General features: G+C 38.8%; 4 protein-coding genes across 10 annotated transcripts in view; all 4 read left to right on the top strand.

Moving 5' to 3' along the window:
• dst (dystonin) overlaps positions 1–3976 on the top strand; it is a 204039-nt gene extending 200063 nt beyond the window's left edge. For all 6 annotated transcript variants that reach the window (XM_081350186.1, XM_081350187.1, XM_081350188.1 and 3 more), the window contains 3 exons: positions 135–245; positions 1716–1839; positions 2933–3976. In XM_081350186.1, the coding sequence (XP_081206312.1) occupies positions 135–245; positions 1716–1839; positions 2933–3183 (486 nt within the window). In that variant the 3' untranslated portion in view covers positions 3184–3976. The remainder of the gene's footprint in view (positions 1–134; positions 246–1715; positions 1840–2932) is intronic.
• Positions 3977–7101: 3125 nt separating this feature from the next.
• On the top strand, positions 7102–33013 carry LOC308681670 (uncharacterized protein; the record flags this gene model as incomplete). The annotated part of the gene is made up of 26 exons (XM_081350751.1): positions 7102–7159; positions 8329–8452; positions 10503–10896; positions 14243–14320; positions 14415–14516; positions 14596–14649; positions 18486–18539; positions 18621–18674; positions 18755–18808; positions 19070–19123; positions 19226–19279; positions 19378–19431; positions 20059–20112; positions 20243–20287; positions 20376–20429; positions 20528–20581; positions 21733–21786; positions 21927–21998; positions 22076–22111; positions 23689–23733; positions 23827–23859; positions 24135–24281; positions 29457–29633; positions 30602–30692; positions 32097–32174; positions 32306–33013. 26 exons carry the CDS (start codon positions 7102–7104, stop codon positions 32554–32556), a joined length of 2325 nt encoding a protein of 774 aa, XP_081206877.1. The 3' UTR covers positions 32557–33013.
• Positions 33014–39251: 6238 nt separating this feature from the next.
• On the top strand, positions 39252–114661 carry col21a1 (collagen, type XXI, alpha 1). Of its 2 annotated transcripts, none has more exons than XM_081350650.1 (29): positions 39252–39384; positions 42996–43126; positions 43446–44006; positions 45157–45322; positions 45411–45642; positions 49484–49657; positions 52849–52926; positions 54715–54798; positions 55449–55511; positions 64220–64273; positions 64358–64411; positions 66320–66373; positions 68287–68340; positions 68866–68919; positions 69008–69061; positions 69947–70000; positions 92399–92443; positions 92801–92854; positions 94692–94745; positions 98687–98740; positions 98855–98926; positions 103255–103290; positions 104723–104767; positions 105376–105408; positions 105490–105636; positions 106095–106149; positions 108007–108207; positions 111826–111903; positions 113492–114661. In XM_081350650.1, the coding sequence occupies exons 2-29, from the start codon at positions 43027–43029 to the stop codon at positions 113677–113679; spliced, it is 2898 nt and encodes a 965-aa protein (XP_081206776.1). In that variant the 5' UTR covers positions 39252–39384; positions 42996–43026; the 3' UTR covers positions 113680–114661. The 2 variants fall into 2 exon arrangements, with proteins under 2 accessions (XP_081206776.1, XP_081206775.1); XM_081350649.1 differs by having other exon boundaries at positions 39322–39440.
• Positions 114662–116533: 1872 nt separating this feature from the next.
• Positions 116534–138286, top strand: bmp5 (bone morphogenetic protein 5). Its single transcript, XM_081350671.1, has 7 exons — positions 116534–117371; positions 122888–123080; positions 130744–130892; positions 133243–133440; positions 136117–136193; positions 136286–136396; positions 137429–138286. Exons 1-7 carry the CDS (start codon positions 116918–116920, stop codon positions 137576–137578), a joined length of 1332 nt encoding a protein of 443 aa, XP_081206797.1. The 5' UTR covers positions 116534–116917; the 3' UTR covers positions 137579–138286.
• Positions 138287–144179: the final 5893 nt, after the last annotated feature.

Raw genomic sequence — 144179 nt, 5'->3', positions numbered from 1 at the left:
CTAGGATTCGGAACAGAGCCATTGACTATCCCATCATCATTTGTTGAAATATAATTGTTTCCTGTATTGTCTTTCTTTTCTTTTTTTCTATTGCTACCCTTTGTATGTGGTTTATCCACGATTGTTTCTCACAGACTCCCCAACATTTAACCCGAAATTATGATAAACCCTGGCTGACAAACAGCAAATCAGCTACTCCTCTTAAATCATCTGACTCCTTTGACAGCCAAGGGTCGTCCAATGAGGTATAGTGCTAAAGAAATGAGTGGCAAACCCCAATCTAACCTCCGTCTCCGTCTCCTGCTCCTGACCTCTGTTTCTGCCCTGTTACTGATCTAATCACTTCCTGTGTGGGTTTGTAATTGAGTTCAGTCTCTATCTCTGGCTTTGCGATGATGCACGGAAGGGACTCTGCTGGTCCGCTATTAAGGCGGATGTGTTTGCTTAATTCTGATCTTTAAATCTGTCGCAAAGAGGATGGTGTGATTGTCTTCAATTAAATCAGCTTGATCTACAAAGACAAACTGGGCCTTTTCTAAACAACTTTCTTCTCTAACTGTTGCCACTAAAACTTGATGCTTGTGAGATCTTTTCTACATCCATAACTCGCTCTCAACTCTCTGTATGGCTGAAATTGATTAAGTGTAAGCAGTAAACTGTAATTTTGTTTGTCTTTCATGCATTAATTCCATCATTCTGGCCATGTGATGTACACACTGCAAAGTTTTGGAATTAACAAATTCAGAAGTGATTTCCTTAATGATTGTGATGTGTATGTTTGTGTAATACTGGAATCACTCCTAGAAAACCGTCTGTCCAGTTAAATGTTTCAGTCAGGATTTCTGTTGTGTCAAATGTAGATTTTGTATTTTTCAGTGCAGTTTTATTAGGGACTTTTGCACCAGGTAGTTATAGGAACTTGCCTCCAGGACGGTTCCACGAGAACTACATTTCCCCTAGGAACGTTTTCCTGGTTGCATTCGCACCGTCAGTAGGAACTCTGAAGTCATGTGGGAACTCTGAAGGGACTCTGAAGTGATGTAAGCTGACTGACATTTAAACAACTGGAGGATGCCGTGATCACATCTGTGTTTGTTACTTAAATTACTATGAACAGGAGAAAGAACAACATGCAATATTGCAGAATAAAGGCCAATTCACACCAAGGACGATGACTATAACCATAAAGATCTAGTTCTAAAAATAAAAGAATAGCAGTTCATGATAACGGCACAGAGGGACGATATCGTTTGAATCACTTTCAGAATTTTTTTTCCAGCTGATGGATGATAAAAACCTTGACAGCCAATCAGAATCAATTCTGCTCTAAAGAGTTTGAGCACGTAAAGTGACAGACAACAAAACTGCAGCACGCTTAGAATAAACAGAATGATATCATGCGTCGGTGTGGATGCTAATATAGTACTTTATAGTTAGGATGCTAACTCTGTAGTTGCTAACTCTAGGAGCTAATTTAGTCTAAAATCATTCCCAGTCCCTGCGGTGTGAACACGTCAAAAAGTGGGTACTTGCAGCAATAATTATAGGAACTATGAAAACGTTCCTCTGGTGCAAAAGTCCTTATTGCCAGCATGTTAGGTATAGATGTCTTAGACACCTCTTCTGTCTGTCAACGAACTGTCAATTACCAACTACATCCTCATTGTCCTGTTCTAAATGACCCATTTGTTTCTAAATCATGACTCATCTTTCAGAACACCCCCATTCAGGGCAGCAAGCTTCGTCTTCCAGGATATTTGTCAGGAAAAGGCTTTCAGTCGGGAGAGGATGGAACCTTGATTAATGCTGCAGTCATGAAGGCCAGAGGTCAAGCCATGGGTGAGGCGGACAAACCTTTTGCTCTTCAGAAAAGTTGATATTGACCGACTGGTTTTACTGAACTTCCTTGTCATGTTATTGTGAGAGTGTAGAGGATAGGTTAACGAAGACTGTTTTTTGCACGGTTCACACACTATCTGCTTAAAATGATTTTCTTCCCGACCTGACCGATACCGCTAAATCCTACTAATCTCACATTTAAAGAAAACGAGAGAGTGATTGGGGATAACAAATATAAATGTTGGCTATCCAAGAATTTTATTGTTATTTTTGTCTTATTGTGATGCTGTCAACACAGCTAAATTAAATACATCTGTCACTCAAATTCTAAGACAAAAATATGAATAAATGAAAACTGTTGTCTTACTAGCTATACTGCTAAATTAAATCTTTTTTAAAAAAAACATCCATGCGAGGACAGAATGTCGCTGACTGATGACAGTTTCAGTAGCCTACATCTCTCCTTCAGAATCCGAGCACAAAGGCTGGATGTTCTCTCTGAAGTAGTGTTGTCAAAAGTACCAACTTCGGGACCAAGTCGGTACTGAAATTGAGCGGAATCGTAAACACCTCTGATTGGCCATTGCGTTTACACGCTCATCGGATAAGACTGTGATTGGCTAGAATGAATGGGAGCGTTTGTGAGTGTTTTAAAAAAAACAGAAGCGCGAGTGTTTGAAAGCACAAGCAGGAGTCTATCAGCGGACCGTGTATCTGTGCAAGCGCTCGGTGAAGAGTGTCATTGATGTATATTTACAACATTTTTTTGAAGCGCTGATCATTGTTGCCAATCACAGACATATTTGATGAGCATGTGAACACAATGGCCAATCAGAGGTGTTTACAAGGTGTTACCGTCTTTCACTGGGAAATTTAATCCTGCACTGCAAGAAATTGGATCCGGTCCCACGGGAATGCAGACCTCTAGCGTAGAGTTCAGTTCCTTTGATCTGTCAGTTCAATTATTCAACTATTCATTTCATCAACATATAGAAATATCAATATCTTAAAAGCTCATCTTTAGTCATGAGCCGTTGTGTTAATGTCAGTATCATAGCGCTGATCTGTTACTGGCTTTTAACTTTCTCCTCAGGGTTGAGTAAGATCTCCAGCAGGCCTGGCAGTAAAGCGGGAAGCCGAGGGAGCAGTCGCCGCGGCAGCGACGCCTCAGACTTCGATATTTCGGACATCCAGTCAGTTTGCTCGGACGTGTCGGAGAACGTGACAGACTCAGGGCGGCCACGCTCATCCTCTCGCCAACACGGGGGGAAGCCCTCCAAGATCCCAACTCCCCAGAGGAGGAGCACCCCTACTAGCAAACTGGCCAAGACCAGCAAGAGATAGTCAAGAGTCCAGTCCACAGAAGGGGTCACGTTACAAGCCCCCGTTCTGACAGCACTGGTTAGCGCACACCAAACCCAGACTGGACACACGTAGATTCACACTAAAGACTGCAAAGTGTTCTCATTTTTAAAAAGCGTAGCGAGATGTAAATTATTCTGTTGTGAACGTGAAAAAGGAAGTTCATGTGGAGTGTGTGTGTGTGTGTGTGTGTGTGTGTGTGTATGTGTGTGTGGAATGCAATGGCTTTGTGTATTTGTCCTGTACTCTATGTGAACGTCATTAATATTTTGTTTGATTGCTGGGAAAGATCAGCGAACACAAGAAGACTGTATGTTGTTAGGCTACCTAACACTTTTCCACATGTCCGTGTCGAGGGAGAAGCTGAATGTACAGTCATTTCCTCAAGCGCACATGCTTGTTGGTGATAATATGCCCCTGTATTCTGCCAGGACACCACAGTTATTTATTCATCTATTTAAAGTGCAATGACAAGCTGCTGTTATGCATTTAAAGGGCAATACAATAATTCCAACTGTAACCACTGCAATCATACACTACAACTAATCCTGATCATGGCCTTTAAACTTGTAAACACTCGTCTGTAGCGTCCGCTGTATTGTTCATTTCATCAAATCACAGATTGTGTGCCACCGAACTGTGACTACAACTTTCTGACTAAAAAAACATTCATTAAGTGCAATCATGCCTGTGTATTCTATGGTTTCTTTTTGCCTGAGTGATGCAAATTACTCAACTTTTTGTAATAAATATGCTTGCAGAAAGCTCAACAATATGCACAACAATCACAGACTTGCTTGTTTCCATTCACCCCAAACTATCTGACTTCTGAACTTGTCTCGGGCCTGAGATTAACAAGTCTTAAGAAGAAAATAAAAATGTTTTATGAGAATAAAATGCCATGTCAGCCTTGTAGCCTCTGGCAGTCCCTGTGCCGGTGAATAGGACCAGATGTAGATGCCAGATGGCCTTTAATGTTGGTTGGATTAATGTTAGTATATCAGAGTGTAATCAGATGAGCTAAAGTGAGGTCAGTGTTGCTGTGGTGTTAATCCTCAACATAGGATATGGACAACCTTGCACAACACCAGATGGAAGGGGAAAAAAGTTGGTTCTGCACCAATCACTAGGCGTTTGATCAGGTAATTCTTGTCAACATGTATATTCTCTCAGAAATGTGTTATCTATCTCCACAGGATCTATCTTCCGCATGGATCCAGTGTGTTGCATCATAAACCTTGGAACGAAAGTAAAGACTAAACTTTTTCCGCCATGAATGCCATTTTTATAACAGCTTAGAGAGTGTCTCCATTTATTTTCTTGAAGCCATCAGATTTACTTTATTTTTACCACTATTTACTGTACAGTTTATTTCATAAATAATTTCACGAAGTAGTTAGCCACTCACGGTCGTCTGTCACAGTGATTTTTACCATGGCAAATGGCTAATTGTGGTTAAATCACTGTTAGAGAAGGTTTTGAATGGTTTATAGCTTTCATAAAACGACAGCTACTGCAATACGACAAGACAGAGATTCAATAATTAGTATAATTGGAATAATCAGTTCTTCCACCCAGTGATAGATGGATGAAATCTATTCTATTTTGAGTGGCTATGCAAAAAGTTCCTGATTTACTGGCTTCTTTTGCAATTTCCCACAGCTGAAGTGAAAGGCACCGGGTTGATATATAATGAGTGCTTAAGGGAAGAGTGAATCACTGGATTTGGTAAAGTTGGCAAAGTTAGTGGCTTCACTGGCAGTAATCTTTGTTTTCGGCTCGCAGTGGACCACTAAAGCCTCCAAAAACGATGATGAGGCCCATAATGACTCAACACATGCATCAAGGCCCATGTTCCATCTGAAACGATCCATGTTCAAAAGAAGATACAGTGCTATAAATGGTGATTCATTATGTGAATACAGGCTGGCCTAATTATGTCACCAATGTCCCAGAAAGCATTAACAGCTGTTTCTCAAGTACAGTAAAGATGTTCTCACCACATCCGGTGGTTATGACTGATGTTGATTACTCAAGTCCTAGGGGATGAACTGATAGGATCCACAACGACTGCCATGAGCATCCCAGCAGAGTGGTTGGCGGCTTGAATAGGATAATTCAAAGGGGTCTTTAATCTTTAAAGACTGTCAATTGATACATCCATCACAAGTGGACCCTGGGAGAAAAATAAATACTGGCGTCGCTTGACAGAATGTGCTCGACAAGCCAAAGCAGATGGAAGTGCATAGCAGGACAAAAAGTGGTGTGGGTTTTGTGGACGTCTTTGTCAATAGGCAGACAGTATTTTAGAAATGACAACAGTTGAGAAAATGTCTAGGGAAATTAAGTTGGATGGTTTAATTAAGGTAAAGAAGGCAGTGTTCATGTGGAGGAACCACATACTGTACATCAAAAAAATAAAAATAAAGCTGAGATTTTAGGTCATCCCAAGGAGCAGGTGTCATGCCCAATGGAAAACTTAGGCCATTTTACTTTTTAGAGTCGAGCTGCGTCCCAATTCATTAATGTGATTAATGTATAATTACTTGTAAAGTTAAGATCATGGTAACCCACTAGTAATGACTCAAGTGTTACCAAATCCATCAGAAGGAATTACTATTCAAAACCTCACAAAAACCTCAAAAGCTTCAGTAGTTACTAGAGTCATCATTCTGTCAGGACATATGATAAATGGGCGATAACTCCCTGTGCATCCATGCAGTCTAGCATGAATCAGAGCGGCAACAGAACAGAACCAGACCGCCATCCAAACTGTATGCTAATTGTCAATCGTATTTGATGATAGTTGTCCTGACAGAAACAGAACAGAACCAACATGAATGTATTGCAGATATCATTAATGTCAATATTTTAATTCGAGAATTTAGTCTGATTCGAGGGGAATCAGAAGGCCAAATCCTGACTGAAGAGAGGAGGAGCTGGGGAGGGAGGAGGGTAATTCGCTCCTGAGAAACGCCATATCTGCTGATAATACTGAAGGAGCTTATATATGAATACAGTGATAGGCGTCGTATTCCTATAGGTAGAGGATCAGCTGAGAGTCACTGGTGCGAGCTTGACTAACGTGACCTGCCAGATTTGATTTAAAAATACATCAAGTAAAATGCAAAACAACACTGAAAGTAATTCTATGAGAAATGCTATTTGTACAGTAGCTCTCCCGGATTTAAAATGTAAAGAAGTAAAGAGGCTTGACCCAATCCCTTAGGTTAGTGTTTTCTGTTGCTGTTATATATGCTGTTCTAATAGAACATCTCACCACTGAGGCCTGGTTAATCGTTTAGGAGAGTAGGTCAGTTTGTGGCCTAGAGAATGTTTGCAGAGCTCTGCTAGTGCCTATCTGCGACATACTACATCTGTCTCCTAGTGCGCTATCTAGACAGTGATCCACTGTCTACCGAAAACTTAACAGAGATACAGTTTGACTTTTCTTGTTTTTGGTGTCTATCCTATCTGAAAGTTCAGCTAGCAGATCTAGTGCTATTTTTTTTTATAATGATTTTATCGGTTTGCCCAAAATGGAGGAAAATAAATATAATCTAGGCTACTTGTTATGAAAAAAAATCTGTAAAAACCTAGTTGTCATTTTTGGGGCAGCAGCCACATGAAGCCTCTGTGATGCAGCGGCCACACATCATGATCACCTGAAATGTGCAGAAACGCACCAGCATGGACAAAAACGTCCCCAAATGCAACGTCTGACTGCAGAATGACTGTGTGAAGAATGTGGAGGTCAGTGTTTGCATAGGATAATGTGCTGGAGGGATGAAGGCCTCGTGGGCCCGAGGGTGGAGTGGAGCTCATGGATCAGGTTTTCTTCTCAGCAGGTTTAGACTGAAGTCACATTGGGACCAGAGATGCTTCTTTAAAATTGCCTTTATGATCGCTGCTGGAACAGCCAAGGACCAATCTGCAGTGAACAGCTTCACAGGAATATGTAAGTAAAGCATGTGTTTTATAGCTAATTTAAAAGCAACTGCTCTTTTAAAATGTGAGCTGCAATTCCTGAAGATGGCAGATCGCACTCTGTGTTAAACCGTTATTATCCAGCAGTTCAAATCTTCATACTGTAAAGTTGATGGCGAATTTACTGTACTGTTTATTGCATCAATTAGTGTTTTTTTGTATTGATTGTCCTAGTATTTTAAACTCACTAAAATAGTAATAGAAAAATCTGAAATTGTGATGTGATTAGGTACAAGCAATTTTTGCAAATGTTTGTGAACTGAATCTTTTACAGCACTGACCTGCAAAATGCATTTGTAATTTGAAATGTTAGTTAACATGTTTATGTTTATTCTATTGTTTATGTTAATAGAAGCATTTTGCTAGAGTTATGAACCGTTTTCCATTTTGTGAATTGTTTTGTTTCAATGGGCATTTACTGTACGTTATATAATTTTCTGGAGTTCAGTTATACAGGGTCTACATGTCAATGCTATGAAGTTTTCACAGTTGTTTGTTCCATCTTATCTTTGCAGGCACATTTAAATCCTGACCGTCTTGATTTCCAAAATTCCAGATTTGAACAAAATGCTGCTTTTCACAATCCTCCTGGCTGTCTTTGGCCTGGTCAGATGTCAGGAATTACTAAGTAAGAATCTAACTGACCACAAAATGCAGTATCATATGAGGATCATTGTTTCAATGTGAATGAAATGGACATCAGATTTTAAGATTTTGAGCAGGGAGCCAGATATCAGGTGAAGTCAAGTCAATAAAGCTATGAAAGCGTACGTTTGCTCCTCTTATTGACCAGTAGAGGGAAGCACGGACCACTTTAAGTGATTTCTGGCCAGTATGTCGACATCTGTGCCGTAGAGTTACTTGATGAAGATTGAACTCTGTCATGGCTTTTTTTTTTTTTTTTCTGGAAACTGATCTGTCAGTTTAATTTAATATCCAGATTCCATATCCAAATGTTTCCATTTGTTTTTTTCTTTCATTTTCTTTACTAGTGAATAAAACACGACAGATTTAATTTATACTGCGAAACTTGAATCTTGAAGCTTAAATCCATAAAATCTGTCAGCGCACTGAAAATAGAAATCTTGCATTTACTCAGACTTTCCCCCTTCTGATCGCTCCATTTGCTCTTATCTTTAGCTTACGACCTGTTGGAAGAGTTCGGCTTGTCCGAGTCTAGAGGGGTGAGAAGGGTCAATGGGTCTGAACCCGATGTGGTGGCGTACCGCGTTAACCCGTCCCTCCACCTCAAGAAGAGCACGAGGTATTTATATCGTCCTTCTGACATAATACTTTTCCACTCTTTCTGCTTTTCCACTGAGTGTAATCATGCTCGCCTCCAAACAATATCTCTCATTTCCTCCTCCTCAGAATCTTCCACTGCTATAATCTGTTTTTTTTTATTATTCTGATTTGATCAAATATATGCTTACACGTTATCTCTGTTGAATCCTCAACGGGATGTATAGCACAGATACACGGAGCTGTCTGTTCTTAAACTGCACAGTCATCGTCCTGAAATGCTGGTATTATATTCTCATGTTTTTCTCAAGCATCAGCAGCTGTTTGTTCGTGTCAGCTGTGGTTATGGCATATGCTGGGTCTTTCCTTTTGAGCGTGTGGGCCAACAATGCTGTCCACAACCACCTCCCACTAACATCCCCTACTTGAGCAAAGAATCCTGAGAAGTACATGACTGTAAAACAACCACCAAATGTGATCAACAACATCAAAATAGAAAACGAGAGCTGTGCCACCACACAGTGCGTAAATGAACATTGTTCTTGGAAACATTAACTGCTAATTTCAACAAACTGGCTCTCTTAAAAAACAAACAGGAGCATAAATAGGAATTGGAAACCATTGGAGACCATTTGGTTTAGATTAATGCAAAACTTTGCACAAGGTCACTGTGAAAGACCAATGTTGAGCAAAAACATAAGCATGTTTTTAGAAATGGCAACCCTTCAGTACCACAATATAATGTATCGGTTCCACTGTACCCAGAACCATAGCTTAAACCACAGGAAATATTACTAATATTGTCATAATATTTATAATTGTAATCAGGGCTTGACATTGACGTTTTTGCTCACCAGCCACTGTGGCCTGTGGTTTTCCAAAGTTACCAGCCACTCAGTAGTTTCACTGGCCACGATTCTGACATCGATACCATTGGGGAAAACTGCCATATGGATATTTTTAATATTATTATTATTATTAATACCATAATATGCAAGCAAGTATTTAAGTCTGCTGTCACTTTCAGACCTGATGCGCAGATCCATTATACTGTTACACATGCGTTTTCTTTCTCAACTGTTTACATTCACTTAAAATATAACTGACTGTGTTTACGTGAATACTCACCAAGTCCGGCATTTTGACATTGTTTTGTGTGTATTTGACCATTTAAGCGCAATAAGCAGCGAAAAAGAACTCAGTTTAGTACTGAGGCGGCTTCATGTGTGCGCACTTTAGGTGTGAGCCCAGATTTGCGGGAATGAGTAAAATTATGCACAATACGCGCAATCCCACGCCGAAATTCAAGCCCTGTAACAGCAACAATATTAATCCGGAGCGAATGAAACGAGTGAGTGAGTGGAGGCGGGTTTGTGTGTAACTCGCTGCCGGAGAGATGAGAGAGAGAGAAAGAGCAGCTGGTCTCGTGTGTCTGTTCTGAGGAAAATGAGTATTGGAAGTGTTTCAGATCTTTCAGTTTCGACGTATCAAAAAATCTATATTTTTGACAACACTGCATTGCACTTAGGTTATTATTTCAGATGCATTTTTAAAAGACTACAATAGAAAAATATATACATTATATGTAAAATTCAACCCGCCAAAGTGGAAAGTAGGAGTGACTGTGTTACACACCACTGCTGAAACACACACATTTGGTGGGTTGGTGAGCGTTATTGTCAAGCCCTGCTTGTAACATTCATATAATCTCCATAAGAAAATCTCCAACTTTCCAAGAGTGCTGATACAAGCCCAACTTTCTTCAATCCTCTCGTCTGTGTTTGCACGTTCTAGACATACTGACATGTCTGCGCATTAGTGCTGGGGATTTTCTTAGACTCTCAGCAGGTTTTAGCAGGTGGGCAAGTTTAAATGAGTGACTTATTGAATCATTCACTCAACCAATTCTTTCAACAACACTGATTCATTCAGGAACAAAACGCCAGTACTTTGTGTTGCTTGGAGCTGCGCACGGGTTGATTCTGATTTGGCCTTGTCTGCACTGAAATTTCCTTCCTTTCTCTTTTCCCTGTGAACTGCGCATACGCTCTCTCACCCATCCCTCCATCCAGCGACATCTACCCAGGTGGTCTGCCGTCAGACTACTCTATCATCTCCACCTTCAAAGTAACAAAAGACACTGCTGAAACATCCTGGAATCTGTGGCAAGTCAGTGACCCTGAAGGACGGGACCAGGTGGGCCTTCGTTTTCAGGGCGACACCAAAACCCTGGACTTCTTCTACACCAGCCCACAAAAGACACAGATGCTGCGGACCTTCCAGAGGGTGGAGAAACTGTTTGACGGCGAGTGGCACAAGCTGGCACTGAGTGTGAAAGGAGAGCAGGTGAAGCTCCTGGTGGACTGCGAGGAGGTCAGCGTGGAGCCTCTGGACGAGCCGCGGCCGGTGATCCGGCAAGGCTTTACCTCCATCGCCAAGAGGGCTGTAGGTGACCGCTCGGTCTCGGTGAGTACCAGGGACAGACTCCAGTACAGATTTACCAGGAATGCTGTCATCGTTTACTCACCAGCATGTAGTGTATGGTGTATACTCAAAAGGAGAAGTGACAAACTTGAAATTTATTTCTGAAATGTAACTTTTATAATTGAATGTTTGCTGAACATTATTCCCTCCAGTTGGTTTTCATGTGTCTTGTTGGTCTCATGATGACCTTGCTACATGTGAATATGAGTAGTAATTGAGATTTAGAGTTACATTTTGCTTTACCTTTATAACGCATTTTGTCATTTGTGAAACTCGAGCACTCATTCACTTTTGTTTTATGGAAAAGATAAGCATGAATCAGCATGAAAGTAAGTCATATGGGTATAGGTGAATGATGACAGAATTACATTTTTGGGTCAACAATGGTTTTTTTTTTTTATTTTTTTTATTCCAACAACGTATACTTTGCCTGTGTTTAGTAGTGAGGGATGGGTGAGATAATGAAATACATAACATGATTCAATACATTGCAATGAATAATATCATAATCGTCAGACCATGACTGCACGCGAGCGTGAGAAACCCCAATTTGTGGCCGTTATAGATGCTTCCTAATTAAATCAAGTGTACTAAATAATATCAATGAAATTGCATATAAATAATTAAATAAGGGCTATATTTTTAAAGTAAACTTTTTCATATTTTCCAAGTATACTTTATTATTCCAAGTGTACTAGTATACTTGTAAGTGCACTATTCAGTTTTTTAGATTAAATTTGCCCACACACAAGTTTATAAACATATTTGTTGCACCATATTTTACAGTACGTGCAGAAAATTATTACCCAGTTATTGAAATTACTATAATAAGTAGGCTACATAGTGTTTACATGGGGAACAAGACTGTTAAAAGTATTAAATATGTTTGTAGCACTTTATTTTAGTGTACTTTAAGTGTAACAGTACTTTGAGTTTGTTCTGAGTTTGGTAATATTAAATAGCCATTATAATACAATATTATTCAGGAGCTGCTCTCTAAGTTGTGTGAAGATATCAAACCTCTGAAATAGTAACACTCTGAGCAATAAGCTGAAGAGTGTTTGTTTTTTTTTTGTTTTTTTTTTCTGGCAAATTCTTAAATTTAATCAATTAATTCAGTTAGAATAAAAAGACACTACATACAGCTTTTACCAGTCAACCGGCCATAAAAACAGCACTGCTTGTGTATATCATATGTTATAAATATATATTAAAAGGAACTCATTACAGGGGCATTTTTGTCACCATACTGTATATTGAATGTTGGGGGCACTAATTTGAATGACATTTCTGCCCCAATATTCTATAGTGTGAAGGGTAACAGAACATTAAAATGGGATTTTCACACAAATTATGATTACATGGGCAGATTATCGATTAATAAAGACTTATTTTTTGAGCTGTTCATAGTCGGAGGTTGAACCAACTCTAGGGTAAGGGTAGGGTTCCTCCTTAAAAACACATTTAGAATGTTATGTGTTGCCTATCAGCAATCTACACATCCCAGCATAAACACTCTTGTTATTAAATTGGTTAAAATGTTCACAAACCACTATCATTTGAACAGGCAAGCATATGTGTGATTTGGCATGGCAGCCAGTTCGAATAAATAAATAGCCTATTGCCTTTCCCTTACCTAATGCAGCAATACATACTTTTTATTCAAATTCTGAATTGATTAAAAAGCCTAGCAAGCATGCATAAAAGCGCTCCCTTAATAACTATCTGTCACTCATCTTAATTCATTGCAATCTCACAAAGTTCTGCTAATTGATTAAGTTTACTGTACAATAAATAGCTTATATAGCCTACATAATTTCTACACTTTTTTCTTACAAGTTAAATTATGACAAGATGATTTCAGTGTGCAGATTTCAGCACTGGACAAAAACTCTGCCGTTTTGAGTGGTGAGGGGATTCTAACTTAAACGCATCTGATTGGACATTGCTTTCAAGAAACCATCAGATATGTTTGTGCAAAAATACGTTGTAAATAGAACAACCTATTTATATTAGTTTTGACGCTTTCAAGAGCACAATCACCAAATCTGTTTATGTTTATCAGATTATTGAGAGTATTCGCGAGAGTGCAGAATTCAGAAAACTCTGGCGTTTCAACGATTACTAATCTTAACTCCTCTGATTGGCCGTTGCATTCATAAACTCAGTAGAGTTGTGTGTGATTGGTTATAGTGTGCAGCTCTGTAAAATGCGTAAAAAATATGATGCAACATGAGCGGATCTAAATGTAATGCCGCAATCGACACTTTTCATTTTCATTGAAAATTTTTCATTTTCACTTTATTACTAGATTTAGTTTAAATGTGCAGGTGCATTTTTGGCCAAAGCCACTGTTAAGTTTCAACCCATGGCCAGTGGAAGGCTAGGCTTTACACATGCTCCGCCTATGGTGCCGTTCCTTGCACAATACTATAGCATGACACTTTTACCATAGTGCATGATTTAAAAACTAATACATTTTGATGTCTACATCACATGACCAGCTCCACGTTTGGCTTTTATGACATTGTAAACTTGCTCGGCAGCTCACCAGGTACAGCACTGAACTCTCGATGTGGAGCGCAGCGGTACGCGTCCAGTGAAACACGAGTCACGATAAAAGAGCCCAAAGACATTTTTAGAAGCTGGATTGCTTCAGCAAATGTGTTTTTATCTCCCGTCTCTCACTATTGGGTGGGTTTTAGTGCTTCGTTAATTTCAAACGTCATAGAGAATTAACATAGTGCCACTCACCGGACATTTCATTTCTGTATTGCTGTGATACTGTACTATACAACAACCAATGTAATAAAATGTTTTAGAGTTTTAGAACCACTCACTAGACATTTCACTTTGAAAGCATCACGAAATGTGCAAGAAGCAACGTAATATCATTTTGCAGAAATGTCTCCACAGGCACGTATTTCTAACGAGCATGGGTTGAAATGCTAATTTTCTTAAGAATATATTGATCAAAAACAAGTTCAAGGATAGGCCAAATACACATTGACTTTGCTGTATACTAGTATAAGCCAAGTCAGTATAGGCCTTTTGTCTACACCCTTTTCAGCGCTGAGCTTGTTGTCTTTTTTCTTCCGGTTTGTATTTCCACAGAGATCTTACGTATTTATGAATGAACCGCTCGTTTTAAAATCTTCCCGGTCTACTGACATTTATTAAGACATCTGAAAAAAAAACTGAAGTTCAAAGACACCATTTTTCTAGAGACGACTGCGTGCATGTTTCTCTGGAGGATAAGGTCTATGAGCCAAGCATACCCAAGTATAAATGTAATAATACATCTGATAAGTATTTCTTTCTTGTGCAGGTGGATCTGCAAAAGATGCAAGTCTCCTGTGATGCCGATCAGGCATTCTCTGAAGGCTGCTGTGAGCTCTCCGGCGTGGTGAGTCAGTTGCCCCGTGTGTGGGATCTTGCCTTCTTCTGCTTGAGCTTTCAGCTGTTCGTCAGCCTGTTCTCATCAGCTTGATCCTCAACAGTGCGGAGGATATGCCGAGATTGGTTTAACTGCAGGAAGAGGAAGAGCAACCTGTAAATGTGTACAGGGACAGCCGGGTGTCCAGGGACGGCCAGGACCCAAGGTAGCCAAAACCTTTGTTCTCTCTTCCTAAACAATAAACTCTGTAATGCAATCTCTACAACTGTATCCTTCTTCCGTAGGGTCACAGAGGCCTGCCAGGGAATACGGGAGAGCCAGGCAGACTGGGCAACTGGGTAAGAGTCCTGTCTGAAAACTCTCACCATAGTGTGGGACTCTGCTGTGTTTGAGTTGCTCAAACAACAAACAGTAGTCGCTGGTCATTAAGGTCTTAATGAGAGGGCATTAAAGGACAAACATGCACAGTCTGGAATGACAGCAAGCGGAGAGGATTGAAAGAAGAGATAGACGAGAGAGGGAATTAACCTGGAATAGATCCTCTCTGGGAAGTGAAGTTGTGGAAAATGGAAGTCTAAGCATTACTGAAGTACAGCATGATGGAAACAAGAGTCAGGACTCGCTTTGAGAAAATGGTAAACACTGTGGCTTCTCTCTTTCGGCAGAGCATCCTGTGGTAGGGTTTTATTTACTGACAGCAGCAGTAATCACTGTCAGAGATTGGCTGTTACTATTCTACAATAACTAAAGCCCATCAGAGGTATGTGGCTTTCGTAACAATTAAGAAAAACCTGTGTGTAAAGCAGTGTTAAGTAAAATTGCCACTTGCAGGCACTCTTGTAAGGACAAACCAAGAAGGTCTATAATCTCTCAATGGTAGTTGCTTAGCTGGTGCAATAATCCTTGGAAGTCTGATATTTGCAATCTACCGTCTTTGTTCACGGAACCATGAGGATTTTCAGGCAATAACCTGAGCTGTAAATGCCATGTGATTAATCACAATAAAATTTACACCATCGTAATGCTGATTGGCTGATGACACAAAAAGTCTATTTCATGCTTTTAAGAACTTTACAAAAAAAAAGGTAATGGTAAACATATAACATATTGTATTGTATTATATCAACTATATTACATTATATTACATTATATTATATTATATTATATTATATTATATTATATTAATTCTAAATATCTTGCATGAACTGGAAAGGTTCAACCATATAGTTGTCTTGGAAGGTTTCTAAGCAAGTCTTGGCTTTGTTCAGACAAGCATTTTTTGGCTTACTGTACAGAAAAATCCCTTTAGTTGTTTGTAGTCCAAACAAAAAAAAACAAAACACATGATTCCAAATTTTACAAACCCAATCCACACCACATCCATATGTGGTTTGAAATCTGATTGAAGTCAGACTTCTGGAAATGCGTTAAAGTCTTAATGGTCAGATCAGATTTCAAGTAGTATTTTTTTCTTCATTTGGGATACGACATGATAGTAATGTCGACAGTGCAGTAGAGTCTAAAGTTGTCTGATTCACTCATTTACACTCACATGCAGCATTCAGTAGAGTGGTGAATGTGTTATGTGAGCAGTTTTGAACAGTATATGCATGAATGTTTAAAAACAGTAATGCCTTTGATGTTTATGAAGTCTGATAAATCTTATGAGTTGAACACAAGCAGAGGCAAAATTTCCAGTTTTCCTTCTCACTCCATATTGACAGCTACTCTCTTATTTCTCATTACAATGGCAACCGATGGATACAGATTTATACTGTAACAACACTGTCTAAACAAACACATGCATTTTTGCAACGTCAATGGTGACAGTCAGTCCCAAAGATTGGATAAAAATAATAATAATAATAAAAAAAAAGACACTGTAAACGTAAATTCTTTGAATGAACTACTCATCCCATGAATTTGAAATAATGGTGACTTGTGGCTTCCAAAAAAAACAAAAAACAAAACTATATCAGCACTTAACAGCTTCATAGTTCATGGTAGGTCTTGAAAGGTTTACACGTTATCATCATCAAAAAAACTTCCGGTATCGTTGCTCTGTTGGAAATGTTCTGAGACACAGCACGAAATGTGACTATTTAAAATGCTTCCAGAATCATTATATTTACGGTACACCCACTTGCTTTTGAGTTGCAGGGGTATAAATAAATAAACGGAAAAATCAGTTGTGGCGTCATTCTCCCAGTCTCTGAGAAGAAGTCAAAGGGAGCAAAACCATTAGTGTCTACACAGGCCCTGCAAATATACAGGACAACGTCTGCCGATCAGCTTAATTAAAGGACATGGCATAGCGCATCAGGATCCAATTACTTGTATACATTTGGGCTATGCAAGCACAGTTCATGTTCGTGAGCAACCTTGGGGGGAAAACTTGATTCTTTCCACCCCAGAGTTCTGACTAATTTACCTCTTTGATCTGAGTCCAGTTCTCTGTGGTGTGCTGGAATAATATCTTTAAAAGTCAGCCCCGGCAGCATGTGACGGAGTGAACGTGCTCTTTTCCAATTACTAACGTTGAAGACACTCATGCTAATCAGTCAGAGAATCTATACTATCTTTCCAAAAACGCACATGTTCATTACTTTGATAATCTGGTACAGTCAGAGCGCTGTAGGAGGGGATCTGTCTGATGGATTGTAGGGCAGAGGGGGGCCATGTGGTATTTAGTCCCTACTGAGTGCAAACACACTGTTTATCTGCTGCTGTGTGTGGTCTCTTTTGTACCTGGAAGAGTTTGTAAAAGTCTTTACAATGTTTTGTGAACTCCTTTTCCCAAAGGTTACTCCACTAATTGCAAAGTGTGGCTGTAGCACAGAATTGAATGCACTGAGGAAGCTGTTAGCTAACTGTTAGCTAACTGCTAGCTAACTGCTTAAGTGACTCAGTGTTTTATAATGGCCAGTCATTTTGCTGAAAGTGACGAATGAGCAAAACAACTTAAATGCAACAGAGTTGAGCAGAGTTCAACCTTATGAAAAAGAGCAGTGATGCAATGTGGAGAGCAATGGGAATGCACTCAGTGATCCACCACTGGAAACTGCAGTCCAGTAGGAATGGCTACAAGCAACCAACGGCAAAGAGACTCAGCACCTCCGGGGGTTTAATCGCTGTCAGTGTGTCAACAAGGCTTACGCCTGTTTCACACCGGAAGGGTAGGCAGTGCGAAGGAAGTGAGTGCCAATTGTCCTTTCACACTGGTGAAAATGTTTTTAGTGCATGTAATGTAGTGCAGTTGATGTAGTCCTCCAATCATGTTCAGCCTGCCAAGTGTGTCCATTTATGATTGCTTCAGATAACCAAACAACATGTTGTGTAGTTATTTTGTGTGTCAATCCAGGGCATTTTGACCATGAACAATGCATTGTTACTTTAACTGAGTATGAGCAGCACAGTAAAAATAAAGTTCACAGCACTGGACGCTGGAAGCGTCTGCTTTGTTCATGCTATGAGCTGCCTTGACATGCAGTGCGAAAGCTCTAAAACATGTGTTGATCATACTCTGCTTTCACATCTAGTGTGAAACAGGCCTTAAGAGGTTCTCGCATCCATTTAACATGTTTACATTTATTTTGGAGAACTTCACAGATTTCTCCCCAAAACAAGAGAAGAAAAAAGCTGCATGATAATGGCTTACAAATGAAGGGAAGAAAGACATATTACATGACTCGACCAAATTACACATTTGACCTCTGTGGTGCAAGAGCAAGTTAAATCACTGGTCATTGTTCTGAAGCATTAAATCACCAACATATTGTTAATGCATTTACGTTTTAAGAAATAAATTTGCAAGAAAACAAACTGTGCACAGGCCATAAGAACTTTAGACTTCCACTGCTTGCCATTTAGAGTAGGTTTTTCTCATTATAACCCTGAAAGCTATTGGCAGTTGTTCAGTTGTGTGAGTGTGGATCCTCTTTGGTCAAGTGCATTTTTATACCAACATGGAGGGAACCGTTTCCAGTCGTTCTGTAGCTCCAGGCTGTCATATAGTGGAATACATGCTGCCTTTTTCCAGCACCGTAAACAGAGTTCTTTACGTCTTTGGCCAACCTTATTGGCCAATTAAAGTCTGCATCTGTTGCCGTTGTTACATTCTATTTACTATTACAAGCCATTTCGCAAGCATTCATCTCAAACCTTCTTGTTGCAGGGGAGACGTGGGAAGACTGGAGATTATGGACACATAGGAGAACCTGGGCCTAAGGTGAGTGGCTTCATTATACATACAGTCTCTGGGTTGGCACTGTTGTACAGACCCACTCACAGGTCAGCTTGTGTCCCACAGGGTGAAGAAGGTATCAAAGGAGAAAAGGGCTTGCGAGGACTTCGAGGCCAGCGGGTAATGTATTAAACAAATACAAAGCCTACTTTGACAGCCTTGTAGCTTTGCAATGACAAATGGTCTTATCTCTCACACAGGGTGACAGAGGACCCAAAGGCCTGAAAGGGCTAAAAGGAGCTTCAGGCCATAAGGTAACAACAGCATTATTGTAGTCTACTAAATCACATTTAGACACCAGCTGGTTGCAAAAACAGCCAATATAGTTGATGTTTTATTTAATGCAACAGCACTGATACCTTGTCGATTGTAGTTTTTGTGCAAAAAATTTGTCTAGAGACCAAATGTTAAAAGTAACTCACAAAAATATTATTATGTTCTGTATCACTGCTTGAACACATTGTAAGCAATGCAATGGACATTGTATAAGTGTAATGGTATGCATCTGATCAAAGGGAGTGCGAGGGACACCTGGAGAGAGGGGTGAAACCGGCCAGCAGGGGGAAGTTGTACGTTCTGTTCTAAAACACTTTGCTTCGATAAAATATATGTGAGATGGATGTGTTATTGGGGATATGAATGACTCATTCGCTCCCCACCACATCTCCCAGGGTGCAGCAGGAGAACGGGGATACGAGGGGATTGCGGGCTATCAGGGAGTGAAGGTATGTTTTCTCCCTCACTCTGCTTTGTTTTTGTCTCTAAAACATTTGTTGCTGTGTTTGGTTGGAAATCTCACAATTCCCATTCTTTCTTGGAACAGGGAAATGAAGGCTTACCCGGAGCTGAAGGATCTCGAGGACCACGGGGTCATCTGGTATAAAAACAGACTGGGGACCTTCTGCATTTTGCTGCATGACATTTGAAAGCCATGGGTCGATCTTAAATTAAAAATTTGACACCTCATTGGATTATCTATGCATGTGCACGTCTCTGTATTCATGGAGGACAAGGTGGAAACGTTTTAGGATTCTGAGGGTGACAAAAATGTTTGGGTGAAAAAAAAATCTTTATTGTGATGAAACAACATAATGCCTATTATTAGACTTATTGCGATCATTTTTTTATTTATTATTTGCTTTGGGACAATTTTACAACATTATGGGCTGGTAAAAGGAATGCAAAGCTTCAAGGAAACCCACAAGCTTCAAATTCCTGATCTTTTGGGGTTTGAAGAGGAATAAAACTGTCTGCAGGGACAATTTAAACATCAACAAAATTGTTTGCAAATGCCAGCTTTGAAAGTATGGTGGTTTGGGGGAATGTTAAAGCTCAATTCAGTATTTCTAAGATTGTATACAGATTCTGACCCAGCTTGTGTGGACGTCCTGCCATATACAATCCGTTGACATCCCAAGTAGTAAAGCATGTAGTCTTTTTGAAATGATGCAAATATCATGGGAATCTGACTTGATGTTTATAATCTGTCTCTTCTCTGTGACAGGGGATTGTGGGAGATCCCGGTGAGCGAGGAACACCTGGAGAAAAGGGAAAGCCAGTATGTATACTAGTTATCACATCCCCACAAATCATGCTGCTTTTTACAGTCCTCTGCTAAGCTAAACCAGTCAGTTGAATGATGGAAAACATTTTTATTTAGCACACACCTATCTTTTTACTCTCCACAGGGTATTCTAGGCCCAAAAGGAAGAGTTGGTGGAATGGGGGAAAAGGTTGGTAACTTGACAACCGGTTATAATGACAAATCATTTGTTGACCAGTAAGTGAAATGTCTAGTGTTGCTTCATTTGAATATATCAGGGTATAGTTGGTGATCCAGGTTTCCAAGGACGAGATGGAGACCCTGGAATTGAGGTATAGATTGTGGTTTCATATTAAGGTCAGAAATAATGTTTTCCAATGCTTTCATGCCCACTAGCTTGCTTAAAATGTCATGGTACAAATGCATGCAGGCTTATCAAGGACCACAGGGACCCGAGGGAAGACATGGACAAGTTGGCGAAAGGGTAACTTAACTCTTCCTAATCAACCACTTCCTTAGAAACCTAAGAATTAAATCATTCTTATAAAAAATTATAGACGAACAGAATGATTTTCATGACATTTTACATTTCTTGACCTGTATATTTCCTCTGATGCACACACTTTAATACTGTAATTTTTATACACTAAACCACTGATTAAAATCTGCTATCCAGCTAGTGAATGTAAAGCAAAGTGATGCAACACAGAACTCATAAACTGTTCAACAGTTATTTCCAGTGAATCACTCACTGAACTCAACATTATCTGACAAATGTTAAGGCCTGTTCACACCTAGAAAGATAACTATAACGAAAACTGTATTAGTGTCCACACTAGTGGTGCAACGGATCACAGAACTCACATTTTGGATCAAATTATGGTTTTTAAATTGTGGATCGGATCATTTTTCAAAAATGGGCAAATGTAATTTTGCTTTCCACTTATTAAAGCAAACTTTAAGTACTTTGAGACCACAGCAAAAACTACTAGCCAAACTCAAAAAGTTCAAACAAATATAGCTAAAAAAATAAGAACAAATACACTAACTACAAGCATAGATAATTACAATATAATAAAATTACAAATAAAGTAGTCTAACACTAATAATCAGGTACAGACATTTAATAATGAAAAATAAAACTATAGTGTTCAGTGTATATATTAAATATATATTAATTTTAATGCTGTCAATCGATAAAAAAAAATAACTAGATTAATCACACATTTTTTTCTGATTAATCGCGATTAATCGCAATTAAAACACTTTTTTAATATATTTTATAATAATAATTAATAATTTCACAGTTAATCTCCAAATTAATATAGAGACAACATAAAGACAGCATATTTTAAATACTTGTTAATGGTATCTTTTTATGAATGAAGGCCAATATCACTGATTACTAATACAGCAACTGATGTCTCGATGAAAATAGTTTAAAAGCATTTGCAGGAATAGGAGAGTGGTCATATAATGCAACGCTAGAAAAAAATGTATGCTGTGTTAAATATTTTTAACAATCAGAACCACTATTGCTAAATTACTTTATGAATTACCCATCTCTAAAGAAGGATCTGTCTGATTGGGTATTGTTGTGTGTGCTTATGTAATGTGCTTGCATATTTAACACAGGGTGAGAAAGGTGAACCAGGGCCTCCAGGGAACATGGGCCCTCCTGGACTCACAGTAAGTGCTGATCTATTTCAGATCTACACTGATCTATATGTGAATTCTCTAAATTCCACCTAAATAATTTACCTTGGACTTTTACGACATAGAAATACACCCTGCCTTCTGGTAGATTTATAAAGTGCTATATTCTCCAGGGGCCGCAAGGTTACAAGGGCTCTGCTGCAAAGCCAGGAAGACCGGGATTTATTGGGCCCCCTGGAAGAACGGTGAGCTATATTCCAAAGCTTTTGAAATAGAAGATCATATCTTCCAAAATGCTAAAACATGCCATGTCTCTTCATAGGGGCATATGGGAATACCCGGCAGACCAGGCCCCAAGGTAATGATCTCCACTCATTTATGAAGCACAAATTTAACACCAACTTGTCTCATCAAAAGGGCATTTTGAATCTTGCGAGACACCGCAATGGCTAAACAGGGCTGGGGACAGGGCATGATGTATATCATAAAAAAATCTCCTGCAAATCATTGTCTAGTTGTAAATATAGTATATTTCTATATCAGTTCATCAATCTTTATAGAGGGGTCACTTCAGATGTATAAGATCATGCGCCATGTGCCTTACTGAAACCAGATATCCCAGAATCCAAAAAACAACAACTTTGAGGCCTACATTTTCTTGTGTTGTGCTTTTGGCATCTATACATACTGAATCATTACAATGAGCATTTACAGTGAGCAGCAAACCATCTGATGCACAAATGGGCTAAACTGCCGTGATAGACAACCATTTAAACATTTGTGAAATGTGTACTAATACAACCTGTCATCAGATTTGTCGAAGCCTTGACAAATTGCTGCAAAATCTTCTTGAGCAGTGGGAACTGACCCATTCACAAAAAAAAAGTGAATGGAGGTAAGCCAGAACACACCCGCCGTCATCTGAAAGCATAGAACCTCAGCATGTTTTCACACTGGAGTCATGTCTGAGCAGCGCTGCTCTTCACTGGTTAGCACTGCAGTTTTTGGCTGCATATACAGTCACTTGGCTCTAAGTGCAGTCACACTACATAATGTGTTAGGCTGAAACTATTGACTGCTCTGTTCTCATTCCAGCATCAACCCTCCGCTGATATCTAAACTTCTGAGAAGATCACCACACTTCATTTAAACATGTCACTGCAGACAAGACTTTTCATCCACATATTTGAAAATAATCAAATTTCCACAGGGGCTCTAGCATTAGATGATGAAGCATCATATGGTGTTAATAGAGCTACGTCTTTTCCTTCTGTGGTCATCTGTTATCTAAACATTATTTCAGCATCACGTGGATATTGCCATAAGTGCTGATGACTCTTAACTAGTGTAAAGACACATTTACCAGAACATCTTTTGTGAAATTTGAATGACTGGTCATCAAGGTAAGAGCCTGATGTTGTATTAACATGTTATGTAATGTAATATACATGGTTAGAAATTTTTAGAAAATGGAGAGCATACAAGAGTTAGAAAATGGAAAATATTGGGTTTGTTCCTGCCCCTTTTCATTTAAAAATGAAACGTGGTCTTTGGTCTAGAAGTCAAATGCACACACATTCAGAAATAATTATAAAAATAGTTGTTGCGAGCAGAAACATTGTAGCAAACACATGGAACATCGTGTTCGTTGTGTAGAGCGTCTGTAGAGTAGTTGAGAGCCAGAGTACACAACATTAGATCACAGGCTAATGTGTTAAATTCCAGGGCAATTTTCTGATTAGGGAACATTACACCAAATGGTTTTCCTCAGAGTTTTACAGCCTTCTTTTCACACAAACACAGAGTGATGAAAAGCGTCACCACCATTTTGGGGTTTCCTCTCACAACACCTTGACCACTTATTTTGAACTACAAATAACATTTGTTGTATCAAATCCAGAATGCAATCGCAAACATTGCTTTTGTATCTTCCAGGGTGACACCGGCATTCAAGGGATCCAGGGAAGCAATGGGCAGAAGGTAATTATCGACTCAAATGCATTTCATTTAATGTTGACGCATTTCCATTATCATATGGTTCTAGTTTCTCACACCACCACATTGTTTCCACAGGGTGCAAAGGGAGTCAAAGGACCTAAAGGCAGGGTAAGCCTGTCAGAGTTGTTCACATTTTAGTTTATCACCATGGAGCTTTCTTATAAGCATTAGCAGCGATGGGTTTAATCTGTCCACTGTCACAGCAGCAGAAGAAATCCAGTTGGATTGCAAAGAACCAAGTGATGGCCACATGAGCATACTGTTTGATTTCCATTTCGTATTTCTTTCCAGGCGTGCTGTCGAGATATCATTGAGAAATATGTACACAGTGTAAAAGTGCACTTGCTTGTTTATGGGTGTGTTTGTATTTGTTTGTTTTCCAGGCAGGAGACGCCGGTGTGCCAGGGCAACAGGGAAGCAGAGGAAAGCGAGGCCCTGCTGGAGAGTCGGGTAGAAAAGGCCGTGTAGGCTCCAAGGGAGTTATAGGAGATGGCGGTCCAGTGGGCTTTCAGGGCCCTCCAGGCCCACCAGTAAGTCTGAAAATCGAACTCGTAACTTTCGTTTTCCTGTCATATGCTATGGGTGGAAATAGTATAAAGAGGAAGAGACTGACCACTTGAAATGCGGGATGTACAAAATGAAGTTTTCAGTTCAAAGAGCCAGTCGGCTTATTGCTAAAGGCATGGCTAGAGACCTGCGTCAGATATTTCAGTCCCGCTCCCAAAGGATTCTGTCCCGCTTCCACCTGCTCCCGCAAAAATGTTAACTTCTCCCGCTCCCGCCCGCAACATTACTGTTTTGTCCCGCTCTTGCCCGCAGAAGCCTGCATAAAAGTATAAATGGATTTTTTTTTCAGTACATCCATGAAATGTGCATGAAGTTAAGTCGCCTAGCCACAACCTACACATCCCAGCATAAATGCTCCCGATAAATTACTTGTTATTAAAGCATCAACATTCACAAACCACTTTTAATTTTAACAGAAAAGCAAGCATAGGCTGCTGTGTGCATAGTTTGGCAGAATTCGCACAAAGTGCGCTCTTCTAATAATCCCTAAAAAGCTGACATCTCAGTTTATTGCAATGTCACTGAACTCCATCATAATCAATAAAGCTGACTGCACAATGAATCTTTCATAATATCTACACTTTGTTATAATCAGAAGATTTGCCAGCATGCAGAATTCAGCATTGAACAAAAACCCTGGTATTTTGAGCGGTGCGTAGATTCTAACTTGTTGAATCTGGTTGGCCATTGCGTTAAAAAAAATCAACAGATATGTCTGTGATTGGCTAAATTGCTCACTCTTCAAAAACATGTTATAAATAGAAACTCTCCTTATGCTTATGACTGTAAATCATTTTTATTTTAGTTGTTCTTGTTGCTTTTGTGCAATAGATGAATAACAATTTATTTGTTTTTAGATATTTTATTCTTAGATATTTCTATTTTGCGGGAGTCCCGCAGGAGTGCAGGTCTCTAGGGACGGCGTTGTCTTAGTATAGGTATAGGTCATGTATAGGTTGGATAGATTGGACTCAAATATATATATTTTTATTGGTGACTTGCACTGTACCTCAAGGTGCAATACACTGTGATGTATTACAATATCATAATCGGAACGTGATTGAAACTGCTCCAAACTCGTGACGGAGTGTAATTACATGAGAGTAGTGTAACTCTCACCACATAGAATCTGCTCTGACAGTACTGAGAAACACCAGACTCTTGAGTTTACACTTATTTAGACAAACTTTTTTCCATTATATAACTGAATGATATGATTAGGCACAAGTAAATAAAAATATAAAGAAACAATATTGTGTGCATGTTGGTCGCCCGTCCTATCAGTAAATAGAAAAAAAGTTTTAAAATGTTCTAGCATGGTTTAACATGATTTTCCATGTTTCTAGTGGTTTACCACATTGCTAGCATGATTTACCATGGTTTACCACGTGATTTAGCATGATTTAGCATGTTTTAACATGACCATGGATGGATGGATGGATAGATAGATCATCAAGATTAGTTAGAAAGAAAGATTAGTAATAAAGAAAGAAAGAAAGATTAGTTAGAAAGAAAGAACGAAAGATTAGTTAGAAAGAAAGAAAGAAAAGTTAAAAAGAAAGAAAGAAAAGTTAGAAAGAAAGAAAGAAAAATTAAAAAGAAAGAAAAAAGAAAATTAAAGAAAGAAAGAATAGTTAGAAAGAAAGATAGATAGATTAGTTAGAAAGAGAGAAAGAAAGAAAGAAAGAAAGAAAGAAAGAAAGAAAGAAAGAAAGAAAGAAAGAAAGAAAGAAAGAAAGAAAGAAAGAAAGAAAGAAAAGTTAGAAAGAAAGATTAGTTAAAGTGAAAGAAAAAATAGTTAGAAAGAAAAAGAACGATTAGAAAGAAAGATAGATAAATAGATTAATTAGAAAGAAAGAAAAGTTAGACAGAAAGAAAGAAAGAAAGAAAGAGAAAGAAAGAAAGAAAGAAAGAAAGAAAGAAAGAAAGAAAGAAAGAAAAGTTAGAAAGAAAGAAAGAAAGAAAGAAAGAAAGAAAGAAAGAAAGAAAGAAAGAAAGAAAGAAAGAAAAGTTAGAAAGAAAGAAAGAAAAATTAAAAAGAAAGAAAAAAGAAAATTAAAGAAAGAAAGAATAGTTAGAAAGAAAAATAGATAGATTAGTTAGAAAGAGAGAAAGAAAGAAAGAAAGAAAAGTTAGAAAGAAAGATTAGTTAGAGTGAAAGAAAAAATAGTTAGAAAGAAAAAGAACGATTAGAAAGAAAGATAGATAAATAGATTAATTAGAAAGAAAGAAAAGTTAGACAGAAAGAAAGAAAGAAAGAGAAAGAAAGAAAGAAAGAAAGAAAGAAAGAAAGAAAGAAAGAAAGAAAGAAAAGTTAGACAGAAAGAAAGAAAGAAAAGAAAGAAAGAAAGAAAGAAAGAAAGAAAGAAAGAAAGAAAGAAAGAAAGAAAGAAAGAAAGAAAGAAAGAAAAGTTAGAAAGAAAGAAAAAATAGTTAGAAAGAAAAAGAAAGATTAGTTAGAAAGAAAGAAAGATAGATAAATAGATTAGTTAGAAAGAAAGAAAGAAAGAAAGAAAGAAAGAAAGAAAGATTAGTTAGAAAGAAAGAAAGAAAAGTTCGAAAGAAAGAAAGAAAGAAAGAAAGAAAGAAAGAAAGAAAGAAAGAAAGAAAGAAAGAAAGAAAGAAAGAAAAGTTAAAAAGAAAGAAAGAAAAGTTAGAAAGAAAGAAAAGTTAAAAAGAAAGAATAGTTAGAAAGAAAGAAAGAAAGATAGATAGATAGATAGATAGATTAGTTAGAAAGAAAGAAAAGTTAGAAAGAAAAAGGTTAGAAAGAAAGATTAGTTAGAAAGAAAGAAAGAAAGAAAGTTAGAAAGAAAGATTAGTTAGAAAGAAAGAAAGAAAGAAAGATTAGTTAGAAAGAAAGAAAGAAAAGTTAGAAAGAAAGGTCAGAAAGAAAGATAAGTTAGAAAGAAAGAAAGATCAGTTAGAAAGAAAGAAAGATAGATTAGTTAGAAAGAAAGAAAGAAAAAAATTAAAAAGAAAGAAAAAAGAAAGAGAAAATTAAAGAAAGAAAGAATAGTTAGAAAGAAAGAGATAGATTAGTTAGAAAGAAAGAAAGAAAGAAAGAAAGAAAGAAAGAAAGAAAGAAAGAAAAGTTAGAAAGAAAGAAAGAAAGAAAAGTTAGAAAGAAAGAAAGATTAGTTAGAAAGAAAGAAAGATTAGTTAGAAAGAAAGAATGAATAGTTAGAAAGAAAGAAAAGTTAATAAGATAGATAGATAGATAGATAGATAGATAGATAGATAGATAGATAGATAGATAGATAGATAGATAGATAGATAGATAGATAGATAGATAGATAGATAGATAGATAGATAGATAGATAGATAGATAGATAGATGGTCATAGCTTTAACGGTCTAGGAGGAGATACAGTCTAAAATTTGGCTCAGAAGAAGAAGAAGAAGAAGAAGAAGAAGAAGTTAAATGATATAAATACAATAACAGTAAGTTGGCTTTTCCAAGCCAACTTAATGAGGCAGAACTCGTAATAAAACAAGAATCAACATTGGCTCTGCTTTTCAAAAATAGTGAGAACTGAGGGATTTGAAATGTTGTAAAAGCAACTCAGAGTTGGATTTTTTCATGCTCAGCAGGTGAGTAAGTTATTTTATTGAACAGATAAATTGCCATATGCAGCTCTCTAAGGCTGCGTTCACACTTGGCATTAACATGCGACCTGTATCGGGATGTTGTCCACATACACATTGAAAAGTGTGACAAGTCTAAACGCGCTCCTGATGGGAATGCTATCCGATCAGAGTGTCCAGGTTCAGAGGTAGTCGAGGATCTCAGTGTAAACGTAATCCAGCCATTCCCCCTCCTCTCTCCAGGAATTGCTGCATGTAGCTGTGTGGTTATGTGATACAGTCGAGTGCAAAGGACATCGCAAATATACTGAAATGTTTGCCTTCACACCCGAAAGTTGCAGAACCATTCATTTTCTGTAAAGAACGCGCATTTTCCCACCACAGCTGGCAACGTTCTCGGACACATACGTTTCTCTGTACCGTTTCCATTATGGCACTTATCCACATTATTAGTACTTGCAGCCTCTTCATCCTCCTCATTTTGCGAGATTTGTAAAATGTCCCCCGACTGAAAACTGCTTTTAAAAGAAAATCCACCACTTCAGGTCGACTTTGCACCGAAGACATCTTTTTTTCTTTTTCTTTTTCGCGGGAAAGCGAGATCCGATCTGTTATCCAGATACAGAAGCCACTTGATGAGGACAGGTGTAAACGCATCGTGTCCTGATTGGCTTATGATCCGATCTGCTTGTTAATGCCAAGTGTAAATGCAGCCTAACAGAGTTCATTGTTAAGCATTGTCTATTGTGAAGGCTCATTTCATTATGGTTGTTGTCGCTGTGCTGGAATTTATTTTTCCAGGAAATACTGTGTTCTACAGTAACGTCTTCAGCTTGTCAGCTTGATATACTTTCCATCTAACTGGTTATATCTCTTAAGCCTAGTATTGAATGTTTTATGAGCAGTAGGATAATCTCTGGCCAAAATATTATGATGTACTTACACATGGTTGTAGTGGCACTTTCCCCATTTAAGCAGATACAGTAAAAGCTGTGCTCCTAGTCCTATTACCTAGATAGACAATAGCTACCTGGACATGTTGCCAAAATGGCTGCCACCTGCCTGAGGGACATTATGGACTTTTTGTTATGGTCCATACGCTACCGAGGGTCCATAAGTAACGGAAAGTCCATAAGAAAGGTGAAATTCAAATGGTCTTCCTTAAGCTTACATTAATGTCTGTTTAGGGCCTTGTTAAGTGTTTTCGTTTGCATTTCATCTGCCGACTAACAAGCTTCACCTTTAGACAAAGCCTTCAAAACTTCTGGGAGATTCAGTCCTTGTGGCACTTGGCATAACATGCATGAAATATGTGGTAACCATTTTGGTGTCAAGATCGCTAGTAAACGCTTTCTCATTAGTGCAGCTTTCTCTGCAGCTTGGGGCAAGGTTTTCATTTAGTGTGGCTGTAAATCCATAATGAGGCTGGTGAAATATTGTTGGCCGTATTTATTTCTCCTTCATTACGCAGCCACACATTTTCAGACTACCACGGGCGAGAGGTGCTCTGATCTGAGCTCCATGTTTCAGTGGTAATGATCTCTCTCGTAGGGCCCCACTCTCCCTGCTCAACATGTTATTGAGGTCTGCAAGCAGGTGGTGCTGGAGCAGATGTCCACATTTGCCAACTCTGTGAAAAGAACTTGTGCAGCCGTGTGCCCGCTCTATGGAGACGTGCCAATGGGCGCCCCAGGTCCCCCTGGATCGAAAGGACCACCTGGACCTCCAGTAAGTTTCCCACCTCTGAGAAAAATTACCCCACTACAACTCTGGAACAGTCTCAATTTTTCTTGGCCTTGGAAACAAAAGCATTTAGATGTTGTTTGTTTTAGACATCACAGTTAGCACATGTTAAACCTGTTTTTGCCATAGTAAAGTAAGGAAGAACATGCTCCATACATCAACTTTCTTCCAGGCCAAGTTTGATATGTACATGGTGTGAAGGCCTCTGGAGAGCATGCAGCAGTGTTTGGCAGTATAGGTTGGAATTAAAACATTCAGAATGTCCAAGTCCCCGTGAAGACAAATAGGAAGTCACAGACTTGCTCTGTGTTGAATGGTTTTTGGAAAGAATCCCACCTGCACTGGAGTGGAAAGCCTTTCCATATTTCTCAAGTAGATCTTTTTTTCAGACTTCTCGAACATTTTCACTCAAGGGGCCCAAAGGCCGATAAAAGTTCACTGAGTCTCAAATTCAAACATGTAAAGGGTTGTAAAATTGAGAGTTGTGAAAAACGGCACACAACGTAAACCTCAGGATCACCATAGCAAAGAGTCTTACAGACACTTTGATTCTTCTAGAGGGAAAGTTCACCACCATCATTTACTCAACCTCATGTTGTTCCAAACCTGTACCAAACCTCATGTTTTGCAGAATGTCTAAGCTACTATTTTACATACAACAAAAGTACACTTTTGCCAGTGGCTGTTAATCAACAAAAAGTCACCTGAAGCCATCAAATAGCATTGTGTAAAGAACAGACCTCAATTTGATATAGCTCAGAGCTGGTAATTGGTAAGTTGCTGGTTTGATTCCCACAGCTACCATGATTGTACCCTTGATCAAGGCTGTTCCAAGGGGTTTGCAACTGCAATACGAATACTGTCGCTTTGGACAAAATATGTCTGCTGCTAACTGACTAATTACTAACAAATAACAACATTTTCAACTATTTCTGGAAAAACCATTATAATAGGGTGATCCTGGCATTGATGGTCTTAAAGGAGAAATCGGGCAGCAGGGATTCTACGGAGAACCCGGTGACCTGGGCAGACAGGGCTCAACAGGTACAGTAAACCATCTTCACACTGTAGTGCATATTGCACAAATAGTAGCTTATTGGACATGCACCAATACAAGGGTGGTCCTCCATGTTGGAGCCTTCACGTTAATCATATGCGGTTGTCTTAACGTCAGATAGCATAAAAAGTTACAAATAAAGAATGTGCCTAGATATAGAGAAACAATAATGCTATGAAGGGTATCTGTCAGTATTGCTCTTGGCTGTGTTCATGCATGATGAACTAGCATAACAAATACTTCTCAGCTGGAAAAGCTGCCCAAGTAAGCAGACCATATGACGGATTCACTTTCACAAGGAACTGTTGTCTTTTGGAATGGGATGTGTCATGAAATAAATACATAAATAATGTCAGTCTGCACGCATCAGCAGAGGGAAAGTAATAGCTTTATTAAACATGAGCAGATGTGCGACACCTCTGCCAAACAGCATTAATGAGGCAAATGAGTATACAGGTGCAATAGTTCAAACAAAGTGTTTAAAGAAAAAATTACCTATATTACCTTGTTTTGACAGTATAAAATAATATAAAAGTTAAAAATGTCAAGAAAATTGACAAATGACTTGCTTGCAGGCAAGGGTTATGGATCTATGTTAGGGAAGGTACTTTGAAACTGTTGCTTCTCAATGTGCAGGTCCTGCACATTCTTTGGTTTTCCAGGATCATCTGTATATTTGAACCCTTTCCAACAGTGACTGTATGATTTTTGAGATCCATCTTTTTACACAGTTGAGGGACTTATGCACAACTATTACAAAAGCTGCAAACATTTATTGATGCCCATGAAGATGACATGATAAATTCAGAGTCGGGGGTGTAAACTTTTGAACAAGATAATCCGTAAAAAGAAGCTAAATGTTTCCCAGAAGACAACTTTATTTTTTAACAATGTTTTTAATAGTAATAATACAACAATGGTTCATTTGCCCTATGGCCTGAGACGCCGGTATAGGCTTCAGCGTCCCCACATAGGACATAGGAAATTGTTTTGGAAAATGTATAGATGGTTCACAACTAATGCTATGAAAAGCAGCTAAATCACTGCTTCTGTGCAGGGGCAATGGGTTGTAACTATAGCACTAGTTGTTCAGATTTTACTGAATCAGCATGTTCTGTTCAACAGTACCTCTTGCATTGCATGTCATTTCAAAAGCTTGGTAGACATTTATAAATGACAAGCCATTATTTTGCATTGTTATTTAGTCTGGCAGTGACGTCATGTATCAGTTTCCAGCCAAAAATAAAGAGTATTTACAAGTCATTTTATACATTTATTACGTAATGACCTCAGCACACACATGGTTGTTAATCAGTATAAAGAACATCTATTTGAGGTGCTCCTGACGGATTTAGATGGTTGTTCATTTTAATAACATATGTTTGCCACAGGTGACAGGGGAGAACCAGGAGACAAGGGAGCCAAAGGCTATGGCCTTCCCGGCCACATTGGGGAGCAGGGACCAAAGGGTAACATAATAATGACCAAAGAATTAACCTCTCTCGTAATAGAAGTATCACATGAGAGCAAATGAGTCTCACTTCCATGACGACGATTTTTATTTATTTATTTTACTTTTTTTTTTCTTTGATATAACAAGGTAAGCGTGGGCGACCTGGCCAGGCATTTGATGGGCAACCAGGTCGGATGGGAGAGAGAGGCCATGTTGGCCAGCTTGGTTTGAGGGGCCACCCTGGACTACGTGGAGTTCCTGGAGTCTGTCTGACGTCTGGGTGTGCCTTACTCAATGCTACTTCTAATGGATCGCCACAAGTACCTCTGCAGGTACCTCAACTGCCACCTCAACGATCACCTCAAAGGGCAACTTCAAGGTTCAGAGGACGCCAATGAATGCCCGCTTGAAAGAAACATAGTGACATTTGGATCTCGGTGTGTGTTTAGTGGTTTGGTGGAAGGATTAGGTACTGAAATTGTGAGGTGAAGGGCAATTAATGTAAATATAAAACTGAAATCCATTCAAAGACTGAAACACTGATCTAAAAACTGTAAAATGCAAAGCTATCACAAACTGCAAGACATTAAACCTGTTGACCAACTTTTATTATAAATGCAAAGGTAATTTAAAGATGCAGATAAAGTTTGCATATATTAACCAATGTATATGTAGTTTCAAAGTGATCTGCACATTTCTCAATTTTATTTTCAATGAATGCTGTTTATAATAAAAAATGAAACAATATCTAAGACCTCCTCTCTCTCTCTCTCTCTCTCTCTCTCTCTCTCTCTCTCTCCCTCTCTCTCTCTTTTAATTGACTTGCAACGTGTTATGTGCATTTTTTTTAAGTTATGGGAGATTCAGAACTAAATTTCAGAGAAATCGTAATGCTCAATATGGTGGATTTTTGGTTAATCTAGAACATGCACCTTAGCTGGACGTGTATTACTGTTTTATATACTTTAAACATTAAAGGGGCCAATAAATAATTAAGAAATTCAATGCTTTATCTTTTGACATTAAACTATAACAACTATAATTCTGTTACAATTTTCTTTTTTTAAACCGAGCTGAAAAAATGACTCGTTTTGCACTTCCTCCAGTTTGTTAGGTAATAGAGATGAATACATCTGCCTGCACAGAGAAAGGCTAGTGGCTGTTTATTTTCAATTATGTAGAGCATTATTAGTTTGATGGATTAATTTCACAGTGGTTTCTTTGGTAATTCGATACAGGCTTTACAAACAGACTTTTACGGATGGAACCAACAGTAATGTGACGTATGTTTTAATTCTATTGCCTAAACAGTGATTTTTGATATGTAAATTAACTAAAATTTTAGTTCTATCACATTATAAGTGCATCTCAGAAAACATAATACAATGTAAAAAAACAATTTATGACATGACATGATTTAAATTTATGGCAATTTAAACATGCAAGCATGCATTTAGAATAAAGCCAGTCAAGGTTTTTTTTTTTTTTTTTTAAGTCTGAGCGTCTGTGTTTTCTCTCACTCCAAGATCACTCTAATACCATTCCATCACGTGCAAAACACATGTTAACAGGCTAATGTTAGTGTTTCAATAAAGCATAAGACTTTTCTCCAAGTACTGTTTATGTATATTTTCAATCAGTATATCTTGTGCCCAGACTTTTGTGATATAAAAAAATATATATTTAAAGGATGTTACAGTGAACTTGGCATCATATTTGCTATGACGTGAACACAGCGTGTTTTTTCTCTTGTGAGCAAGGAGTATGAATCTGAAAACACAGACTGGAGCTGGAGCTGAGCAATTACAGGAACCTTTGAGTGCTGTCACTCCATACCTGGATCAAAGCCCTATTAACTCGCCATTTAGTATATGCTTTATTTGACTTAATTGTCTTTCCATCCTCAAGTATAGGACCTCTGAAATGATAATTAAATATTTGCATAGTATAAAACAAAAACTTGCAACCCAAAGGAACCTGATTGATTCTCCAATCGGACATCCCTAATTCTGATTCTAAACGAGAGGGGTGTTTGGTGTTTTAAGCCCCCAACGGCAGCTTAAAACACCCCCAGGCAGCGAGGGGATGGGTAGGTTCCCTAAGGTGCACACCAGCATTGTGATCAATTCCCTGTGGCCAGAGCCCAAGCTATAAGACCCCTTACAGGCAAGATCAAGAGCTTGGTATTTCTACGAACACCTTTGAGGGAATAATGTCATTATCAAGAACGGAGGCCTCAACAGGATGACTCTAAAAGAGAGGAGGCCTAACAACGTTCTCTATTCAGGTAGGCAATAAGAGGCCTAGTAACGTTCTAACCAAAAGGCAGTAGCCAAAATAAAAAGCTAAAAAAGAGCTAGCTACTGTTAACTGGCCCTGACATACTACCCTATGCCTCAACATGAAGACTCTCTAATTCGAGACGAGACCTAACTACATTCCATGCTCAGGACAGCTTACAAGGAGGCTCGTAGAGAGCCTAAACACTTAGCCTATGGCTGAGCTCATGGGATGGAGGCCTCAGCACTACGTCCTATTCCTGTCAAGGAGGCTACATCATTGAGCCAGCAGCTTGACACAATATCAGACAATACTCAAACTAGTACAAACAAACAGTCTCCTGAAGACAAGAAAGAGGATGACGTATTCCACAGGTGCACTTTAATACTCACGGTTGACCCAGTAGTGACGTCATAGGCCTGCCAAAGTGAAGTTCATTGTTTAGACTCATGTTTCAGACCCCAGTCATGCCGAAAGGCATTCCCCATAGCGCCCTCTAGGGGATGCAGCACAAGTTTTCGAATGGGAACTACATTTGCTTTACAAGCAAATCGGTTAATTCCAATTGCCAATTTTTTTCTTTGTTTAAGCAAATGTATTTGTTTTATTTTATTTTAAATCACAATCTAAACAAAGATGCAGCATGAGCAGTTGTCACTCTCTGACAGTAGGTGGCACTTGTAGAACAGCAGCGATTTCGTTTCCTTTGTTACCTCTGTACAAAAAGCAGTTCTTCACTCATAAACACTACTTTATACCGAGGTAAGAGGAAAGAAAATGCCATCTAAACGTTTTTGAAGACAGACAGAGATACATTGAAATAAACTTCCACCCCCAATTTGCACACAAATGACATTTTGGGAAATGATGGCAATGCAGTTTGTGTGCAAGTCCGGAATAGAGATCAGTCAAAAAAAAAAAAAAAAAAAAAAAAAAAACCTGGTTGCTGACCGTGCGTTTGAAGCAAAAAAAAAATGTCTGGATCTGATTTATGGCCAGTCGACCAGTGCATCTCTATGTAAAACTTTCCGGCTTTGTTGCACAGGCATCATGACGCAGTGTTATCTATGCATAAATTCGTTCCATATTTACGGGGCACATTAAGAAAACTGTCTTTTCACATTAATATCTAGCCATGGCTCTCCAAGATTCCATATAATGGCCTTTAACTGCTGTGAAAGTAACAGTTTGTGTAACCAAGTGTGCAGCACAAGTCCTGAAAAGTGAAGCCAAAGCATCTTGATCACCCCCATCTGGTTGGTCCTAGTATAGGTCATAAACCCCGCCCTCTCCATGTAGTCTAATGGGACGTGAGACAAACTAAATCAAATTACACTTCAAATATTTTTTTTCAAAGATGTTTTTTGTCATTTTAGGTAGTTTTTATCATGCTGATGTAAGTTTAAGTGTTATTTTTTTTTAAATAAGTTTTGTCTTAGTTAGTTATTTGATGCTATAAAAACGAGAGTGTGATGTCATGATTGACAGCTGTGATTGACAGCTTCTCTGAGCGAAGTGTCACTGAGGCACCAACAAACTTTTTGGGGGATTTTTGGGAGGAGACTGGAGCTTCAACTTTCATTTCTACATTCCATTAAGTGTTTATTTCACACCGACATAATGATTTGTTCTGCAGTAAACTGTACCAACCGTTTCTGCGGGAGTGTGGGTATGGCCTTGATACCGCGGCTCCACGTCACGCTCACTACTGCGCAGAATCAGGTCCCAAATCAGAGCAAGATGTCAGCGCCATATTGGGACACTGGCGGGCTTCACTTTTCTACAATGGATCAACACAGCGTTATTCTGCCTGGCACTAAAATTTGTAATGAAATAACTGTGAAGCAATAATACACTGGAAATGACTAGAATGACAAACATTTTCCTAGAACAAAGCTGGCTTTTCGCTTTGTGCAACAGTCATTTCTCAGACTATGTGACGGAGTCTAGGGTTGTCTTCTAGTCGTGTTCCGTTGCCGAGACTGTACACACTCATATGGCTAGACTGTGTTCCCTCTCAAAACATATCACCAATTGCTTCCATGGAAACTCTTATTTCCTCTGTCCCTCTGTCTCTCTGTCAGCATAATGACTTAATACTGCTATACACACCACACTAATCTCCCAGGCGCACCGCAGAAGTGATCACATTAATTGCCGTTTATTGCATGGAATTATAAACCATTACAGTGCTACTGACGAACCCTGCCAAAACAAAAAGGGCTCATTTATTTAGCCAAAGTTCAAAGTAGTTCGACTAAAACTAGGCTAATACATAAAAACCGCGGACTGTATTGTGTCTTTGCTTTAGTGGTATGAAATGTCTTTATCATACTATTAAGCAGAAATGACCTTAGATTATAACACATTTTTAATTGGTGCTAGCTATTTTTATAAAGCCACAGCATGAAGGTCTATTTTACTTGGTAGACTGCACATTTTTTATTCCATACAGTAAAAACATTTTTTCAGAAAATATTTTGTATTACGAATGATGTAGTATAATTTTGAAACATTCCTAGTGTGCTTCTCAGTGTTTTCCGCAATTTCCTCATTTGATAATAGTTGGCTTGAGCATTCCAAACTGCATAACCACACTGCAATTCATCATTCTTGCAATGACACCTCACTGCTATTTTTTCCCACTCAGGGAACAAACATGGCCCTGGCTTCACGGTTGTGCCTTTGTTGCCATTTTCCAAACCCAACAGAATATGAAGTATTAGGAGCCCAGCTGTACCTTTCAATTACAAGAAGCCCTGTGGGAGGATACCCATTACTTACAGCAGGATTCTCCCAGTCTTCCATTTGTTAACGCATCAATTATGGCCACAGGGTTCCCAGATGTAGAATTTGTCAAGATTGGAGCTGTTCTGGCAGGTGATTATCAGCAGGTGGGCTTAGTCTGCACAGTGTTTCCCAAAAAATTGGCTGAAGTTATATACCTAGTCCAAGTCCAGATCAAATTTTCTTCACTTGAGTTTGATTACTTGGAGGGTGTTGATGAAGGAGACGTGTTTAATTTGCTTCCTGCAAAGCTTAGGTGGGTTTGAAGAACATGCTGACAGTGACAAGAATGAATCCAAGAGGATGTGGGCGTATATTTCTTAGAAATTCAGATGTTGGAAACTCTGTATCTCTATGGGAGGGAGAAGAATAGAACTTGTTCATTGTTAAAACGAATTACCAACCAAATTTAAAAGGAATTGTTCACACAGCAATAGTCATTATACACTTTCTTCCTTCTGTGCAAAAAATAAATAAATAAATTAAATAATATTAAGAATGTTGACGCATGCACAGACTACTTTTTCCTTACAATCACAGGTCATAGTGATGACTGCTGTTAAACTCTAAAAATGACAAAAAGACCCATAAATGTAGTCAAGCTATGTTTGAGGAACCGAACCGAACTGTCATGAATCAGACAGGTCAAGTTTAAGGTCACTCACTTAGACAGTCTGGCTTCAGCAGTCACTGGACAGTTATCAGCAAATAACAATAACGGTCTGTTCCAACAACATCATATAGCTTCAGAATAATTGGAATATAGCACACAAGTCATATTAGTATAACCTCGTTTTTTGCAGTTCTGGTACTATAAACTGCGGAAGTCGCTGTATAAGAGATATTTAAAGGTATATTCTAGTATACACCATTCCAGAGAATAAAGCAAGTCAAACAGGTTTGACTTAACATTTTCATTTGGGTGAACTATTCATGAGGTAACTATATAAAGCCAGTATGCATTGCATTTCATTTGAATTTATTCCTCAACCCTGACACTAAAAGCATTTATTAAGGATTGGTCACAATTACATAATAATAACTGTAGATGAGGTTCCAAATATTTCTGATTTTGAATCTAAAAAGACTGACTACATTTGATTTTATTTGATTTACAGTCCTCCACTGTTCCACATAAAATGCGAATAACATGGTTGAAAGGATCCAATTTAAGAGAGTATTTAAAAGATTAGGCCAAGAAAACTTTGTGCACAATATAGCAGAGAAGATGTTCTGGAAAAATCATAATAAGCCAAAGCACATAGGTTACTTTTAGTGCCAAAACCACAACATGCAAATTTTGTTTCCGCTTTCAAATCCAGAGTTTTCAATTTTCTGCTTTCAAAGAGTTTTTCAATATTAGACATTTCTTTGTTTCCAAAAATATATCTACCTCAATAAATATGGCATTTTGGAGAGGATAAATTGTCATGTCTTACATCATAAAACTGCTTCTGATGTCTAAATGTTCATAGAATGGACAAGATGTGGGTCCTAATATATCAAATGTTTCACGATATTCTAGATGCACTGCAAACTGCAAATTTACCAAAACAAAACAGTTGTATCAAGAAATGCAGTTTACAGTCAAAAGCACAGAATTCCTCCATCATTATCAACGACTTACAAAAGACCACACACACACACACACACACACACTGAAGGAAAACTGTCCAAAAATGAACAACGTACTGTACTAAACAACAAACAGGCAACAACCTTTCACCTCGCAAATTAGACTCAGAGAATGTGAAAGCATGTTCCCTTATCTAATCTTCTGGCTCATTCCTAAAGCCCCCTCACAATATTTATCCTCTCTGCTGTCATACACAATCCAAACCTTGGAAGAATATTGGAATTACTATAATTTTCCTTTTGCTTCCACAAAAAAAGGGGGCTGACTCCTCTCTTCTATTTAGTGAAGTTCTCCTTATCTGCGTCTTATTTCAACCTCTGTAACCAAGAGGAGAGAGAGAGAGAGAGAGAGAGAGAGAGAGAGAGAGAGAGAGAGAGAGAGAGAGAGAGAGAGAGAGAGAGAGAGAGAGAGTTGGAAGGTGAATGGAGAGGGCAGGCTCACATCTGCAACTCTGCAGCCTCCTCAAACCCACCTCCTCCAACCCTGTGCTTTGCACAACCCTGACCATGGGACACCAGACAGAGTGAGTAAGGGGGATTTTATTCAATAAGACTCCAGCTCCGTGCACATCAAATTCTGGTAAATCTTTGTCTTTTCTTTCTTTAACTGTTACGATGCATTGATTCTCTTTATTATTGTGGTATTTGCAATTTTTCCTCTGGCTGCAACCAGCATGTAGAAGATACTGTTTCACACCTCATTATCTGAAGGTTACCCCAACAGGTTAGGTAATTAAAAATGCTTGTTTGAAATTCATCCAGGGCTTCTTGAAAACCTTTTTTCTTTTCTTTTCTTTTTTTCATTTGATGGTGGTGTGCATTATTGTCTATGGAGGGTTGAGTTGATGTGTTTCCTTTTGAAAACATCTAAAAAAAAAAAGATGCAAGAGAAAACTGCATGTGCATAGAATCTCACATGCTTTGTCCTTTCTGACAGCTTTGCAAATCATTGATCATGCATAGTAGATTTATAAGAAATGGTTATCAGTTCCTGACTTGTGCCACTGTCACAAGTGAAGAATGAATGGAATTATTTAACAGGGCTTTGTCCAGCAGCCGGCTCACGGGTAAATGTGCAGACAAGTTATGTTAAGAAAGTTAAGAAACAATATAGCCTTCTTTAACTCATAAGAGTTGTGTTTCCTTGTTTGGGTAACAGCTATGATTAAAAAAGGCTGCACAGAAGAGCTGGAAAGGGCTCAAAAGGGAGATTCTCTAACAAACCGTAAGACATGCATTTTGATCACGTACGTAACTTGGTGGAAACTCCCTCGTAACAGCTCTGTCCTCGATAGACTGTTGCCTTTACAGTCTTGATTATGTGAAATCGTTTCAGCGGTCTCTCTGATATAATGTTTTGGCTATTCCATTGGAGCCTAAGGAACTTGGCCCCCCATTTATTTTCCCCTCATGTTGGCAAACTAATTGAACATGCCTTACAGCAGTTGTTGATTTTGGTATTGAAAACCACTGGATTACAATAGCACATTTATAGCTGTGCAATGGAAAACAGGCAGAAAGGTTTTACTAAGACAATGGCTGCCAGTTAGAAAACATGAAGATAACTGATCCAAGACAAGCCATACACAATAAATCAAGAGTAACTACAGATGTGGAGCCAAATTAGAGCTACATGAAACATGTCTTTCCTGGGAAACCGACTAAATAAAGCATACATATTTGGCAGCTTTCCCACTTAGCATAAAATACGGAGAGGTTAACGCCTCATCTGGAGGACAGGGAGGAATCAGCTGTTCAACAAGAGTTTCCTGCCTCCCACATCCAGTTGGACAAAACTCATCAACGTGTAATAAATCTTAAACAAGTATCACTACAAACACGATGAATTACTCGTGCTAAAATTCCACTGAGATTTAAATGTCATGTTTTGGAAGATACACGCGGAGGATCCATTCGGCTAAATTTAAGGGGGAAATTCCTTTTGGTAGCAGAGAATGTTTAAACACGTTGCATTCCAGCTACATTACCGTTCCAAAGTCTCCTTCATCTTGACCTGGGGAACCATAAACTGTCTGAAGGTCCCCAATAACTTTCAAGGTCAATGAGTAGGTCATGGTGCAGAGAAAAGCCATATGGTTAGAGGTTGAGACTGGCAGAAATACGTCTTTCCAGTTTTTGTGCAAGACTTGTAGTCATTAATTCCGTGAGAGTAATGGTGCATTACCAAATAGTCTATTCAAATTCATTCTGCACAGTCTTTTTTTTTTTTTTTTGGTCTAAAGTTGCTTTGGCTTTGTCACATGAACTTGAGCTTGGTCATTGTCCAGAGCAATAATTTCTCTGGCAGAAAGATAACCAGTTCCAAGGAATAGTGTGTGGGGAGGCGTGGGCTTGGGTGCTTAGCATGCAGACATGCTCGTGAAAATAATGGAGCATTCCACATACCTCCCCTTGTGCTCTGCAAAGCACTGGAGTGAGGGCTAGTTCTAACATAGTCTCTCGTAGCTAGACCTTCAGACTGAAGGTCTGGACTACATCGCAGCTTTCATTGGCCAAGGACTGCCCAGGAAGACGTCTGACTGACATGTAAAGCAACCAATCACAGTTCATTTTGTTTCCGCATCATGTTTAGGGGTATAAATGTCTCTAGGATAACAGACCAGCGTGCATGAATGATAAATAATTCATTCAAGAACGGTGTGCAAGTTTCCTGCAACAATGGAGTCACAGACTTCACATACTTCTGAAAATCCAGCGTTTAGTTGATCCTGATTAGAGCTCATTGTCAGGAATAAAAACTATGGTGCTCTTCTTCCATGAGGGCATTTGTCATCACAACGGCTTTGTTTCTAGGCGGACCATTAAAGAACACAACACACTATTCAACCAATCAGATGACGACTTTCAAAACTCCTAAAGTGCTTCCCATTTTGTGTGCCTCATGCATCAGACGATTAGCCAACAATCCGTAGCTGCGCTAAGACTGATTCTACCATGGCTGTCTTATGATACACCTCCCGGTCAAAGACTGGAAAACCCCAGTCACATAACTAGTCAAGGTTGAAGGATGTATAAAAGTTTCACTCGTGTTCCAGTCATGCTCATGATCTCTCAGCTGGTGAGGATGGTAACTTGCATTGGGAATCTTTGTTTGAACGCAGCAATCAGTAGGCCAAAAAACACCCCCACCCCTTCCAAAGGGAGCATATCTGGTCTTCATTTATTACGGTGTTTTTTATAATGTCTGCAGTTCTTTCTCTTGCTGGAAACAGCACACAGTTTCCAGCAGCCAGAGTTAGATGAAGAACTGTTTCAAAACATGACATGATTCTACTTGGTGAGATAGTTAGGCAAAAATAATAACACTAATAATAAATTCACCCAACTGGAATATTCAGTGTTCAATACAAGTTAAGCTCAATCGACAGCACTTGTGACATGATGTTGATTATTACAAAAGTACATTTTGAAGTGAATGGGGCAAACATAAAAATGCTTACTGCTGCAGTAGCATAGCCACAAAATGTAAACAATATGCACTTTGACATGTTTGTAGTGAGAATAATCAGTTTCTGTGTTCTTTTCTGTGTAAAGTTCTATGCATTTTTACGACTTTGTTGCCATGACAACACAACGTCCAAAACCATAAAACAAACATAAAAAGGACAAGAACCTTATAACTCAAGTAATACGTTTTAACAGATGAATGAATTTACTTGTATAAAATTGAAAGCTTCACATACAAGCTCCACAAACGTCACATTTGCTCCAAAATCCATTTTTAAGTGTCTCACCATAAGCTTGATTTTTGCTTTCTGAAAAGGACATTTAGGCCTAAGTGATGTCATTACTTGAATTTAGATGCTCAAATGATAAAGAAGTATGCACAAACAGGTTACACACTTCCATAATTTCCATTCTATGGTTTTCATAGCCAGGCCTAGAAATGCACAACCATCTTAGTTAGCATGTACCGAATTAACCGCATTATATCCTGTGCGCAACAAATGCAACAAAACTGCATCTTCTAAATTGTTTTGGTTGAGATGTTTACATTGATTACAAAAAGCATGTTATTCATTTAACAAAACTATAAAACTAAACATCTGCAAATCCAATGGCATTCATGTGAGGACATCTAAGAAATGCATGTCTTATCTTCATTTCTCTTCAGGTGCTAAACTGGAGCTTGGTACTTCAGGAACATGGGTTGCAAAATGAGATCCATGCATTTTGTGTTTTGGTGTCTTTACTTCATGCTCCTTCACTTGTTTTGCACAGCACAAGATGAGGACATGAGATTAAGTAAGCGTGCTTCTTTCATCTTCATTAGTGAATGTTGCATGAAGACTATTGACTCAGATAATAACATGACCTAATGATGCAGTGTTCATTTTGGCTGTCTTAATGCAGAGCAAATGCAACAATTTCTGCAACTTCTTTAGAGCAATTTAGTCATCCAATTGGGAACACGAGGCAGATTGTCAATACATTAATAACATAACCATTACCACAAACATAGAAACAATAAAGATAGAACTTTGGAGTCAAGTGTCCAAAATGTGCCTTGGTCCAATGGTCAACTCACGCTATGCAAAATCTTGTATTCTTTCCTCAATTTCAGGTTGTAGGACAGCACCAAGTGATTTAGTATTCATACTCGATGGATCATGGAGTGTGGATGACATAAACTTTGAGATTGTCAAACGGTGGCTGATGAATATCACCATGAGCTTCGACATCGGTCAGAAGTTCACCCAGGTTGGGGTGGTCCAATATAGCGACGACCCCTTCTTACATATACCCCTGGGAAAACATTTCTCAAGCAATAATCTCATCAAGGCCATGGAGTCCATAGAATACATGGGTGGAAACACAAACACAGGGAAGGCTATCAAGTTTGCCAACGACAAACTCTTTGCCCTGTCCGAGCGAGGTCCGAATGGCATTGCAAAAATTGCTGTGGTTCTGACGGATGGGAAGTCACAAGATGAAGTGCTGGCAGCTGCAGAAGCTGCAAGGAAAAAGGGGATAATTCTCTTCGCAATTGGCGTCGGGTCTGAGACCGAGGAGGCAGAGCTCAGGGCCATTGCCAACAAACCATCCTCAGCCTATGTTTTTTCTGTGGAAGACTATAAAGCTATCGCAAAGATCCGTGAAGTTATTAGGCAGAAGCTGTGCGAAGGTAAGCCTCCATGTTCCTCTATGTCTCTAGGCTTTCATATCTCACTCATTTGTCTAATGTTTTTCACAGGTGTCACATTGAAATTATACAGTTTTATGGCCACGAGCTTCAGCAGGGGAGCACGACTGTGTTGCTTTAGCATGTCATGTACCCATGGAGACAGGTTTATGGCATCTCCATGTTTGAGCTGCATGCATAATTTGGTGCCTCTCGCCTCAATGCACGAATTACAGTTTGATTTATGTCCTACAACATCCAGGTGTTATGAGTTCACCAAGGTGGCTATAAATTGTCTAAAAGTGTGAAATTAGGTCATCCATTTCTGAGCACATTTCAGAGATTGTGACATCAATTTCTAGCAAGCTTACAAACAAGCCAGTCTGATTGTTTGAAAGTTCTGCAAAGGGCCAGTAATTCTGAGATGCGTATACACAGTTAATCCAATTTTGGCAGATGCAAATGTCAAGTTTGTATAGTTCCCTCCAACCAAAATTATTTCATTACTGCAAGGTGTGACTTGGATTTGCAGTAAAGCAGAAGTAGCACAATATTAAGTGTAACAGTGGTGGAAAAGAAGTAATCAAATGCCACTTGATCAACCGTAATTCTTGAAATGGGGAGGAAGCATATTTCCCAGGGCACTTTTCTGTTCTTCCAATGGATTACTCAGCAACAACTCCAGACAGACTTGTTAAAAAGCGAAAATAAAAAATATAGCCATTAGGTTGGAAATCAGGCCTCCATAAAAGTTTGCTAAGACTACTGAAGCTCACGATAGAAAGTCTTTTCGGACACTGGAAAAGTTAATGATTAAGGCACTTTATGATAGAAGAGGTAATCTTTTGTCTGGTATTTGCAATGGCGGGGACATTCTTCAGTCGGACTGCATATTTGCACAATGTCCAGTGTCCCACTCCAAGGTATTCCTACGATTTTTTTAGACTAGTCTTCAAGCCAAATAAAATAAACCACCTCATTCCATAAATAATTAACCCTTTTTCTCACCGTGCACCTTGTTGGGATATTAATATCAAAGCAAATTCAAGGCAGAGGAATGATAGGGTATTGCTTAGTTAGCTTAATTCCGATTAAGGCATTATTTGTTGCAGTGTGTCAATTTACCTTGTTTTCTCTATTTAATGTACCATAGAGACTGTATGTCCAGCAAAGATTCCATTTAATTCTGGGGATGCAAAAGGATTTGACATTCTCCTCTATCTCAACTTGGCTAAAAAAGCCAAAAAGACACAAGGATCATTTTATGGCAGCAAAGCCTACCAGGTGACATCCCGAGTTGACCTGAGTGAGAGCACTAGGTAAAGGTATTTATGGTATCAAGCTTCTATGTCCTTGCAAGAATACTCTGTTTGATTTGAAACATCATTTTCATCTTAATGTCCGTAGGATGTTATTTCCAGGCGGACTTCCACCATCCTATGTTTTTGTGGCCACGCTGAAGTACAAAGGCTCTGTGGTTATGGAGGACTGGGATTTATGGCGGATACAGACTAAGGATGAAAAGCCTCAGATGGCTGTAACTCTAAATGGTCTGGACAGAACAGTGATATTCACCACCACCACCAGCAGTACACCAAGCGGAACTCAAACTGTGGTCTTCACAAAATCGCCTGCTAAGGTAAATACAGAGCATGAGAAAAGGACATTGAAACAAATTCATGAACTCTGTGTGCTAATTAGTCAAATCCATCAGTTAATTCGGAAAAACTTTATTTTGATGATCCACTTTAGACATTCTACTACCTTTAAGTAACTTTGCAGCTAACTGTCATTAGAGTATTAGTAGACAGTCTCCACTAACACTTTATTTTGATGCTCCCCAACAGACATTCTACTGATTATAAGTAATGACATGTCAACTTATTCTACATACCTGGACCTTAACACTTAACCCTAACCTAACAGTCAACTGCAGCCTACATTTAGCTTACATTTTACATTTATTAATTTACTGTAGCAGACGATTTTATCCAAAGCGACTTACAAAAGAGAACAATAGAAGCAGTTAAACTAACAGTAGGACAACAATATGCAAGTGCTATGACCCTTCTTTTTTAATTTTTTATAAATAGAATAGAAGAGAAAGTGTTAGTATTACTGGATCAAGTGCTGCCGAAAAAGCCATTTCGGAACAAAGCCAGTTCAGCCATTTCTTGAAAATGGCTATGGACTCAGCAGCTCTGGGGTACGTTTCCCGAAAGCATTGTTGGCCAACTATGGTCGCAAGTTCATCGCAATGTCCATTGAACTCTATTGGTAACGACGGAACTTGCGACCATAGTTGGCCAACGATGCTTTCGGGAAACGCACCCCTGGTTGAGTTAGGCAGATAATTCCACCAGTCAAGGTAAAGGTCAGAGAAAGAGATTTTGTGCCTCTTTGAGATGGCACCACAAGATGACGTTCAAGTTTCTGGATGGCACATTTCATTTCATTTCATTTATTTATTCTCTTTTCATGGTAATGCAACACGAAATGCCACAACAACAATCCAACAAACACAACAAAAATACATTCCATGAGAAGAAGAACAGGAGTAGGATGAAGAAAAATAAATCTTATAAACTCCTACCCCATTCTTATATAAAGAAAGTTACAAATTAGATGGCCTTACCGACATGAAAAAAAGAAGAAAAATAACAACGCCAAAAAAATAACAAAATAGCCCAGACCAGATGTAATCTACTTTCAATTTTAACAATTTTAACAATTTTCCTTTTTTTTAATTTTAATTTTTCATTATTAATTCTGCTTACACAACACTAAACAAACAACAACAACAATGATACAATAATGACTACTCTGGCAACAAAAACAACGACGAGACCATCATTGATGTAATAGTTTTAACAATTTTCACCGTCATCTTTGTACAAGTTAAGTATCTTCTGTTTATACTTATATTTAAATTGAAGAATATTTGAACAACATTTTAGATCATTTTCTAGAAAATTCCATCTTTTCACACCAGAAACTGAAACACTCATTTGTTTGAGGGTATTTCCAGCAAAAGGTTGTTTAAAGTCATTATTTCTTCTGCTTGTCTCACTATTTACAGTAAAAAGGGTTTGCAGTCCATGCGGTAACAGGCAATGTTTTGCTTTATGAACAACTAATAAAGTTTGTAAAGAAACCAAGTCCTTCAATTTGAGTAGGCCTGACCTCAGAAACAGTCCTGTAGTATGTTCTCTTGGAGCAACTCCATTAATTATTCTTATAGCCCTTTTTTGCAAAATAAATAAATTAGTGAAATATGAATTACCCCATACCTCCAAACAATACATCAAATATGGCAAAATAAAGGAACAATATGGGATTCTCATTGCCTTATAATTTAACATAAACTTTACTTTACTCAAAACGGCAATGTTTTTACAAATTTTATTTCTTACATAAGCTATGTAAGAAATTACATAAATCTGAAGTTATGAGTTTAGGTAAAAGGGAGCAGAGCCAGTGTTTGTTCTGTAGGCAATCGTCAGTGACTTGAATTCGATGCGAGCGGCAACTGGCAACCAGTGCAATTTTGTGAGGAGAGGAGTTACGTGTGCTCTCTTCGGCTTGTTAAAGACCACTTTAGCTGCAGCATTCTGGATCAGTTGCAGAGGCTTGACAGAGCAAGCTGGAAGACCAGCCAGGAGAGCATTACAATAGTCCAGTCCGGATAGAACAAGCGCTTGGACAAGGAGATGTGTAGCTCTAATAGGAAGGGCCTGATCCTCCTAATGCTGTACAAGGCAAATCCGCAGGACCGGGCAGTTCTAACAATGTGGTCTGTGAAGTTCAATTGATCATCATTTACAACTCCAAGGTTCCTGGCTGACCAGCAGACAGATCCAGCAGGATGAGAACTGAGGATCTGGAGGCTGCTCTTGCCAGTCTCAGAGCTTCAATTACTGAGAGCGGGGCAGTCTCAGTTGAGTGTCCGCTTTTGAAACCAGACTGATTGTTGTCCAGGAGGTTGTTCTGTGTAAGAAAGGAAGAGATCTGGTTGAAAACAACTCGTTCATGTGTTTTTGCGGTGAATGAAAGAAGGGATACCGGTCTGTAATTCTCCAGACATGCTGGATTTAGAGTGGGTTTCTTAAGCAGTGGGGTTACCCGAGCCTGCATAAATGCTGTGGGAAGGGTACCAGTTTGAAGAGAGGTGTTGATGATGTGTGTGAGTGCGGGTAAAACGTAGGAAGAAATGGCTTGACGTAGGTTAGAGGGAATAGGATCAGGACAGGTAGTAGGGCGATTGGAGAGGAGGAGTTTGGAGACTTCTGCCTCTGAAAGTAGAGAGAAGGAGAGTAGAATGTGTCTGTTAGCTGGTAAAATGTGTGTGTCAGTTTGTGGATTGGTAAATTGGCAGCTGATGGTAGTTGTTTTATTTATGAAGAATGTGGCAAAATCATCAGCTGTTAGGGTTGATGAAGGAGGAGGAAGAGGGCTGGTTGATGAAGGAGGAGGAAGAGGGCTGAGAAGAGAGGAGAAGGTTTTGAAAAGCATGCGAATTGTTAAGTATTGTTAATTTTGTTGTGATAGTAAGTCATTTTAGCAGTAGAGATATTAGCAGAGAAGGAAGAGAGGCGGGATTGATAAAGACCAAGGTCAGTAGGATCTTTCAATTTATGCCACTTCCTCTCTGCACCCCTGACTTTAGAGTCATTCATTAAAGTCTACAAATACTTTAATGAATGTTAGTTGACATGAAGTTCCAAAGTTAATTATAGTTAGTAGAATGTCTAAAGTGGACCATCAAAATAAAGTGTAATCGTTCATTCCCCATCAGTTCAAATTTCCATGGCATACACCTAGAAAATCCAAGCTGATCATCACCAGCATACTAAATTTTGTGTTTTGGATGCTTGGGATCCCCAATTGATGTGCTATGTTTCAATGGTTCTGCTTCACTAGCTTCACCAAAAAGACCATGCTGGTTGATGTTTTGGTCCATGAGCTATATCAGCACTTATCCAGCCTGAAAATCAATGTGTGCCTAAGCGGGTTTTAGCAGGGATACTACAATTTCAGACAAATTTCACACAGAACATCCCTTAACAGTGGACTCACAGCCCAAGGCAGCCAAGTAAATTGGATCCCAGACTTACTAGTCCCATATGGATAAAAAGTTGGTGGAATTTGGAAAAGAAATACTGAAACCATTTTTATACATCATAAACTTGATCTTTTTCGTATACTTTATATTCTCTCCAATACACTTTATGGAATGATTCCTTAGTATTTAAATTATGAGCACCCAAAGTTAAGTGACACAGAGCCCTAGTATGTTTATTATTTAACGTTTACATAAATCTTTCTTTTATGATGCCAATGCTACTGAATAACAGTTTACTAAGACGTTCTTATCTTCCTCATAAAATCCCATTTATTGTATATAAAGTAAATGTACTAATGTAAAAATTGAATGTAAAACACCATGATCTGCATTCTTCTACGTTTTATGTATTTTACAGAAACTATTTGATGAAAAATGGCATCAGCTGCGTCTTCTAGTAACAGAGGAAGACGTCACTCTGTACGTCGATGATCTGGAAATTGAAACCTTGGCACTAGAGCCTCCTGATGGTATTTTTATTAACGGAAAAACACAGGTTGGGAAGTACGTCAGCAAAGAAACAACTGTACCTGTAAGTATGTTAATGACTTCTTGGATCTCATTTTATAGACTTTCACTGTTATGTTGTTACTCTGTAGTTACTGTTATTATATTATTTTTGTAGTGAAGCACTCTATGGTTATGTTAGACTTGCTTAAACTTGTATACACCGTATTACATTATATTGAATTACTAAATGACAAATAATCACTAAATATCTTACTCAAATAGTGTGAGTTATTGCCTGCTATAAGCACCAATTAAATATACTTTCTTACTGAATATCTCACTGAATACACTGGCTGGTGCTGTGGAGATGTGATGTTGAGGTGATGCCTGAGTTGTATTGTTATGTTTTTTTATTTGTAATTTTGATTGTTGAAGTTAGCTTATTCTAACACTGTTATAAGGGAAACCTAACATTAAAAGGGCTATATATAAGAATTTTAATGTATTAGTCGCTTTTTTATTGCCGATACTTGAACAGCTTGTAACAATTTTTTAAAAATGAGACCTTCCCCGACTTCCTAGCTGTTCTTTGAAAGCCTGTGGGCTGATTTTTAAGTACTCAGGATGTTCTGGCCAAAAAAATCCAAAGGAAGTTAGGTGCGCTCGCGAGAGCCTTTTTTCCGTTCAATGACACATGAAACGAATGCTTATACAATGTTCAGGATAATGCAGAAGGAGCTATTCTTTACTGTAATATCATTAGCCACATTTCCATTACCCTTCAGATTGTGCAAATTGAAATCACAAATTGAAAATACACCCAATGGAAACACATCAATTTCGCAAAAACTCCCATATATTGCAAAAAAGTTTTTACGCTCGCATGAGATGGGTTTCAAGCAATTCGAAAAAGGAATATTTCACAAAACTGCCACTGAAACAGCTTTTCCACATTTACAGGTCACCTGGCGTACATAAAAGTTGATCATTCTTTAAATATGACGCGTTATGTTTGGACAGAAGACGAGACATTAAACTCATAAAAGACAAAAGTATTACAGGAATACTAGATTCTAAACAACAAATAAATGCCAGAATTTATCAAGACCTTGAAGCAGATAGGAGGGAGAAACATCTTTCCTTGGGGGCTTTCCTTGCCATTAATGCTTGGATAACACGCCTACGTCTCCTTTGATTAAAGATAATGGCTAGTGCAGTGGCTGGGATATAAACCTATATCGAAAATATAGCAAATCACGTTTTGGAAACACAGCTATCTTTACTTTGTCCTGCAAAGTAAAGATATTAATTCAAACTACAGTATCACATAGCCAGATCTATATAGTGTATAGTCTTGAATATACTTTATAATCAAACTATTATAACAGTGTAATTTTAATGACCTCATCTGTCGACATGAGCTGGTGCAAACATATCCACATCATTTTGATCAGATGCTTTCTTAACTGCTGTTATTGAGAGGAAAGTGCAAAGCACATATTTACCTATTCATCTAAACATATATCGCTGCAAAGGTATTTCTAACTTGTTTTTACTTCTAAGCGTAGAACAACAACAACAAAATTCACTGTGAGTATATCGGGCCTTGAATCACATTCAGTTGCTTGTACGTTATGTTAGCAATAATAATAATAATAATAATAATGCTGGCTGCAGTTCACTTAACAGCCACTGGTGTCACTAATAACAAAAGTTTCTGAATTCTACATATAGCCCCTTTAATATAATTTTGTGTGTGTGTGTGTGTGTGCCATATGTCTCAACTTAAACTTTATTTTGATCATTTGACTACACTTTGTTTTGGACTACAAACAAAATGATGACAAAGCTTATTATATAATTGTCTGAAGCAGTGGTTCCCAACCTTTTTCCTTGGGGCCCCCCCATGTACATATTTAACAATCCGTGGACCCCCCCCCCCCCCATATACATATATATATATATTTATATATATATATATATATACCGGTATATATATATATATATATATATATATATACCGGTATATATATATATATATATATATATTAGGGGTGTAACGGTTCACAAAATTCACGGTTCGGTTCGATATGATACACTTGTGTCACAGTTCGGTTCGGTACGTTTTTGATACAGCAAAAAGAAAGAAATGCCAGAGAAATTTCCTTGATTTCATTTTTTTATTCTTTTTTTTTTATTAAAACTAACATCATAAAGTATGATTTTTTTTTTTTTTTTACTTTGAGCAATTCTAGAGCTATAATTCACTCTTCTTATGAGCATATAAAACAAAACAGCTCCTTGAAAAAAATTAAAAGTAATATTGTAGTAGTTATAAACAAAGGTTTATTTTATTTCAGATTAACATTTGAGGGCAGCAATTGTATTCATAATGTAAAAATAAAACCGATGTAATGTTACTTGAAGGCATTATAGCCTATTCCTGTCAAACTTCCATGGGTGCAGTTAGTGTTTCTACAGTAAATCCATGGTGAATGTTGCTGATCTGTGGACACTGTTTCTTCCAGGTTTCCACGTCAGCGCTGTTTGATCCATTAATAACGGAGAAATGTGAATGTTTCTCACTAGATCTCGCAGCGATGTTATTACTTCAGTGGCGATTTGAAATGCTTTATTTACCTGGATCTCTTATTAGCGCTGTGTAGTAACAGTGTCGCATGATCACGATCGGCTCGCGCTGCACTGGTACAAACTGATAAACGGTCCTTCAACCACACAATAACGAGCAGTTTCGTTCCGCTTGCATTACGTTTGCCATTTGATGTTGGGCAATGTTGTGGTCTCGCCGGCGTCTCTTACATTATGAGCGCGCTTGCCACGCGCAACGCTCCTATACATTTGAAATAACGAAATTGTAATTGAAATTCACCTCAAAACATATCCGCTCCCGCGCCCCCCCTGTGAACTCTGGCGCCCCCCTAAGGGGGGCGCGGACCCCAGGTTGGGAACCAATGGTCTGAAGGAATATTAAAGGTTATTGGAATATGTGTGTGTGTGTGTGAGTGTGTGTGTGTGTGTGTGTGTGTGTGTGTGTGTGTGTTTGTGATCTTTTGCCAAAGAATAAACATATCATGGAACATTTTCAACATGTGCAACACAGCAGTGTTCTTGTGGAAAAGCAGACACCATGTCATGTTGACACCAAATGTGTTTTATTTGCAACAGGGAGCACCTTTCCCCTTCCCTACAGCCCCGGGCTTTGACTTTTCTAAAACTACCTGTAATTTGTACTCTCTCCCTCTTCCTGAACAGTTTGAAATTCAAAAACTCAGAATCTACTGTGACCCTGAGCAGAATAACAGGGAAACAGCCTGTGAAATACCTGGAGTTGTAAGTACCAGAATCTTGGATCTTTCTGTTTTGGCCAATTCACATAAATTCCACCTATTAATGTCACATCAGATTAGGAGTGACTTGATATTTGAAATATTTTATCATATTACCAGACCATTCTTTAAAAACTGATAAGTAAAACACAAAGGAATTTGTTCATTTTATATTTATTTTGTAATTCCAGTCATTCCAGTCCACCATGTTTTTGAATGTGTTTAATGTACTACTAATCTGATCTAATCTGTTCAATTATACTAACAAGATAAAAGCACCTTCTCAGCTTCAAACAGAGCATGACATTTGCTTAGAAAAGTTTATTAGAAAGTCAATCACCGGCTTTGTCATTGTTCTCAGTTCACTAACTCAGTTTGCCTGACTTGGCTCTATTTCTTTCAGACTCACTGTTTAGAGATGTAGGGCATTTATAAACACTGTGGCAAACACTTTATTTCAAATTATTTTCCTTTTCTACTTGCGCATGTAATGCCTTGCACCTCTTAGCAAAGTTATGGTTTTTGCCCTGGCCCCTTCATGTATTTTCACTCCTTTCATTTTTTAGGATGGAGAGGTATGTACTTTTGAAGATGGCTTTGCTCGCTTTCAAAAGTAACTGCTTATCTCATTTTGAATTGCAGAGGTAAGATTTGCCTCATGTTCTTTTGGAGTGTCTAAGCATTCTCATAGCTGGAAAATCTTTCAAAGGACTGTCAGCAGCTTTGAGAATGTATGGCTGAACGATGCTGGTGTGGACCTTCTCACTCACAAAAGCTGAAAAAAGTTAAACTGCTTGTCTATAAAGTACTTTGGCAGTGGCATGGTTCTCCACTGTACTTTAAAGTCCCCCTGTAGTGAATAATCTTATCCCTTAAAACTCAGCTTTGATCAACAAAATGACATATTTAAATGTTTTTTTCCTAGACATTTTTTTTCTTTGTTCCTTAAAATAGCTTGAATGTAAATCTACACCCTTGCCTCATTTAGTATACGTATATTTATAGATTATATTACAGTATACAAATTAGTTCCGCCTCCACTCACTCAGAGATCTACTCGTTGACGATCACATGCTGACCTGATTTTTTTACAAGGTAGTTTGTGACGTCAGAAACACCAGCGATTTCAAAGCGTGTTTTTGAGACTGTCTTTGGTTCACTGCAGTTTTAAGGAGAAAATACTCAGCAATGGTGTCGACTTATGAATTTGCACATGGTTTGTCTTAAAGCATATTAAAACACCACATACAGTAGACATATAAACAACATTAAAAGCTGGATTTTCACCACAGGGGGACTTTAAACATTTCTGGTAGTGTGTGGGCTGTACTTTTACAGGGGGACTGTGTCATTGTCATGGTATCATGTCTAAATCTCTGTACCTTTTAGTGTATTCACATGGGCACTTAAAGTCAGCATGAAATGGAAGTTGCAACTGTATTTTCTTCCCTATTGTAACATATGTCGGCTTCTCCAACAAGAATAAGCCATTTTTTTATTAAAGATTACAAGAGCACATGAATGCTTAAAAAAAGAAACATGGCAATATTCCATAAAAATAAGATTTGTCAATTGTGATAACATGTTGACTTTAAAATGGCTAATGTCATAAAACAGGTTCAACAGTGTTGTGCTGTAGGCTGTCTCTATTATTGTCATTTTTCCAAACTACTGTGCCATACTGCTGAATGCTGAATACTGCAAGTTTAGCTTATGCCACAAACAGGAAATGTCTGACGCTTTATGTTTTATGAAATGCAGCATAGTAAACAATGTTTTTCTATTTTCTTAGTGTGATAATGTACCAGGTGACATTGATCCAACCCCAGAGCCCTGCATCTGTCCACCTGGGCCACCAGGTACCCCAGGAATGAAGGTACGATATAGCCTATCCCTCAACCCCTTTGGCAGCTTTATACAACAGAACACCTTATATAATCTCTTCATTGCATCAGAAGTCATTTCATTGCACATAAAAGTCTCCAAAAGGCAAGTCTGAAGTTTATAAGGTCATGCCTATGCTTGAAAACACATGCTGCTTTTCAGCAGGTGATCACCATAAACAGCCCTAAACAGAATTCTGAAGTTACAGACAGATTTACTACATTCATCATTTTCTCATTAAAGAGACCAAAAAATATTCTTATATAAAGCAAAGCATTTATGAATAAATATAAGCAGGGCTTTACATTAACTTGTGCCAACCAGCCAAATGTGAGTGTATTTCAGCAGTGGCGTGTAACGCAATCTCTCCAACTAGCCACTTCGGCGGGTTGAATTTTATATATAATATGTTTACACTTTTCAATTGTAGTCTTTTATCAAGGCACCTGAAATAATAAACTAAAGTGTTAAATGGTTTTAATGGTGCCCTTGAGAATGTGTTTAACAAAAAAAAATAAAAAATAGCTGTTAATCATTGGCAAAGATACAAATAGTTAGATAAGCCTTTATGTTCTTTGATCAATATTTTGTAATTAAATTATGTAAATACTATTTACAATGCATCACTTGTACATTCTCTAGGGTGAACAGGGCAGAATAGGAGATCCGGGTCAAACTGGTCCAGCTGGTGCTGATGGTAAGCCTGTGAGTACTACACAGTTTAATACAACCTCAAATTAACTTGAGCACGTGTCGTGTTCAATGCAGTATCCAGAACTGCAACATGCATTAACATCCCCACAAGTTTGTTTGGATAGAATTGTCAATGACAAAATTCACCTTCCATGAATTCTGGTGTTCTCATAATGAATGTAAGAATGTACTGAATGTAAGAGGATACAAGATAGTATGTCTGGTAATATGAGCTAATATGTGTCAGTAAATATACATTGAGTTCCAAAGTCTGAAGACACAGTCATCAGAAGACACAGTAGTCCAGCGCGCCGGCTACACATTGTCATGTTGTAAACAAGACAACATCTGTATTGCAAACCCCCAGATCAGATCCGAACAGTTGGTACACAATGTGGAAAGTGAATAATTTTAGTTCAGATTCCAATCGGATACACAAATAAGCGGATTTTGAATATAGCCTTAGGAACAAAGCAAAGTGTAGTCATTTATATTTACTAAACAGCAATGCAACTAGTTGCATTAATATAGAATTCATATGCAATGAATGTAACTTTGTTGATTCATTTTAAGTTTTCAAATCATTCACTTGAAAACTTTATTAGAATTTTTAATATAAAATAGTTCTAATAGTTTTATGATCTGTCCTGACAGTGATTCTTTTTTTTAATTTCATGAATAAGTTAATATTACAAACTGGTTCTTTGCATTTATTGTCAGTACTGGGCTCTCAATTCACATGGGTAGGGTACTTTGTACCATGTGTGTGGTAACTGTGTTCATACGCCATTTTTAACCCAGGAAAAACCCTAAGGAACTGTCCATTTTAACATAAACATATGACCCTTACATCTCACTTGGTCCTACTGTTCACCCCTACATAAAAGTAAATATATATATTTGTTTTAGAATTGAACATGATAATATTCATTTATAGTACAGGATTCATTTATAGTTTTATCCAAAACGACTTACAAATGAGGAGAGCAATAGAAGCAATCAGTTTGATACAACAACAGGGCAGTGATATTCAAGTACTGTGATCAGTCCCAGTTAGTCTAGCACAGTACATGTAGAAAGGTGTTTTATTTTTAAAAACACATATAGAATAGTAAGTGTTAGTATTAATGGGTCAAGTGTTTCTGAAAGAGATGCATCTTCAGCAGTTTCTTGAAAATAGCTAAAGACTCGTGCTCTGGTTGAGTTAGGCAGATCATTCCACCAGCAGGGAACAGTCTTTGAGATGGCACCACAAGGTGCCGTTCACTTGCAGAACGCAAGCTTCTGGAGGGCACATAGGTCTGAAGTAGTGAGTTTAGGTATAGGGGTGCAGAGCCAGTGGTTGTTCTGTAGGCAAACATCAGTGCCTTGAATTTGATGCGAGCAGCGATTGGCAACCAGTGCAATTTCAGGATTTTAGGGTATGACATGCGCTCTCTTCGGCTCGTTAAAGATCAGCGCGTCGGACGGGGATTCGATTAGAACTACAAAAACAGGGGGAAAAAGTGTTCAAAAACTACAAACACGGCTGATATGCGAGTCCGAAGGTTAAGTAGAGGTTTAGACAAAGGGGTTGAAGTGATTAATTATCAGTATCTAACCTGACGAAAAAATATTTATTCAATGTTATCCACATTATATTTAATCTGCAACAGCATTGTGAACTTTTGTAATGATACTTTTAATGGCCATTAACTTTTAAATGCATCATTATTCAAATTGCAAACACAAGAAGAGAATTCGACAAGTTCGAAAGACCAACGATTGACAGATCAACATGCTACTACATTTCTGTCCAAAATGGTAAGAAATTAAATTAAATTGAATGTGGATGATTGTCACAAGATGATTGACAGGGCCGTTTAAACAGTGGCAGGATGCACGTAACTAAGCGACAGAGAGATGTCCATTAAAGATTACGCAGTAGTATGTCCCAAAAGCTTTCCTACTCTTCTGCTACACTCAAAAGTATGTACTTTTTCTTCACAAAAAGAGTACATACTTTTAGGGTAAAGTATAAGTAGGTGAATTGAGATGCAGCACAAGGTTCCTGGCTGTTCTGGATGGAGTTATGGTTGACAAACCTAGCTAAATGGAGAAGTTGTGATGGAGTGTTGGCTTGGCTGGGACCACCATCTGCTCTGTCTTAGCAGGGTTTAGTTGAAGGTGGTTGTCTTTCATCCAGCAAGAAATGTCTGTCAGGCAGGCTGAGATGCGAGCAGCTACCTTTGGATCATCTGGTTGTTTACGAGTTCACACTTACATACAATTTGAGGGGGTAAAGTTTAATGCGTATTTGGCGTGCTGTCCGGAGGGAGAGCTCCGAGCTCGGAGTTTGGCCCGAACCCAGAGTACTCCCCCCGTATGTAAGTGTTTAGGACTAGAAGCGTGGAGAAGGGGTGGTGGGGGGATGCTGCAAAACTGTCAATGGATTGAGGTGAGACTGCTGGGTGTATATACCTCTTACCATTGATTGCTGAGTGCTCTCCACTTGTGTTAATTATCTGAACGTGCTCCTCCCGAACTTTGTTAATAAAACCTCATAATGAAAGGTAGGAGTTGTGTGTCATCAGCATAGCAGTGATAGGAAAAACCATGTTTCTGAATGACAGATCCTAGTGATGACATGTAGATGAAGAAGAGAAGTGGTCCAAGCACTGAGCCCTGAGGCACTCCAGTAGCTAGATCTTGCGACTTAGACACCTCACCTCTCCACGAAACCCGAAGGACCTATCTGAGAGGTAAGACTTGTGCCATTGGAGTGCGGTTCCAGAGATGCCCTTTGTCTTGAGAGTTGACAGGAGGATCTGGGGGTTAACTTTGTCAAAAGCAGCAGATAAATCCAACAAGATGAGCACTGAGAATTTGGAAGCTGCTCTTGCCAGTCTCAGAGCTTCAATAACCGAGAGCAGGGCAGTCTCAGTCGAGTGTTCTGGTTGTTGTCCAGGAGGCTGTACTGTGCAATGAAGATAGAGACTTAGTTGAAGATGACCCATTCAAGTGTTTTAGCAATGAATGGAAGAAGGGATACCAGTCTGTAATTTTCTAGATGTGCTGGATTTAGAGTGGGTTTCTTAAGCAGTGAGGTTATCCAAGCCTGCTTAAATGCTGTGGGAAAAATACCAGTGTGAAGAGAGGTGTTGATGGATGATATGAGTTAGTGCAGGTACAACTGAAGAAGAAATTGCTTGTATGAGATGAGTGGGGATAGGACAAAGATGTATCTTTAATTTCACCAAGCTGATCACTCACGAAAAAAGCCCCACAGTCATCATGTTTTCAGGCCATTTCAAGTTTTATTTTGACATAAAGCGTAATTTCTAAGTGGCTGAGTTGTTTACTTAATTTTTAATTAGTCTTCTCATTAACGGCATTATTCCGTTCATTCAGACTGATTTACACACGAAAACAAGAGGCAGGATTTATCACACAAACCAATCATATCCAATCATAGCACGATGGAGACATTGCCTCCTCTCATGTGACTTTCCCCCATTCATTCTCAATTACCCCCCACTACACTGAGCGAATGCTTTAGAGTGTCTGTTAAAACTCAAAGGGCTCAGGGGAGGCAAGAGAGACGTGGACTCCTGCTGTTGCTGTTGGACAGTGTTACATTATAAAAACTAGGGCTGGGACAATAAATCGATGCATCGTGAATCGATAAATGATTCTGGATCAATTCTGAGATTTTCCTAAAGTATCGTGATTCTCTCTCGAATCGATTCTGAGCTTATTTTTTGACAGCAGATGGCACTGCGTGCTTTAGAAAAAGCCAATGCCTTGCTTCCAATGCCTCACACACACCACTTGAAACTTCCATAAAATAATCATTCATAAAGTTCGAAAAGGTTGCAGCAAATTACAAGGGTGTTTGCAGTGGGCTGTTCACATTAATCTTGCGTCATAAAAGCATTCTGAGGTGCATTCTCAGACACAAGCGCTCTTTTTGTGAGCATTTGAGCGTGCGCTTAAAAACTAGCCTAGAGCAATTCAAATCTGTCTGCTCTGAAATTCTTGATGTTATTGCCCCGCTCACAGTTAAACATACTAGTCATACTTCCCCGCTATGGGTAAATGATGACATTCGCACCCTGAGACGACTGTCTAGGCAGGTGGAGAGGAGATGGAGAAAATCTAAAATTCAAGTGCATTACGACTTGTTCAGAGAATCTTTGGTTGCATTTCAGAAGAGGTCAAAGGACATTAAACAAATTTTATTCTGAGACTATTTTAAAGAATGCTAATAATCCCAAAGTGTTATTTGACACAATCAATGCGACTATAAATCATATCCAAAATTTGCATCCGGACTCCTTAACTATTACCTGTGAGGAGTTTCAAAAAAATTGCAAAGGGAAGGTTGAGAACCTCCGTGCTCATATACCACAGGTAGGGACTGATGCTCCCTCTCCGTCACCATGGACTTCCCCTAGGGAGTGGAGCGATTTTTAAAATCAATTGGACAGATGCCCTGGCTAAGGCATTAGTTGACTAAGTTCAAGATATTAAGATTCACGGTATCCACGATCTGCTTAAAGAGCCAGGGTGGCATGATGTCGTCTTTTGAAGAGGAAGGTTTTAAGTGTGTAATAATATCTGCTAGAGCAGATCGAGTTATAGGTTAAACATGCTGTTGTGTCTCCTTTGTTAAAACGGCCAAACCTCCCTATGGACGACCCAAATAATTTTAGGCCGATTTCAAATCTTCAAAAACTTCAAGACCACCTGTGATCGAACTCCATAACTGAGGTGTTTCAATCTGGTTTTAAGTCAAGGCATAGCACTGAGACAGCACTGGTGGAGGTGGACAAAGGGGAAATTTGGACAAAGGGGAAATTTGGACAAAGGGGAAAACTCTGTATTGATGATTCTTGATCTCAGTGCTGCGTTTGATATGGTGGACCACAATATTTTGCTGCAGAGTCTGGAATCTTGGGTTGGCCTAAAGGGGAATGTCCTTAAGTGGTTTAATTCGTATCTTGCTGATAGATCTGTTTCTGTGTGTGTAAAAGATTGCATGTCCCGGAGGTCCCTGTTATTGTGTGGGGTTCCCCAGGGTTCGATTTTAGCTCCTATCTTATTCTCTCTATATATGCTACTTCTTGGTTCTATTTTTCGGAAACACAATATGTCTTTTCACTGCTACGCGGATGACGTACAGATTTATTTTTTGGTAAAACAGTCAAATAGTAATACTTTCGGTAACCTACTAGCTTGTATTCAGGAGGTGAAAGAATGTTTGGCAGCTAATTTTTTTAAAACTAAATGAAGAGAAAACTAAGGTTATAGTTTTCAGCCCCAATTCCCACTTAGTGTCCGAGCAACTAAAAGATACCCCCCTGGCAGTTGCAATCTCTGAAAAGGTTAAAAGCCTTGGTTTTATCATGGACTCTGAGCTAAAAATGGATAAACAAATAAATTCTGTGGTTAAATCTAGTTTATTTTTCACTTAAAGCTCTTAGTAAAAACCAAACCATTTTTATCTCCAACAGATTTTGAGAGATATTTCTGCAGTCATTTTCTCTAGAATGGATTATTGTAATTCACTGTATGCTGGGATTGATAAAAAAGCTCTGGCACGCTTGCAAAACATACAAAATGCTGCAGCCAGATTGATTAAGTCAGCGAAGAAAACGGATCATGTTACACCTTTATTGAGATCCTTAAATTGGCTGCCAGTCGAGTATAGAGTGCATTACAAGATCATTGTTCTGGTCTTTAAAGCATTACATAATTTGGCACCACCATACCTTTCTGAGTTGTTGTCTGTATACATTCCGTCCAGGTCATTGAGATCGGAAAATTTAAATCTCCTTGTGACTTTAAGAACAAATTTTAAACGTAAAGGTGACAGAGCGTTTTCTCGAGTCGGTCCTATACTGTGGAATAACCTCCCACACTCTGTCAGATCAGCAAAGTCGTTGGCTGTGTTTAAGTCGTTGTTAAAAACCCACTTATTAGATGTATCATGGGGGACAGTCTGAAGTGGCTTGGCCCTTTGTGTGAAAGTGATACAGTATGTAATTGTCTCCTGTCTTATGTTTACATTCCATTGCTTGTTTGTATGTAATTTTTAATTGAGTGTTTTATCCTACTTTTGTTTGTGAAGCACCTTGGGCAACGCCTGTTGTATTGTGTGTGCTATATAAAAATAAAATAAAAATAGAGCGCCATCTGCTGTTAAAAAATAAGCTCAGAATTGATTTGAGAGAGAACGGCGATGCATTCGAAAAATATTGGAATCGATCCACGAAACGCGATGAACTGATTTATTGTCCCAGCCCTAATATAAACTTGATTTATACACTTTTTAATGTCATATTATCTTTGTTTTATTTTTGTAACGTGGATTATTTTCTCATTCAATTTTTTGGGGAGGCACTGCCTCCCTTGCCTCCTCGAAGGAAACGCACCTGGTTTGTGGGCACTTGTAGGGTTGCAATTTTGACTGCAGCTGCAGTTTTTCTCAGCACGAGTTAGTTTGACTGAAAAAAATTGTTGAGCATGAATGATGAATGACCCTCGGAAGAGCTCTGAACATTAGGTGAATGTGCAATAACAACACCTGGATGCCATACTTGCAAGTCTTCATATCTTTATGAACACATGTCCACATTATGCACACATGCCTGCATGTTTAGTCAATAAACAGCAGGTTTTTAGAGATGTAAAGCATATTTCACCTCATGTTTTCTCATTATACTTATAGTATTTACAGATAACCAACAGTTAATGTACCTAATACAATGTTAAAGTAAACATTTCTGTGCAAACAGTCCAAATCTAAATAGGCTATATACAGATATAATAAATAATGAGAAATCAAACAATCATTGCTTTTCTGCCTTTAATACTTGTAAAAATAACTCAAGGTCAAGGGGCACCAAAGTACATGTTTGTGGAAAACCTTTTCCACCCTCTTTTGTGAAAATGTCTATTGTCAAGTGACTGTAGAGCTAACTGTTTAAATCAATAAAAGAATTATATTGAGAAGAATCTTATGAATATATTGCCCTTTCAGTCTTGTCAATTGTGTACAGTCTTCGCAGAGAGGCGTGCAATATTCTCACAAGTCAACAATAGTTTCAAAAAGGTCTGAATTAAAAAAAACAAAAAAAACAGTGGGGTTTATTTTATGTCCCAAAAACAAAGACATGAGTGTCATCATCCAGCTGGAGTCTGCACAAATGTTTCACGTAGGCGCGTACTGCACGCATTCATAATAAATAATACTCATGACAAAAATCTTCACATGAACTTTCTCTCTTTAACTTGCTGTTTTAGTTATTATCTTTGTGTATAAAAACAATGTCCTTTTCAAAATAAATTTTACAGCGAACCAAGATCACAAGTTCACTTGTTACCAAAATAGTTCAACAAATCAATGTTTCCAGAAACCGTAGTTCCAACGAACATTCCCAAACAGCAAGTTGTGTGGGTCAAACTACAGTTCTCAAACTGTGGTTAAAAGCATAGTTTCTTGTTAGTCTGATGTGGACCTACATACAGATTACACTTTATTTCTAACTGTAAGTAACTTTGCTACTATGTCAACTAACTCTCATCAGAGTATTAGTAGACAATTAGGTTAGGGTTAGTAGAATAAGTTGACATGTAATTGCAAAGCTACTTATAGTCAGTAAAATGTCTGTTGGGGGGTATCAAAATAAAGTGTTAGCAGATATTAAGTAAAGACAGTCTACTAATTCTCTAATGACTGCTAGTTGACATGTAAAGTAACTTATAGTTAGTAGAATGTCTAAAATGTAACTATTGAAATAGTATTACCAATAGATCTTGCAAAATAGCTAACATGCAGTACAATCTACATCTGTCATTCTGTGCAAATGTAAATGAGGGAGAATAAAAGCACCATTATTGAAGATTATGCATGTGTGTAAGTGTGCTACAAGCCTGGGGAAACCCCAAAGTATGACGTAAGAAGGAATCTGCAATTGAACCAGACATCTACAAATCAAGCAAAACAACAGAGAACAAAAATAGAAAAGTAGTCTTTAGATGCCATGTTCGTTATTAACAGCAATAATCCAAAATTAATTAGCAAAATTAACTGGCTAAATTTATTAGGCTACTTCACCACCTGCAATGACATCATTAATGACAGTTCTCTAACTCTATTCTTATTCTTAAGGTTTTGGGAAACAGATCTAACAATTTGTCCAATTACGCATTGCAGTATGGTAGTTAAGTGTATAGGAAACACTCCTCGGATCAGTTAACCTGACTCACTAGAATGAAAGTTTTACTTTAATCAACCTTTGGTTCTTTTTAAATGTGACAGTAAGCAAACATTTGGTAACACGCTAGCAACAATAAACATGTTCCATAAAATAGCAGTAGATGGGAAATGTTACTATATATTCATATAGTATTCACATAGTCATCTAAAGCCATACAATAGGCATTGGTAAGAAACTTAGATTTAAATCGTTATTCAGTTAAGTCACGTGTTCATACACTGACGTCTGCCATCACAAAGTTCAACACAAGTCTCTTTTGAAGCTTACAGTAGTTTCAATAAATGCACATTATGGGCTTAGAAGGACTGAGTGTTAAAATTATGTGGGAACAGATCATAATATGTGATGTTACTTTTTTTCTTTCAGTTTGACCTTGATGAATATTTAATAGTCATATTTAATATTTATTTGTATGACTGTGGGTCAGACTAATATAAGACTCTTTCTTTATTAAAGGGTGTCCCAGGTTCTAGAGGAAGTCCTGGCATTCAAGGCTCTCCCGGCATGGAGGTATGAGTGCATGTGTCATAGACATACCCTAAAACACTTCACTCTACCCTTGATGATGCTACTTTTCAATCTCTGTTTGAGCAGGGCCCTCATGGAGCTGATGGACGTAAGGGAGAAAAGGGAAGTCCAGGGGAAGCAGTAAGGAGCTATGGATTTTTGTCCCTTTTATCTTTAAATGCACCATTTTCATTATGGCAACATATTTAGTCGTCACATATTCACATTTGCTTTCATAAGCTTGCATGCAGATTATTTGACAAAACATCACAAGGATAAAATTAAATTAAATCTACTTCAAAATGAAAATGAAATACAGCAAATTAATCTAAGGTAATTTTTACCTACTGGCATAAACAAGTGATATTTAAAACAAAGTTGCTTATGACAGCTCAGGAAAAATTAGCTAAATAAATATCTAATATCCCAAAAGATTAGGTTCAAATCTTTCTACTTCTTGCCTAAACAAAGTCAGTTTCTCCCAGAAACCTCATGCATATTGCAAGGGTTTTTTGTATGTTGGAATCAATATTTGTGACTGACATTTAAGTTCACGTTTAAACTTCTTTAAATGTACTGTACAGCTGTGGCCAAAAGTATTGGGAGTGCCATCAATTTTGTGTTTCATAAAGTTTGCTGCTTCAGTTATTGTGGGGTTGGTTGACATTGTTTCTAGATTATTGTGCAGACTGATCAGATGCATTTTAAATAATTCCAAAAAGCTTCATTGGCCAAAAAAAAAAAAACAAAAAAAAAAAAACGAACTTTATCACAAAAACACAAATGTCACTGTCATTTCACTAATCATATGAATGAGTACTAGTCAGGTGAAATCACTCTATCATTTCGGATTTGATTATAAGAGAAGACTTGTCTTAGCAATGGTTACCTCCAAAGAAAGAGGTACAGCCATCATCGCTTTGCATCAAAATGGCCTCAACATGCAAGAAAATTGCTGCAAAGAATATTGGAAACCAAAGAACCATTTAACTGATCCTAAAGGACTTCAAGTTGAGAAGTTCAGCTGCAGTGAAGAAGGCTTCAGGGCGTCCCAGAGTGTCCAGCAAGCACCATGACTGTCTCCTCCTAAGGAGTCGGCTACAGAATCATGTTACCACAAGTGCAGAGCTTAATCAAACTTGGCAGCAGGTGGGTGTGAGTGCATCTGCACAGTGAGACCAAGACTTTTGGACAATCGCCTGGTGTCAAGACGGGCAACAAAGAAGCCACTTTTCTCCAAGAAAAACATCAAGGATAGACTGAAATTATGCAGGAAGTACAAGGATTGGACAGCAGAAGAATGATGTAGACTTTTTTTTCTGATGAAAGCCCCCTCCCGACTGTTTGGGACATCTGGAAAATCAATTGTCCATTAAAGAAAAGGTGAACTCTACCATGAGTCCTGTGTTGTGCCAACAGTGGAGCACCCTGAGAAAATCCATGTGTGGGGTTGCTTTTCATCCAAGGGAGTGGGCACTCTCAAAATTCTGCCCCAAAACACTGCCATGAATAAAGAATGTTATCAAAACGTCCTGCAAGATCAACTTCTCCCAATAATCCAGGAGCATTTGTTTCTGATGATCCATGCATTTTCAAGCATGATAGAGCACCATGTCACAAGGCAAGAGTGATAATGAAGTGTTGCGGAGATCATTACACTGAAATTTTGGATCCGTGGCCAGGCAACTCCCCGGATCTTAATTCCAAACTGTGTTCAGTCCACAAAGATGAGTGGACAAGCAGAAGTCCACAAATTGTGATCAACTATGATCAATAATAAGCCAAGAATAAATCGCCATCAGTCAGGATTTGGCCCAGATGCATGCCAGAGTGAATTGCAAGGTAATGAAGAAGAAGGGTCGACACTATATTGATTTTTTTGCATATAAAAGCCTTTAAAACGTATTAAATGCTTATTATAGTTTTCAAGGAGAGGACTTTGTGAAACACAAAAATTTGTCACTGCCAATTTTTTTGGCAATGGCTGTACAACCTTTATGTAGAATTTACTGAAATGATTTTTTTCAGTGTGTGTGTCTTTGTCTTTAGGGTGACAGCGGCATTCCAGGTTTACCCGGGCCACCTGGCAAACCAGGTGAAAAGGTCAGTTTTAACCCCTTACTAGACATCACCCATTTTGGCATGTGGGGCATAAACGACATACCCAAAATAAAAAGGTTGCTGCTCATAAGTCATTCTGCATAGACACATAATCAACATATATTTATACACATATATACTTAGCATTACCCCTTTCCCAAGTGCCAGGGTCCACGCCCCAAGATAGTGTTGGATCCTGAGCCACAGCCAAAGCAGTCCTGATGCAACAGGTGTGAAGAGGGGAAGGCTAAATGGTTTTGTGTTCGCCCCCCAACCCCTTGTTCAGTTCCGGGCGTTGGAAGCGTTATATTTGTTGCCAGTGCTGAGTTTGCCCCACCGGGTGGGTGCGTTATAGCAGATTAAAAAAACTAAAATAAAAAACAACCACCTTCATAAAAAGAGCACTTCTCCTCTTCTTCACAACAACACAAGCATGATCTTTCCACCCCAGTGCAACAACCTGCCGCTCATGAAACTCCCTGGCCCCTTGCCACCCGAAGCCAGACTTGGGGATTGAAAAAAATCTCCATGTTTTCAGTGCTGATGCGGTGGTGACGCGTTCATGTAACATGTAAAGGTGGCACTGCCAATAAAGCTCAAGCTTTCAAGCTTTCTATAGATATATTTCTCAGGTCTGTGAGGAAAGTAGGCTACCTTATACGCTGAATTTAGGTTAATTTATGAGACAAGCTCCAGTTCACGCACCAGCACCTCCATGTGGAATTATCTAACGTCTGCTATATTTACTATATTGCTATATTTCTTTTTTATTAAATCCAGGCAATTCACTTTAAAGAAAGGCTTTGAGCTTTCTGTTTGAGGTCTCTGTGAAAGTTTTAAAGCAGTCTTTTAGTGCCGCTTGTCACGTCCATAACATTGTTTTTTCCTCATAAATGCGAACACGAAAAATAAAATAAAATGAATATTTTATATTCTGTGGAGAGCCAACCCTTCTTCATCCGGTGGGTAGTATCACTTTTGGTTTGCGCAGTGTAATTCATAGAATTACTAAAAAATATTTTGCCACCTAAAAGTTAAAGATGTGTTGTGTCACGTCCGTAACGCATGTGTATTTCCCTCATATTAAATATAAAACGCATGTGTAGACTGATATTTTTCTAATGTCTGGACTTTATTAATGGAGTATGAATATATAAATAGACGTTTCCATATATTGGTTTTAAATGCATTTTCTGAGAATTTATATTTCAAGTTTTTACTGCAAATGTCACATCCATAACGCTGGAATTGCCCAATTTGAAAGAATTTATCCTCAACTAGTTTCGTGGTGTGGGTCTACGTATTTTATAATGTTAACTTCAAGTAATACTAATAGTAATTTAAAGATGTGGTAGCATTGGATCTGGACGGGAAGGATAACTCTAGGAGTTGGAAGGGGTGTGACGCGATTCTGCCTTCTCAAAACACAACAGCTAGGTTCGTGGATCTGAGTGTCACGATTTCGGTTTCATATCGCATATCGTTACAGCCCTACTATTTAAACATATAGCCTTTGGATCCTTACAGTAAATATGTAAGACTGAAGCATTTGATAACAAAGCAAGTGGAATGTATTTTAAAGAAAGATAACACAAGCACACAAAAAACAATTCCATGGTTTAAATGATAAAACAGTATACTGTTTAAAATGAAGACAACGTTTTGTGTATCCTGGCTGTCAAAGTAGAACATGTCTATAACTTGAGGTGATGTTCGCAGATGCCAAATAGTTTGTAGTGACATTCATATATTTTTATGCGTGATTTAGAATTGTCCAAATACTAGTTGAGGTCACTGTATGTACTGGTTTGACTTTGAACTCAATTTTAAATAAAGGTCACCCATATATTTTTAAAAAAATATATATATTTACACTGAAAATAAATGTTTTACATTATGTTATGTTTTCTCACTAGGGATCTTTTGGTACTCAAGGCATACAAGGACCACCAGGCAAAGATGGGCAAGTGGTATGGTTACTTTCCTCTTCATTTTCTTAACTCCATACAGAGCATAGAGCTTCCCCTTTTTATTTCCAGCTCTCAAACGAAGTTTTATTTATGCCTGTTGATATGAGAATGTGTTACACTTGACATTCAGGATAAATTTGGTAAATACTTCTCTATGACCAGTAATGCTTTGTGGTCTTGTTCTAAGACTGTTTGTAGAAACACTGACTCTGGATTTTTACTATGCCTCAGCTCTTCATTGGACATTTTCTTAGCCATCCTCATATCTATAATCCTTCTGAGACACTAGCTAATGAATAGCTGGGGCATTTCTTGCATCATATTGGTTACTGAATAAGTCCCTGTCCTGAAAAGTGCCGATACAATGTTGGAATGAAACATGATGTACTTCATGTTTAATGAGATGCTGGTATGGATAAATATATCACAAAACAAATCTGTTAATGACTTGAACAGCATTGCAACCTCATTCGTTTGTTGTGTTCCAATAACTTATTGCATTAACTGACATACTGTCCATCTTAGGGAGAAAAGGGGAGTAGAGGCCCTTCTGGTCCACTTGGATATCCAGGAGAGCCTGTATGTATATCACTCAATTTCTCTTAATTTTTGTAAGTGGTCAGTAATTATGCTTTAATGCCATTTGTGTGTGTGTGTGTTTATCAAGGGGGCACCTGGCAGGGATGGAAAAGACGGAATTCCGGGAGGAATTGGTCTAAAGGTCTGTACTGATCTAGTTCTTCTCACCGTAAAAAAAAAACCTGAACATATTTATTGGCTTCCTTGAACTGTGAACATGGACCATTGAGAATATTTGGCAAGCCCACTTCGAGGAGGATACGCAAGATCCTAAAATGCCGTATTATTTGACAGAATTGCATGAAAAATTATGGTAGTACAGAATCTCCTTATGGAAAGCCATAAAAAGGTTTGCACCATTGTTTCCTCTTTCATGCTGATCTACAGTATCTTTTTCCAGGCTTACAGATGGCTTATATTAAACCAAGCTGTTCGTCAACATCTTGGTGGTTGCCTATATGATAAATCCTGGATTATATGCTTAGTTTCAGATATTCTATAAACATGCACTACTCCATTAAAGTTTAGCTAGAGAAAAGTAATATACGCACCCTGGGCAGCTTATCAATGTCTTTACATAATTACAATCATTATGTTGACAAAATTGCCATGATTAGTACTTCTTGCTTACACACCTTCTTGTCTATCATACCCCTTTGCTTTAAGAGACATTAATAATGCTTTGCAGTGCCTCATGTTCTCAAAGTCATGAGACGCCAAGATCTGCAAAACACACGGTTGCTTTCTTGATTTGATTCCTAGCAGATTCAGTGGCATGCCATTTTTTCCAGCATCTTGTTTATAATAAAAAAAAGATGCATTTGAAGTGAAATGTAATGTTCCCCACATGAGTTTTAGGACAATTATGTCTCCCGAATTCCTTTTCTCCCGTGTGTAGCCTATTGTCTGCATCACCAAATTGAAATACACAAATATTGACTACTTTCCAATAAATTTCAAACACTCCTATCCAATAATAGTGCAAAGTTGCACTATTATTCTGACTATGTGATCTTTGTCTTTTCAGGGAGATCCAGGACCGCCTGGAATTCCTGGAGTGGATGGAAGAGAGGGACATCCTGTGAGTAGATCTTAAACCAGCTAAGATCATTGCCAGGTGTTGTAGTGGGTGGACTGCACTGAAGTGCAAGCTGTTAAATAATACCAGGCAGCATTTGAGCATAGCAACCCGTGAGAAATACACCCTTTTTACTGCATCTAATACAATTTCCCAGTTTGGCTCACTGAATTGACAGTGGCTAAGTCTTTGCACCTGGACAGGACAGAAGAATATTTCTATGTAGCCTTAGAAAAAACCATGAGTGACTCAGCAATGCAGTTCATCAGACTAGCGCTGGCAGTTGAACTCTTCTTTAGAGAAATGGGCTCTAAGAGCCATAGTTTTGTGGCTCTACTGGGTATAATGAAAGTCTGCTAACTGGAGCCATCTAGCTGGTCTTGGGATAAACAGCAAGCAGACTAAATGCATACAGTGTCTAAATGCATGCATGTCTCTCATTTTAGATGATTTAGGTCATTCTCAGCATTTGCTTCAGGATCCAGATTTTACATTGAACATCAAGTGGTTAACCCAACATAGTACAAAAATATATAGTACGAATAAATGGTACCAGATCATTATTCTGCGGACATTGCAACCATTCAAATCCAGAAAACAAGCGATATCCAAAGTGAATTGCAGAGGATGGCTCCTTCCTCTAGGCCATTTTTACTAAAACACAAAAAATTATGTCTAATAATCAATGAGTAACTGCAGTACTCATCACAAAGTCTTTATACTTATTAAAAAAATGTAGTCAAGTAGAGAGAAAACTTTGGAAATGTCAATGTTCTCCTTTAGCAGACAATACTTTTGGTCATGTACTGTACCTACAGTAATTAGTGAGATTCTATTCCAATTAATTCAGTACAATTAACTGAGTTTCAGTTTAATTTTAGTACTTTACTGGCATTACAGAAACAGAAATAGGCCTATGTTGGCAAAGATTGGGCATTGCACAGGTAATTGGTAATTGATAATTGGTGCTTAACTAGTTTTGGGGAAAAAATCATGCACTATATATATACATTAACACTCACTGTTCTACTTCTTGTACTATTCTTTTCCAAGGTCATTTTCAGTGACATGAGAATTTATATTCTCAAAGCAATGGAAGGTACTTTTTGCAACAAGTTTCCATGTTCTTTTACTGGTCCCTGCAGAGCAAACTCAGACCAAACATCTGCTTCCGCTTATCATGGAAAATGCCCAAGGTGGCTTTGTTGGATATGCTAAAATTGTAAAACATTGTTTATTTTGCTGTTCATTCATAAACCACCAACTGTTTATTACTGTTTATACTGAGGCTATTTAAATGAATACTACCTTTAGACCTTAAACAATGAATCATAAACATGCAATGGCCCCCAAAAAAATTATCAAAATTGGTAACACTTATTGTTGGTTCATGATATCTTATGCTTTACCTAATTGAACCTTATTGGAAATTGTTAAAGGATAATTAAACATTTACTCACTTAAATTAGATGATTTTCATTGCATTCAATGACAAACTTTAAAACTTAAAAAGAAAAACAATAAGCAAACGACAACCCTTTACACACATTGGCAATAGAATCCCCATTGGCTTGTAATTTTTTGTGTACTTGCCAGACTTAGCCGGCAGTGGCTTCTACTTAGTCATAAAAGCTTTAATTCCAAACTAATTCTGTCATTTTGACAGGAATATCTCTATCTCATTGCGTATGTGTCAGAGAAAGAAGCAGAGAGTGTGCTGTTAGCTAAGTCGGATGCCTACACACAGTTTACACTGCGTGAGGCTATAACTTTTCTCTGAACTAACCAACCAAATGGTGTCAGTGTGATTTTAGTGTATGACTGTGTTCAAAATCGCCACCTATATCCTCATTCACTATCCCCTATACATTACTCAACTAATTTAGTTCACTTGAAGGAGTGAATGAAAACGAGAGAGTAAATTCGGACACTGAGTGCGCCGAAAGGGCTGTTGCTTTTGCATAGTTTGTACTTGCTGTTTAATAATCATTAGAATTTTAGTAAACCGGCAGCTCCAGGAGTAATGAAAAGATTATCTTGAACTCTTGTCATGGATAAACCTTAATGAAACTATTTAATAATCAATTAAAAAGGAAGATATGCCTGTATGATATTATGCTGTAGCCACATTGGACCAGCGGTTGGGAAAATGGATAGATGGATGATTCAGCTGCGGGCGCCATCTTATGGTCAGACGTGGGAATTCATTCGGTGCATGACTCATAATGCATTATGGGTATTCTTTAGCTGTTGAGCGCACATCGCTTGTACACTCATTAGTGTGATGCATTATGGGATTGAATGAGTGCACTCAGGAACGTCCACTATGGTTTTGGATACCACTACAAATGGCTGTCCCCTCAAATACTGCCCTATTTAAGGGTATAGGGGGCGATTTCGGACACAGCCCATGTATGAATGCAGTTCCCCTCAAGTTCACACAGGTGTCCTAGCAGGGTAACGGGTAACGACAGGTGTAGTTCCTCACATTAACTTTGGACATGTTTCACTAACTTCTACCAAACAAAATGAGTCCAAATATTAAAACCTACTACTTTGATATATTTGAAAAACTTTGAAAAGTGTTGTTGTGTTAGCTTTAAAATAAATGGCACTTGTTATTTCATGCGTTTGTCAAAATATGTCTGGGGCCACGCCACTGTATATGTTAGCCTATATTACTGTGGATAATGTTCTATGCCCTGCTCAAGAAGGACCTGCCAATAACAATTTACAGCATAACATTTGCGGTACTGACGTCTAAACATTGTACTTGGCAATAGTTGCTTAAAACATTTATGCATTGATTCTTGTTTCACTTCAGTAAGACGATGTTCAGAAGGCACTGCCAAAATCCTGGCAGATGAAATCAAGACAGCTGTTTCTCAGATTCTTACAGACCTACAGCACAAAGAAAAAGCATATAAAGAAAGAAATACAGATAATCAGAACATCGCTAGTTTTAAAAGTGTTGGGGTGGAGGGAGGCCTTTCACAATATGCACATATACCAGGAGTCTTCAACGTTTTTCAGGGCAAGGAATCTTAGGCATCGTCTTAGAGAAACGGAGCAGGGACTCACGATACAAAATGTCAAACAAATCTACATATGAAGCATATAGCTTTCGATATTAACCAAAACCAACCCTACTGTGATAGTTATAATATGTTAAGACAATCAGAACTATGCACATTGTTGTTGCACATGCATCACTGTCTGTATATTACATTTCATTGTTAAAATTGAGGTGTATGCATCACAACAAATACACATGTTGTGATAAAAATCACAATCCATTGTTCACCATTGATATAATCACAATTATGTAAATGGTTTTTAATGGTATGGTACATTTTAGCCTAATTTTACTGTCAGGTGGACAATTAGACATTTACTAGAACTTTAGTTTCAAATTGACTAAAAATTCACATTTAAATTTTACTGTCAAATGGACAGTTAAGAATCAATCAAGGGTGCTTCTGAATTAGCAAGGGTACTCTTGTAAAGTGCAGATGTAATATGTAAGCAAGCAATGGCTCCATCATAACAAAAGTAGCAATGTACAGTGAGACATTTAAGATTATTTACAAGTCATTACTTTTACAAATTATTGGAATATAATTTTGTTTTTTAAATTCTATGAATCTATTAGTCTGCATTTACATTGCTTAATGCGTATCTATTTTGCCCTTTTTTTCTACATGCATTTATATGCAGATGACACTTCCAAAATTTTGCAGCATAAAATGGGCCATCAGTCCTCTTAGCAGCTTGAAAAAAAAAAAAACTTTTATTCAATGGATTATATACAGTATAACCGCAAAGTGTGCTCCCTTTATAATCACTAAAAAGCTGTCACTCATCTCATTCATTGTGATCTCACCAAGTTCCTTACTAATCGATGAATCTGTCTACACTGCACAATTAATCTCTTATTTATAGGGATGAAGTTGTGTATAAGAACGAAAACTGTTTGTGATTTTGCTACAGAAAAATGTTTTTTAGTTTATTTAGTCTGAAGGATGTTTCTCATTGGAAATAACAGGAGGATGTTGGTTAGAAGTCTATTATTAAATGCTAGAGATTCACACTCACAGTGTGTATCAGTGCAATGCCAGTCACAAAAAGTTACATGTTGACTGTGCTCTCTGCAGATGTTCATTCACTTTTTTTGTATTAAGCTGTTTTTGATTGTGGTGTACAGCAAACATTTCAAGTCATAACTCTTTATTATTTAGTTGTGTATAAGAGCGGCTTTGTATGTTACTAATTATTCCGAATATGTGTAAGGCCACAAGCATTATGTTTGTATGAGAGCTGCTGGTACATAATCCTATATTTTGGAACGAAAACTGTTTGTGATTTTGCTACAGCAAAATGTTTTTTTTTTTTTTTTTTTTGTTTTTTTTTTAGTCTGAAGGATTATGTTTCTCATTGGAAATAACAGGAGGATGTTGGTTAGAAGTCTATTATTAAATGCTAGAGATTCAGTAAATGAATACAAACTTCAGCATATATGCTGAAGTTTGTATTCATTTACTACAAGTATGCTGCTAGTACAGGCACACATTTATTTTCCTGTTGGTTCTTTGCAATGTTGGGACATATGCTGGCAAATCTAACCTTACAGTTGACTTGCCAAATCACCTCCATTTGTTTTATTAATAAAATGAATATAGGAAGTATTGGAAGTAAATTCTTTCTGGGTCATCATAAATACTTTGCTTTAAAACTACCAAGTAGTCACACACACACACACACACACACACACACACACACACACAAAAAAAAGATGCATCGACAATTGTTACCCTCTGAATCGTAATCGAATCGAATGATGAGGTGCTTAGAGATTCCCACTCCCAATATCGACCAAAATGTTCATATTGGCGCTTCCCTACTTATTTACATTGTGTCAAATGAGAGGTTAATGAGAGGATTCGCGAGTGTGCAGAAATCCAACTCAGTAAGCCAACTCAGCTCCTTGTTATTCTCCTTTCTGCAGACTTCAGTTCCAACCCTGCTCCAGCATTACTCAAATAACTGCCTTTTCCCTGTAGCGTTAATAGAGTGATTCTGACAATTAATTTAGCTCAAAGGAATTATTAATCAATTTATAGGGAATTCGAAAGAAGCACTTATTACGACCGAGCAAATGACTCATTCAGGGTTCATTTGAACCGGCCGTAACCATCCGCTCTGCAGCAGATATACATTTCCAAACTATAGTGAAACACTATAGTTAGCATGGTAACTTAGATCAGCAGTTTAAGACATTAAATTCGTAAGTACATAACACAAGTAACACTTCGCTTTAAAATACAAACAAGACTTTATTGATTATTCTAACACATAAAGCTAATACCTAACACAAACACACGCACACACACATTCATACGAGTTGCAGAAAGGAAGAGAGTGAGGAAAGAGTTTAAGAGTGAGATGATGAAATCTCAAGATTCTATGCACTAAGACATGACCTGAAGAACCATCAATCATTAATTTAACCCTTCTTAGGCGGGTTATTAAATCAATACAGTACACCAGTTCAGCTTTTAGTCTGGAGGTTACTTGCTTGTGTTGCATAGGGATTCCCTTTTTGTCTGCATAAAAGGGGGTTTCCTGGGTTTGTTCGTTGGTTGATGTCCTCGTGCTTGAATAGATGAATGGGGCGGCCAATCACGTGGTGTGCTGGCTGATGGGTTGAAAGTATTTGTCTGAAGATGGTTTTGTCGAATCGTGGAACGAAACTTTGCCGCAAAACTTAACTTAGAACCGAGACTCACAACGGAAAAGAAAAGAACTAAGAAAAGAAAGAAAATTGAGACGAGAGTAGTTAGATGGCTTGAATGAAGCTGTTGAACCCGTTCTTCTGATCTTGATTTGGGTTCTTTGTCTCTGCGCATCTACATGGTTACTTTTTCTTGAGAGAGAGCCCGTCTGGTTTATCTGTTCATCTCCCGCTGCATTTTTGTTCTGCACTAAACTTAAACTTTGTTCTGGTGTTAAGATTTTAAAGGGATACTCCACCGTTTTTTCATATTAAACTATGTTATTCCCTTATCTAAGACGAGTTGATACATACCTCTCTCATCTCAGTGCATGCACTTAATCGCTCTAGCGCGCGGTGATACTTTGAAAGCACTTAGCTTACCCCAGTATATTCAATGGTATCTAACAGCAATGAATTTAGAAGTGACCAAACACATCAACGTTTTCCCTATTTAAAAACAGTTACACGAGTAACTGATCCTCTTCCTCTCACTTCTGTCAATGGTGGAAAGAGGATCAGACGTGACTTTTTACTGCGCCGAGTCGAAGTACTTCCAAAAGTGCTGTTACGCCATTATAGTTATCCTTTTTAACCCGCTTAGAAAAACGCCACGTTTTATTTTGTGTCACCATACTTGGTCGTATAACTACTCGTGTAACTGTTTTTAAATAGGGAAAACGTTGATGTGTTTGGTCACTTCTAAATTCATTGCTGTTAGATACCATTGAATATACTGGGGTAAGCTAAGTGCTTTCAAAGTGTCACCGCGTGCTAGAGCGATTAAGTGCACGCACTGAGATGAGAGAGATATGTATCAACTTGTCTTAGATAAGGGAATAACATAGTTTAATATGAAAAAATGGTGGAGTATCCCTTTAAACTCAAATGTCCGCCCAGCCTCCTGGATCAGTTCTAACCAATTAGACATTGTCTTTATTTAGGAGGTGGCGTTCTCTTCACTTCTTATCATAAATCAAGCTTATCTGTGCTCTCCTTACTCTCTAAGCTCTAGCAGAGAGGAAAGAGGCCACAGTTTAGACATTATTACTATTAAGAATACAGAACATTTCACACAGATTTAACTCAAGCCATCTTTTGAATTAAGTACATACGATCATACTGATAGGAAGCATGACACACTTTCATTCAAGACCGATCACTTGTATGCTTGGTAACTTGTGTTAGGTGGGGTCCATATGTTGTGATCCCTACGGCGATCCCATATGTGTATTCTTCCATGGGTTGACTGACTCCCTGCTGCGAGCCCATGTCTTCCCTTGGCAGAGCCTGCTCTGCTGTCACTGACTGGTTGCATCTCCCTCCTGTTATCGGCTGGAGCCACCTCAGTGACTTTCCATATGTTGTACTGCCCGCTAAGTTCGCTCAGTCCATATGCGTATTCTCCACGTTACCTCCTTAGGGCAGGATGTGGCTTCCGCAGTGTATGCCTTCCAACGAAAGGTACGCTTTCCCAGTGGTCCTGTGGAACAGCAGTGACTTTCCTGGCCTAAGCCTTGTCCTAAATCCGCCTCAATATGCGGGAGGATCAGGAGGCTTTTGTCTAGGCACTGGAAGGTCATTAGCACTAGCAGCACTAGTGGCGTTTTAGTAGGGATCCCAATCACTCGACATGTCGACTAAGTCGTACGTGACCGACTGAAAGGGAACGTCTCGGTTACGCATGTAACCCTCGTTTCCTGAAGCTTACTAGTCCCACAGCTACTATTGCTGTACCACCGCTGACCGGGTTCCACTCGGCTCCTCAGCAAAAAACAACTGGTGTGTGCATCCACTTCTGTATTTATACCCGCACAGCAGGGCGGGGCGTGTGAAGCAATTCACACACGCCATGTCCATTGGCTCGTTTTTACAATATTCGAAGATGACAGGCTCCCTAGCGTGATCCCAATCAGTCGACACGTCGACTACGTCTCCGTTCCCTCCTTCAGGGAACGAGGGTTACATACGTAACCGAGACTATAATTTCAAGTAATACCTTGATTTGCTGGTTCAGGTGTGTTTGATTTGCTGTTGAATTAGCGGCCAATGAGCTTGCTGCTCAAACATTCAAATACTTGGCATTGTTTGCTGTTACTGTCTGCAGCGCGCTTTCAGAGCGCATCTGGAATCAACATCTAAGATAAGTAAAACATATTGTTTGGTCCAGTTATTAATTCCTAAATGGAGCAATCTTTACAAGTTTTAAACTAGCTTCATGTCAACAGTGCACAAGCGAATCACTGAAGCATATTGTATAAGCAGCAGTGTTTATTGTACATGTTTGTGCAGCAGTGGTCTATTATATGTCACTGCTGTTTTATATTAGTGGTGGGCAGATCGAGGCTCGTGGAACACTGAAACAGTTGAAGCAAATGTGCCCTATTGTGTCGAGGCTTCAAAACAATCCAACACCAGTCTCCACGGCGACCCCTAGTGCTCAGAACAGTGTAAATGCAAAAAAAAAAAAAAAAATGGCCTTATAAGATCATATAGGCTAATAAGATTATCAAGTGTCTATGTTATTTGATCAATTGCCGATAGATCTGCTTGTTTTGGGGAGGTTTTTGGTTCTATCCCTTCCTGTCTATTAGGGCTGTGCCTGTAAACTTGACAACCACACCACCGCGGTGGCTGAGTAGCACTAGCGGTGGTCCGCCAAAACACATTTTTTGTATGTGAATGCTGTTTTACATGAATATGTTGATTATATGATTATAATATTATGCACAAAGCTTTGTTTACAAAATAAATAATAGGTTAGCAATTAAATGTTACATCGCAGCCATGGAAACATTTGGATTCATGACGAATGAGAGAGCTGTGCGTGAGCCAATAAATTTAAGCTTTGTCGACTTTGTATTCTGTTTTGCAATCTGGTCACCCGATCATCAGTGAATTTAACAATATTCCATTAGTTATTCAACTGAACATGGAATCTCTCGTTTCTTTTCCCAAATCTTCCATCACGTCTCACCCATTTTCGCAGGGGATTATAAACGTTTCTTCCTTTTGGTTTGCGTTTAATTAGGCCTATTATATTCGCATTCTTTACTGTGGTAAAGTAGAAAAACGCTGTAGGACAGATAGCCTACCTTTTTACTTGCACGTCAAATTCTTTTTAACACAGTTTGTGCTTGTTATTAGACATGGTAAGGCGTGTCAAGTTTATTTGTAAACCGTTTTCACACAAGCGGGAGATTTTAGTTTCACTATCTCTGGCAGTGCAAAATCAAAAAGATTAAATGCCTTGCCCCTTGTGGAAGATAAAATTCGCTCTTCAGAACTTTTACAACAAGTTTCAGTTGCTTGGAACATCAGGAGAAAACACACAGCAGTGTCTGGAATGGTATTCACAGTAGCAAGTCTCGGTACTTGCTCTGGAGCACAGCAGCAGCGTAGCAGATCTATTCCATCAAGACCAAATACATCATCATTACCACATCCATTACCATGACAATCTATATTACCATAGTAATCTCCCAAGTTGTCGTTATTATTCGATTATGTCGAATTATTGGTGATTCCTCACAGTAAAACACTTCTCATAACAAGTACTCTCCTTTGCATGCTTTTGTGAATAAGGCATTTTTAGTCCTGATTTTTATAGTTTACTGACTTCAGGCAAATACAAGTCTGCTTATCTACTGTCCTGATTATTTTTTTAAGGCTCATTGCTGATTTTTTTTTTTTTTTTTTTTCACTAATACAAAAATAGAATGCAGAGCTTGAACAGCTGTAAAACTTGGAAGTGAAGGAAATGTTTTCTGCAGACTACATGGAAGCGCACATACATCATGAAGAGGAAGCATTCAAAGAGGAAATGTGCTTGACCACAGAGATGCTTTATAAAAGATAGAATGACGAATCCTGGCCCATCTTGACATGTTCTGCAGTTAACCTAAACTTTCCAGAGATCTAAAATGTCACGCTTTCTAAAAGTAGCAAATACAGCCATCAATCTGTGCAATGGTCTGTATTTTGGATTTTGAGAAAGTTTGTTCTTCATTTTTGTTCTTTTTTTATCATGCAAACAAAGTAACCTAGCCAGTAAAACATTAGGCTATACAAACACTTTCCAGGGGAAACAGGACAATCCGGATGTGTGTACATAACATAAAATCTGTCCCTACATTTTGCGAAATGATGTAAGAGTCAGTCGTAAGTAACAAGGTGCATGCTTTGCACAGAGAGGGTCGATCAGGGGCTCTTCTGCCGGGAACGATAGTTTGTTTGCACTGGATTTTATTGGTGGGGCCACTTGCACTATAACATTTATACTAGCATACTGTTATAGCATAAATATGTTGGCCCATCTTGACAATACAAAGCTAGGGTGAACTAGGTGGTTGCCAGATCATTACTCTGTGGTTGCTTATTAGGCCAAGTCAAGAAGATTTCACACCCAAGTCTCTGAAATTCTGCAGTAGAAGTGTCTTGTATCCTTCCCTTAGTGCAGTATTTCTCAATGGCTGTGTTCAAAATGACATACTATCATCCTACTCTATTTCTGCAGTATTCAGTAGTGTGCGTTGTATCCAAATTTTCTGTATGCATGTGTAACGGAAGCCAGCTGCATGTAAACCTCACTCCCCTGGCCTCAGGAGGTGTGTTAATGACTGACGCTAGAGGCTGCGTTCTTTAGCGTCTTTGTAAGCACACCCGCCTCCCATGCTTGAAACGCCAGGTTTGAATCCCGTTTGGAGCAGGGCGAGTAGAACCGGAGGGGTTACACATGGAATACCTGGATGACCTACTATATTTGCCAGCATCTGCTAAATGCAACTCAAGAACACTGAAATCGACATGGAAGCCGTGTTCAAAATGGCATACCACCATACAACCAGTGGCGGATGCAGAAAGTGGATGATGGGTAGGCCTCTAAAAGTGTGGGTGGGCCAGAATAATTTGCATCACCCCATGTTTTTTAACCAGCTTACTTTGGAAGAATTTTTTTTTGACGGACTGGTCCCTGTGCGGCACTATAATCGCCCATGACTTAAAGGTGAAGTATGTAGACTAATATAAAGATTAAACATGTCATGGACACGTCAAAGCAAACGGGGTATTGCATTGCAAGGTGCTACAATTAACGCTTCAATAGCCTACAACATTTCCATGCACTCGTTCATTAAGACAAATGTTCCAGTTTATTAAGTTTCATTTGATGTGTCCAGTGTGAACAGCCTCAAATAGTTGTCGCGCGTCATGTGCAGATATGTTGGATGGATTTATTATAAGCGCGATGCTCGCGTTTGCTCTAGAAAGAGTGTTGCCTATTTAATTGCTTATTCATGACATATAGCTACACTGATAAAAGTAGTGATGGGCGATTCCGAAACACTGCTTCATGAAGCTTCGAAACCTTTACGAAATATTTAGTTTCGAATCAGTGGTTTAGAGCGCGTATCAGATTTCAAGGGTTTGCCACTGGGGGGCGATGATCTGTAAAGACATGAATAATGCAGATTCACTGAGATTGCCCCCCAGCGGCGAACCACTGAACAAGTCTCTATTTGTAGACGTCTACATTTGTAGACGTTTTAATGTGACATTGGTATAATTAAAATTACTATTATTAAATTTACTTCAGAGGTGTTCAGGGTTAGTTTACTTCAGAGGTGTTCAGGGTTAGTTTACTTCAGAGGTGTCTATTGACGAGGCTCTAATGGGACAGATTGTGCAAAATATTATATATAGTTATATCGATATATAAAGCAACATTGAAACATGCTAATGCTAATTTTATTATAATATATAACTTGGCTATATAATTTTCATCTCACACATAGTTGATTTGCATTCAGACATTTTTTATTTATTTATTGCAACAGGACGTTTTCTATGCTATAATGTATTTTTATAATAAAAGATATGATATGAAATGATACATCTTACCTTTCAAGTAATGTGGAAGCAAAATGACAAAAAAAAAACTTATACAGACATGTTATCTTTGCAAGCACAGACTGTATTTAGTTTAATCATTCTGCTTTTTATTATATAATTAGCATCAAACAAACAATACAGTTCTTATTCACAGTGATTAAAGACTATTAAACTAATATTTCAAAATGATTGAACAACCACCAAATAGGTGGCGATATGCACTAAGTGTGTAAAACAGCATTTAACGAAAGAAGTAGTATGGCGTGCTTCTTAATGTCCGTTTCCATGGTGACTCGTCGATTCGTCGCTCTTTTGAGAATTTATGGTGTGTCAACCATGTCCATGAACATACTCTGAGTTGCATGAACTTACTCCTGGACGCTTTTTTGGAACCAGCATACCTCGAGTAAGCAAGGTTCCCTTTCGTGGTCACTCCGAGTTAAGTCGGATGACGACGATTGGGGTTTCGCTTAGAAGCCTATCACCTTCGAGTATATAAAACGAGCCAATGGCAATGAAATGCCATGGGTCTGCGGAATTTGCATAGCGTAACTCCGCCCGCCGCAGGGGGTATATAAGGAAGTACGCTGGCAGAATGCAGATGTTTTTTCGCTTCGGAGCCGAGAACTTCTCCACTCCTGCAAGCCAAATATTCTGAGTTTATCTTCTCATTCCCTTCGAGACGAGCGAACTCTCCGGTGTTGGTGTGACGGCGATTTCAGCGAGTGCTCACTACCCTGCTGATCTGCTCAGTGATCTGACAGATAGTGTGTTTCTCCCTGTTCGCAAGAGCATTGCACGCGACACGTATTTTTAAAGATGCCTCGCCCGTGCACTTCTGGTTGCGGTCGCGACATATTCTTTTCTGATGGGCACAATCTCTGCTTAGCGTGTTTGGGCGTTGATCACGCTAAAGCAGCGTTTGTGGATGACTCATGTTCCCATTGCGGGAACATGACCATCTCCATGCTGCGGTCGAGACTCAATGAGCTCGTCAGAGCGAGAGTCCCCTCATCCACACCCCGATCTACGGTCTCCCCGAGAGGCTGTACTTCGGCTGGTGGCCAGGGTGACCTGAGGGTGACTGTGTGGGACATACCGCCGACACGTCAACGGTCCACACACCCCTCTTCAGCATCGGTACCCGCGAGTGTCCAAACCGAAACCGCTGGTCCCTCTACGGAGGCCCCGCGCGTTTCGTTTGGCGCTCCAGAAGAGGATACGATGTCGATCGCTGCATCACAAGGTGGGCGTGAGTCCTCGGGAAGTGAGGATTTGGCTGTGTTGCCGCCCTCGGGCGTGTCAGCATTGCCCGAGTCTGATCCCGAGCTGACTGCCATGCTTTCCCGGGCAGCCGCGGCCATTGGATTAGAGTGGTCCCCGCCACCAGATCCAGTGCGCTCGCGGCTGGATGATTGGTTTTTGGGAGCGGCCGCTGACACCCGTCGCCGCCCAACCCCAATACCATTCTTCCCGGAAGTGCATGAGGAAGTCACGCGGTCCTGGAAGGCTACCATGTCCTCCCGCGATCGTTCGTCGGCTTTCTCCGCCTTTCCTCCCCTCGATAGAGCTGATGCTTGTGGGTACACTGGGATTCCCACGGTTGAACGTTCTGTCGCGATGCAGCTGTGTCCGGCAAGCGCTTCATCACGTGGTGATCCTAAGCACCCGTCCAAAGCCTGTAGATTCTCGTCTACCATGGTGGCGAAATCCTACAGAGCGGCGGGACAGGCAGCTGCCTCTTTGCATGCCATGGCCATCTTACAGGTCTACCAGGCCAAGATGCTTCGTGACATGCACAAGGGTAGGACAGACCCAGGGCTCTTTGATGAGCTGCGTGCCGCCACCGACCTCGCTCTCCGGGCGACGAAGGTGACCGCGCGCTCCCTGGGTTTGGTGATGTCCACAGCTGTGGTCCAGGAGCGACATCTCTGGCTGAACCTGGCCGATATGCGTGAGCCCGAGCGGACTCGTCTGCTTGACGCTCCCATATCCCAGGCCGGCCTTTTCGGCGGTGCAGTCGAGGACTTTGCCCAACAGTTCTCGACTGCCCAGAAGCCGACTGAGGCGATTAAGCACATCCTGCCCCGACACTCCGCTGCTCAGCCGTCGGCACAGAATCCTCAGCCTGCTCGCCGCCGAGGGCGCCCTCCCGCGGCTCCCGCCCCTCCCGCACGGCCCCAGCAGCAGCCTTCATCTGGGCCGCGTCGTGGAGGAAGCCGTAGGAAGGCGCCACAGCCCTCTCCAGCCCCGCAGCCCGCTAAACGCCAGGCTAAGCGGCGCTCCTGAGACGGGCAGCTCAGGATTGGCATTCTTTTCTGTTCAGGAGCTGGTAGCAGGGCTACTCCTTCCCCCGGTGGAGGGCCGGGGGAGAATCTTTTGTTCTCCACTCCCCGCTGCTCGTCCAACGACGAGCAGTACCCTAATGTGGTTAAAGACAGAATCGAATCCCCCAATCCTGAGCCAACAGAGCCCGAGGGCCACAGTGTGCGCCACCCTCGGGTCCCGCCACTGCCGCCCTCCTCTGTTCCAGAGGTGCGGGATGACAGCACGCGCCGCCCACGGGCCACGCTCCTCTCATCCCCCTCTGTCGCCAGACCCCTGCCAGAGCACGCCCCCGTGGGACGCGCGCCCTCCCCTGGCCTCCTCTGGCAGGATGCGGTTAATGACCGTGCCCCCGCACAGGGCCGCTATGCCACCCTCGCCGGTGCCGGTCATTCCGCCTCGCTGCCCCACCGACGGTACGTCTGTGGTTCGTATGACCCCGCTGGTGCACTTTCTGGAGGCCTGGCTAGAGCTTCCCAGACTGTCCCGCTGGGTCGCGAGAACCATCAGACTCGGCTACGCGATTCAGTTCGCGATATCTCCTCCCCGCTTCAGGGGAGTCCGCTTCACTATGGTCGGTGGCAATGCCCCTGTCATGAGAGCGGAGGTCGCCACCCTACTGGCGAAGGGTGCGATCGAGATTGTCCCTCCAGCCGAGATGGAGTCCGGCTTCTACAGCCCTTACTTCATTGTACCCAAGAAGTCCGGTGGGTTACGGCCAATCCTCGACCTGCGCGTCTTGAACCGCTCCCTTCACAGGCTGCCGTTCAAGATGCTAACGGCCAAACACATCCTCCAGTGTGTACGGCCGCAGGATTGGTTTGCAGCGATCGACCTGAAGGACGCCTACTTCCATGTCTCCATTTTACCTCGACACAGACCGTTTCTACGGTTTGCTTTCGAGGGGCAGGCATACCAGTACGCGGTTCTCCCTTTCGGGCTAGCCCTGTCTCCTCGCGTCTTTACGAAGGTCGTCGAGGCAGCCCTTGTTCCCCTCCGGGAACACGGGGTTCGCATCCTGAACTATCTCGACGACTGGCTAATCCTAGCTCACTCTCGAGACCAGGTTTGCGAACACAGGGACCTAGTGCTCCGGCACCTAGCTCGTCTGGGCCTTCGGGTCAACTGGGAGAAGAGCAAACTCTGCCCCGTGCAGAGGATCTCTTTTCTCGGTATGGAGATCGACTCGGTCGCCATGTGCGTGCAGCTTACGAGCGAGCGCGCGCAGTCACTGCTGACTTGTCTTCGCCAATTCGATGGCAAGAGTGCGGTTCCACTGAAACTATTTCAGAGGCTCCTGGGGCATATGGCATCCGCAGCCGCGGTAACGCCGCTGGGATTGCTTCATATGAGACCGCTTCAGCTTTGGCTTCGCGATCGAGTCCCGAGGTGGGCATGGCAACACGGCACGCTTCGAGTTCCAGTGACTCCAGCCTGCCGTCAGACCTTCACCCCGTGGTCGAACCTCAAATTTCTACGGGCCGGAGTGCCCTTAGAACGAGTTTCCCGGCATGTTGTTGTATCAACAGATGCCTCCACTGGCGCACAGCTGGCCGTGGGGCCTACGCAAGTATGCGTTTCCCCCAGTGAGCCTTCTTGCGCAGACTTTGCGCAAGATCAGGGAGGACGAGGAGCAGGTCATTTTGGTTGCCCCGTATTGGCACAACCGGACCTGGTTCTCCGAACTAGTACTCCTCGCGACAGCACCTCCCTGGCCAATTCCTCTGAGGAAGGACCTCCTTTCTCAGGGACGGGGCACCCTTTAGCACCCTCGTCCCGATCTTTGGAACCTCCATGTGTGGCTCCTGGACGGGACGAGGCAGGTTTGAGTACCCTACCACCTGCGGTGGTGGCTACCATCACTTCCGCTAGAGCATCGTCCATGAGACATCTCTATGCGTTGAAGTGGAACCTCTTCGTCAACTGGTGTTCTTCTAAACATCAAGAACCCACGAAATGCCCCATCAGTGTCGTGCTTTCCTTCCTGCAAGATGGGTTGGAGCGAAGGCTGTCTCCCTTCACCCTGAAGGTGTATGTTGCCGCCATTGCCGCACATCACGAAGCAGTTGATGGTAAGTCTCTGGGGAAGCACGACCTGATCGTTAGGTTCCTGAGGGGAGCGAGAAGACTGAATCCTCCTCGTCCTCCCCTCGTACCCTCTTGGGACCTCTCAGTGGTACTAACTGCCCTGCAGAGTGCTCCATTTGAGCCTTTGCAATCAGTAGAGCTTAAGTTCCTGTCTATGAAGACAGCGCTCCTGGTTGCACTGGCCTCCATCAAGAGGGTAGGGGACCTGCAGGCATTTTCGGTTGACGAAGCGTGCCTGGAATTCGGGCCGGCTAACTCTCACGTGATCCTGAGACCCCGGCTTGGATACGTGCCCAAGGTTCCTACCACACCCTTTCGAGACCAGGTAGTGAACCTGCAAGCGCTGCCCTTGGAGGAGGCAGACCCAGCCTTGGCACTGCTCTGTCCAGTACGCGCCCTCCGTGCTTACGTAGACAGGACGCGGTGTTTCAGGACCTCAGACCAGCTCTTTGTCTGTTATGGTGGGAAGCTGAAGGGAAAGGCTCTCTCAAAGCAGAGGCTATCTCACTGGATAGTGGATACCATTGCTTTGGCATACCAGCAGCAAGGTCGTCAATGCCCCCTTGGTGTGAAAGCCCACTCCACTCGTAGTGTGGCTTCCTCTTGGACTCTAGCGCATGGCGCCTCGCTAACAGACATTTGTAGAGCTGCAGGCTGGGCGACACCCAACACATTCGCGAGATTCTATAATCTCCGAGTAGAGCCAGTTTCTCTCCACGGACGGGATACGTGCGATTTTCTTCTCAGGTGAGTCTGATAAGCTCTGAGTTCCTCCAGCACTGCTTACGTCAACGCCTGACTTATGCCATTTTGCCATAATGCAGCTTTTGCGCTTGACTAGGTGCCTCCATGTGCATGGTCCCCCTCTGGGCGACCCCCACATGTGTATTCCACTGTAAGTCTCCTTGTGAGCGTGTGTCTTTCCCTTGGCAAGCCCTTGCCACCCCTGGGGTTTAAAAATTTCACCTGCGGCTGGTCACCCCAGTGATATTCCATATGCATCCCTCTGGGTCATATGTGTATTCTAAGTCCCCCCCATCAATGGCTGGGCATAATTGCATATTTCTCTCTCTGGAGATATGCTTCCCAGTGTACCTTGGTATCCCTGTGTTAAGTAGGACTCCTTCGTTCGTGCTAGTCTCACAACAGGGAGTTCAGACTTACGCAGGGCACTGGAAGACAGCCGAGGTGGCGTGATTAGACTGGAACCCCAATCGTCGTCATCCGACGTAACTCGGAGTGACCACGAAAGGGAACGTCTCGGTTACGGATGTAACCCTCGTTCCCTGAGTGGGAACGGAGACGTTACGTCTTCCTGCCACTTCCGCTGTACCGCTGAAAAACGCCTGGGTCCAGTCTCGACTCCTCAGCGAAGACATATCTGCATTCTGCCAGCGTACTTCCTTATATACCCCCTGCGGCGGGCGGAGTTACGCTATGCAAATTCCGCAGACCCATGGCATTTCATTGCCATTGGCTCGTTTTATATACTCGAAGGTGATAGGCTTCTAAGCGAAACCCCAATCGTCGTCATCCGACGTAACGTCTCCGTTCCCACTCAGGGAACGAGGGTTACATCCGTAACCGAGACGTTTGGTTTAATCAACCGACAGTTCAGGGTATGTTTGACAGTAAGATAACCTTGCTTTCTGGAAAACACCCCTGCCATTGCTAATCCGCTTACATTTCAGAAAACATTTTGGTCACAAATATTAAATGCAAATCATGCCACGGCGGGCCAGACAAAAAAAAAAAAAAAAAAAAAAAAAAAAAAAAAAACTACCTATAGCTTACCTTGTATGGTTGATGTCTGTTCTAAACAAGTCGCAGTCGGCTGGGCTTTGAATTTAAGATGTTGATAATATCGTCGTAATTCAAATGATCTGCGTAATTCACATTTCTTAAATGTGTCATAGATAGTGATTAAGCCATTGTTGTATAACATAAAAAGGGCGCTGCTACTGCTAATTGGAATCCGAATATTGGCGCGAAGAAGAACATAACATTACTATACGGACGTGACGTAACTGAAGAGACGAATTTGCATATTCGTATTAATATTAGGACAGTGTTCTAATGCAAGACAAAACAAATCACATTTAAAATAATTCATGCGGAATTGTCAAAGTTAAGAAAATTGTATTACAATTAGGTATGTCCCTGGATCTGACAGGGTGGGCAAGATGTCCAACTATATTGCAGAATGCAATGTGGATATTGTGAATAGTATTTGAATTTTCTGTATGCATGGAATTCCCAGATTATACTCCATTTGCTGAAATCTAATGTATGCATCTGAGGACACTGTTTCCCACAACGCAACGCACTCAATGTAATGAAATAATTATAAATGTAACACTTTTATAATTGCACACGTTACTTTACAGTACAGACTAGCTGATTCTGAAAACACCATTGTTAGTACGTAGCACATGAATTGTACTTTAATCTCTACTACCGCACGCTTCCAATCAAGCCGATTGAAGTCACCCTTATTTAGACAGCGCATTATACAATATAGATTTCAACGCAGCTTTTTTGTCAGTGATAAACAGGAAAATAATGATTCTGAGTTCAATGCTTCAACAGAGCTCTAGAAAGAGCGTCATTATTCAGCTGAAGTCTGTTTAGTATTGATTCAAAACCGTTCAATAACTGTAAAGTTAATCAATTATGAAGTGAGTTCAATTCAGCTATAAAGCATCATTGTTTAGTAGTACGATCAATTGAACCCTTTGTAAATTAACGAGACCTTTGACCACTTAGGCTATTTAGACCATTACGTTCAATATAAATTAATCTTTCTAATTTTTGTGTTGTCATACCAAGACAACCAGAGACAAAAGTGTGCCAAAATAAACAATAGTAATGGTTTATGGTCTATAAGTCAAGTGTATCTGTTGTACAGTAGTTCTTTTGATCACGAAGCGCTCGTGGCCATATTGGCTTGGAACAGAATCTTATAATGATACATTCCCGCAACGATTACAGGTCTCGCAATGAAAGTCAATCTGTTTTGGGAAAACAAGTGCTTCTTAGTAATGTATCTGATTTATCTAAAACTTCAAATTATAATTTTGTTACTGACTGGGTTGAGTTAGTCCTATGAAATATTCTCTTGACAAATAGGCCCAAAACCATATATTAGCACATCAATAACTTTTTTATGCAGACAAAATATAGCGCAAAATATTATTTTGTCAAGCAAAATCAAATCGAATCAACTGATTTTAAGTGAAAAACATGATTTAATTTGGCCAAATCATCTTGACTTTACACCAACAAACAGGAAAACAGAAATAGGATTTCAAACCACATACGAATGTAGCTCAAAACAGATTTTTAAAAATCGCATTTCATGTGATTTCTGGCCGTTCACACTAGCTAAATCTGATCAGATGTGCACAAAAATCGGATTTGGACTGACAGTCTGATAGAGTCCTCTCCTAATGAGCTGATGATGGGAATCAAGTGTGTTAGATAAGGAAGATGTGTAAAATGCAGAGCAGTGTGTCCCAAGGGTCATTCCTTAGCCTACTTCAAGTCCACACTAGACTTGAAGTCTAGTAGAATTCTACATTAATTAGTAGAGGCTTAGTAACTACTAGCTAGCCATACTAGCATAGGCCAACTTCATTTGTTCTTAAGGCTAAATGTAGGCTGTAAGCTCTCTGTCAAGTAATGCGTAGTCACATAATATGACATTAACCCTCACTGATCCATTAGCAACCCTCAAAGTGAATTTCAGTCTACACATCTCCTTAACAAGGTGCTTGACCTGAGATCCCTTTCATTGTCTGAAGCACAAATGTAGAAGAGTTTCATGCCGAAGTGTAATACTTTGGGTCAGGTTTGTTGACATCAGTAGCTGCGTTTACTTGGACTCTAATAATCTGTTTGTGATTGGAATTTTAGCATTGTCAGAGTAAAAAAGTAATGTAACCATGTCAATTGGAATAAATTGGCCTGATTTGATTTAAATTTATTGTAAGGGGTGATGTAAACCTTTTCTAATCCGTTTGATGAGGCATGAAAACACTTGATCAGATTGAATGGCGTAATGACGTATGACACACGGAACAAGCTTTTGTTGTTGTTGAAGGAACGATTTTTCTAAAATTCTCACTCATGGTCTGTGAAGATTGCAGGACGTTGTTTCAGACTCTCATCCACCACAGACGGCTTGTTTTGGCCGCAGGAAGGAGTGTTTTTACTGCTTGATAAATAGAAGCAATGGCTTCATGTGTTCGTCATCTCCTAAATAGGTAAATATTAAGTCTGCTTTTTAAAACAAAGAAAATAAGCACTGGTAGCCTGTCTAAGTATGCGCAAACACCGGGAAACTCTGTTTTTATTCCGACTGAAGCAAAAAGTCTTGTTTCCTAACCCTGTTCCTGGAGGCACACATGTTGGATGTCTCTCTTATTATCCGACTCCTCTATTTCAGTCTCTACTACTGAGCTGATGAGTTGAATCAGGTGTGTTTGATTAGGAAGAGTTTGAACATGTGTAGTGTTGGTGTGCATTTGCCTAAAAGTAAAATGCAGGTTTGAATAGTAATGTGCTGCAGTACATTGTGATTTAAAGGCACAGTATGTAAGTTTCACTACTAGAGGTCACTTATTCAGAACAATAGCAGGTGCAGTTTGCTGATGCAGTAAATGAGTGTGGAAGTTGGGAGTTGTCGTATTCACCTCCACAGCCGATGGAGAGCAATCTGATGGGACTCAGGCAGAAATCATATTCACGGATGAGCAAATGTATTAAAGTTTTATTAACGTTGCTGTGGTATGAAGCAGGGCGGGCCGAGACAAACGGCAGTCACACGTTGCCACTCCTTTTGCTTTGTTGTTTGTTTATTTTATGATTAAAGTAACGTCTGCATCTTTCTTCCCTGAATTTGAACTTTGTTACAGTTATGTTTGATCACTTAAATTCACATTATTGTATTTCATTCTAATGAAATAGCCGCAAGTGCTGATTTACTACTCATACAGGTCAATTTATTTGACGAATTAAAATTTTGGGGTAATGAGGCACTGTTTTACTTGGTCAAAACAATCATGCTAATAATACATTTGAGTGTACAACTTATGTTGTAACATTACTCTGTAAGCTAGATCAATATTAGAATATCATATTAATAAATGCTAGGTGACTTGTGTTGTTAAATGGCTTGCAATTAATTTTAAAATGTATTGAATGGTGGAGAAAATGCTGTATTATTGTTACTACAAATAATATAATAATAATATGTTAGCCACTTCATACAAACATGTTACTCGCGTTAAATCAAGAAAACAAGAGACTCACACAATAAGACTAACTGTGTTGAGCTATATAACAAATAGTTTCTCTGGATTTAAACATTATTGGAAACAAGGAAACATTTGGGATAATGTAAATACACAAGTCAACAAAATATATATCATTGTTCTAGTGGTTTTTGGATATTTAATCCAAAAATCTTGCATATAGATTTGCAAGCAGTAATGACAACGCATTAAACTCGTAGATGTCTTTTACAGTATGGTTTCAACCGTGTCAAACACATTATAAACTTACTCTATCATTTTTAAGCTCATTTGAGGAAAACTATTAGACAAATAAAGCAGTTGCATAGACAACTGATACAGTTACATTAAAATAGTAATAATAATAATAATAAAGTGTACACAATGAAAACTATTTAAAAAATAGAGCTAATGGTTAACATAGCCTAATGGTTATAATTTGCAATTAGCAACCCAAAGGTTATAGCTATTCAACAAATGCCCATTTGTGTGCATTCATTTCTCTTATTTGCTAGATCTATTTTCGAAAACATTATTGTGATTTATATATTTTTATATATTATTGTAATGTTATATAAAATACTAGCACTTTAATTATTATAACAGGAAAGATAAAGTTGCAGTACCTTGAGATTTAAATCTTAATCCTCCTACAGATTGTGTAGGTTGGCCTGATGTTATCTCCGGTGTTAGCTCCGAATTTAACAACGTCCTGTTAAAACTATTACTTTCTCTGACTGACAAAGCTTCAAGATGCCAGGAGGGATGCATTTCATAAGTGATTAATCCAGACATCCTATGCATGTTAGCTTCATCAGAGGCCAGGAAAACCCACCGGTGTCCCGACACAGCGCTGTGTTCACCATGTACCTCAGAGACTCAATACATCCAGTAACTGGGTTTTCGAATGCACTCATTAGTGTAACGACTCTGTCTCTTGTGCTTAAAGCCGTTAATGAATGTTATAAGTCTCCTGGGGATTTTACTAAGTAGTTCATTGTTAAACAAGAATTGAGCAAGTTTGTTTTTTAACAGGGCATGCCTGGTATACCTGGAAATGATGGTCAGAGGGGAATCAAGGTGATGTTTTCCCTTTTTCTTTGCTCATGTGGACAGTTTATTTCTCATTTTTTGTTGTATAGAGGTTATGCTTCTTGCTCTTTTACAAAACTTAGTGCTGCATGCACAGGCAATATTTTCAGGCACTATGAGTGCACGTCCAACACTGTTATTGTACCTATAGGCACCTTAATTCTATTAATTATAAATATAATTAAGTGGCATGTTCTCAATAATTTTTTTCATTCAAAACCCATTTAACTTTTTCTTAAAGTCTCCAAATGTAATTTTGCTACCAGTGTATTTTTTTATCCGTCTCACTATAAATTAAGCTATCCCAAACATATTGAAAATTTACATCTGTTGGTTTCTTTAAAGGGTGAACATGGCCTGCCAGGACCAAAAGGAGCCAAAGGTATACATGGAGACTCTGTAAGTAAATCTAAAAGTATAGTAAACACTTGAAAAATCACAATACAAAAGTGAGTGTAACTTTTAATATGCTTGTGATTATGTCCACTGCAAGTCAAATCATATCCAATCATAATGCAATACATTTGTGTTTTCCTTCAAAACATCACTGAGAGAGAAATATATTTAACCAAAGAGGCAATCGCATTATTTGTTGTACAAATGCTGTAGACAATAGGGCTATTCTCAGTGGACAATGAGCAAGTTAGCCAGGACTGCGGTGACCCTGGTGCTCAAATCGCTTCCATTCGTTGGCATGCAGACATAAGAGAGAGGAAAAACTCGCACATGTGAAGAGATTTAGATTGTACTCCGTACCAATGTTTGCTGAACCTGCGAATTCATACAGTATATGATGAAAACATGTTTTACCAATTGACAATGTCAATGTCACTTATTGATCTCTTGGCTCAATGCACCAAATATTTGACATTTTGAATTTGCCTGTAATTTGTGATCTAGTAGAATTAAAAACAGAAACCCTAGATAATGTCATCATATCCTGTTGCTGATATCCATGCTCAAAGCTAGTGTACCTGCACCTAATATTTAAAGAGGACCTATTGTGTTTTTTTCCATGTTCATCTGTGTTTAGTGTGTACTGTTGCTGTTTGAGCATGAAAAAGCTCCAGTTCTTCTCTATATCAGTGTCAGTGTTTCTGAACTCCTGAAACGCCTCCATTGTAGACTTGAGTTTCTTCCGTAAATGAACACGTCACAATATTCCTCATTTAAATAATTAATACACAGAATAAAGGGGCGGGGCCTGGTTGAGTTAGTTAGTAGTGTGTTAAACTGGCAGTTATGTTAAGGGGCGGGACATTTCCCAAACACACTCAAAGCGCTCGACCAATCACAAGCGTTCAAGAATCGTTCTTATGTTTAGACCAAGCTTTTGAACCAAGTGTGAAAACAGTGTAAGTTTGGAATTGCCCTGACTAAAGACTTTATAAAGGGTTTCAATGATAACGGTCAGATTTAAACCATGGCAATAAAATTCCACTAATGCCAACATCATTTTCAAGTCTATTCAAAAGATAAGTCTATAATTATACATTACTAATTGGTAATTTAGAAATGTATATGTAACCTTTATTTTGAGGTTTTTTTTTTTTAATATGTTTTAGGTGCCAATCATTATGTTTTTTTGGTCACACTTTAGATTAGGGTCCAATTTTCACTATTAACTAACTATTAACTACGACTTTTGCCTCAATAAACTCCTAATTACTGCTTATTAATAGTTAGTAAGGTAGTTTTTAAGTTTAGGTATTGGGTAGGATTCAGGGATAAATGAAATGTTCATGCAAAATAATGCATTAATATGTGCTTTATAAGTACTCATAAAAAGGGACCCTAAACTAAAGTGTTACTGATTTTTGTTAATGGCGTACATCTATGCATGGGAAACCATGTGGCATGAAAGTTGAGTAACAATTTACATAAATTTTGCCATATTGTTTGATGGGGACATAAAATCCACCAAACTGACCCATTTTTGACTGAAAAAGATATTCAACAAGAAAAAATCAGGGCAGGACTAGGTTTTATCAATCAGGAATTGATTGGATCATGAAAAGTGGGCGTTCCATATAGCGATTGGACGTCAGCCGAAAAGAAAAAAGGACTCGTTTCAGAAGCAGAACAACTTCATTTTGATCAAATATGGCAAAGACAAGTTACTGAAAAAAAAAAAAAAAAAAAAAAAAACACACACACACAAAATACTGAATTCTGATCGCAAGTTAACTGCTGTAAAGTTAAGAACGTGTATTTGATTGTGTTTGTCTTTCTACAGGGCGAGATGGGATTGCCTGGAATGCCTGGTTCAAGTGGACAACCTGGCCCTAAGGTCACAATGCATGTATTTGCCCTTTGTAATGTTGTAATTCATATGGAAAACATTATAGGTATTGATTACTGAGTTGGAGTCACTATTACATTATTATAGTGATTTCAAAACAGTTGCTTGACAGATGGCAAAATCCCTTTGTTCCGTTCGCACCGTTTTTCCCAGTCGCCTTTCATCATTTGTATAGACATGCATGTGGATTGCTACATGTGATGTGTAATTGTGCAGAACAAAAGCCATAGATTATAAATGGTTATGATACTTCAAACTTGTTCCGCTTCAAATCATGTTTTTTAGATTGTGTCCAAGGAAGGAGAAAACAAAGCGTGTCCAGATTTCAAATCTCTAGTCCAGTTCTCATCAAACTTCAGAATGCTAGCCAACAACGCTTTTCTTCATGACTTATTGAACACTTTATGACACAAAATGGACATTTTTCATTTAAAAGAAAATGAGTGCAGAGGAAAGAAATATGTGCACACTGTTACATTGTAGACTATAAATCCTGAAAACTTCCAAAGAGGCCTGTTAACTTTTAACTCGGTTTAATGTTTTTGAAAAGTCTAATGCTCATTAAGGCAGCATTTATTTGATCAGAAAAACAGTAAAACAACAATACTGTGAAATATTATTACAATTTTAAAAAAACATATAGTAAAATGTAATTTAATCCTGTGATCAAAGCTGAATTTTCAGCATCATTACTAGCAAAGTTCGAAAAAACTGCGTTTATTTACTGTCTTTACTGTTACTTTTGATCAATTTAATGCATCCTTGATGATTAAAGTAATTAATTTCTTTAAAACCCTTAACTTTATTTAGTTTACCCAAAAATGAATATTCTGTCATTTACTCCCATGCAAGACTTTTGTTCATCTTCAAAATACAAATGAATATACTGTATTTTAATAGAATCTGAGAGATTTCTGTCCCTCCATGGACAGCTACGCAACTACCACTTCATATTCTTAAAGTTCATATGAATCGAGTGGTTTAGTCCAAATTTTCTGAACAGACACAATCACTTTATATGATGAACAGATTGAATTTAGACTTTTATTCAAAAATAAAAATTCATCAACGCATAAATCAGTTATGGTAAACAGAAGCGCAATCAAGTTTGCTTAACACACAAGAACCAATGAGGTTCATTCTCGTGTTATGCAGCACGTTTGAGCTTCAACAAGAACCAATGAGGTTCATTCTCGAGTTACGCTTCACGTTTGAGCTTCAGCAAGAGCCAATGAGGTTCATTCTCGTGTTATGCAGCACGTTTGAGCTTCAGCAAGGACCAATGAGGTTCATTCCCGTGTTACGCAGCACGTTTGAGCTTCAGCAAGAACCAATGAGGTTCATTCCCGTGTTTCGCAGCACGTTTGAGCTTCAGCAAGGACCAATGAGGTTCGTTCTCGTGTTACGCAGCACGTTTGACCTTCAGCAAGAACCAATGAGGTTCGTTCTCGTGTTACGCAGCACGTTTGAGCTTCAGCAAGAACCAATGAGGTTCGTTCTCGTGTTACGCAGCACGTTTGAGCTTCAGCAAGAACCAATGAGGTTCGTTCTCGTGTTACGCAGCACGTTTGAGCTTCAGCAAGAACCAATGAGGTTCGTTCTCGTGTTACGCAGCACGTTTGAGCTTCAGCAAGAACCAATGAGGTTCATTCTCGTGTTACGCAGCACGTTTGAGCTTCAGCAAGAACCAATGAGGTTCATTCTCGTGTTAAGCAGCACGTTTGAGCTTCAGCAAGAACCAATGAGGTTCATTCTCGTGTTACGCAGCACGTTTGAGCTTCAGCAAGAACCAATGAGGTTCATTCTCGTGTTAAGCAGCACGTTTGAGCTTCAGCAAGAACCAATGAGGTTCATTCTCGTGTTACGCAGCACGTTTGAGCTTCAGCAAGAACCAATGAGGTTCATTCTCGTGTTACGCAGCACGTTTGAGCTTCAGCAAGAACCAATGAGGTTCATTCCCGCGTTACGCAGCACGTTTGAGCTTCAGCAAGAACCAATGAGGTTCATTCCCGTGTTACGCAGCACGTTTGAGCTTCAGCAAGAAACAATGAGGTTCATTCCCGTGTTACGCAGCACGTTTGAGCTTCAGCAAGAACCAATGAGGTTCATTCTCGTGTTACGCAGCACGTTTGAGCTTCAGCAAGAACCAATGAGGTTCATTCTCGTGTTACGCAGCACGTTTGAGCTTCAGCAAGAACCAATGAGGTTCGTTCCCGTGTTACGCAGCACGTTTGAGCTTCAGCAAGAACCAATGAGGTTCATTCCCGTGTTACGCAGCACGTTTGAGCTTCAGCAAGAACCAATGAGGTTCATTCCCGTGTTTACGCAGCACGTTTGAGTTCTGCAAGAACCAATGAGGTTCATTCTCGTGTTACGCAGCACGTTTGAGCTTCAGCAAGAACCAATGAGGTTCGTTCCCGTGTTACGCAGCACGTTTGAGCTTCAGCAAGAACCAATGAGGTTCATTCCCGTGTTACGCAGCACGTTTGAGTTCTGCAAGAACCAATGAGGTTCATTCCCGTGTTACGCAGCACGTTTGAGCTTCAGCAAGGACCAATGAGGTTCGTTCTCGTGTTACGCAGCACGTTTGAGCTTCAGCAAGAACCAATGAGGTTCATTCTCGTGTTACGCAGCACGTTTGAGCTTCAGCAAGAACCAATGAGGTTCATTCTCGTGTTACGCAGCACGTTTGAGCTTCAGCAAGAACCAATGAGGTTCATTCCCGTGTTACGCAGCACGTTTGAGCTTCAGCAAGAACCAATGAGGTTCATTCTCGTGTTACGCAGCACGTTTGAGCTTCAGCAAGAACCAATGAGGTTCATTCCCGTGTTACGCAGCACGTTTGAGCTTCAGCAAGAACCAATGAGGTTCGTTCTCGTGTTACGCAGCACGTTTGAGCTTCAGCAAGAACCAATGAGGTTCATTCCCGTGTTACGCAGCACGTTTGAGCTTCAGCAAGAACCAATGAGGTTCATTCCCGTGTTACGCAGCACGTTTGAGCTTCAGCAAGAACCAATGAGGTTCATTCTCGTGTTACGCAGCACGTTTGAGCTTCAGCAAGAACCAATGAGGTTCATTCTCGTGTTACGCAGCACGTTTGAGTTCTGCAAGAACCAATGAGGTTCATTCTCGTGTTACGCAGCACGTTTGAGCTTCAGCAAGAACCAATGAGGTTCATTCTCGTGTTACGCAGCACGTTTGAGCTTCAGCAAGAACCAATGAGGTTCATTCCCGTGTTACGCAGCACGTTTGAGTTCTGCAAGAACCAATGAGGTTCATTCCCGTGTTACGCAGCACGTTTGAGCTTCAGCAAGGACCAATGAGGTTCATTCCCGTGTTACGCAGCACGTTTGAGCTTCAGCAAGAACCAATGAGGTTCATTCCCGTGTTACGCAGCACGTTTGAGCTTCAGCAAGAACCAATGAGGTTCATTCCCGTGTTTCGCAGCACGTTTGAGCTTCAGCAAGGACCAATGAGGTTCGTTCTCGTGTTACGCAGCACGTTTGAGCTTCAGCAAGGACCAATGAGGTTCATTCCCGTGTTACGCAGCACGTTTGAGTTCTGCAAGAACCAATGAGGTTCATTCTCGTGTTACGCAGCACGTTTGAGCTTCAGCAAAAACCAATGAGGTTCATTCCCGTGTTACGCAGCACGTTTGAGTTCTGCAAGAACCAATGAGGTTCATTCCCGTGTTACGCAGCACGTTTGAGCTTCAGCAAGAACCAATGAGGTTCATTCCCGTGTTACGCAGCACGTTTGAGCTTCAGCAAGAACCAATGAGGTTTATTCCAACACATGAAAGAGAACAGCACTTCTGAAGCCTTTCCACTCCTTTCCCACTCCTCAAGCCTCTCCTCAAGCCTTTGGGATCTTTAATAAAAGTTCTTACTCATTAACTTTGACACCCAAACTTGAATTTCCATTATTAGGGCACTAAAGGGGAAAGTGGAGGGCCCGGTCAACCAGGACCTCCAGGGCACGAGGTAAAATATTCTATTCAAATTAAACCTTATCGGATGGTTGAAAGAAGAGGAAACATACTTGATGAACTGCATCTTTATATGTTTTAACTTTGTTTATTATACTTTTTAATGAAGGGTAAGCCTGGAGAGCCCGGGACCGCTGGCCAACCAGGACATCCAGGAATGCCAGGGTCACAGGGACAGAAGGTGAATAATTAATGACCACTTCATAAAGATTCCTCATCACATTACATCTGGGTTTTGGATGTCTTATACATTTATGAAACTTTCTGAAAATGATTTTATTATTGCATCCAAATTGCATTTATTTCTTCTGATTTTAATGAGAAAGAAAACTGACATTGCATTTTTGGTCAGTCTTGGAGGCGAAAGCCCACTTTATGGTGAGCAGATTTTCCAAGTGTAGCTCCATTAACTTCAGTAAGTTAATGATCTACCATGGCAAACAAGAAAAGCATTCATGAAAATGTTGCTTGTGGTTTACAAGCATTGGCCGCTTTCAGTGAAACTTCATGAATTATTGACAGCTGTTTATAAATTTAGAGCTAAATCTTAATTACTATGGGTTTACCCTCTGTTAGAAGTGGCAAGTTTGTTATGAATCTATCATTCAGAATTTTTGTGTAGTCTTTTGAAAACGATTTCAAAGATGGTAAAACGGTAGCAGTAACTGCCTCACACATGGTACTTTACACGTGATGCTCTTCTTAGAAACTCATTTCATCTTTGGAGAAGGTTTTCAGTTTCAGTTTAGTTCTGTGATTTATGATGCAAGTTTAGAGATACAGTATACATACATAATGTATAGTTTGGTATACAATTTTGAAACTATACTAGCCGCAATGCAATAATACAGTATTGTTTATTACAAATTACCAGCATAGTAATTTGAATGTAAATATTTACCTTCATTTCAGAATGTCTCAGTGTATTGGGAATGACACACACACGCATTCTTGTACATCTATCTTTATGAGGACATTCATTGACACAATGCAGTCTCTAGCCGCTTACCCTAACCTTACCCATCACAACTAAGTGCCTAACCCGAACCCTGACCCTAAACCGACCCTTAACCTCATTATAACCGTATCCCTAAAACCAAGTCTTGACCCACACACACACACACACACACACACACACACACACACACACACACACACACACAAAGCTCAGCACAGTAGCTCAATGGTTGTTGTCAGGAGGCCTTTCTGTGTGGATTTTGCATGTTCTCCATATGTCTGCGTGGGTTTCCTCCAGGTGCATATGTAAAGAATTGCTTTATTAGTTGTGGCAAGAGCTTATGAATATTTATTTTATTTTGTAATTCTGCTAGGTGCCAATAGTGTCACTGAAACTACATACAGTATTTAAAAAAAAAGTGGAGACAGATTTTTTTTTGCCTTCTTTGAGATGGATATTGCAGTAGGGATAGATGAGTTTCTATAAGAACGTTTATTTTTAGCCAGAGTAGCTCTTAACCAGCAACCTGATGTAAGTGCTGTTGGGTCTTTGTATAGACCCCGTTGGCATGTTGTGTAAAGCAGCAGATATATAGATCTAAAGGCCAATGTTCTATGGAATGACAATTTTTTGTTGTAGTTGTTTGTTTATATGAGTATTGGTATATGGTTCAACCAGAGGTCCCCAACTCATTTTTTTTATTTTATTCATTTTTTTTTTCTGGTGAAAGACATACATAAATGAAGAAGAAAGCATAGATGAATATTTATTGAGTAATCCAAGATGTTTGTCAAAATGACATTTTTCACCAAAGATTTGGAGCCAAATTACAGGGGGGTAAAAAAGATTTTAGAAAGATGGCAGCATCATTATTTTACTGCTTGGTCTGTTAGTAAAATCTCTTGACTTCAGACATCTTTTTTGCATTATATGCCAATGATGACAGTTGAAAAATGGGAAAAAGCACTTCTTGAGTTTGTTTCCCCTGAAGTTTGCACATAGTAACTCAAGAAGAATTAAAGATCTCTTAATATCCTTTTAGGTTTTGGTTAACTTTGAATATTTTAAGGCCCTATATGGTTAATTTCCAAAGTATTGGGATGCCTGACCATTACACCAACAGGGACTTTAATGACATAACATTTGAAATACATAGACATTAATATGGAGTTGGTCCCCCTTTGCAGCTGTAATAGCTTCCACTCTTCTGGGAAGCCTTTCCACAAGATTTTAGAGTGCTTCTGTGGGAATGTTTGCACATTCATCCCATAGAGCATTTGTGGGGTCAGGCACTGATGTTGGACGAGAAGGCCTGGCTTGCTATCTCCATTCCAGTTCATCCCAGAGGTGTTGGATGGGGTTGAGGTCTGGACTCTGTGCGGGCCAGTCAAGTTCTTCCAAACTCATCCAACCATGACTTTATGGACTTCATGCTGGAATAGAATAGGGCCTTCCCCAAAGCTGTTCTGTCAAATTTGGAAGCATAACATTGTCAAAAATTATTGAAGCATTAAGATTTCCCTTCACTGGAAGTTAGAGGCCTAGCCCAACCCCTGTAAACCCCATTCCCTTCAGAAGCCCCATACCATCATCCCTCCTCCACCAAACTTTACAGCTGGCACAATGCAGTCAGACAGGTAATGTTCTCTGTCAGAGCATGTTTCATCTGCTCCACACTCCAGTGGTGCTTTACACCACTCTATCCGACGCTTGGCATTGTAATTGGTGATGTGAGTCTTGCTTGGAAACCCATTCCACGAAGATCCCGCTGCACAGTTTTTTGTGCTGAAAGTAATTCCAGTGGAAGTTTGGAACTCTTCAGCAAGAGAATCATCTGAGTGTTGGTGACTTTTGGCAACTACACACCATGCGCCTTAGGGTGCTTTCACATCTGTAGTTCGGTTCATTTGCTCTGGACCAAGGACAAAAAATTATACTTTGTATCATTTTTCAGGCGTTTTGGTTCCTTTTCACACCACACTGATTTCTCTGGTCCGAATCAATTGATGTGTTGATGCAGTCACGTGACAACATCCACATCACTCGTTGGCCAGATGTGTCTTCAAAGTATCTCCATTTCTGCACTTTAACGTGCGGGAAAATTCCAACGGAACTCCCGGAAGTAAACAAAGGGGTGGAAAATCCAGCAGACAACACGCCGCTGTTTACTATGGAGAGACGACTGCGTGGGCTGATTGTATCCCTGGTCATAGTTTATTATATAGTTTGTCTACACCACTTTAGGCAAACAATAACATTTGAGAATGAAGCGAGGATGCGGCTTGAAAATAATGTTTTAATGCACTGCAGGTGGAGGCGTGCATTAATGTTGCTAAACAGTGACATAATGCACAGCGCAGCTACGGCTGGTTTAGTCCAAAAATGCGCAGTTCTTTTTGTAGTTGGGTCTGTTCGAGGTCGGATCACATTCTCACCACAAACGAACCGCTCCAGAGTTCGTTTGAAAGCGTACCAAGACCTACGCTTGTTTGGTCCGCTTTCGGTGCGCACCCGAGTGCGATTGCCGCATTCACACCTGCCCAAACGAACCGCACCAAGGAGGACAACGAACTCTAGTGCGATTCAACCGAACTAAATGAGGCAGGTGTGAGAGCACCCTTAGACACAGTAACCCCGCTCAGTGAGTTTACATGGTCTTCTGCTTCGTGGACAAGTTTCTGCTGTTCCTAAACACTTCCACTTTCCAATAATACCACCTACAGATGATCGTGGAATATCTAGCAGGGATACAATTTCATGAACTGACTTATTGCTAAGGTGGCATCCTATCACAGCACCGTGCTTGAATTCATTGAGTAGCCTACGTTTTTTCACAAATCTCTGTAAATGCAGACTGTATAGCTAGGTGCTTGATTTTAGACAACTGGTCTGATTGAAACACCTGAAATCAACAATTAAGTGGCGCCCCAAAACTTTTGTCCATATAGTGTTTATACCAATACTCAATATTGCTAATTTAGAAATAGTTAAGCAAAATTGTAAAGTTATGGTCCTCGTATACTGAGAAATTCTTGTCTGAAAGTTTCGCACGTTAAAAAATAGATACGACCTCACGTTGTGTCAATCATGTTTACACACTGCCTCCAAAACTTTAGTCCGTCATAACATAAAGTCGGATCGGGTTCGATTCTCTGTGTTTTAATATGCATCGGAGTGTGCAAGGTTTCTGTGCGGGACGAATTTTTAGGATGACGAATATGGTTTTTGGGAAGTCATTTTGAAGCATGATGAGGAAAGGACCTGACTATTACCAGGTTTCTGTTCTTTCAGTCGGGCTGAGCTTGATAAACACACTCCTGACTTTTATCCCATTCATCAAAACTTCAGACTCGAATTACCTGTTTAATAACCACTGATGACCTTAGAGGTTCTCATACTTTTCTCCAACATTTTTTTGTCAATAAATATGTGAAATAATGGAAAGCTTTCTTTATTTGGATTCTTTTTATCAAGTTATAGAAATGAAAATTTCATTTGTAAGTATATTTGCATGGTTTTCCAACTAATCTTACTGTGAATGTTTTTTACAGGGTCAAAGAGGAGATGCTGGTGAAAGAGGAGCTGATGTAAGTTAACCTTTTACAATTGTGGTTTACTGAAAAAAGGGGGAATAATTGCTAAAGCTCAGGATAAGGATTTAGGTGGAAATGTTTTCTCATCTCTCAGTTATTAAACTAAAAGGTAACCTTCTCTAACTGAAACACTTTCAGTCCTCCTCTTAAGACAACTCGATTTTTGCTGATAGAATATTTTTTTTTTTACAATGTTTTGTTACATGTGATCACTAGTAAATGTTGGCAAATGTCTTTTGGCTTGTATTCCTGTGGAAAATGTGGCCGTTTTGCGGTTTGTACTAAACGGTTTTCAGATTTAATTACAGTATACTTAGAATGACATGTAAGATGTTGCTTTTGTCACTTGTGAGGTCCGAGGAAAACACGGCTGGAATCATGAAATCCACTCATAAAAACTTAATTTACTGTATAACGCAGAATGTAATGGAATTTGGCAACATTTGGATGAATAAATCAAATGGAGGGCTTCAGACTTCATCAAATCATAAAGACTTTAAATATTAAAAAAATATTTAAATATGATTATGAAGAGATTAATTGCATTTTTGAAGATGTACAGTATGCATTCGTTTAATTACCACTTTTTTTGTTGATGAATTTTTATTATAAAATACTGAATCCAGAAAATTTTAAAAAGACAACAGGATTTCTGGGGGGAAAAAGACATTTCATAAGGCTCTGTTAACATTTTAATAAATTATAAATGTGTCAAAGTTTTATTAATTCAGTTGATTAGAAATCCTTTTTTGATTTAAAAAATGTAATTAACCCATTAAAAAGAAAGGAAAGAGAGTAAATATGGAATTTGGGAAAAATGAAACTAATTTCCTAGGGCCCTAATATATCTTGAAAATGAAAAGGTAAATCTCTTTGACAAGAAGGATTGTCATTTATTTCAGATTCAGTTGGCAGTCAAATTCATTCACTTCATGAATGATTTTTCAAGGAGCAGAATGTTTTCTGTCCCTAGGATGAATACGGTGTAAAAAAGAATATTATTGCAGCATAAAATGAAAAAAAAAAATCTGTGAAATTTAAATGAGGAAAAGGTAAAAAAAAAAAACAAGTATTCTAATTTATTTTTAAGCATTAAATATATATATATATATATATATATATATATATATATATATATATATATATATATATATTAACTTGGGTTTTTTTGTAAATTTTAGAATTTAGAATTTATGCTGATCAGATCTTTAAAGCAGGGTATATGATAAATGTTTTTGACATATGAAACAAGTAAGTTTAATTTGTCAAGATTTCAAGTACCTCAGAGGTAGCCTTTGTTGCATTCAATATGAGTGATTTCATTGGACATGCTTAGATGTTCACTAACCTAAGATGTCCTAGGGTCGAATAGGTCCACATATTAATATGTATATGTTACTAAAAAAACAATTATGCAATTGAACAGGGGATGAAAGGTGAAAGAGGAGACTCTGGGAGACCTGGTGTTCATGTAAGTTTGTGTGTGTGTGTGTGTGTGTGTGTGTGTGTGTGTGTGTGTGTGTGTGTGTGTGTGTGTGTGTGTGTGTAATACTATTATATGGAAAATGTAACTTTTAAATGTATACTTTTTTTAATAAAACCTACAGCGCATTCAATTTTATATATTTAGGAATTACAGGACAGGATGAAGAGATTAAATGAATTAAAATAAACACTTTAATAAGTAAAAAAATCTGTATCTGAAATTACACAATCAACCGCAAGGTGGAGTAGTTTCTCTTGCTGAATGCCATTTGCAAGGCAAAACATTTTATAACACTTTTATTGCATACAGTAGCATTTTGCATAAAAATATAAAATAACTAAGTAGAACATAACATTTTATGTTTTCATTTCATGGTTAAGGGTGAGAAACAAACTACAGTGAAGAAGTCCCAACTATTTGGACAATTAAGCCACACTATTTAACTCTGGCTCATTTTTCAAACAGGTGTAGGGAAATACAGTGACAGCAAAAATATACTATACACTTTTTTATGGATTTATTGTCTTTGTAAAAGCTATTGTTGCTTTGTTGTTTTGTAACCCAGCTTGTATGTGTGTCTTGTCTCCACACAGGGTTTAACTGGGCCAGCTGGGCAGAAAGGAGAGGTGAGCACATCTCTGATCTGAACACACCGTCACCATGAGCTCTAGTGTGAGTGTGTTGAGCTGTGTTTGTGTGCATGTCAGAAAGGGCCAGCAGGAGAGCCCGGTCAGAGGGGCCCGAACGGCCAGCAGGGGCTCCCGGGACAGCCAGGACAGACGGGACCCTCGGGGCCCAGGGGACTGACCGGAGAAACCGGCCCCGCGGGAACACCTGGACCCGAGGGACGACCTGTATGTGATACGTTTCCTAATACCTGTATTGTTCAGTGTGTGTGTGTGTGTGTGTGTGTATGCCTTCCTCTCCTGTAAGATCATCTAGTCAATGGACGATAACACTTTACAGTAAGGTTCATTAAATTAACTATTTTTAGTTAACATGAACTAAGAATGGACAATATTTCTACAGCATTTAGTTAATATTAATTTCAACATTTACTAATACATTATTAAAATCAAAGGTTGTATTTGTTAACATTAGTAAATGCACTGTGAACTTACATGAACACACAATGAACAGCTGGATTTTTATTAACTAACATTAACAAAGATTAAAAAATGCTGCAACAAATGTATTGCTCATGGTTAGTTCATGCTAGTTAATGCATTATCTAATGTTAACTAATGAATCTTATTGTAAAGTGTTACCAATATTGCATGGACAGTTGAACAGAAACTCTGTGTTTTTGCAGGGCAGAGAGTTCTCTGAGCAACACATTCAGCAGATTTGCAGAGACATCCTTCGATGTGAGTATCCAAAATTATCTGGCATTTTTAATCTATTGTATACAAGTGAAAAAAAAAATCCTGTTCACTCCACCATCCAAATATATATATATATTTATATAAAATATATTTGCAAAAAATTTGTATTTCTATTTTGAAAAATCAAGCCTTTTAAGGATCAAAATTATTTTTGAAAATGCTGAGAACAGTGAGACTGTTAATATTGATATTGAAATAATACAATTTTAATAACATTTTGAATCCATCAATAACCCAAATATATACAGTACTGTGCAAAAGTCTTAGGTTTCTTCAAGCGTCTCGGAGACGTTCCCGCAGTTCTTCTGGATTTAGTCTGTCTCAGTTTGTTCTGTTTCTTCATGTAATCACAGACGGACTCAATGATGGTGAGATCAGATCATACCGACTTTTGCACAGTACTGTGTATATATTATATATATATATATATATATATATATATATATATATATATATATATATATATATATATATATATATATATATATATATATGTATATATAAACTTAGTACACACACACGTTTGTTTCACTATATTAGAAAGGACATTGCATAGACTTCCATTGATTTTATGTCAGGTTAATGATATTTTTATGGCCTAACTCAAGCCCTAGCTCTAAACCTACCCATCACAGAAATGTGCACAGATTTTTTTTATTAAGTTTTATTTTGTAGCTTTCTGGAGGGTGACGTTTACAACAAATTATCTGAGTTACATTTTCAAATAAGTTTTCCATGTATTGACTGACTCATGTTGAGAGAAATCGAGAGTAAGAGTAGAGGCGTTGTGTGTGAACATGATCTCTATTGAAGATCTAGACTAGAGTGCAACTCACAGATATTTGTATTGTACATCTTTCGTTAATAAAGTCTATGCCTAATGTGAAATATAATAATATAGATAAAAAATAAAAAATCCATTTTGCACTTTTTTTTCAAACCTAAATTCTTTAAATTGATTGACGACACTTTGTTTATTCTTGAAGTGAACATTTGCCTGGTGATATGATTAACTGTTTTAAACAGCCGTCTTGATCTTGAATGCGAGTACAGTATGAAGCGTCCAGTGTGTGATTCCTTGGACACAAGGGCACTTTACGGCTTTCAAATGGATGTTTAATGAGGCTTAAAAACATTAAATCCAGTACATTGACTCTTGTGAGGAAACAGCTGATCACTAAATGAATTGACAGCCTGTCAATCTTCAAAGTGTTCACCATTAAACATTCATTTTAGGAGTCAGGTATATTTCGAAATTACAACAAAATAAATCCTGTTTTATAAGAGAAGCCACTGAGTTGTTTTATCTCTTTTTTATTTTATTTGTGTGGTGTCTGCAAACAGTGATTGACTGTAATAAAACTAAAAGGCACTCAATGATTCAGAATCTGGTTTAATAATAAATACATTTAAATCTATGCAGTCATTTTGATATAGTTTATTTCTGATATTTTTGTTTTTGATAGTAGAAGTTCTGAATGGCCAGTAAGTTAACTAAAGGTAGTGGCCAAATTGGCTGGTGAGTGAAAAAGGTCACACTTTAGTTTAGGGTCCAATTCTCACTGTTAACTAACTATGAACTATGCCTTTTGCCTCAATAAACTCCTAATTACTGCTTATTAATAGTTAATAAGGTTAAGTTTATGTGTTGGGTGGATTAAGTTATGTAGAATATCATGCAGAATAATGCATCAATATGTGCTACTAATATGCATGCCAATACGCAACTTGTTAATAGTGAGAATTGGTCCCTAAACTGGTGTTACCAAAGTTCATTTTAAACGCTGAACGTATATATTCATGAGCCTTCCTGTGTCTGATTCTGTTTTGTGGTTACAGCTGAGATTCCTACTCTTCTATTGAGTAGCCAGCACAATCATCACAGAAGCTGCGAGCACTGCTACACACGCGTGGGACCCCCGGGGCCTCCGGGGCCACCGGGCCCTCACGGCTCTCGAGGATTCCCAGGTTTATCTGGCTCTAACGGGCTGCAAGGGCAGCGGGGTTTACCTGGGCGGCCTGGTGTTCCTGGCATGCAAGGTACAGACATGCTCAACACACATCACACTGTGTCTACGTCTACATTAATCCGGATACATTTTTCGTTTAAAAACGCTCTCCGTCCACACTAGCATTTTCTGACATTTCAGTGTGGATGAGAAACTTTTCCCCTTACTGCACATGCGTAAAACCTCACAAAAGCTCACTGATACAGACTGAAAAATAAATAATAAAGTAATCGCGCAATTCTTCTGGCAGGATCATTTTATTTAGCAAAATATCTCAGCATTCACTGATGGCCGCCAGGCCGCACTCACACACCAATATATGTTTGGTGTAAAACGCTACTGCTTTCATGTTTTACCACAGGACAGCAAATGTGAGTGCATTTTGTGTCTTCTTTGATCCGTGAAAGTGAATAGCACATAACAGGCACAATACCGGTATAAACATGAATATCTATGGGTTCAATATGCATCACATGACTAAACTTACGTCATTGTTTTTAAATACCTCGGTTTTCACAGTCCACACTACAATGCGAAAACAGCGTTTTCAAAGGGATTCACTTTGGAAAGCGTTTTCAAAAAGCTTAATTTTCATTAAAAAAACGCCGTCTCAGTGTGGAGGGAAGGCCAAACCGGAGAGAAAAAGATGCGTTTTCAAACTAAAACGTATTAGTGTGGACAAGGCCTGTGTCTACAGCGCTGTACATTATCTCAGAATGTTCACAGATTTCCATCGATTTATATAATTGCTCTCGAGAGAAATCTCACTGTCCACTCTGGTTCTCCCTCACGGATCCAGCTCCTCTAGGACTGGATGATATGGTGCAGACTGCAGACGTAGTCGAGGCTACTCTTTCCCCTCGATCTCTCTTCTCCCGGGAGTTCTGGAGAGAGTTTGCAGGGACCAAGTTCGTGGCCGGGCCGAGTATGGTTTCCTGATTTGGTGTCTCTCCTCGACAGGCCTACTCTAGAGTTACCCGTCAGGAGGGACCTTCTGTCCCAAGCAGGGGGCTCGATTGTTCACCCCCGTCCAGAACTGTGGAGTCTGTGGGCTTGGCCTCTGAGGGGGCCCAGCTCATAGGTACTGGTCTCTCAACTGAGGTTGTGGAGACCATTCTACAATCCAGAGCTCCCTCCACAAGGAAACTTTATGCCCTGAAGTGGAGAGTTTTTACTTCTTGGTGTAGTGACCGTCAGTTGGACCCAGATAACTGCCCGGTTGGTACAGTGCTGGAGTTCCTGCAGGAGCGGTTCACTGTAGGTCTATCCACTTTGTAGGTTTATGTGGCGGCCTTCGCTTCTTACCACATTCCTTTGGGTGGAATGTCGTTGGGTAGAGATCCCTTGGTATCTCGTTCCCTCAGTGGTTCTCTGAGGCTGAGGCCTGCAGTTTGTACCAGGGTGCCGACATGGGATCTGGCCATTGTCCTTCAATGCCTTTCCATGGCTCCTTTCGAGCCCATTGAGGAGGTTCTCGGCCAAGTTTATGACTTTAAAAGCTTTGTTCCTCCTTGCTATCTCTTCTCTTAAAAGGATAGGAGATCTGCAAGCCCTGTCGGTTTCTCCCTCGTGCTTAGAATTTGCACCTGGTATGCTCAAAGCATTACTTCATCCTAGACCAGGCTATGTTCCTAAGGTCCCCACTAATGTGGCTAGATCTATTGTGCTGCAGGCCTTTTGTCCTCCTTTTTAAAATCCAGACCAAGGTCAAGGTCAAGGTCACTTTTATTTATATAGCACCTTAAAACAGCATTTCTGCTGACCTAGGTGCTTCACAGAAACATAATAAAAACACAAAAAACACTATAAAAACAAAAGTCGTACAAATTACATAGTAAAAAATTTAACTCACTAAGGCTACATATCCACAATTATGAATAGGCCTGAGAGAAGAGGAAGACAACCTGACAGATTGAGGTAACGAATTCCACAGTCTAGGACAAAGAACGGAGAATGCTCTGTCACCTTTAGATTTCAGGAAAAGGAAAAAGGAAAAGACCAGGAAAAGAATAACCTGCAGTGCCCAGTCCGGGTGCTAGATGCTTATGTCCACAGAGCTGCCCTGTGGTGTATAAAAAGTCCCCAGCATCAAAGCAGTGATTGAGCAAGTGGGTAGTTGAGGCTATCTCACTTGCTTATGAGTCGGTCGGACAATCTTCACCTATGTCAGTCTATTCCCATTCTACTAAGAGTGTTGCGCCTCCAAGGCCCTTATGTCAGGAGTTGCTCTCCAAGATGTCTGTGATATGGCAGGCTGGTCCTCACCGCACACATTTGTTAGGTTCTACTCCTTGAACCTGGACTCAACACCAGGGTCCCAGGTGCTCTCGTCCTAGTGCTGCTCTTCTCGATTTCACACAGGACAGTCACTTCTTGCTATGGTGGCGTTGGCATAGACGTTCCCTCAGCGTCAATCGACGCAGCGTGAGTTCCCTTGAAAGGGAACGCCTCGGTAACGACTGTAACCTCGGTTTCCTGAAGAGGGAACAAGGCGCTGTGTCACCTTACCAAATCTCCTACATGCCTGTCAGCGACTTACTTCAGACTTTTACGAAGCTAGCGCTGCTTGGTTTTGGGCAGGCTTTATAGTTTTCTGGTTCGTGATGTCACGACGTCCGTGATGTCACCCGCCTCTGACGTTCCACTACACCATTAGACTGATTTCACATGTGCTTCAAGACGTCATCACGCAAACCATTTCCTCAGTGTCAGTCGACGCAGCGTTTCGTTTCTCTCTTCTACAGTCGTAACCGAGGCATTTTCAAGCCCTCAAAATGCCGCGGTCGTGTAAATGAACGGCCAAAACATAAAGTTTTCAGTTTTTATTTGAAAACAGTGTTGTGTAAATGGAGCCTAAGTGTACCTGCATTAGTTCATGTTTCCTTTGTCCCTGTTTACTGGTTGCTATGGTTATTTGTTGGTTAACTGATTCACTGCACCTGTTCCTTGTGTTCCGTGGCACAGGCTAAACAGATTTGGAAGGGATTAAAATTGCAAAGTATGTTTGTAAGTTTAAGACTGAAATTAAAGGGTTAGTTCACCCAAAAATGAAAATTCTGTCATTTACTCACCCTCATGTCGTTCCAAACCCGTAAGGCTTTCATTCATCTTTGAAACACAAATGAAGAACTTTGAATGAAATATGAGAGATTTCTGTCCCTCCAACCACCACTTTGATGCTTCAAAAAGTTCATAAAGGGATCGTAAAACAAATCCTCATGAATTGAGCAGTTTAGTCCAAATTTTCCGAAGAGTCACGGTCGCTTTTTATGATGAACAGATTGAATTTAGACTTTTATTTACAAATAAACATTGATCAGCGAACATAAACAGAAGCTCAACCGCAACTGCTTGACACACGAGAACAAACCTTATCGGTCAAAGTGGTAGTTGCGTAGCTGTCAACGGAGGGACAGAAATGTCTCTGAAACACAAATGAAGATATTTTTACTACATTCTAAGATGATCGAAAGTCTTACAGGTTTGTAACGACATGAGGGTGAATAAATGATGACAGAATTTTCATTTTTGGTTGAACTAACCCTATAAAAGCTTCCAAAGTGAAATCTGTATCAGCATACATTTACATATATTCATTTAGTTTGTCTGTTTTGAAGCACACAAAATGATTTGTCTGGCTATTGTCTAGGTGATCCAGGAGAAAAGGGTGATAAAGGAAATCAAGGACGATCCCAAATTGGAGACCCAGGTCTCCCAGGACCACCAGGTGAGCAGATACTAACCACCACTAACACTAGATTTTTAACAGGCCATTCATGTGCGAAGTAAAAGGGTCATATACTTTTTATAATTTTAGTTTTTCCCTGAGATCACATTTGCCCTGAGTGTTTCCCCCCAAATAAATATAGATTTACAAATATAATTTTCCAATTCCTAAAAATTTTATATTTTCTGGCCTTAACTGCCATAAAATGAGCAACAACGCTCCACAACCGGCTGTCAGTAGCAGATACATACTGGATGCTGTGTCGCTGATGACTTGCATTTAAACATTTTAAATATAAAAAGTATTGATTTCCAGTACAATAATGTAGAATATTATTTTACTGGTAAATATTACTGGAAAATGAATATACTGGTAAAATCAGACCAACAAATACATTTCTCATCGCATTATCATACAATGTGTTCAGCATATATATATATATATATAATCCTGTAATAAATAATAAATATATTATATATGCATAATCCTCTTGCGCACAACAACTTACTATTGTGAGCCAATTTATGCTATATTAATTATGATAAACGGTCAAAAGCTTTGAGTTCTCCCACTGTGCATCTGAACTTTTTGCATGTACATCAAAAACTTTTCACGTGCACTACAAAAATGACGTTACTGAACGTGCAGTATGAACAAATATAAACCAAAGAAGTGTATTCAACAATATTCAAAAATAATTATTATACAAAATTTACATAATGAAAATGTGAAAATCTAAATTCTGAAATATGAAACATGGCTCTTACAACCGGATGGAAACAGTAATGTCTCGGCTGACCTCTTGTGATGGGATCACTGAAAAAATGCTTCTTCTTGTGATTCATTTTTAACATCCAAGATGCATAGCGTCACATTTTTGCATCAAAATATATCATTACACCCCTATTTAATAGTACATCAAACTACATTTTTATTAATGATATGACATCCTGTTATTAACTCCTTCCTCGCCATTGATGGAATTTTCCCTGTGTTTTTACCGTTATTTGCCAGCAATTACTTGCAATTCTTTTGCAAAATCTTTTCTCAGAATTGTGAGATATAAACTCGCAATTGCGAGTTATAAAGTCCAATTCTAAGGAAAAAATACTGACTTTTTATCTCACAATTGCGTGAATGTTATAAAGTCAGAATTGTGAGATAAAAAGTCGCAATTACCTTTTTTATTTTTTATTCTGTGGCGGAAATGTAGTCTTTGACAAAAACACGACTTTCTCAGATTTTTGCTCAATTTGTATCTTTTTTTTTTATGAAATTCAATTGTTGATAAAAAAGAATGCATTAAGCTAGAATAAAACGGGTTTCTTTCTTTTTTTAAAGCCAGAGGCTTTGTTCTTTCTGTTGAAATATTGCATGTTCAGATATTCATACAACAAAATATTCTGGGGGCCATGAAACTTTTGTGAAAATGATCAAAAATGCTGGCCCTCAATGGCAACGCATTTTCAAAAACACTGGTAGGGAAAGAGTTAAATAATCAGGGCGGACATTATAAGCAGGCATGCTTGTATTTATGATAGAAACTGTCAGAATGTCACTTTGACACAGAATAACTCTTTGACTCCAGGTCCGATGGGTCCGTCGGGAGTGGGAAAACCAGGACCGGCCGGTAAACCGGGGTCACCGGGTCACAGCGGAGAGGAGGGGAAGAGAGGACACCCCGGGGAGCCCGGCCAGCCAGGAGTGTGCCATCCTCACATGTGCTACGCTGCAATGATGAGAAGAGACCCTTACAGTAAAGGGCCAAACTATTGAAAGAGGCAGACAGTCAGTGAACGAGAGAAAACAGCGAATCTTTCCAATCTCAGGACGATCAAGAGTGTCTCACACTCACGGACACATGAAGTACCTCTTAAAGTGTAAATAATACATTAACACCAGCGATTGTCCACAACTCGATTCAACACGTACTGTCACAAGCTGAGATGTGCCATGATTTATTCACGCTGTTTGTCACGAGGAATGAAAAGCATCCAGTGTGAGGAGAAATTCTTCCTTTCGTCGGCTCTCTTGCTCCCTCGAGTGGCGTTCAACCATCACCAGCCCAGCGTCTCGTCGTATTTATGATGCCAGATTTACTGCCCCTCAGCTTTTGTCGTGGGAGTTCTTCTGCAACGCTTCATGCCTTCTGTCTCTCTAGTCCTCATCCCCTTACATATTGCTAGGGTTCCCACATCTTTGTGACCAATGACTTTTCCTGGTATTTGTGATCTACAGGAAACATTTAAAAAATCTATTTAAAACAAATTGTAATTTCTAGCCTGTAATATTTTAGAGCAGAAACAGTATATATTCACTATAGAAATGTCCATGAGTTTTCCATGAATGTTTAAGATTTTATGCATTTCCACACCTTTTCCAGGCCTCTGATATTTCCAGGCTGTCCATAGTCTTCAGATTACACATGTGAGTGTGCTTCGATATCTATATTAAATGTTGAAATGGTAAATTGAACAGATTTATCGTATACATTTTAATCCGCCTTTCTCTACAGCAAATGAGACACAATTCTGATGTTTTTCTTTCTTTTACCCTTGGTTGATAAAGGGTGTGTAGAAGAGTGTAATAAAGCACACCTTCCAATAAATGTATAATTTTTTTTGTTATTTATAAGAACTGATATCAGTTACAGCTTCTCCTGTGAGAGCGCTTTCTTATTTTTGCAGTGATTATTTTTTTATAACATTCATGTGTTTGAATGACTTTTAATGATATTAATTAAAACCTTTTTTTATTATTTTTTGTTGCTGTTGTTGCTTCATGTTCTGTTACAAAAGCAATATTATTCATGATGTTGTGAATGTGTACTATAATTTCCAGCAGGTGATTATCCCTATTTCTTATAGTGTCACATAACAGGGTCGTAAAAATCTAAAAAGTGAGGAACAAAAATATTCTGTTGGACTCCCATCTATGCCCTGCAATGTTCTATTCTAATATATAACAGCATTAAATGTGTTCATGGTGAATACATTGTATTAACAGGCAATCTAATCAAATCATTCTGATATTATGGAGTATTACTGTCAAACGATTACATGACATTGTAATACAATACGTGACATTCAGCATTAAAGCTAAAACTTGTTTTAGCCCCAGATCCAGTCCCAGGTGGCGCTGTTGCTCTTTCTAACATTTAGGATGTTTCCTGTCAAGACTTTCCTGCTAGGTCTTCACCCGAACCTGATATGTAAGTGTCCTCACGGGGAGGGAGCTGATATTCAGTGGATTTTTACAGTAGGCTACAGCAGTCAGAAGTTTGGGCTCACTCACTCTTATTTAAGCACAGCAGGCTACGTCATCTCAGGATCAACTCCATCCGGATCCTGGGGCTTTCATCAGGAGCATCCTGGCTCGCTTTACACAGTATTGACTCAGGAATACACGATTATACTGTATATATTTAGTGAGTCACAGGACTTTTCAGAGATGTTTGTAGGTTTCACCATGACAACAACTTCTCTTTGGTCTTTAAAAGTGACTGACATTAATTTAGTGATCAAATTTAGCACTCTTATGGAAATATGATAATCTTTTATAATTATAATGCCAATGTAAATCTGACAATTTTTCAAATTGCTTGCCATAAATCAACATCTCGGGAAAATGTTCTGGGGTTTCTAATCAAAATATGACTTTTTGTAGCAGAACAGGGCATTGATTTCATACAGGCAGCAGGACTTACAGCATGTTTAATCAGGACTTTTAGAGACACGGAAATAAATGATATATCAATATTCCTATGAGATATTAGATATTATTATGAGAAATGTTGCCAACTCTTACTTCTATTACTTCTTTTATCATTACGTGTTGCCCCAAGAACACATTCATATGCAAATTAGATACAATGTATTGCTATACATGGGATAACTAATTTATGGGCATTTTATTGGATAAAGTAAAATGGTTTATCAATTAATTCCGTTATATCTTATATAACATGGTTGAGGATCATCTTTATACAAAGTTTGTTTTTTATAAAAAAAATCCTGAAACCTAAAAAAAAAAAAAAAAAATCCCATTGTTTTTGCCTATACGTGTCAATTCATGTCCTAGTTTTCACTATACAGTGGACATTACATAACCAGCTATGCTTAACAACAACAACAACAAAATAACTCCCCATTTTTTTCTTCACTATTATTGTCCTTCACATAAATAATCAAAGTAAAAATACAATTTGTAAAGTTTTGTAAAGAAATGAATACGTGGGTACAATGTTATAATCATATCATAATCCTTCAGTATTAGCTATTAAAGCCAGCGTTTACAAGATGCGAGTTTGCAAACTCGCAGAAGTCTCACACAATAGCCCCTGTACAGAGAATGGCACTGCCATAGCGAACTAAGCGCACTCGATAGCTGTGAGCTGGAATATAAGCCATAAGACCGAGCAACGCTGAAATAAAGCTGACAGGTGTTTGCCCGCCTGGACTTCTCCTTTGACTAATCACGAAAGGTCTCATATATCAAGTGTCTCTCATTTCACGGTGAGCTTGCATTCATGCCCCGGGTCAACGATGTTTTATATACGACCGCTAGAGGTTGATGCTAAGCCTCCAGAGTGTGGGACGGACTACTGCTTTCAGCACTTCTTCAGGGATGTAGTCTTGTGTTGATGCGCGCTCAACTTCACCAGTTCATGCACTGACTCCCGCGAGTGCGCGCTTCTGTTCACTGGCTGTTCTCAGTAAATGCACAGGGGAAAAGAGTCCTTGTAAGTTTTTCCTTCTATTTGTTTGATGTTAAATAATTCAATTGAGAATGCAACTGAATGGCATTAGTGAAGATGTTGCCTAACAGTGGCAATAGGCATGACCCGAGGCATCACTTTGAAATCTAAGAAGCAGTTCTCCTAAAATATACGGAGTAAAAGACTCGATTAGGCTAGTAAAGACACTGAAACAAAGTCATTAATGGTGCACCATGGAGAGCGCCATCATCAACCCAGCACTCGCTTGGTGAACGCATCATCCTGAGAAAGAGAAAGATGAGAGCGCCAACATTTGGACTTCTGTGGAGCTGTCTCGGTTTTCTTCACGGGGTTCAGTGCGGTTTAGGAGACAACCATGTGCATTCGAGCTTTATTTACAGGCGGTTGCGCAACCACGAGCGGCGCGAGATCCAGAGAGAAATCCTCTCCATCCTGGGCTTGCCGCACCGTCCCCGGCCCTTCTCCCCGGGGAAACAAGCGTCGTCGGCACCGCTCTTCATGCTGGACCTGTACAACGCAATGACGACCGACGAGGAGGACGCGATACTCGGGAAGGCGCTCGCGGGGAAACCGCGTAAAAGCGCGTCTGGAGTTCCACTTGGATACTCGCGCGCCGCGCATCAGCCGTACCGCGCGACGCCACTGACCAGTCAGAGCCCGCCGCTGGCCAGCGCGCACGACAACAACTTTCTGAATGACGCGGACATGGTGATGAGTTTTGTCAATCTAGGTAGGTATATGCTATAGAATTGAGTGTTCCATAATGCTTTATGTTCGATAATCATAGTATTTGTTTTTACTCACTATCAGTTCAAATAGGCTACTTGGAATTTGGGTTTCACTTTATTTTGATGGTCCCTTTAACACATTCTGTTGACCTACATGCCTACTAGCTCCCATTAGAGCATTAGTAGGGTTAGTAGAATAAGTTGACATGCACTTGAAAAGTTACTTATAGTCAGTAGAAAGTCTGTTGGAGGAGCAACGCAATAAAGAGTTCGCAGATATTAAGCAGACCGTCTACTAATACTCTAATGAGAGTTAGTTGACGAAATGTTCAAAAGGGACCATCAAAATACATTTGTTCCTCTGATCTAATCAAAACCGCAGGGAAAATAAAAATATCCCCATAGTTTTACTTATTTCGGTAACACTTTATTTTTCTATGTCGTTGTTACACTGTTATACATTTATATAACATATAAATTATGCATAATTACATGCAAGTAACCCTAAACCAAACCCTAATCCTAACCGTACAGTTACTTAATATTACTCATAACTGCAACAGACACATTCAAATAAAGTGTAACCCTAATTTCTAAACGTTTGTGCATTTATCAGAATTGTGAATGTTGTACAGTGACACTGCTTACATATTGTGTCACATTATAGGAACAAATTCAAATAAACATTTAGCAGGAGTACATTTCTACAGCGTGAATGCCAGTCAGAGAATGATCAGATTCATTGCATTCATTTGGTTTATATCTGGGGTCTCATGTGCAGTTTTATTTATAAACTTTTTTATAAAGGTAAGGAAATTAGGAAATAGCAATCTGATGCATATGTTTTCGACAGAAAGGGCCTCACGGTCTCCCAGAGCCCAGAACACGGAGGTTAAACTGAAAATATGTGCTCGTTTACAGAAGGAATGCAATTACAGCCCAGCTCCTGATTTAAAATGCTCATTATTGATAATTGCCAGCTACCGTTTGGTTTGTCGCAGTATTACAGATTTAGTGCTTCACAGAGTTTATAAAATGTAAAATTATAACCTGTTGGATGCAGCAGACACACTGGAGTCTAGGAGTAAACAAACTTCTCAAGTTTTGCTAAACAAACAAAGAAACAAACCTTCAGATGATGCCCATTTGCTGGATATTGAAGTGAAAACAGCTTATTGAAAAAAAAAAAATGCTAGATTGTACGGGAATTAATGCATTATCTGAGTGCAGAGTTAAAAAATAATAATATATTGCACTTTGACTTCATTTGATTATATTGTGCACTGAAGTGATTGTAAATTTACATTAGAATATTATAGCAAGTTTGTCTTATGTTATTAAACACTCTTTCAAAGCTATTCATATCTTGTTTGATCTCAAATATAGTGCCTTCTTGTGATTCCAAAGGATGTTATTGAATGAATTTCTATGAATGTTAAAATAGCAGGTGCATATTACTGGAATATAGTCCTCCACATTTACCCTGTCCTTGAAATCCCTATAAACGGTATATATATAGGACTGTATGGTTACTGGAAACTCTGAGGCAATTGCAGGTTCTAGAGAGAAAATAAAAATGTGGCTATAAAGAGTGTTATTATATCTGAATACACTTGCATGCACGGTACCGTAGTGAAACGAGTATGAAGCAAATTACGCACGACGTTTTACATGCGGGGTTTGTTAATATCCCGTCGTTAGTAATAACTGCTCTTTGCTGTTATTTGAAGAATGCTGTGATAAGATTGAACTGTATACAACTTCAGTGGCTGTGACCTCTCACCTCACAGTCCATGCAAACTTATCGAGTGACTGTCTGACCTGAGGATAATTTGCCTTAATTACTTCCTGTTGTTAAGCAGAGGAAAGAGCTTGAAGAAAGGCCGCTTTTCCTCTAAATCTGCTAATCTGGTGCCAGTAGCGACTGGCTTTTTTTTTTCTCTCTCTCTCTCTCTCTTGCTTTGCAGATCTAATTTACGCCTTAGAAGCTGGTTTTGCCATGTTTTTGTTGGTTCTTCCATTGAAGGTCTTTATCCACAGCATAGAAATTTAATCCCGGATGGATCACAAAAAACGTGAATGAATTAGCTGTTTTTATGGATATGTCAGACAAATACAAAAGGGAGTTCAGTATAAACAAAGTTTTTAGAGTCCCCGTCATCACCTGAACTGCGCTCCGCGTGTTTCCAGTCATCAGGGTCTGCTTTTAAAGCGCTGGAGCTCTTTCCATCTACAATCAGACTCGAGCGCTAAAACGATTCTGGATGAATTACAGCCAGGGCTTGACATTGACTTTTTTGCCACTGTGGCTAAGAGTAACCAGCCACTCAGCATTTTCACTGGCCACGATTCTGACATCGATACCATGGGGGAAAACTTCCATATAGATATTTTTAATATTATCTCATCATTTTGCAGCCGGGTATATTAGCCTGCTGTCACTTTAAGACCTGATGCACAGATCCATTATACTGTTACACATGCGTTTCCTTTCTCAACTGGTTACGTTAAAACATAACTGACTGTGTTTACGTGAATACGGCATTTTGCCATTATTTTGTGTGTATTTGAATGTTTAAGTACAATAAGCAGCGAAAAAGAACTAAATTTAGCACTGAGAGGTGCAGTATGTGTGCGCACTGTGAATGAGTAAAATTAAGCGCAATACTCGCAATCCCACGCCGAAATTCAAACCCTGTAACAGCAACAATATTAATCCAGAGCGAGTGAAACGAGTGAGTGGAGGCGGGTATGTGTGTAACTCGCTGCCGGAGAGATGAGAGAGAGAGAAAGAGCAGCTGGTCTCCTGTGTCTGTTCTGAGGAAAATGAGTATTGGAAGTGTTTCAGATCTTTCAGTTTCGACGTGCATCAGAAAATGTTTATATTTTTGTCAACACTGCATTGCACTTAGGTTATTATTTCAGATGCATTTTTAAAATACTACAATTGAAAATTGTATACATTATACACTGTAAAAAGTGAATAGTTGGATCAACTTAAAAATTTTTTTTTGAATTTTTCACAATAAAACGTGATAATTTAAGTTGAGAAAACTTCATTTCTTTAGGTGTTACCAATTGAAGTAATTTTTTTAAGTTGATCCAACTATTCACTTTTTACAGTGTATATAAAATTCAACCTGCCAATGTGTCTAGAAGTCGTGACTGCGTTACGCACCACTGCTGAAACGACTGCAGCCTTGCATTTCAGGACATTAGTTGATGTTGTAGTTCATGGGTTTATAAAAACAGCTCGTCTACAATAGAATGATCAGACAGTACAGCTTTAGGAAAGAAAAAAGAAAAAACCCAACTATGAGTAGAGCTTAAGCCTCTGTTCAAAGATACAAGCTGGATCATTGCCATGCACTCAAAATATACTTTTACTTGATCTCTTGAAATAAATGCACTGGATTAATGAAAGAATATCTGTCTATTGGCCGGAAAGCACGATATCCCCATCGTCCTCTGTTGTTCATTAGCATTCAGGATGCTGGAGTTGAGTCTGGCCAGCTGCTGTAACTGTGGCCTGACCTCTGACCTCTGCGTGTTAAGTAACTGCAGACTTTCACTGTAGATAAACTATCAGAGAGGCCGAGCTGCGCTGTTTCACCGGCACCGCAGCGCAAACACACTTCACACTGCGCTCCATCAGCAGTGCTGTACATCGCATCAGTGCAAGGCTTCAGGCTACGGATACATGGAGTCAGTTCCTCTGTGTTGAAGTTCAGGAACAACAACAATCAGTGTTCAGTTTCATCTCTACCAAACTAAGATGTCCATTCATTTTACAAGTACATTTTTCAATCAGTCAGTTCAGTCATTTAAATAAAATGCCTTTCTGTACTGTAATATATATATATATAAACTACTGGTCAAAAGTTTTAGATCGGTAAGATTTTTTATGTTTTTAAAAGAAGTCTCTTCTGCTCACCAAGGCTGCATTTATTTGATAAACAATAATAAAAAAACAGTAATATTGTGAAATATTATGCCAAATTAAAATTTTCTATTTTAATATATTTAAAAATGCAATTTATTCCTCAGATGAAAGCTGAATTTTCAGCATCATTACTCCAGTCTTCAGTGTCACATGATCCTTCAGAAATCACTCTAATATGATGATTTGATGATCAAAAAACATTCATTATTATTTTCAATGTTGAAAACAAAATTCTTTGAACTTTTGAATAGAAAGTTCAAAAGAACAGCATTTATTTAAAATAGAATATTTTCATTATAAATGTCTTTACTGTAACTTTTGATCAGTTTAACTCATCCTTGATGAATAAAAGTATTGATTTATTTAATTTATTTCCCCCAAAAATAAAATTAAAATTCTTACTGACTCCAAACTTTTGAACGGTAGTGTTTAATGTTACAAAATCTTTAGATTTCAGATAAATGCTGTTCTTTTCAACTTTCTATTCATCATAGCATCATGAAATAAAAATGTAAAAAACTGTTTTCAACACTGATAATAATCATAAATGTTTCTTGAGCATCAAATCATCATATTAGAATGATTTCTGAAGGATCATGTGACACTGAAGACTGGAGTAATGAAGCATTCAGCTTTGATCACAGGAATAAATTACACTTTACTGTATACAGTATTCACATAGAAAACAGCTGTTTTAAAATGGAATGCTTATTATATAATAATATAATTACGATATAATAATTGGAATTATTATTATTATTATTTTAATTAATTTTTTTTATTTTTGGTATCAGCTCAGAAAACATGTGCTTGCCTTCAAAAAAAAAGAAGAAAAAAAAAAAAGACTTATTTCACTGCTGATGACAACCTGGAAGGAAAATGACGTAATCTTGAAAACTGCACTGATAATTAGTAACTAATTTGTGATTCAGAATGGCAGAGATGCCACAGTGAGACCGAATACTGTATGAGTGGAGCTTTACTGAACGTTCACAGGCCTGTTCGAGGGAATGCAGGGTCTGATAGCCATCTGGCAGAGCAGTTTCCAGATATATGGAGAAGGCCTTATCTACCAGGCACTTCCTATATATCAAAAATATTTTCTCGTTAAGGTTTCTACCATTTAGGACATGTTTAAGAGGTAGCACTACATTTCTGACAGTGATAACCTCTCACCCACGTGGGATTTTCTGCAGATTAGAAATGAGAATCTTGGGAGGTCAGAAAACTTGTGATACATTGTTCACAGAAACATGGAATTTGTGTCTTGTCAGCTTCCCTCCGCTCCGGCAGTGTGTTATTAGCGACGGCCTGTTTTTCTTCCCTGACAGCTCATTCATCACGAACACAGGGAAAGGCCTGTACTGCTGCTACCTGTGCTCAGATGCCTGCTTTAATGGACTGGATGTTGCTTTTGTTGGTCGTCCAAATGTTTGGACTAGGTGTGGAATGTTGACCGTTTTGATGAATGACTTTTTAAAGAAAGCAGCTCTCGACGCTTAACGTGTGTGATAGTCCTATACAGTGCGAAACCAATGTGCAGCTTCTCATTGTGCGCTTTGTGTTTCCGTGCAGTGGAGAGGGATAAGGACTTCTCCCATCACAGACGACACTACAGGGAGTTTCGCTTCGACCTGACTCAGATTCCCGAAGGTGAGGCGGTGACCGCGGCCGAGTTCAGGATTTATAAGGATCAAAGTCCCGTCAGATATGAGAACATCACACTCAAGGTCACCATATACCAAGTCATCAAAGAATATCCAAACAGGTGAGACCTTTCCACGTACTATTCAAAAGTCAGAGCATTCAAAGGTTTCGCACGATCCTGTTCCTAAAATGAGTTTTGTAGAATGCCTGGATTTCTTTACAGAACTAGATTAAAATAGATAATTGTGTGCATTTACACCTACAGTCGTGCACTTTTGGCTTTTTAGGGAGCCGATTCAGAACAATTGCAAATGAGATAGCATTCGGCACAGATTTTGCCCTTCTTTTAGCTATAAATAATTCATTCTCAGGGAATTTCCCACAACATTTATTCAAACTGTCTGGATGAGTAGTGAAGAAAAGCTGCAAATTAGTGCATTCTTCAGATCTGTTTAAAAAGCATCCCAGAGTGAACCTCGTGAGAAGGAACAGTTTGCAGAGATAGAAATAGGCAAAGAGTGGCTATGAAGCAGCTCAAACAGTTTGTTTCTGTCAGATCTATGTTTGTATTGTCTTTGTTTCCTATGTTCCCGCTTCTTGTCATAGTAACATTGTTTGATTGATTAGCCCCACCTGTCTCTTGTTTTCTCCCTCGGTTAACTTGTGTATAGCCCTCTGTTTGAGTTGTTCTTTGTCCGTTCATGTAGCTGTTTAGTTGCTTTGCTTTTCTCTTGAGTTGGTTCTTTGGTTGGTTTCTCTTTTTCTCTCTTTTTTCTCCTTCATGTGCTTGTTATTTTGACTAAAGTTGTGAGATAAAGTTACTGCTGCAAATAGATCCTGCAACTACTCTCATCTCAGCAACCAACCTGTGTCAGCTTCATTGTTTTGATTGCTTTATTGTTATTCTAAAATGCAGAAAATAGTCAAAATAAAGAATTAGACGTGTATTTTGACAGGTGGTGTGGAATGGTCAAAGAATGATCATGTTGCAAGCGCTTGCTATGTAAAAAGAATCCGCCTATATTTTCACACTCCAACTATGAAATAGATTATAATGTTCGAAAGTTTGGTGCTGGTAAGATTTTTGTTTTTGAAAAAAGTGTCTTGTGCTCACCAAGGCTGCATACCATAAAAACATTAGTGTTGTGAAATATTATTGAATTTGAACTGTTTTCTATTAGAAATAAATAAATACAATTTATTTCTGTTTAGCAGCCATTAACAGTTGTGCCGCTTAATAGTTTTGTGGATACCGAAAGTTCAAAAGAACAGCATTAAATTGAACCAGAAATGTCATAAATCATAAATGTTTTTACTGTCACTCTAGATCAATATAACATGTCCTTGCTGGAAAAAAGGGTACATTTCATGTAAAACTGTAGTGTACCAAAACTGGAAAAGCTACCCAGGTGTTTGAGCAAACTCTGTTTTTATAATTATTATATTAATTTACAATTAACATTAAACTTTATTATATTATATTATATAATAAGCCCATGTATATTCTTTTGAGCTCTTTGTGATATACATTATAAGGCCTATTTGTTTGATTCACTTGCATTGTTATAGTCAGATTTGCTCTTTCTGCTGCCGTCTCAAACTTTCACTGCAACAGCAGTGTTTATTCCTGCTTTGTAAATGCATTTGATTTCATGATATTTTTTCATAATGATCTCTTAATCTTCAGCAGAGAAGTGAATTGCGCGTCTCTCTCGTGAGAAGTGACACAAACTGACGCGTGTGATTGGCTGTTTGTCGCACGCGTCACACTTTCAGCCGCACACACTTCAAACTCTGGATTAAACTTGAGTTGACAGAGAACGTTTATACCGAGCGTTGTGAGCCCGTTGAACCTGATCTAAACCAGGCTGGATTTATATGGATTTGTCAACTCTAAACCCGCTCTGAAACTCAGAGTTTGTTCAACTAGCTTCGTGCAACAGGCCTCAGGTCTCAGAGGATTTGTGAACATTGTCTTTAAATGTCATAAAAGGAAATACTGTCAATGCATGCATATAAAATGAATCATGCTTAATGCATACTAATGAGATGAGATGATGAGAGATGAGATGAGATGAGATGATAAAACACGTTTAAAGCTGAACAAAGCATCAGCGGCTGTTTTTACCATAGAGCGGCACGCTGAGTTTAAATGAAACTTGACTTCCAATTAAACCTGTAGGAAAGTCTCTTAAAGCTGGTCTGGGAAACACTTTAGGCAGGAAATCAAGCGGAAAATAAAAGCACATCCTGTTTACACGAGTGAGTCTGGAGTCTGTCTGGAGGTTTAAACCGCATGCGTCAAGACTGTCATCTGTCACCATTGAAAAGCTGACAATATACGCACTGCCTTGGATTATCCATCATGCACTTTCAGAACATATGTGGAGGAAGTTAAATACATTTGGCAGATATTAATATGGCCTATTTTGGAACGTGTAACATTATTCAGGAACACAATGCTTTTACAACTACTGTTGGCTATCATATTTAACTACAGGATCTATTAATATGTAACTATGCAGCTGAATGGAAAACATCCAGATGCCAGACTAGTATCTTTATCATTCTGAGTATTCCTCAAAGAAGATTTACTTTATGGAGTTTTAAAACCAAGGATTGGGGAGGATCTCGTTCATCTGATCCTGTCAATCATTACAGAAGAGTATATAAACAGCTGCGCGCTGCTCATCCATGATGATTCTTCCACATCTTCCCTCCATCGCCCCGTCTCCTGCCTTAAACCCTGCAACTCCAGCAACTCCATCTTTATCATACTCGAGTGTTCAGTGTTCAGCTCTAAAATATGAGTATATTGACTCAACCTCTACAAAATATCCATTAATTATAAACAAGTGTCATGGAAATGTATTGTGAATTGTAAAAGGTGTGTAACACTTTACCATAAGATTCCATTTGTTAACAGTTAAAGTATACTAATTATGAAAAACACTTTTAAAGCATTTATCAATCTTAATGTTAATTGCAACATTTATATTTAATACGTTATTAAAATCAAAAGTTTTATTTGCTTGTTTTATTATAGCTTTGATATAGTCCGGTCGAGTCTCCAACTTGAGCGCTCTAGTTTGGACAACTTTATCATACTCGAGTATTATGAACTTTTGAAATAACATGAAGAAAAGTTTTGCATGATTTTTTTTTCAGATCATAGCTCTAAAATATTATGTTTTATAATAATTTAATAATTAGGCTATCCATTAATCATGAACATTTGTCATGGAAATTCATTGTTCAAAAACACTTTACCAATAAGATTCTATTTGTTAACATTATTTTAAATATACTAACAATGAAAAATACTTCTAAAGCATTTATTAATCTTTGTTAATGTTGATTGCAAAATTTACTAATACATTATTAAAATCAACAGTTTTATTTGCTAATATTATTTAATGGAGCGAATGTAAACTAAAAATGAACAGTTGTATTTTTATTAACTAACATTAACAAAGATTAATAAAAACTGCAACAAATGTATTGCTCATTGCTAGTTAATGTTAGTGCATTAAATAATGTTAATGAATGGAACCTTATGGCAAAGTTTTACCAATTATACTATGGACATTTAAAATGCACTGTAAAATGTGGTAACCTGCAATAGTGCGATTTCTACCTGATTTAACCCATTAAAATTAGTTTTGTTGCTAAGAACTCAGGCTTTCCATGTTTTCACTGTTATACGGTAGGGGGCGCTATTACACATCTTCTGAAAGAGTAGAGAATCAAGAAAACAAGTAAAGAAGCAGCAGAAACAAGCGATGGAAGCATTGCTGACGCCCAAGTAAAATAACGCCATCATCAAACGTTCAACAGCATATAAATCAAATCTGACTACCGTTACTGAATGAAATGTTGAACCCATGAAGAGGAAACGACTGTGAAGTGTTGGGGGTGTTGATGGACTGGATCTACTCCATCTGTGTTTGATCATACTTCTGAATCCCATCCATACGAAGTCTTTGACAACAAATTCAAACGTTCAAAATATTGCTTTTTTTAATGAAACTTCCCCACATTCAAGTCTTGATAAAAAAAAGAAAGCATTAAGCTACAATAAATAGTTTTTTTGTGTGTTTGCTTGTTTAAAAGCAGAAACTCTGTTCTTTCTCTTGATAAATTGTATGTTCAGTTAATCATACAATAAAATATTCTGGGGGCCATGAAAGGTTTGTGAAAATGATTAAAAAAATTGGCGCTGACAGGGAAAGAGTTAATGTATATACATATAGTTTGGTTCAGTGATGTGATTTCTGACTTGAATAAAACCAGTTAATTTAGATTTTTTTTAGGTCACCACTCTTTTCCAGTGTCACTGTGGCTCAATAAGGTTTGAGTTAGAATAGTAACTCGAGTCCTTCTCGACATCTAAAGCATGGGAGATCAAACCTGAGCAGTTAATGCAGACGATGAAGATTGCACAGCCATTGTGAAATGATGTATGGGAACAGTTTTCCTAAGAAAACTACCCCAGCTTCGCTGATTTTCCAGGACATAGCCAGCTGGGCTCAACTGAAAGTCCATGACATCAGGTCAGCTTTGTTCCGTGACGTTTAGACCACCTCAAAATGTTCGCCCACCCGAACCAAAGCAAACCTGTTCTTCCTCAGTCTCACCAGATAGACTCGCTGGTAATGGCCATGGATAAAGCTTTCCATTAACAGCTCATTTGCAAGTTCCAGCACTTATGCAAGTCTTGAAAGTCCATCAGTTATCACTCCTTGCATATCTCGACAGCTTGTCAGAGCGCTTGCACCCCAGACAGGGCCATCTGGCCTTAATAGACTTCCAGCGCTTCCTAAAAGTGAGTCTGTGCCCACCTGCCTCTTCACGGCTCTAATGGTCCTCTAATCTAGATGGAGACCCGTGACTTATCTTGAGTCATACACGGGCACCTCATAGACGGGAGCATGACTGAATGCAGCTGAGACATTAAAGTGGAGATACGGCTCTCCTGGGGCAATGAAACGAGGGTTTAAAATGGATCCTGCCATCAGAAGCACTGGACTCCATGACTGCGTTTATGAGGCATCCGCGTCCGACAACTTCTCACATTCCCTTCTGGATTTTCCTGTGATTAATGGAATTTAGTGTTTCACAGTTTAGCACCCACTTCATACAGCCTGCCCAAGCGTGCCCACTGCGAGTGTTAATGGCACGGTGGTAAACGACACCTTTACAAAACGATACTGTGGAGGAACCGTGTTACCGTAATGGGATTGGGAATAGAGAACCAATTCTGATTCAGATCTGGTTCAGTTTTGTGCTGTGATGCGACTGTACCTACTGTACAAGCTTAACGGAAAGGAAAATCTGAATTTGACGCAATGAATAGATATGCACATGTTTCTTTTCCATTGTCCTCACTGGTTGTTTGCAGTTCGATGTAATCCAATGCACATGACTGAATGACATTTTAACTCGCGTGAATCAGTCTAATGACTCACTCGCTGACTTTTTCACTGAACCGCAACTCATTACTTTTGTCATGTGTGATGTTCAACCGAAGGCTCTTAAGGATTAAATCAGTGCAACAGTCGGGTTCTGGAGGAAAAAACTCACTTTTTATTAACGTATAAACCTTTACAGACAGCCTTATCATGAGCTACGAGGTTGTTAATCGATAGTATTTGCTGCAGTTAAAGCCGTCAGCCTACATTATTTCAACGTAGTTTTAAAATAATGTTTAAATATTGTTTAGCAGCAGAATTTGTATAAAAAACAAAACATTTCCAATAAAGCTATACAGACAGTTCAACCAACCAGAGTCGAAACAAGAAAAACGTGCCAAAATAGCTTGTTAGCACTCCAAGTACAACAATCAAGTCTCCCTACTCTCTCAAAATACTTAAATATTTGATAATATATGCATATTTGGTAAAAACTTAAATACACTGAGAAAAAAAAAAAGAATAAAAAAAAGTAAAATTCACTTAATTTTTCTTTTGAAAGATTTTGCATGCATATTGTTAAAGTAAATTTCACATATGTAATTAAGTAAAATCTACTTTAAGTTAAATAAAATTATCAAAGAAATTAAGTAACTTTAACTTGGCCAGTTTTGGCCAACTTTGTTGAGTAATTTCTACTTAGTTGAAGTTTACTCTGCAATACTGGAACACCAGTCTCAGAAAGTTGAGTAGGTTTTTATTTTATAACGATGATATTTTCGCTTTCAATAAGTTTCAGAGCTTCAAATGCTTAAAAAAAAACAAAAAAAAAAAAACATAATAGAAAGTCTGAAACTTTATGTTTCTCTTTGTCAAAATATTTATTATTTTATTTTTATTTTTCCTTTGATGTCTATATCGGCTACATGTTTGTCTTCATCCTTGCTCTTTGTGTGTGTTCTTTCCTTTCCTTTCCTTTCCTTTCCTTTCCTTTCCTTTCCTTTCCTTTCCTTTCCTTTCCTTTCCTTTCCTTTCCTTTCCTTTCCTTTCCTTTCCTTTCCTTTCCTTTCCTTTCCTTTCCTTTCCTTTCCTTCTCAAATTCGAACTCTGTGAGTTTGTCTCAACTCAATGGAAGTGTCTTATATTATTGGTTGTTCCCTGCCTTATGTACATAAAAAAAAAAAAAAAAAAAAAAAAAAAAAATATATATATATATATATATATATATATATATATATATATATATATATATATATATATATATATATATATATTATACACACATGGGATTGTAGTTCTTCCCCTCACTAAAGCCGGTCAGTTCACAATCTTGTACCTTTGTATTTTTGTCTGATTTTCAAAAACTGTTTTGCTTCCAATCAAAGTTTGTAATGTTATGATTCTCCTCATCGCTGATTGGCTCGGTTCATGGCTTATAACGAAGACCTTTTTGAAATCCCTATAGGAGAAATGAGTGGAAAGAAAATACTTTCGGAACCAACGTCGCTGACAAACGACATTTGGAACAAGGTTTTTGACATAACAGATGGTGCTTTAATAAATTAAATACAGAAAAAAACTACCATTGTTTTGGTTGAGAATTAGCCTGGGAAAACCCAGACTACTTGAGAATATTTGGTTGAGGACAAATGAATATGGCTTGGGGTTGCTCTTACTAAAGCATGAAAAGAATCATCAGTGGAATCTAAATGCTATCAGATGGTCGCATCACGGCACTTTGATGAAACTGAATGATTTACCATTAGCCATGGTACTCCAAGGTACTTCAAAGGATACCATGGTACTTTTTTGGAAAGTTTTGATAACATCTGTTAAAATCTGTTTTTACATTTCTCTGCAGACACACAGAGAGTCTGCTTTGTGTCAGTTGTATTGAATTGCTCATGCTGAGGTTAAAAAGAGAAGGAGAACACTGAGATGTCACAGGGACGCAGGAGACTGTGGTGTGGCGCTCGCCCTCACTGAGGCATGCTGGGACATGACACCGTCTCTGATCACGTCTCTGTCTGTGAGATCAGGGCTGCTGTCTCACTGTGTGGCCCATGTGCTGTTTTAGCAGAACATCAGTTAAGTAGATGAACAGGAATGGCTTGTTGACAAAACTGTGGTCGAGATGAAAAGGAGGAGTTGAGAGAGAACTAGGTTGCACACATTTCAATATTTGTTTTTGCATGGTATAATCAACACTGCTAATTAACATGCAGAATGACTGCAATTAGCAAAATCCAACTCATTCGTCTCGGATTTTAAACATGTCATCACTGTTTAACATTTATCTATTTGCGTGGGAGAGTGAAATATTATATTCGAAAATGTAATGTAAATCATAGTGCATTCTTATTGTGTCATTAGGGACTCTGAAACATTTCTCTTGGACTGGAAAAAGGTTCGAGCCACTGATGGGGGGTGGCTGGTGTTTGACATCACGGCCACCAGCAACCACTGGCTCCTGAACCCTCAGCAGAACATGGGCCTTCAGCTCTGCGTGGAGACCACTGACGGTAAGACCTTCACAGCAGACCCACGGTTTACATGAGGGTGGAGACACTCCACACATTACACTGGAGAAATCTCTGACGGAGCTTCACACACGGTTCATACAGACGCTGGAGAGTCAAAATCCAGGACTTTTGAAGGACCTTTCAAGCACTACTTTTTTTTTTTTTTTTTCAGGACTACAGTCAGAGATCTCATTTATCGAACAATATCTTTCTTTAGTATCTTTCAATTCTAAAAAAGGCAAATAGATAAATACAAATAATCTAATAAAACAAAATGGTACAAATAAAGTTGAAAGGACACTATGACAAAGATATCGCTTTCCTTATTCAAACTGATTTTTTTCTCTCATGAATATATGATCGAATTGAAGGATAAAAGCTGTGTCATATAGTTGTCATATATATTTATAAGAGTAATATCACGCTCATAGCCATACAAAATGCCTTTACATCTATATCAGACGGACTGCATCTTTATGTGTGAAAAGATTGTTTTATCAATAAAATTACAAATAAATTTCCCATATATTGTCGTTCAATAATTCAAGCACTTTTCAAGTACCTCTTCATAAAAATGACATAACAATTCAAATTCTTTAAGTACCTTGTACAAACTCTGTTTAGACGAATAGAAATGCTCATGAAATTGTCACATGGTCAAAGTGTTGCAAACAAAGTTACAATAATCCCAATTTGTGTACTAGTCATACAGTACATTTTTTTTATATAGTGCTTTATACAATACAGATTGTTTCAAAGCAGCTTCACAGTAACAGACAGGTAAAGAACAAAATCAATGATGCAAGCTTCATCAAATATGAGCCATATTTACTTTTCTGCTGTAAAGCAGCTCTATAGAAGACAACAGTGTCATTATTCATCTCGAGTCAATTCAATTCAGTTTAATAATTCAGTGTTGATGTTAAAAAATTCGTCAAATATGAAACAAATTTGATGTGCTTATAAAGCAGCTCTATAGAAGACAATAGTGTCATCATCTAGCTCAATTCAATTCAAGTTTTTGTGTGAGGAAGTACCTGAAGGGACATGGTGATGGGGGAAAAATGAGATGGGATGAAAAATGATGTGTCAACGCTTTTGGATTCTCTCGCAAATGTTCTGAGTGCGAATGCAAAAGATTTTGCGAGGGAATTCAAAAGCATTGAAACTATGGTTACACTTTATTTTAAGGTGACATAGTTACATTGTACTTACAGTTAGGGTTTGGTTTAGGGTTAGTTTCTGGTAATTATGCATAATTTACTATTATGATTATAGTAAGTACATGTAGAAACGAGTAAATACATCACCTTAAAATAAAGTGTCTCTGGAAATAAAGCTCTCGACCTGTGGCAAGAAACATAGTTTGTGACATGTGGACTTGAATGGATCATGATCTTGGCCATAATAAGCAAGCTAACATGCAGGTCCATATATAAACTTCATTCTACGTCCTTTAGTTGTCAAGAGAATCAAAATGCCTTTTATGAAGAGTTAAACCTCAAACTGAATCAAACATCTGGAAATAAAGCAAAACAACGAAGATCAAAAGTAATGAAGCCATGTTCGTTATTTACAGCAATAATCTGACATGAATTAAATCTCAAAACGGTTATTTAACTGTTGTAATTAGTCATTAAGGACAGTTCTATATTGTTGATCCAGTGTGGTTCGAATGACGGATATGCAATAAAGTTACTACGGTTTCGAGACTAGCCAGTTGATTTCTCCAACGATGAATTGTACTACAGGGTACGAGAAACGCAAACTGTGAATGTGGGATGTGTTTTGCATTTAGTGGTACTTTACAATGGATGTCTGCCAGGTTAATGCTACTCTGTGCTGCTCATTTGTTGGGGAATTTATTGAATAATAACCATCACTGGTCACTTTAATAGCGCTGTCATATTTTAGTGTTCTTTCCTGCAAACGGCACTTTGTTGTTTTCAATTATTGTTGCATTCCCTTTTTACTGGAAATAAAGACCATGAAATGCAGCTGGTTTAACTTTCATTCCCATAGTCATTATATTAGCTTCAAAACAGACAGGTTTACCAGTGTGAGTCTTCACAGAAGTATCATCTTTGAGTCACGACTACACCCAGTTTTTCCTCTTTCTTAAATGGGAACCTGATGCCATGAAGTTGTCAGCTTTTTAGGATCAGTTTCAGTCCTCTCCCTCTCGGTTTGACATTCAGACAATCACTACGGCATCTGTGCGGACCGTAGAAAATGTCATACATAGTTGTGGTGATTTAGCCACCCAGGACGAGGTTTTCGTGGCTTAATCATGGCTGTTTGTCTAACATTGATCTCTGTAATCGGATGCATGCATCTGTTCGCTTTTCAGGTAGAAGCATCAACATGAAATCTGCTGGCATCATCGGAAGGAACGGACCTCAGTCCAAACAGCCGTTCCTGGTCGCTTTTTTCAAAGCCAGCGAGGTTCTGCTTCGTTCTGTGAGAGCAGCAGGAGGCAAGAGGAAGAGTCACAACAGAAACAAAAGCAAAGCACAACCGAAATCTTCACCAGCTCTCAAAAGTGGAGGTACAGTGCCGTTTTCCAAAATTACAAACATTCAGAGCTGCCCCTTAAAGGTGCTGAAGCAATGTTAGCCATTTCTCTAACTTCCACCAAACAAACCAGCTAAAGTTCACTCACTTGCGTCTGATACATGCACACAAAAAACTGGAAAGCAGTTTTTCAATCTCACAACCTCTTGTCTGATTGTTAGCTTTACCCAAGAGCGAGTAAGGTTAATACGATAACACTTTATTTCACAGTTCTGTTCAGCATGTACATATACGTGCTTATTGTACTTATGTATTTATTATAGTACAATAACTGGGTAATAATTAAGTACTAACCCTGAACCTACCCCTAAACGCATATGTAGTCACTTTATATTACCCATTGCTTTCTTAGGTAAGGACTAGGGCCTTCAGACTGTTCTGACTTAGTGTGCTATATCTTTCTAACTGATCGGAGTTAGATTTTTGTATGAATTACGATCACAAATCCCATTGATTTACACTGGCTGTAATACTAATGCCAGATAAGTCCACTCTAACACTCCGTTTCCATCAGTTAAAATGACAAATAAAAGCATACTCCACTCGTTATGTTTATTTATACCGAATGGATACTTAATATTGGTAAATGCATCTTTTAAACAGTTTATTCTTAGAAACTGAAACGTTCCAGCATATATTGCTTTCTGATTTCAAACTAAAACCCACAGCTTCACCATTAGAGGCGCTGTACAGACAGCTAGGATTCATTCACACAGACAATCACTCTCTCACTAATGCCTTCAAATCTTACTGTGCTACTTTATCTGTATCTGAGTTAGAATGAGCAGAAATCTGTGAGAAATATAATGACCCATAACTGAAAAATAAGGTGTTATGTAAGAGCAATAGCGCATGGGCAGCGTTCCGACGTTCTCGAGGTTCAGGTTACGCAAGTCAACATTAAGTTTGTTCACAAACTTTAGCATCTAGTTGCAAATTGCGGCATGTTGCAAAGCATTCCCATCTCTTATGTTTTTATTAATAACGTCATTAGTGATTAGTCGATATCGTCTAAATCTGGGGTCGTGCAACTGTAAAATAAAGTGCAATGCAATGATCACTGGATTTTCTAAATTTGTCAGGATAGTGGCATTCATGGAATTAAACAAACATCAATTCAACTAGAAATACCATTGTTTTTTTGAGCTGTCTGTGAAATAATCAGTGTTATTTCTGGATGAACAGATATTCTGATCAAAACATCTACATACCCTTTCAGGCCGGGGTGTCAAACTGAAGGGCCACTGTCCTGCAGAGTTTAGCTTCAACCCTGATCAACACACCTGATCCAGCTAATCAATGTCTTCAGTATTAAACTTCTGTGCAGGTGTTTTGGAGCTGGTTGGAGCTTCTGTACACTGTGCTGGACAGTTGCCCTCCAGGAGCGGAGTGTTTTTTTAGTGAATGTGATTTGACCAAATACAACATGTTCCTGGATCAACATCTTTGTTGATCCTGGAACAACCTTCCAGTCAACCACATTTTTAAAGGATAAGGATAAGGATGAGAAGCAAGTTTAGGTCTACTTTTTTTTGGTGCTTTCTGTATAACTTGTGGAGAATTTTGCACCATTATTTCAGTTAGTTTTCCACATCAGTTGAATGTAATGCTATCACGTGTTTCAGATACAACATGGTAAAACACATTACTTGTGTCAGTCACAAGTATGGTTATTGTTTCTAAGTGGGCAGTGCTTGGCCTGAATGAGCTGCAATGCGGAAAAGTCAGCAAACCAAAATGCTCAAAATGCCTGACAGGGAGAGTGCACCTCAATGTCTTCTAAATGCAGCTGGTTAGCGTCTCTTAACATTTTGTATCATTTAAATGGACAATGACTGACCCAAAATCAGCTACTGTACAGAGCTAAGTTTCATCTGCTGTCCCAGGAAGGAAAAGAGGGAAAATATGGCATAGTTAAAACATTCATCGATAAATACCATACATACAATTTAAAACATCACACCTAATTTAAAAAAATACAATCCTAGTAATAATAATGCAATTACAAGTAAGTTGCACTATGATGAAATTTTAAAAAGGGCTTAACAATACAACAGGTCACTAGAATGCAATTAAATGACTACATGTTTTGGCTCATCTTTAGCCATATTTTCAGATGCAACACATTGTGCAAAAGTGGGACACTTTCTAATGTTAGTTGGTAGCGTGTTCCAGATATCGGTGAAAACTCAATGACAAAGCTTGTGGCTCTACATTGCACGTCACAATCTTGAAGAAGCTCTACAATATCAACCCACTGACAATTTGTTTGCCATTTACAAAGCTAAGGCCTTAGGGTTCAGTGATATCTGTGATTTTTGAGTGATATTTTCTGCAGACTATTCTATAAAAAGAAAATCACCTACTGCATCTTTAATTTGCATTTAATAAGTAGCAGTTGTCAACATTTCTGTCCTTCATAGATGAGTCACTTGAAGAATGCATGTTGAGCTTACCTGATGTTTTCTGAATGCAGGGCTCTTTAATGCCATCAAATCACTGAGTATTTACTGCATTTAGAGTCTATATACAAAGACGTCCTGCCAGCTGCAAACATAGAGCACATTGAGCCCACACACACTCCTAGACTAAACAACACGACTACTTCAGTGTTTGAAGGCTCAACGTCCGTTTTGTTGCTGTTATCTAGATCAGAACACCAGTGAACAGAGGCAAGCCTGCAAGAAGCATGAACTTTACGTGAGCTTCCGCGACTTAGGATGGCAGGTAAGCGCATGTGGCGACTCGCTAGACATCAGTTACAGGACTGATTACTCCATTCAGCCAGAACATACATCACTGTCTCTGTCTCGTTTCAGGATTGGATTATTGCTCCTGAGGGCTACGCAGCCTTTTATTGTGATGGAGAATGTTCTTTTCCACTGAACGCACATATGAACGCGACAAACCATGCGATTGTGCAGACCTTGGTAAGTGTCTTTCAGCCAGCGCCAACATTTTTAAACATTTTCACAAAAGTTTCATGGCCCCCAGAATATTTTGTGGTTGGAATATCTGAACGTGCAACATGTCAAAAGAAAGAACAGACCCCCTGCTTTAAAAAATAAAAAGAAGTTTTATCCTAGCTTCATTCATTCTTTTTTATCAACACTTGAATGTGGGGAATTTTGAGCAAAAAGCTAAGAAAATCACATTTTTGTCAAAGACTACATCTGAATCGAATTCAGAACGATGATCAAAACACAGATGAAGTAGATCAGGTCCTTTAACACCCCAAAGCTTCACAGTCCTAAAGCTCGTCCTTGATTTAAACACTGTTTAATGTTGATGATCGCGTTATTTTACATATGCATCTGCTTACATATGTTATAACAGTGAAAACACTGAAAGCCGGAAAATTCCGTCAATGGCGAGGAAGGAGTTCATATTTCTAGAATTGTTTGTAGTACTGGTTCAAAAAATGAGCCTCAGTTTTGTGCAAATACATGCAAATAATAAGGTTACAATAAGGTCCCACTAAATAATGTTGGTTAATACATGAACTAACTGTCATGTCGTAGGCAAGGAAAGAGGAGCAGATGATCTAAATTGCAGCAAATTTTAATTATTTACACAAACAAAGGCACACCAGAAGGCAAAAATCAGCGTAACAGCTTCACACATGTAAAGACAATACAGGACCAAGAGAAGAATCAAACTGAGGGCTTAAATACATGCCTAAATGACGAACTAAACAAACAAGACTCAGGTAAACATAATCAACTAACCAATGAGTAACCATAGAAACCAGCAACGGGAACAGAATCTAAACACAAGGAAAGATGAAGAACGTAACCGTTACACTAACATTAAATTACAATGAGCAATATATTTGTTACAGTATTTACTGATCTTTGTTAGCTTCAGTTTTAATGCCAAGTTTGAAGGATATTTTTGTTTGCTTACCACCCGTTGGTTTTCGTCCAACATATCATAGATTTCTTTCATTTTTCCCATCACAGGTCCATCTAATGTTTCCTGATAATGTGCCAAAGCCTTGCTGCGCACCAACCAAACTGAATGCCATATCAGTGCTGTATTTTGATGACAGCTCAAATGTAATTCTGAAAAAGTACAGGAATATGGTGGTGAGGTCCTGTGGCTGTCATTGAGGGCAGAGGAGCGTCTGTGTCATTTTGCTGGAATAAATAACATATCAAAAGAAATAGTTTTTGACATTTGATGTACAGTATTATGTATATATTAGCTCACAATTCCTCTTATTTATTTGGCTTTGTTTTGTAATAACTTTTTAAATGTGTGATGTAGTTAAAAGTTACCACTCTTACCACAGATCCATCGCTGATTGCTCTTTCTCTGAGATGTTAATGAGTTAGACCAGTTAGAGAGAGTCGTAGACTAGAGGATCAAATATAATTTCCTTTCTTTCGATCACATGTCATAAATTCATAAGCAACCACTCCAAAAACAGAACTGCTGCTATTTTACAAAAGACATGTAAAGGCCTTAAACCCTAATCACCCATTTCCTTTTTTTTTTTTTTTTTGGGAAAAAGTGAACAGCCATATTGGATTTAGCAAAAATAAATAAATAAACAATAATTCTTTGTTAATAAAATGAGTGTAGTGTTGTTGTAAAAGCACTGAGTATGTCTACACATATTTCCTCAAATAGCCCAAAGTATTGCAGCCCACAACTGCTGATTTATATTAGTTTGCTTTAGATATCAGTGTGTGGATATGCAAAATCATGGTTTCCTTATATACTTGTATTAGTACTCTGAGTAATATATATATTTTTGGGAAAATATTGCATTTATTATTTTAGAATCATGTTTGTATGTCATTAAATCTATTTTCAAATATATTTTTCTGTGTCTTTTTTGTTGCAGGATTTACATGAATTAGCCAAAAAACTTAATTATTGACCTTTTAATTATTTGCTCCATTACTGCTTTTGGGCTCACTGAGTAAAAAAAATAAACAGTTAATTTTGACTTTTTATCTTACAATTCTGATTTTTTTTTTTTTTTAAATTGTGAGATAAAAAGTCGCAGTTACCTTTTGTATTTTTTAATTCTGTGGCGGATTAATTTAGACAGATGTTTGCATGCAAATCTATGCTGATCACAAAGATTTTTTATGAAGTAGATTTTTTGCTGAATGCCAGAAAACTGAATGACTGTATTTGACTTAATTCAAAGCAGCGGTCAGGGTTATGTGGTCCCGATCTAAAAAGAGTGTTGACGTCCCATGAATAGCGGAGGCCACCTGCTAACCTCACTTCTAGCGGTGTGGATGATTTGCATTCCTGCGGCCTGCTGCCCTGCACGGTTACTCCCGCTGCTTCACAATCCCATCTACTGTTTAATATCATGGATGTCGTCCAATTCCACTAAATGTCTTCCTTTCTACAACAGCAGGCCCAGTATGAATGCTGCTATTTTAGGGAATCCTGTGCCAGTGAGCAGGCTCTCTTAGTATAAGCCCTGTGGCCACATGAAAGGGGAAAGAGATGGATTTACTGTCCCGTTCCCTGCGGAGAGCAGCACACGATTGATCAGACTGGGGCTCTTCAGGTTTTGCACACTGATCTTCACGCTCGACCTTAATAACAACGTTTGCATGATTAATATCAGACTGGTTTGTATACTTTCAGTCATGAAACTCTATAGCACTGATTGTTTCCTCTATTGCTGTGGATTAGCCAACCAGATGTACGAAAGCATGTGGCCGTTCCCTAGCCTGCGATCGCCCTGCTGCGTTTACCCCTCCACCTCCCCAGCACCACCTGTAAAGATCTGCTGCTGGGGTTTAATATATTCATGCAGCAGACTGTCCTTTATGCCTGTTATTTCACTAAGATGAACAAATTCTTGTACAGTATATGTGCTTAGCAGCAGCAGATCTCGTACGCCAATATCAAGCATTTGCCAATAAATGCTGGTTAAATAACTCACTCTGAGAGCTGTCATGTTTGAAACACATTAACCCAATGGTCTTGTAATCATGTCGTGTCATGTAAACATGTCAATGAATATCAATAACTAGTGGAACACATCAAATAAAACGGTCTCATTATTTCTCTAGAAAATGACCTGGATCTGTGGTTTTTCACAGCTGCCTGAGCCTCGGGTCAGAGCTCTCATAATTACTTTCATTTGGACACGCACAGATTTAAATAAACTACGGATATTCTGGTAACAAATGAATGAACAATACTTCGATAGCATTTATTAATCCTACTTAATGTTAATTTCAACATTTACTAGTACACTATTCAAAATTTGTTAACAAAATGAATTCACCGTGAACTAACATGAACAAACAATGAACTAACTAACATTAACAAAGATTTATTAATGCTTTAAAAAAATATAACATTTTATTTCGATGGTCCACTTTAGACATTCTACTAACTGTAAGTAAGTTGTCAACTACATGTCATCTAACTCTCATTAGAGTAGACTGTTAGGTTAAGGTTATAGGGTTAATAGAAGAAGTTGACGTAGTTACTTCTAGTCAGTAACATGTCTGTTGTTAAGCATCAAAATAAAGTGTTAGCAGATATTACGCAGTACTTCTAGTTAGTAGAATAAAGTGGGACAATCAAAATAAAGTGTTACCAAATATATTGATCTTTTTTAATTGATGTTAGCTATGCTTTACCTGTTAACAAATGAGTCCCTAAAGTGTTACCAGAATATCAACTGTTTATTTAAATCTGTGCGTGTCCAAATGAAAGTGATTATGAGTGCTGTGACTCAAGGCACTGGCAGCTGTGAAAAATTACAGACCCAGGTCATTTTTAGAGCAAAGAGGAGACTATTTTTTTTTACTTTTCCCCCCAGATTAAAGGCTTAACCCGACTATGGAAGTTAATCGGAAAATGCTGTGCGTGTAAACATGCTTGATGAAATAGTTCAGAGTTTGGATTTTGTGTTTTTTGAACCATAAAACCAGGGGACACCACAAATCTGTGCCTCATACGTTTCGATTCTTGCTCAAATTGCCACGCTGTTTCTGCTTTTCGAGTTCATTGTAGTAATGAACTTCATATGCTCGTTGTTTTGCGTTTTCAAAGGGGCGATTGTCAGTCATGTCCATGTTACGCTGAAATGAAACCACAACCTACAGTGGACTACACACGAAATGCAGTTCTGTTGTTCCGTACACACTAACATGATCAGGGATGTGTTTTATCTTGTTAGGTAAATATTTAGGACACTACACCCCAAGAGAACACAATCTCCACACGTGCAAAGCTTTGTTTAAATGAATGGAAAACACATGATTCTTAACCCACGTGACATTAGCAGAAATATGTGAAACACCTAAAGGCAAGGAAGAGTTTGTTTTGTGATTTTACACAGTAAAAAAACGACTTTTTTCTTGTTCTGTTTGTGGACAATTAATGAAAACAAACAAACTGCTGACACAAATAAATAAAATGTCAATCACTCTCGTGAAGTATCAACGTTGTCATATTTATTTGTGAAATTCTTCTCCCATTACTTTAGCCTATCCTAAGCTAGAACATTTTTCTTTTCTCTGGCCTCATAGTTTATTTTGAAAGTGTCCGCTTGCAGTCGGCCCACAACGCTGCTGAAACTCGATCTAATCAAAATGTTTTCCAGTTTACTTTCTTCATCTTTCCACATACCCTTTTTCTAATTTGGCTTCAGTGGGTGGGCTAGACCCTTATTACAGCTCAATCAGACGTCCCTGAGCAAGTCAAGCATCTGGGTCACATTTTTTACACGCTAGTTACCAGGACAAGGTCACGGCTCAGAATACGGAGGATGTGTTCTGAGTCCAGTGTTATTTGTATGTGTGTGCGCACGCTTGTTTTGGTGAGAAAGAGGCGAGAGAAGACTACATTTGACCCCAGAAGTCTCGTTCAATCTGTGTAAAAAGAAACACCTGTGTTCGCCAGCCTTTCATCCGCTGATTCCCAGTGATTGCTACAGATTTCAGCAATCCTATAAGATCATTACAAATCACACTGTAGGACATGGATGTAATAAACCTGGGTACGACATATGTACGCACGATGATGACACTTATTGAATCGTAGGCTACGACGCAAGTTACTATAGAAGAACAAAATGTTGATGATAGAAGAATAAAACAAATGCAAGATGAATCGCGCTTTGGCAATTGTGGTTTTCATGCGCACTGAAAAAATAGAGGAGGACGTGAAAAAGGAATATATATGAACGAGGTCATGGATTGGGAATGAAGGCCAACTTGGCATGCCAATCTTGGAGCTTGAGGTAAGTAGTTTTAAGTTTTAGTCCCGTGTCACACCAGTAATGTTTTTCTTTTCTTCTAAGGCACATTTTTAAAAGCTACTTAAATTTAACCAAGGCCTAATCCTGACTTGATCTAAGCTCTGTCTGTGAAACGTGTTGAGAGTAAAGCCATGGCAGCGCAGACAAGAGTCCTTTCAAGAAGGGCAGGCAGACAAAAATATTACCTCACATCCCATGTGGAAGGGTTCACGTTTTCCGCATTGTTTACTTTCCCTCTCATGCGCGTATGTTTTCACTGCGCATTGGAGTTGAGAAGGGACTTTCCATGGAATTCTCTGTGCCACTCTTTAAAACTTTATTCTTTATTTCATGCAAACATCATTAAATTAGATGGTTCGCACTCAGCTGCGCTCTACATTTCATTCCAAGAGGGCCGTATATTATTCTGAAGTTAAAGCCGTCCGGCTGATTAATATTTGGTCTAAATACTTTAGCATGATCAGGAAAAGACCTTTTCTACATAGAGTTACTTTTTCACACTTTAGCCGTTGGCAGCGTTTTTTTTTTTTTTTTTTTTTCATTTTTCACATCGCTCCTGTAAATGGAGTGCTGAAATATATCTGAAACCTTTTTGAACCTATTGGATTTGTACTTTGTGTGGAGCGAGCCAGCAGGATCTCTCAATGGTGCAATTAAAAGTTCCAAGCGATACATCTAGAAGCACATTAAAACATCTGTCCACATGTATCAATGTCAAAATGTGTTAACACTCAGTGTTCTAGCGAAGTAATCCAAAAATCCAAAAGCAAACTATGCAGAATGTTATGGTCAATCTGTGATGTGGTGGACACAGAAAGTTACATTTTTATTAGTTTTTCAGAACCAGCTGGACTTCCACACATGCTTGACAGGATCGAAAAAGAGGTAAACCATATGGATGAACAGGTGAACACATTGTACTGTAATACAGAGGTCCACTGTGTTGGGGAATTCAAAATGTATTTGACACCAGTAACCAAAACTGCAGATATGAAGATATTATATGAAATTTTTAGTATTTGATTGCGCTGTGCCAATCAGCATTGACTACAATTACATGCACAGGGGAGAGTGGGGTAAGATGAGCCATTTCTTTTACTTATGTGGTCCTTAGATAAGAGAAAATTAGGCAGAAGTTCAATGAACGTATCTAAAGAAATGTCAGGATGCTTCCTATCATTTTAAATGATCAGAATACATATATGACAAAGGGTTCTAAAAATATGGCTTCTTATAAATAAAGAGTTCCTGTGGCTCAATTTACCCCAGATTAGGGGTATGTTGATCCGAGTCAGTGGGTAAGTTGCACCATCTGGGTGTTAACTGAAATCTGAATCAAACAATTTTACTGATAATTTACCTCTTTTAAAAACTGCTTTAATAATATATATATATATATATATATATATATATATATATATATATATATATATATATATATATATATTAAATAGTCATATTTATTTTCCTAAAGCTAACTTACACAACATAAAACCAACTAAATAAATTGAATTTCTGAAACAATAGTTTTGAACGCCAAAGTTGTAACCTTCCTAAAAACAGACCAAACAGAGAGTTTGTTGAGTAAAATAAAATAAAATGAATGAATAAATGTCACTGAAACTAATAAACATGGCAGTTTTGGTAGATTTTCTGCAATGTCGAACATGTTAGGCCATTAGAGACTATAGGGGGAAAGATATACATGATTAAGCATTTTCTGGTTCTTATCAGAGAAGGATTTGGTATACTTGTACACTGTTCCTAAACTCAAACTAAAAAACATTATTCTGAAGTTTTCCCTGTGGGGAAAAAAATATGAGATGGCTGGAAAAATATTTATTTTAAAACTTTTTCATTCGCTCGCCAAACAATTGCGCTCCCCTGAGAAACTTTGTTCGCTCGCAAACGTATAGTTTCTCGGGGGATTGAAAAACATTTGCGAGAGAATGCAAAAGCATTGTCTAATTATTTTTCCTCCCGTATAATATAATTTTTCCACCACATGTCCCTTTAGGGGCTCCGTAGTTTTGCATCTCAGTGGCCAGGGACATACCTACTGTATGTGAGTTCATCATTCGTGCTGTGCATTAGGGTATGCCAATAATGGTGGTAAAAAAACACACTTTAATAATCATAATAATGAACATTGCATGTAAACAAGAGTGAAGAGTTTTGCTCGTGTCATGTAAACATCTTACTGAGATTAAGTCCTTACTCTGATTACTGTAAAAAACAAAACAAACAAAAAAGCGCAATATTGGTGCACATGTAAACGCAGTCAGTGTCATGCTTCAAAATAACTATGTCAATGAGTAAATGTCCGATTTCATATTTAATCTTGGGAGTCCTGTACTAGCCAAGCAACTGATTTACAGACCCACCCTCAGGATAAAATATATTTTTATAGGCTTCATTAGATTTGCTTCATAAGAGAAAAATCACATCATTCTAAACAT

The sequence above is a fragment of the Scardinius erythrophthalmus genome (assembly GCF_964197995.2).
Source record: "Scardinius erythrophthalmus genome assembly, chromosome: 21".
NCBI lineage: Eukaryota > Metazoa > Chordata > Actinopteri > Cypriniformes > Leuciscidae > Scardinius > Scardinius erythrophthalmus.
Note: the sequence above shows the minus strand (reverse complement) of the source record. Positions and strands in the feature narration are given on the sequence as shown.

Coding starts and splice junctions, on each gene's coding strand:
- col21a1 (XM_081350650.1), top strand. CDS start 43,027: ATGGGTTGCAAAATGAGATCCATGCATTTTGTGTTTTGGTGTCTTTAC. Junction 94,746..98,686: donor GTGGACAACCTGGCCCTAAG/GTCACAATGCAT, acceptor TTCCATTATTAG/GGCACTAAAGGGGAAAGTGG. Junction 103,291..104,722: donor CTGGTGAAAGAGGAGCTGAT/GTAAGTTAACCT, acceptor GCAATTGAACAG/GGGATGAAAGGTGAAAGAGG.
- bmp5 (XM_081350671.1), top strand. CDS start 116,918: ATGAGAGCGCCAACATTTGGACTTCTGTGGAGCTGTCTCGGTTTTCTT. Junction 133,441..136,116: donor ACCAGCTCTCAAAAGTGGAG/GTACAGTGCCGT, acceptor GCTGTTATCTAG/ATCAGAACACCAGTGAACAG. Junction 136,194..136,285: donor TCCGCGACTTAGGATGGCAG/GTAAGCGCATGT, acceptor GTCTCGTTTCAG/GATTGGATTATTGCTCCTGA.